Source organism: Lonchura striata, chromosome 4, assembly GCF_046129695.1.
Source record: "Lonchura striata isolate bLonStr1 chromosome 4, bLonStr1.mat, whole genome shotgun sequence".
NCBI classification, from domain to species: domain Eukaryota; kingdom Metazoa; phylum Chordata; class Aves; order Passeriformes; family Estrildidae; genus Lonchura; species Lonchura striata.
The window spans coordinates 49,913,365-50,019,367 of record NC_134606.1 but is presented as its reverse complement, the minus strand read 5'-3'; the positions used below and the strand labels follow the sequence as shown (position 1 = coordinate 50,019,367).

At 40.2% G+C, this 106,003-nt stretch overlaps 1 protein-coding gene across 1 annotated transcript; it reads right to left on the bottom strand.

The window, feature by feature from the left end:
- Nucleotides 1-4,205: 4,205 nt before the first annotated feature.
- Nucleotides 4,206-81,938, bottom strand: TSPAN5 (tetraspanin 5). Its single transcript, XM_021550333.3, has 8 exons — nucleotides 81,757-81,938; nucleotides 23,028-23,078; nucleotides 12,206-12,352; nucleotides 10,217-10,387; nucleotides 8,261-8,386; nucleotides 5,230-5,277; nucleotides 4,982-5,098; nucleotides 4,206-4,391 (listed from the first exon to the last, which is right to left on the bottom strand). The coding sequence occupies exons 1-8, from the start codon at nucleotides 81,835-81,837 to the stop codon at nucleotides 4,326-4,328; spliced, it is 807 nt and encodes a 268-aa protein (XP_021406008.2). The 5' UTR covers nucleotides 81,838-81,938; the 3' UTR covers nucleotides 4,206-4,325.
- Nucleotides 81,939-106,003: the final 24,065 nt, after the last annotated feature.

The window sequence follows — 106,003 nt, the reverse complement described above, 5'->3', positions numbered from 1 at the left end:
GTATTCATATACTGCATGTTAAGGGAGACAGATTTTTTATTTATTTTTCTCAAGGGGCAAAATTTGGTAGCGAATGGATCAGGGTAGTAATATTTCATTTGTTTTAGACAGTTTCATCATTTGTTATGGGTATCTGAAAAGGATTCAGAGAAAAAACAAAAATGGGAGGAACTGGAACATTCAGCAGTGCTTGACGCCTTTTGAGGTCTAATTACCTTCCCAGGTATTTGCAGAACTGCTATTTCAATGCACCCAAAAGACATACAGAGCAAGAAGGGAAACAGAATCAAAAATTCAGACAATAGTTTCTCTCATAACCAAGCATATTAACCAAAACCAATTTTAACAAGGGTATCTCTAAAGTGGTAAAAACACAGATTGACGTCCAGGACAGTTCTTATAGCACCATGTTTAGTCCTGCCACAAGTGATGGCAACCTCCCATAACTTGTAGGAGGTGCTGCCACCAACTCTCCACTTCACAGTCGAATGCTGTTCTAATGCCAAGCAGCAAAGATGAAAGCAAAGGGAGGCCCTGCCACTAACCAGGGCCTCAAAGGGCTGGCCAGGGCTTCACCTTCCTCAGGGGCAGCCACCCACCCACTGGGCAGACGCTGAGTGCAGGCAGCTGTGGCACTCTGCTGCTCCATCAGGGTGAAGGACAGCCCAGACAAATGTTTGGGACTCTCCTGGTGGACACCTTTCCTCTCCATTATAAACACTTTCAGGGTGAAAAGCAGTCATGTGCAAGAATCATTTAATCTGCATGCTACTATTTACATTTCAAACACTATTTACACACCAGAACTACAATAAGCATCTCTCTCAAAGGGGAGAGAAGAAGGCTTTCAGGACAGAGCACCCCCACCGCTTCAAACTAAGGGGCACAATCAAAATTACGGATTTTAAGCAAAGAGATCCTACTGCTACCAAAATAGAAACAAAGAGATGAATCAAACATTTGTCCATTAGGCTATTAATCAAAAAAAAAAAACTCCAAACAACAGAAAGGCTTATGAATACAAAGGGTATTTAAAAACAGAAGAGCAAGGACTGTGATGCCCTCTGGCAGGGCTCAATGGGATATATGGAAATAGCTTTAAAGCCAGTGCTGCTGCTGCTAGAGTCCTCATTAGCAATGCCACTACTCCACAGGAATCACCCAGCAAACAGAGCTGTTTCCCACTCCTGGCAACAAATCTCTAAAAAACTACTGCATATTAAAGATAATTAGACTGATCTCTGAACTCATATGTACCCCACCACCACACCAGGCAGGCTAGAAATTGTCATGGAGTCCTAGCACCTACCACATCTTATTGCTTTAGACACTGAGCCCACGTAGCCAGCAGTTGTGCTTTAGTTGCAGTTCACATGAACTTTTCAAAGTTTCCTGGAAAAAAGTTTGCATGTATTTGGCAGATTCTGACAATAATACATTGATTTTCAAGGCCTCCCACAAGCTTTCCAAACCAGACAACTAAGCTGCTGAGTAGCTGTTGATGGGATATTTGTAGGACATCTTACCTGATCTGTAGACAAAAAAATGTGGGATTTAAATGTGTAACAGACAGCTAATCTTAAACTTTCAGTGCATATCCATCAAACAATGCAAACGTGAGTAAATAAGTATCTCTTGGGAATGAGGGAGTGAGAAGGATCAACATCCACAGCAAAAGACGAGCTCTAGAAAAGTAAGTTATCTAGTGGTTTTTGTAAAAACAGTCAGTCATTCTGGGATTCAGCAGAAGTGTTGCACATTTGTGTGTAGACATGCAAGTTGTGAGAACAAGAATTGCTCAGCTTGGAGCATTTACCCTCCTATCAGTCTGACACTGCCAACTGCACAGCCAGCAGACTGGAACTCAGAGAACAGCGTGACAAGACAGAAGGCCCAATACAGTACAACTGCAGAGATTCAAGTAGAAAAATGAAGTTATCTTCAGAAACTCAGAGCAGCAACAGCAGTATTCAAGATCAGTGGCAACAAAGAATATTTCTGTAATTAGGCTTTTTGTTTTCCCTCCAAACCAAAGTCCAGGATCACAATCAAGGCTCTTTGGTGGAGGGGTTATTTCCTCAACCCCACTTCCCTGATTCCTCTCTCCATAATTTTGTCTCAGTGCAGCAATACTGGTGCTGCCGATCTGTCTGTCCTGCCACTATCAGGCAAAACGGTATGTCCCTCTAGGGGAAAACAACCAGTAACTCCTCAAATCGAGGAGTGGCTAAGAAAAACATAACGCTGTGCTGAGGTGGAACCAACTTTATTAAGGACAATGAATTATAATTGCTTTGAAAGGCTTTAAAAAATATTCTGAGTCATGGCTGGCCTTTAACAGTAGATACCAAGGGATATGGAGGCTGCCTGATTCAGAGCCAGTCAGTGGGAGTTACCAGAAGAAGATGAGGCAATGCTCAAAGATGGGAGGACAACAGGTCTGTCTGAGGCATCTGTGAAGCACCAGCATGCCCATTACCAGCCTTCAGAGGGGAGAAAAACCACAGCCAACTAAAGCTCAGAAAGGCAAGATGTGCAAGGGTATGTATATTCATTTAAGTGTCACAGGACCAAAAAGGGCCTTAACAAGTCACCAGATCAGCCTTCTATCTATCCCCCAGAACTGGGAAGCTTTGAAAGCACTATGTTCCTCTCTTCTACTCCATATATCTCCTGGTTTAGGAAACTCAACTCAGAAAGATGTTATGTTCTTACAAGGAGGTGCTACACACCCTTTGCCACTGTCTGACCAAAGCATGACCACAGCTTTCAGGACTGGTATGGAGATACTGAGAAGGGTCATAAAATATGCTAAATTTATACAAGGTGCAATAAACTATCCAAAGCCATGGTCAGGTCTTAAAGTTCACTATTATTAGCAAAGAAGAACAAATCAAAAGAACTAAGCTGGATGGAGCCTGATTTAAGTCTTCTCCACTATTTGTGCTTTTTCCCCACATTCTGCTTTCTTGCAGCCAATTCAAAAGGGTCTGTCTTAGCTGATCCTAATAAATGCTTCTATTTTAAGACTTTTATTCTGTTGCTTCAAGAAAGCTCTTTGTTGCCTTTAGAGTAAGAAAAGGAGACGCATCTCCATAGCATGAATTTTTTCACTGGACGTCAGCATTTACTCTGACAAAAACTGTTCTCTCCAACTTCCAAGAGAGTGGGAAATGATCTTTCCATAATCACATGCATTTATCAATAAATAAGTTTGAATTAGACTGTATTAAAACATATGCACATATTTAAAGCACTGGAGTGTCACAGATTCTTATTCCACAGCTCATGCAAGTAAAAAGAATTAAAGAAAATAAAAAGAAAAAAGAAAGATCAAAGCCCCCAACAGGAACAGACCAAAGAAACCAGCTTTGCATGAGTATGTCAAAGCATTAGTATCTGTGAGATCCCTAAATACATTAGGTTGCACTAAATTTCAGAGAAACAAAAGATTCTGCTGTACCAGATACATAAGTTTTGATTTTTTTTAAGTTACTATACAATTCATTCTTTGAATATTATTCTTCACTTGGACCCAACATCCACACTGCTTTCATACATTTATACAGTTATATCCCATCCTTGCCTTAAGAGACTGATATCCAAAGGTATGGCAGCAACCCTTGTTCATCAAACATAAAACTCCTTTCCCTTCATACAAGAGTGGAGAAGGAAGAAAGGTCTTGACAAAATTAAGCAATTCTCCCTTCTGCTAATTCCAACCTCAAAGTACTACAGGGAGATAGTTGGAAGCTTGCATAAAAATAATTTCCCTTGTTTTAAAAACAATTTATTTTACTGTACAATAGATGCATAGAAAGTTGCTTCCTGCTTCATGGGTTTAGGCCTGTAGCTATGTTTAGCTGTGAAAACAAGAAGATTGTTCCTTTACAGAGTGGTGAGGAGATAGACCATCTCAGGAATATTTGGCAGCTATCAAAGACCTCATGACATGAATAAACAGCATATCCACAGATTACAACAATGCAACTCTGTCTCACTGAATACACCAATTTAAAAAAGTGTCCACTTGTTACTCAAAATCAAGAATACAGTAGAGATTCATGGCTCAACAGCTTTCAAAGTGGTGGTTTAAAAGAAAAAAAAATTGTCAGTGAGCAGCAGATTTTCAATAGCCCACTCTTCTCTCCCCCACCCCAAAAAAACACAAGTTCACTGCAATATCAGGAACTTAAACTTGAGACTACTTGGGAGAGAAGGCTTCCCTGTCACCCATGTCCATACAGCTTGGTGTCGGAGTGACACACTGGAGGTTTCAGAGGGTTTCGGTTGTCCAGTGTCTTCTTGTGATTACTTCAGCAGTTTTACCAGCTGGCTCTGACAGCCTCAATGTCGCTAACCAAATTCTGGGCTAAGCATATCCCAAATATCTGGAAGAGACAACAGTTTATTCATTTGGAGTATTAGACAACTTTTCACACAGGCAAACTCCTTAGGTTATACAGAACTTAGATAAGAAAGAAACACTAGAGGTAGACATTAAATTAACAGTAAGTGTTAGAAGAAGAAAGAACATTGCAGAACTCCTGCAGCCCAGTAAGTGTTGGAAAAAGAAAGAATATTCAGAACTCATGTAACCCCAGTATTTTTATGGTGCCTCTGGTTTCTAGTAACAGTTTTAGTCTTGTTTCAAAGCAATCCTAAAGGCTCTCTACTACTCATTTAAGCATCACTGGAAACAGTAGGTCTGTACAGACTTGAAAGCCTCTACATAAGGTTTATCTAACAGTGTTAGTTTCAACCTGCTGAGAGTTGAAAAGAAAAAAAATGCATCCCTGTAGATAAAAATTAAATATTCCTTAACACAAAGAAAGCCTCATACATTTAGTTCCCACTGCTAAAACCCACAAACAGACAACTGGCACTGCATTTCCCATTCACATATACAGCTTCTCCTCTCATACATTCACTTTATCTATTATTCTCCTGTGCAACTCATTACAGGGAACATGATGTTTACCTGCAGTAATGCTATCCCAATGAATATACCAGCAACTATGGTAAGGTTGTCCTGCAACCATTTCTCAAACTGAGGGACACAGCCTTTAGTGTAGATAACAATCTGCTGATCAACTTCCTGCCAAGGAGAAGAGGGAAGAAAACAGAGATAATTACATTAAACTACACCACCAGCAGAATAATCTCCTCTTGCAAAAGGGATTCAGATCCTTAACATACCACATTAAGAAGGAAGAAAAAAAAGCTTACTGGTTTTTGCCTTGCGTCGTAGCCACACTGAGTATTAATAACATCTTCCTAGAGGAGAGAGAGAGGGAGAAAAGGAGAAAAGAGGCAATCAGTAAAATGTCTCCCAAACGCCTTCTCCCAAATCCCTGGTGTTGGTTCTGTACGTAATAAGACGAATTACCCAAACTTTGGCTAGCATATTGCTTTAATAAAAAAACTTCATCCTTCACTCTGCACTATTAATTATTTGTAGTAAACAAGTCTCTCAAGTCAGCAAGCTGGGAAAACCAGCCCTCTACCTGGGTGAACGCCATGTTCCAGATACAAGCATTTAGTAAAGTAAAAGGACTAGGGAACATCTATGGTAAATGAAAGAACCTTCTGCTGAAAAGGTTCTGTCTGTACTAAAAAATATGCCAAGAGTATTGTTGCCATTTTCAGGGTTTGGTCTGTGCAGAATGAAGAGGTGACATGGAGCAGTTCTGTTGCAGAAGCTGCAAGTTCTTTCTGAAAATGTCTCTAGACGTATGTACAATTCCATACCAAAAACCTGAAAGAAAAAATAACAACTGGAGTAATGTGTTCTTACTGCCTGTTCTTTCTTATAGGAGCTTGATACCAATGGGAAAGGAGGGGTTTTTCCCTACTCCATTTCCTTTAGTACACCCAAAGCTCAGGCAATAAAATAGGCTCTGGCAGACTTTCCCTAGTGAACAAGTGCTTCCCTTTGGCAGCTGAAGCTGTTTTTTTTATTTTGTATACAGTTATTTCATGGTAATAAAATGAAGCATGAAACTTTTGGTATCAGCCACAATGGCAACAAAATATTAAGTTACTGACTTATCATATAATGACAGTGAGTACAATAAGGAGTACTCAATAAAGTGAGAAAATCGGCCAATCTTAGCTAGGTGTACCAAACACCACAATTTAATCCAATTGTGGGAAGTGAGAAAGACAAGCAGTGTCTTTGGATGAATTTTAAAAAACAGCCATATGGAAAAAAGTATCTCCTATCAGCATGGAAAGCTCCTCTGTTTCCTCACTTTGCAGAATGTCCAACAGGTCGCATTCCACCAGCGGCCAAAACTAGATTCCTTTATGGACCTTCAAAATTCAATCAACTTGTATCTCCTAATGAGACGAATACTTCTGTTCTGGGACCTAGGTGCCACAGACTATAATGGTGTAAAAGCACCTAAGATTCTGACAGAGGGATTTTAAGTTTTCTTTCTTGTGCTAAATGCCTACTTGCTTCATGATTAATGTCTTCTGCCTTTAACCTTGGAATTTGTTAACCAAAAGAAGGTATGAAAAATGCAATGGAAATAGTAAGTTTTCTAGACTTGCCTGTACAAGCATTTGGAACACTTCAACCTCCTTAACTACATCAAAATGAACTATGGTAGTCAAAATTTGTTTCAAGAAATTTATTTTAGCCTGCCTTAAACTTACCACTTTCTGATTCAAGCTAGACTAAAAACAGTAAGTCATCCATGTAACTGTTTGCATCAGTCCAGCACTGAAACCTGATTCTAAAAAGGGACAAATTTGCTTTCCTAAAGAATAAACCTATGTTTATCACTGCAATTGAACCAATCACAGCTTGGTTACAGTTATTTTACTTGTATGCATAACTTCTAATATTTTCTGTTTTAAAAGGCCATTAAGGTTGTTTTCTTACAGTGAATGAGATTTATCTCTGAATTTCTGGTTGCTACATCACACCCTAACGAACTGCATAGCCATTTACACAACTGAGAGAAACAGAGAACTTTAGGATGGATTATGTATTTATAGGATTACCTTGTACTGCTGTCACTGGTTTGGTTTTATAACAACTATATTTTTAAAACTGGGTTGTGATGACCTCTGTGTGGGTGGGTGGGCAGACAGGCAAACAGCAGAGGGAATCCTAAGCATAAAGTAATGTTTGAGTCTAATGTACATTTTGTTTTAATATCCCATTAGAATATTTTCAGCTATGTGTGTGAGAAAAATTCAAACTACTGTGAAGTCATGTTCACTGCACAGGAGGGGGAGAGCAGCAGCAACTGGACGTCAGGAGCAGCAACTGCATTGCTTTATTAGCAAGGCAGGAAGCACCTGAGGTGCTTTTTGGCAACTTGCCTAACTTCAGTCTGTGCTACACTAATACATTCAAGGAACTATAAGTCATTCCAGGTGAAGACAAAGCCACAGCTGAATTGCTAGATAATACAAGCACTCAAAGCCAGATTCTTTCAACCTATATAAAGTCAAATATATACAGTGCTAGGCACGTAAAAGTTCCCATGCACACACCCATCCCTGCTCCAAGCCTTTCCCTGTTAGTGAACTAATTCCCTACACTTTACTCTTCTTTATCATGTCCATATTAGCAATGTATGACTTCAACATTTCCCCTTGATGATCCAGAAGAGTAAATATTAAAAGACAAGAAAATTTACCTAAAAGCTGCTCCCACAAACAATTTTTAACTTTTCAAGCCTGATTTTGAGTGACTGTAGGACAGGTAGTAATTTTAAAGGTTAAAAAAGAGTATCTAAAGACACCTCTACCCAACTAAAGATTCTAACACAAACAAGTCAGTTCCCCAGGGCACAGACTGTCATTCATTACCATACCTGGCACAAACTGGGTCTTCAGCCTCAGGACACTGCATTAAATAATGAATAATACCTCCCTTTAAAGTGTCTGATCATAAGGGTTCCTGTTCTGATAAATTTCAATTGAAAGCTCACATTCTTCAACTGATTAAGTGCTTCTCCTTTTTATACTTGCTAAAATTAATATGTATGCTCAGCCAAGCCCATGGTTCTCTCCTTCTAATAAAAGCCACAAGCAATGAAGATTTAAGTTATTTTATGAGTTTTGCTGACTGCAGAAAAGTTAGTGATTATGCTGAGCTGCAAAAGCAAAAAAGAAAAATATATAGGTGCGTAAGAAGTTAATAATTAGGCTAAATTTCCAGAAATAAAAAAGGAAAATCTTGAAGCATTGTTTACAACTGGAACAGAACACCCATCCTAGCCTCTAGACCATCACTTACAGCAGGGTCTTTAGTACAGCAAGAGAATGGCACTCCACAGCGCTCTCGGCTCGCATTGGAATCTGTACAATTGAAGTAAATATTAAGGTTCCAGTCATCAGCTCCAAAAGCCCCACAGCACTGCCACTAGAACAAAAAAAAAAAAAAGAAGCTTCTTAAATTTCAGAATGAAAATCTCAGCATTAGTAACATGCATCGCTGCTGCCAGTTTCCCTCTAGCTTTCAAAACAAAATCTGAAACTCCCACTGCTTTCATTGAAACGATCTTTTTTTGTTTGGTTGGGGATTTTTGTAAATTTTTTTAAAATACCATTCCAAATGGGTAAATTGTTCCAAAGTTATCATGTGATTAAAGTTACGTTCACACCCAGCTATGCTGCTCTCTGGAGAGACACCCGGGGGTGAGCTGGAAAGCCTACACAATACCACAGAGTTGCACAGGCCCACAAGCTCAGGCCTGAGGGACAGTAGAGCCAAGAGTACAATATTCTGTCCAGTCTAATGAGCCCTGGATTTTCAGAAGAACAAGCTCCAAGGGCTACACTGGTATAGCTACTCCTTTTGCCAGTTTGGGGGAACTTTGCCTGGCTGTACATCAGACAGCGTGGACACATTGTTCCCTGAGCATCCCACATTGCACAATGAACACCTTTAGTGAATCCTTCAAAGAGTAAATCTGCTAAAGGCTGGCATAGTCTGGAAAAACATGTTGAACACACAAGGAATTGATGTGTTTTGCTGAACATACAAAGAATGGATTGGAGACCAGTGAAACACTGATGGTTTACAGCATTTAAGGAGCTAGACCAATGAACTCATCTATGTCAACTTAAAAAAACAAACCAACATTTTTAAAAGCATTGGAAAAGCCATTCTCTCCTTCTAGATGTAGCAGTTCTCTTTGCAATACCTGACATGTCTTTATACACTAGCTCTCTACTGGTTAAAGAAGTAACTCGCTCTCACAACTCATGCTGCCTCTGGCTGAGTGCTAATCCAGTTAGAAGAGAAAGGCTTTATGAAGTCACTGCAAATTTGGACTGTAGCCTTTGACTGCATACAAGTGGACTACTACTTTCAGTTTGTAGTGACCTCTGACCTTCTTGCAAAAGATTCAAAACAGTGCAAGTATCCACGTCCTCTTATTTACCATTTTTCCCCCAGGCACAGAGAAGCAAATCAAGCATTGAAACAATTTTAATTGCAGAATGTACAAAAATTAGTAAACATGAATTCAACCAACACTTAGTCATGTTAGCCACACAGCACCAGATTCAAAGAGGACTTCATCAACACCAGCCAGAACTGAGTACTGGAGAGGGAAGGTACTGGCAGACCTTGTGTGCAAAAGTCAGTGCAAGACTTCTTTATCTACACTGAGAAATTACAGAGCTTAACCTGCACAAACAGGTGCACCACTGGTTTCACCCTTCCCTCACAAGTGCAGATGTGGCATCACTTAGAGGTGTCCTACAAGAACTCTACACTTTATTAGGCTTATTCCATTAAGCCTACTTCAGAAGGAATAAAATTGTAGCTTCATTTGGACCAAATAAATACCTCTGCCACTCTGCAGTGTGGTGTAGCACTTCTAATGCCACTAAAACTACACCAACATTTATCTTAGGACCAAAGAAATCTTAGAAAATGAGAAATTTCTTAAACAGATGTGATAGCTTCTACCATAAAGTATTTAAACTTTGACACATTATCTCTAAGTCTTCAAGAAAAATCACCCCAACTCTCCATCTTGTTTTATGCAGTCATACATCAATAAAGCCACTTTACATAGGTGCTGTATGTTTGCAGCTCTGTAAAAACAAATATAAATACATTCAATGGCATTATATGCTAGAATATTTCTGTTGCTCCTTGAAGGAACAGATGAAAAGTAAAAAATAAGAGCAGGTATTTCTTAAAAGTAAGCTTTACAAAAAGATAAACATTCCAACTTACATATTCCTGTGTGAAGTCTATGAGATTTTGTAAATCAATGTCATCTCGGTATGCTCTGATGTTGTTGTTTATAAAGAAATACAGCTGGTCCTTTATCCAGTCTTTGAAAACAAATGCTAGAACACCAGCAGTGAGCTCCAAGAAGAAGATAATTCCAAGAAATACAGAGAACTATGAAGAAAATAAAAAAGGCTAAAATTATTTTCCTTTATGACCAAACTTTTCCAAAGCTCAGTTATATCCAGGGATAAGGCTTTATCTGTTTCAGTGCAAGTTCAAGCCATTTTGGCATATAGGATATTTTTAATTAAAAACACACCATTTTTATTGCAGCTGAAGCACAGAAATCTTAATTCTATTCTAACAAATAAAAAAGATGCTAACAAATGGCCAAACCTTGGACATTTCAAAGAGATACAAGAGAATTTACTGTAAATTTCAAGACACAGCTAGTCATCACTACATGTAGGGCCCTTGAAAACCAGTCTTAAATTTCAACATAGGCACTTACATTTCAGAAGGCATAAAAAACTAATGTAAAATGTGCCAGTAAAATGCTTTCTACATGACTTTGCTTCAGATCCTCTCACTGGCAAAGCTTCCCCAAATCAGAAATTGGTAACAGCAGAAATTAATTAATGACTAAGTTGGAGCGGAATTTCTATGAAATTATTCACATCCACATTAAAACTAAATGAGACTGCTATGATTAATTCAAATGCAATGGATGCCAAAGGCATTACTAATGATCTACCACTTTCCCTAAGCATTTCCACTGAGTCTACACTGTTTTAAACCACACAGGGGTCCTGGTATACTGGAAGTCCATCCCCTTTGCAACTGTGCCTTTGAGTTTCATTTTAATATGCTTTCTGTGTGTATTCAGATACATTTTTAATTTCTCCTGCAGCTGCTGTATGGGAAGCTATTTCTGGTACAGCAGATGGGCTCATTTTAGGCAAGCTAAGAGAAGCAAGGAAGAAAAAACTGTTACAAGCTGCTTTATAAATGCCTCAAGAACTGTGACTCTCAATTGCCTCCTCCCCTTATACAACATGTCTGTGGGAGCCAAATGTGTTACTTGGAGGTAGTTATTTCACTGGAAGCTTTTTCATGTATGTATTAACACTTAATGTTTATGAGAATACAACTGTGTCCACAGACAGTGCCCACCTCTGGAAATGGGAGTGATGGAGCAAAGAATCTTCTTTACTATAAATCCTCAATTTATCTAAAAGTGAATATGATACTGTTATCCTCATTTTCAAAAGCCACAGGAGGAAGTCTTTCACAATACAGAACCCAGCTACTTAGCTGAAGAAGTTCTGCATACTGAGGTACATTTGTATACCAGCAGCTCCTTCCTTAACCAGCAATCCAGCCCAGAGTTCAAGAAAACTTCCATTTTCTTTCTGCATCCTGGACACATTCTCCTCCCCTTCACATTCTCAGGCCCCAGCACTGAAAGCAATGAAGCCTTTTCCAATTAGCTAAATGGCAAGGACTGAGAGTATCAGCTCAACTGAGGATATTGTTACAGTCCTATCTCCTCTGTACCATGGGGAGCCCTTGCACAGCACAAGTCACAAGGGTCACATTCACTGCTGCATCTACATCCCTCGTATTTCATAGGCAGCTTCTTATGGACTCCAAGTTCAACACACAGATTCTCACAAGAAATTTCTCTCTTTTTGTGATAGGGAAGCAAAATGTTAGGCTATATCCATATGAAAAGCAGTACTTCCATGTTATGATTCTTACCATCAATAGTTTTGAGCTTCAAAATAGTTTTGAGCTTTAAAAATACCAGTAAGCCCCAGAGACTGAAGAGCTGTAAGGTGTTAAAAGCTAAGTGCTTTCCTGATACTCTGACACTGGATAACACCTTCCTCTCCAAAATACATTTTAAAAGCTTAACACAGTTAAAGACAACAGACAACATGGCACGCTACATAAATGAGGAATGTTACAGTTGCAAAAGCTACTTACAAATTTGAGAAGAAAAGTGTTTTCTCGTAAAGCTCCAATGCATCCTGCAAATCCCAAAATGAACATAACTCCTCCTACCACTAGGAAGAGCCAAACAGGATCAAAGCCTCCCAGGTCAGTGATGGAGGAGATATTGGACAGCACTCCCTGAGAGAGAGAGAGACAATGCCAAGAGATAAAAAGTATATTCAGCTTTCTGTTGTACAAATTCTGCCTGCATTTTTTCTTCTTAAAAAGGAAGAAGGCTACAGCAAAATAAATGTTCTGCAGTACAGCAAGAAAACACAATTAAGAAAATCTTTGTATCCCAAGAGAGATAAAAAGTGCAATTATGTGCAATATTTCTGAATCAACATGTGAGTGAGTAACAAAATGTTCCTGAAGAATTCTCTGTGAGAAACCTACAGGGCATTTTCTGCTTAGGTAGCTATAAGAAGTAGCGTGCCAGAAACTCAACAGATATTTGAGCAAAACTTACCTTACTCTAATTACCCTGAGACACATTTTATGTATCATATACATAATCTATGTAAACACACAGTTACATGTTATATAGAAAAAATGTTAAAAGCAATAAAACCACCTTGAATTTAGCATTTATTCCCAGTATTTACAGGAATTGTCAGAAATTAGAAGTGAGCTCCTAGACTACAGTATCTTGCAACAAAAGTTTTTCAACAAATTTTGACAAACTATATAATCTGGCCAATTCAACTTTAGGCACCTACAGTGCCAATACCTCATTCTAGAAATAAAGTATGGCTACTGACTAATTAGTTAGCAGGAAGAATTTGAAAATATCAAAGTCTCTTAGTAGGATGAAAGACAATTTAAGAAATTGTCTCGGGACATGGTTTACACTAACTCAGAATAGACCTATCATATGTTATACCACATATGCTGTGTTTTACATATGACAGCACAGTCTGCTTGTAATGTCATTTCTGCCTTGGAAGCAAAGCTTGGGTTGCAACACCAGTAATCCTGAGGAACTATTTTGATTTTTTGAACACATTTTAGGCAGAGTTTGGCTGATGTTGAACAGATGGGTCATATCAAAAAGCAAGTACAAAGTTTACCCTATCCCAGTGTGTTTGCACAGAAACAATTACAGTTTCCTAAGGCTTCTCAGCAGAAAAAAATGCTGACAGTTCACTTCTCTTCATTCCCCTCTCCAGTTCTGTAGGTCAAGGCAAAGCACACTGCTGTGTCTCCTCACAGAAGCCTGAACTCAGGCTGAGTGCTGTGGACTACTGCTTCCTCTAATTCCTGCATGATGCTGTGGCTTGAGAAGCAGCAGAGATCTCTACATCTTCAGCTCCTTATTTGCAAAACTCTACTGCTCATCCTTTTTCTTATTCCTGTTCATACCCCTTTGTTTCTTTGAAATAGTCCCAAAATAGCAAGAGCGTGTTACCATAACCTCATTTCCAGAAGTTTAAAGTAACATTGTTTATGATGACTGTTCACAACTGTGGCTTTAGACCTGTGATTATATATATATACACACACACATACTCATTTTGGACCATGCAAAATGTATCAATTGTCATGTAACCAATATCTCTAACACATTACTTCATGTAGTCTGCAACCGCTTTCATAGTTTCCCAAGCAAAACTCAAGCAAGCAGTAAATATAGACAGTACTCAAAGCTTATAATTCTGAAGAAAAGGACAGAGTAAATAAAATGCACATGTGAATTTCACCAATGCACACATCAAAAAGCCTTAGAAAAGGCCAAAACCCAAAGAAAAATCTGACTATAACTCAATTCTAAAATACAAACAATCATCCAACAGCATGAATGACATTCGCTAAGTTTATTCTTTTCCCTCCTACTAGAGAAGGCTATTGCCTGAGAGGGATGAAAAAAAAAAAATCACATTCATCACTTTCCTCCTACATCACATATAGTACTAGCCTTACTGACATTCATTAAAAAACTAAAAAGAGATGTAAGGAACAAAGTAACACAACTCAGAGCCAGCACTGCTATTGAAGCGGAGCAGCTGGCCCGTCCCTTTTTCTGGCACCATCGCAGTAAAAAGATGATATACACCAAGATGAAATGAACACTTACCTATCATTAACACTTACATCAACTTGTGCAAAAGTTTTTCCACAACTTTTGTTTCATTACATTTGTTATAGAAAAGAAATCCAAGCCACTTTTTTGGCTATGAATAACAAGCAATATAAACAGGATAATCAAACAACACAAAACCTTTGAAAAAATCAAGGCCTTGGCCCTACACAAGTCAAGAATCATAAGCTCTGCCTCAAAGGGAAAACAAGTACTAAAATTATTTCTTTGCAAAGTTTTCAATTCCTTTTCTCTGTGCTTACACAGTTACCATAAGATGAGAATAATTTCTGCCCTAAAGGAAGCACTACTACTCTTTTCTTTTAACATCAGCTGATTTTTGAATTAATGGACTGTGGTGTAGTAGAATGAAAAAAACTAGTCAGTGGAGAAAGGATGTTGCCTTTGTTATTACTTGTATTTACTTCTTTAAAATTCCAAAAGAGATTAGTATTTAAGTATCTCTTCATAAGACACTGTGTCTTTCCTTAAAAACAAAGCAAACAAAATCAAATAAATCAACAAAAAAACTCAAAGCAAATTACTATACTAAATCAACTTATTTCCATATGAAAGTAGACAAATTCAAATGAAAATTACACTGTTTTTTCTACTTCTGCGCTTTTTCCCTTTACTCGATTTTCTAGAACTGCCAGGCTCTTAGCAGCCTGTAATGCCACATGTTGGCTGGCCATTCCTCAGGGTAGCTGTGTTCCAACAAAAACTGCATAAATCAACACAGACTTTATCTGCCATTGTTTGCTGTCCTTGGAAAGCACCTTTATGTGCATCTGTTGCTAGTCCACATATGGCATTAATAAGCCTAACTTGGATAAATCCCAAATAACACATCCTAACAATGCAAAGCACATACTGCTTAATTCTTGTTTTACCCCATATGCTCTCTGCATATGAACGTCAAGTTATCAGTATTCTGTAGAGACATCTTAGGATACACAATCTTCAGAGAGGTTTTGTCACTAAAACAATAGCTAGCAGTGGGAATGAGAAACACAGACAATGCGCTGTGATTACAGCTTGAGATATGCAGAAGTAGTCTAATAGAAGTTTACTGCTTCCTTCTCAGGATACAATTTTCCAGTCTTGTACTCTGGACATTTACAAGTAAGTTCTCTGAAGATGCGGCAGTGCAATACCCTGAAAAAAAGCATATTTTGCTTCAAGCAGCAGGGCAACAACTGGGGAATAATATCTCATTTTATATTGTTAAGAAGATCTAAATGTACAGTCCTCTAAGCACATACTCTTCCTATCCACTACAAGTTTCTATAATGCCTACTACCACAATATCAAATTTTTTTTTTTGGCTGCAACAGCTACCCCTGGGAAAAGTTTGACACAGATGTACAAATGCCTGGTAGTGACCAATTCTGTCTTCAACCCATCTTAAGCAAAAGCAGAAGGAAACATTTCCAGAGGTGCTTGAGCAGAAGATCAGTAATTTCATATTCTAAAACTACATCCTCCACAATGTGCTCTGAATCCTCAGGCTGAGCAGTCAGTCATGGAATATATGGTGACTGTCCACTTCTCTCATGCATCAGTGCAAGACCTAAACAAACCACCTGTAAATACTTTAAAGTAAAGCTTCCCACAAATGCAAGGTATTTTTCCTCAGCAACATTGCTGCAGTTGCCCACTACAACCATGGCTGTTAAATTGTTGCAAGTACTCTGATACCTTAACATCTAAAAGGAGGAGCAATTTTTTCCTCAAGACCTATTCTCATTTTTAAGTATGGTTATTTTTGAGGTATACACATCGCTTCCTTGGTAGTTTAGGCATGTGTGTAATCTGTATTGGCATAAAATGCTTTGTTTGTACAAAGCTACATACTCAAGTAATTTACTTCTCACTATGGTGTCAACCCAGGGCTCTGCTGTAGTCCCACAAGGAGAGCCAGCAGGACATGTTCCCTGGCTGATCTCCAGCTCATCTGTTGGCTCTGTTCCTCCACCCTCCATAGCCTGTTGTACATTACAGTCCACAAGTTGCTATTTAATATTTTAATCCAACACAAGCTAAAATTTGGTGTAGCGAAACAACAGAAGTATCATCCATAAGTGAACTAAAGCAACAGTAAAGTTGTGAAAAAAGTTCTTTTATTTATGAAATGTACTTCAATCATTAGGATACAATGATGCATGGATAGAACAGGAAAGAGACCCCATATTTCTACCCCATCCCAAATTCAGGAGAAGTCAAATGAAATTATTAGGACCTGGCTCTTTTCTTCAGCACAAGGGTGCATTTCATCCACCAAGAAATGTCAGACAATCAAGCCAGGCAGAACAAAAACTCCTGCAGAACTGGAGTATTCTCCTCCTGCTATGTGAGCACAAGAGCCTGAGAGATGCCTGATAGGTCCTCTGTTATCACGTCATGTTTTCCTCATGGCCAGAGCCCTCCACACTACAAGCAGGATCTCATTTATAGCTCAAGGGAGAACAAGGCAAAGGGAAAATGCTGGTATTGAACACGGGAGCTCATGAATGCCCCTCCTGATTTATAGCTGCACAATAGTTTGCCTTTATCCCATCAGTAAAGAATAAGGAAGGAACAGTTACATACAAAAGCAATAAGGGTGCACACCTCACCCCATCTCCATCTTGTACTCTTTAAGATCATGAGAACAGTTTGTACTACTTTCCAGAGACAGAGCCCTGACTCCAGCTCCTGCCTTTGGTGCACATCTGTATTAATATTTCAGGACAGATCCAGCAGTCTTTTTAAAGTGATCACACACAAGTTGTGCTTCATGCTCCATGAAGCACAGCTCATGCTCCAAACACTAGCAAGCATTAAGTCCACAAGATCACACTAGAACTAGGTAGAAAAGAACTCAAACCCTTCAAAACCTGCAGTGTGCAAGCTGGATCTTCAGCACCACTTCCTCTCCTGTTGGTCCCCACTGCCTGCATTTAGCAGTAGCAGCCCTCACAGGCTGAGCCCAAAGCCAGACACACATCTCACAGGCTGCAGCAGTGACCCCGTGTTGTCACACCTACATAATCTGATGCATTCCTGGGTTCTTAAGGGAGTCACAAGTGCACTAACAAACCAGTGACATTTCAGATCATCTGCTGCTGAACAGCTGCTGCTGTAACAGGCACAGTCACAAACTGCGGGACAAGGAAGAATGGCTCCAACTGAAAACACTCCAGACAGCACCAATTTTGAAAAGCTGACCCAGTAATGAAAATTCAAGGCAAAATGAGTCAGAGACAACTTAGAAGAATCATCAACCTAAGAAACAAAGAGGTGATATGATGAGTGTATAAGGAATTTGGCCCACAGGATGCATGTAAAAGAAGGGAACTCAACATTACAATGGGATGGGAGAAATCCACTAATTCCTATTTTCCATTTCCTCCAAGACAGAAAAAAAAAACCTTCTTTGCTGTAATCTCTCATTACTGGGAGGACAAAACAAAAACAAAACAAACAAAACCAAACAAGTAACAAACAAACAAAAAAGCATCCCACACCATACATCCAAGAAATGCAGAAGATCAGAAAAAGATATATCAATACCAGATTTTCTGAAATAACCATTTTTGCAAACACAGGTTTAGCCTTTTCACAGCCTTCTCTGCAGGACTTAGTATCACTGGCAAAAAGTAACATCTAGGGGTGATGATAAATAAAAGTATTTTCAAATGCATGATTTTAAAACAGAAAAATGTCTCTCTGCTTTGTTAGTCATAAACTCCATGCAGTGCCTCCATGCTGCGCATCTGAATGAACATAGGGAACAGAACAATACTCATTGAAACATGCCAAATTAATTCTACTCCAGAATTTTGTCTCTGCAAGCAAGAAACTAGTCAGGGATGTTTACAAATCTTATTTCTTTGATTTTTGTTGGTTTTGCATTTCCCACAGCAAACAGTAATAGCAGCAGAACTTTATTTTTCAAGTGTTTAATGGAGGAAAAGAACTAGTCTAGCTTTCTTGTGCTGACAGAGTTCAAAAGGTGAATAACTAGCACAAATACACACAAGATAGAGATTTTTAGACTTTTCAGGATTAATGACTATTAAGTGTTGGAACACTAGTAAATAATTTAAGAGCCTGCCTGTTTAGATTATGCATCTTTATGTACTGAAATTTAAATGAAGTGCAATAGTGGATCCCCTCCTCTCTTCTCCAGTCCTATAAAACCCACACAGAGGTCTTAGAGGCGAGATATAGGCTTTGGGTATCCTTCAGCCTGTAACGTACATAAAATATGTACAATTTCCTGGTTGGCAATAATTTTTGGAAGAACTGTGTAATAGAAATGTATGCACAACAATTATGGAGTGACTAGTACATCACTCCTTTCTGCTGTCAGCCACCCACTGGGACAAGAGAAGTGGGAATTTTTTCCTGAAAACAACTTTAGTTTTCACTTCAGGGCAAGGAGAGACAGGTCGGATCTAACAAATTGTGATTATTTCCATGTACAGAGTTTAGCTTGTGCAAGAACACCAAAGCAGACCTAAATCACCTTAGACAAGTGGAAGTCTATCTTAAAACTTCAGATCCAGATTTAGAGCTCCTTCTTAATAAGAATACTCTGCTGGCACCCAGAGATACCATAGTGGTACTCCAAACTGCACACGATTTCTGAGCTGAAGGAACTTATTGTTATGCTGATTTAACTGGAAAAGCTCAGAAGCCAAACTTGTGCACATTGTCAGCTTCTTCCATTTCTCCCTCTTCATTTCAGTCAACTTCATATACAAACTAAATTTAATCACCAAAATTGAAAGATTTCTTCCCTACTTTAGTATCTCCTACTTTTTCTCCCTCCTACTTAACAGTTTAGCCGAAAACCACAGTGCTATCCTAAAAAGTCCCTCTCCATGGACAATCTTATAAGGTCTCAGAAAACATAACAGCAATTCATCACTTAGGCTCACAACTCTTGAACATAAATCTTCTGCAGGTAGCCGGGAAGCTTATTTTCCCAAGCACCTAATGGTATCACAAACAGCCTTAAGACCACAATATCTAATACATACAACCAAGGAGGGAAATTGACATTTTGTACAAGTCTGGCTTATTTTTAAAGAGTCAACAGAAGACATGACTTGAAGTGGTTAAGAAAAACAATGAAATACAAACATTTTCCCCTGCTGCTGAGCAAAAGTGCTGTAAGTTGCTGAGGTTTCACACAGACGCTTTGTATGCTAACAATGTTCATGCCACTGCTGCAGGGAGGAGGGTGGAAATCGGCTGCCATGGATAAACTATTTAATGGTGCAAGCCCAAGCCTGGCATGCCTGAAAACACTGCGAGACTGTGACCTATACAGTGCCACCATGTATAGATAGCTTTATTCATCCCCAGAGTTTATTGCCCCCACCCCACCCCCAGCTCTCTTTCAGGTTCATGGCTCAGAATGCTAATTGCCCAGCTTTTGTCTAGGGCTGGCTCACTGGCTGTCAAGCCAATTCTATTGCCTACTTGACAAATGAGCTCTTTTGCCTCCCTGCAAAGGCCACAAGGAAGGCCACAAGACTGTATATCATGCTTTTCTTCTTCACAAGAAAGTTTAAAGGGAAGAATTCAAGCCAACTTAGCAAAAAAAGAGAAACTAGGCACCAAGTCCACAAATCTGTCCCGAATTTATTTTAACCAACAGCCAATAGGAATCCTGTGAGCTCTGGATTATTTTTTTACATCCTGCAGTTTTCACGTGACCTGGAATATTATCTTTTTACCTTGAAAATATTCTATGAAGCAGAAAAGGTATATATAAAGTATATACAAGTTGATGTCCAGGCTATAAAATCACACAGCTTGAACATAAAGCCACACAATTCAAAATAGAAGTTAATTAAAATCCTCCCCACTACCAAATGAAGTTTACAGTAGGAGTCCTGAATACCTACTAATGCAAAAACCCCTTATAAATTTACACATTACAAACATCAGTGTCAAGTTCAAGTTTGATAAAGTCAAGTTCATTGGGACAGCAGCAAATCTTCACAGAATGGTTGAAGTCATCTGGCCACCTAGCTCTGGCTGCATAGAACCATGTCCTGATTGCTTTGGAAAAATCTCCAAACACAGAAACTGCATTCAAATCCTCCCTGGGCAAACTGTGCCAGCACTCAGTCATCCTCAAATTATAAAAAAAGGGTGCTTCCCGCTGTTCAGGGGAAACCCCACCTGTGTTTCATTTTGTGCCCATTGCCTTTGTCACTGGACACCACTGAAAACAGCCTGGCTCCATCCCCGAGCCTACTCTTCCCTGGACTAAACAGTCTTTGTTCTCTCAGCCTTTCCCTGTAGGAGAGAAGCTCCAGTAGTTTAATCATCTACTCAGCCCTTTGCTGAATTCTATAGTATGTCAGCATCCCTCTTGGACTGGAGAACCCAGAACTGGCCTAGATGTGGCTTCGCCAGCACTGAACAGAGAATTCCCTCCCTCAACTTGTTGGCAATACTCCTAGTACAGCCCAGGCCACATTCGCCTTCTGTGTCACAAGGACACAGTGCTGGCTCATGGTTTGACTTTGTGTACCCCAAGTCCTTCTCTGACAAGCTGCTTTGTTGTTGTACAGTGTACCATTACAACAGCCCATAGTGCCTATGGGATGTACACCCCAGCCTTAGGCAAGCAGCAGCCTAGCCAGAGAAGTGTTGCTTTTCAGTTATGTTACAGATCTCTCAAGCCCTGGGCTTCACCTCCTTGGCTTGCATCTTCAACTCCTCATCAGCAGTAAGAAAATTCTGTCTGGGATCTAACTGATCTGCCCCCCACTAAATAATAGAGGGCCCATGAACACCTGGAATTTGATCTTGCTGACAGCAGCTTTTGGCCGCTGCCTGTCCTCTAAAGAGCTGAGTGAAACAAAAGACTCAAATTGGTTTGATACAAGTCAATTTTTTCATAGTTCTTCTACCAAACTCAAATTTATGTGTGCTCAAGAACTCTGCAGTTCAGCTACACCTATACAGCATTTTGATTGTTACAGCCATGAACTGAAACACTGCATACCAAGCATTTCAGAATAAAACAGTTAAAGAAGCTAGGGAAACATGATCATTTTTCAAGAAAAAACCCATGTTTCAAACCAACAAACAGTATTGTATTTTACTTTACTTGTTAATTTAGAAAAAAAAAACCATGTAAAAAACCTAATACATATGGAGCCTGAGTCAATGCATATTAAACTGTGGTGGCTTTATTTGCTTGTCTTAAAACAACATGGCATTTTCTCTCACTTTCAGAATCTGATTAAAAATGGTTTAAGATGACTTGATAACAGATATCCAAATCTCACATAAAAACAAGAGCTTTTACTTCTGGCTATTAGCAGTTATGAATTGAATGTATTTTCCCTAGGAAAATATGTAAACCCTAACAAACCAGACACCTTCTAGCTGTTAAGACTGGCACAGTTTAGACTTCAAACACTATAGTTGTTTTCCCTTTACCTGCTCACTCACCCTAAAAAGGAATCATTTGTGCTACCTACTGTAATGATACAAAAATGTTCAAATCTCTTATGTAAAGCCACCCTCTAGAACTTAGACATAGGTACAAGCTCTGAGAGTATGTTGAGTATTTTACATCTTTGCTGAATAAAATACATCTTTGCACTACCTGAGATATCCAGCATCAGCATATGGCATGTAAATATACATGCACATTTATATAGGTGTGCAGTAATTAATATCCCATTACTGTTTGTAATGATCTCCTTCCAAGGCACACACACAAAGCAATTAGAATACAAGTTAACAACTCAAAATCTGTCCTGAATTTTTTAGAGGCAGAACTCCAGAACTTCCAAATCTGATATTTGTTTTGTTGCAAGCACTAGTTATTATGCCTTAAATGAAGATTAATTATAACTTACTCAGTGTTTTCCATTAAAAGAAGAAAGACTTATTAGGTAACTGAATAACACAGCATTGTTAACAGTTTTATTATTTTTAATCTTTTAAACAAAGAATAAAAGGAAATCCAGGCTTTAATTTCAGCTGTTGTCTTTTAGCAAGCCAAACTCTTCATCCAGTAACCCAAGATATAGTGACTAGTTTTGTAAATTATGCCTTGACATTTTAACTTCTTCCCAACTTCTGCAGCAAGCAAACTGAAAATTAGGCTCTGGTTCAGAAAGGTTTTCTCTTTCCCTGTCCACTCACCCCCCACACACAAGTACTTCCCGTTTCAAAGCTGATTTTAGAGTCTTGCAACAAAGGGTGTTCTAGTGGCAAGTTTCATTTGCACATGAGAAAACAACAGTTATTCTGCCTCAGGTTTGCATTAGTTTTCAGGGCCAATCTTGATTTTCAGTTTTTTGAGTTTTTTTAAGAGAACAGCAATTAACATGCTGTGTTAAGGCAAAGGCTAGTTGGGTATTTTTCAGGAAGCTGCCTTCTAAGACATCTAGGCTCTCATTCCATTCCTGGGGACACACTGACCATAGTGATCCAACAGAGTGTTTGTTATCTGAGCTGCAGTCAATGTGCAAGGATTGAAATTATTAGTTTATGGACAAGTGTCAGCCACCATTTCTTGCCAAGGTATTCTTGGAAAGATTGCAACCATGTTCCTGTAAGTGATCCAAGCTAAGGTTTTTATCTGACAGAGAGGCTTGATTTTGTTCCCGTAGAAACTGTGTGTGAACAAAAAATATTACTGTTTCAATATTTCATCAGAAAAATAGAGATAAAGAGGAAAAACAAAGTTTGGTGCTATATTCAACTTACCTTTTCATTCCATGCCCACAATCCAATCCCAAGAAATGCTATGCCAAGGAACTAAAGGAAAATGAAAAAAAAAAAAAGAGCAGGAATTAGAAATTTGTGTGGGTTTTTGTCTCTTTTTTTTTTTTTTTTTTAAAGATATATATTGACTCATCCTCTATTGGATAATAATTTTATCAGGACTGAGGGGCGCTCAGTGAGAGTTTTACAATATGTATCCGGTTTATTTTACAATTCAACTACTTTCAGTTGAAGAATTTAAAACTTGCACAACTCAGGGATGTCCCACACAGGAACAGTAGGTGCAATAAGTGTCACTTTATCAGTGCTGAGCAAGCAAAGTTCTTTTCAAGTTTGTAGGACTCAAAGCAAACTCCACAGTCAAACAACACTTTTGTTTGCCATTTTACTATTGCATCACCACTGCCTGCACAAAGCAATTACCCTCTCAGAACTCTAACAGTGAGAAAGTGATTTTAAAAACTCTAAATACACATTTATTATCAGTTTTAGCAATGCTGTCCACATAAAATAACCCATAATTTCTGAGGGGGAAAAATAATAACACTGGTCTGAAAGACTAAGAATTTTTTAAAGCCCTGCAGCTAATATTTGATAACTTTTCTGATACTGACTGTTTCACAAGGGAAGTTCAATTTCCTTTCTCATCCAAGGGATTCAACAGCTCCAAACTCAAGAGATAGTGTTTCCTCCATGATGAGAAAGGGAACACCATCTTTGATTTTGTTACATCTGTGTTCTCCATTCCACTGAATAATTTAAAATGCATAATTTCCCTCCAAATCTACAGGGATTTCGTACAAAAACTACACTAATTATCAGTGAAAAAAGCTAAACAGGCAGAATAAGCACTCCGTCTCCCAACATCATTACTGTAAATTTGGCACAATTCAGTATCAATCAAGTAAAATGTTTAAAAAACTTTTAGTAGATGTCTGAGCACATCCTTACATGTCCATCTGTCCAACTTGCATATTGTATTTTAAAACTGCCAACTAAAACGAAAACTATTTTCACTGTAGTTTCAGGGCATGCAATAGGATGTTGCTCAAACATAAAACTGATTTTCTTTGTCATTCCTCCACGCTGCAGTGTACAGACTTATTTTGGCACATAAATACCCTTTCTCTTAAGATCTGTGTAAACAGTGAAGAATCTTAATGATTTCTCTTTTGCAAACAGAAGTGTTTTTCTGTTGAAAAGTGGGAGGAGGCAGGAATACCAATTTTAAAATCTTTCCCAGAAGCGATTTCAACAGTTTCAAACAAAGACTCCTTCCTTAAATGCACTTTTTTTGAAGGGGCAATTTTAGCTCTCTATGACAAGGATATCTGTAACTCTTTCTCAAGCGGAATACACTCACTACAATGCCCTGAAGTTCCCAAACACCCCTTGCATTTCTGTAACTTTCTCCTCCAAGTGTGCTGCTCCAGCTACCCAAAGGACTATGCATACCGGGAACGAAATTTTTCCTTTTTGACTTGAAGAGCCATTATTGTAAATTTGAACAATACTAGAAGTTAACATTCTTCAAAGGAAACTGTTGCAGGCTTGGCTGCATTTTAACAAAAGATAAATGTAATTTTTTCTTAGATGGAAAGCAGGACTGCTGGTCAAGAAAGTCTTATTTCAATAGCCTTAATTATTTATAAAGTACAAGATGTAAATTTGAGGAAGTCAGTACAGCCTCTTCTAATATGCCACAAAAAAGCTAAAAAAAGGTCATCTTACCTGTATCAAAACTCTTCTTTTAATGATTATAAAGCTTGCCAAAAGATTGTGTGTAATCTTCCTGACTGCAGTGATTATTTGAAACTTGAGATAAAGCTGTTCAAGTTTCCATATCTTTCTCAGACAAATGCAACTTTTTCCTTTGCAGTAACAGGCTCCTTTCCTTCTTTCTTACACAGCCAAAGGCACCACAGCTAAAAGAATGGGGCTGGGGAGGGTGGGGGGAAGTTATATATTATAAAAATCCATAAGCTACATTTGGAAGTGGCAAATTGTTATTTGTAAAGGGACACAAAACATTATGTTTTGTGAACAGATTAATATGGTTTTGAACAGAACAAGCATGGAAAACTAGAATGGAAGTATTTGATCAGTGCAACTTTACATTCATACATATCAGCTGCAGGTCTGACCCAGCTTCACTGACTTTATATAAATTTAATCCAGCCAGGTGTCCTGATCCTTCACCAGAACTTGAGACCTAAGGATAAGATTACCTCATGGGTTGCAAAAGGTGACTTACAGTAAACTACAAAGGTCTCAAGCCAGGCTGATCTCATCCCTGTTTACAGACTGGGCAATCAGACCACACTGTGTTAAACTGAAGCACCAAAAAGACAAGGTGGTCTAGCTTCTGTCAAGAAAATCAGAAAATTCATTCCTCAGAGCTTTTAAAGGGATAAGAGAATTACATGCTGCTCTGTTCTTTCCATATCCTAATCCAGAAATGCATTTTTGAGCAGATAAAGAACAATGAGCAAGATCCATTAGCAGAAAAAAGATTCAGAATGGAATCATGAACTCTATCATGGGATGCTGTGGAAATCAAAAGCTTAATGGCATTCAGAAAAAAAAAAAAGGTAATTAACAGATACCCCATAGCTATTGAAATGTGATACTGATGCAGCTTCTGGCTCAGAAAGTTTTTACACTGACACTCACTGGGAGACTGAAATCAGGAAAAGATTGCTGCCTGCATGTTTTGTTGGTTAAATGCCTCCTGCTGTGAAGAAAGTTTACTTGCTCTACTTAAGCCAAAATACAGAGGTAGGCAGATCACTCACCTAAGCCCCTGCATTCATGCCCTAGGAAAGGCTCACCTTGGCACAAACACAGCCTGCTCTGGGGATAAAGCACACAGGAATGCTCTCCATAACCCCCACTGGCAGAAAACAGATGTTCATGAGAAGCCTTACACCTCTCACCATGATTAACTTCAGATTTTCTTGACAATTATGAAAGAAACTTCTGCATAGCCTAAAATTATTTGGAAGTAATTCCAATGAGCAATAAAAAGGTGGAAGTTTACCTCATTATCAACAAATCATTTTACAGGGAAAAAGCCTCAATTCTCCACAGACATCTAATAAGACCATCTGGCCTAACTATAAATGGTCACTGCTGCAGAGCATTTCAAATCTTGATTTCCTTTTTTATACATTCATTTTCAGGGGAATATTAAAACATTTCTCTGGAGCATTAGCCTTACAAGAAACACTTGCATAGCAGTATTTTCCCAGCCCTAAGTTTTCTAATCACAAACAAAACTCAAATGTTTTCATATTTCTTTTCTATAAAGATTTAATGTATTTAAAAGTAGAAGGTGTAGCAGTACTTGCACTGTAAGTATGGTTGTGAAACTTACATGCCTTTTTCCAAAGTGAATTGACCAGCATTTCAAGCTGGTTTTTCAAGCATATTTTATTCTCAGTCTTGCCTGCCTGGAGGAATTTTATTCTTTTTTTTTTGTAAGGATGCAGTATCACACAACACAGCACTGTATTTAAAGGCTATTGGGGCACACAGTAACAAAAAGACCAGAACACCTTTGAGAGGCACTTAACCGTAGAGTGACCAGCCATTACTAAATATAGGGAATTTTTCATCTCAGCTGACGTCCTTAAATAGCTTGGCACCAGTTTTCAACTAAATGGACGACAGCAGAAGGCCAAGCAGTAAGAGGTAGGTTAATGTGCCACATGCATAAACCAGTGTACATTCAAGTGTGGTTGCATTAAACACTTGTGAGAGTTAGAAGTCTTGTGCAGGCACTTCATTTCACCTTCCTTGTGACAACACAAACATACCTGCCAAAGCTGCCAGGGTTCAGAAACAGAGCTTTCTGGCTAGAGTTTTTCTGGTTTTCTGGGGTGGGGTGGCCGGGGGGAGGTGTTTAAGTCCTGTATCTTGGCAGTGTGAAAGACTCCCATTTGCCCTTCCCTTTGAGGTGCCAGAAGAACTTTGTGCATGGTATTAGCACAGAGACTACCAGGATTCCTATGGGCACTTCGGTGCTCCTGTATGCTGTAGGTTATTCACTGAGCAAGACTTCCTGCTGTGATTCAAGCAGCACAGCACAGAGCACAAGGTACAGTATTTTACCAACAGCACAGCGGTGATCAGGACAACATGAAGTATAGCATTTCACATCCTGAAATACAGTCAGGAAAACACATGACTCCTGAGCTTTGCACATATATAAAACAGTGCTGACAAGTTCCTAATTGAACTCCAAAACCCCAAATGGACAATTTTTCCCAAAGAACTTCCTCTGAAGCAGTCTGTGCTCAGACTCACTCAAAATTATTTCAGCTGCAATACTCACTACTTCTTTAAAGTACTTTATGCTAAATAAGTTCTTTTGCTTTTTACGCCAGGGCAAAAAATGAGCTTAATGTATGTGTCAGTTTTTTTCTGTGTCAAAAAAGTATTTAGTTGTTGGTTTTGTCCACTTGTTTGCTTTTAAGTAGCTCTGACAGAGAAAGAGCACCAAAGTAGAAATCAAAGTTTCACATAGTTTTCATCTCTCCTTCATGCCACTGATGTGCACTCTGCTTAAAATATGTCACTTAGGGTTCTCGCAAGCAGAACAGATAGAACATCCTCTCAACTCTACAGCTTTCACCTGGACCAGTATCACATGGAAGGGAAGTACCAGAAGTCTGCTCTTATTTCTTTTTCAATATGCCCCCATTTCAATGACTTTTCCACTCTCAACATAAATTGTTAAAGCATTTCATTTTCACATGGCTAAAGAAGCGTGATGGTGAAAGAAGAGGCAAACTGCTCAAAGCACACCTATACATTCACACATCTATGCTCATGCTTACAAAGAATGCTGTCTTCTAAAGCCCATTTCTTGTTTGCCTTGAGATTAGAAACAAGAAAACTCCATGTACCACAGTCAGTGAATGAAGGTGCTGATGAAGGTGCTGCGTAGGTGACTAATTACCATTTTAGTTCATGGCGACATTCAGACATGGAATACAAGATGTCAAACCTATTTCCATTTTATGTGCAGTCTCTAAAGAACATTATACTATATTTCACAGATAACTGTCTTGGTAAAATCTTCTCCTTCCCGACACAAAACCCACACGTGTGGAATTTAAAAAAACAAAAGATTTCCCAGTTTCCACACATTTTTCTCAGCTAAATCAGAGACTTGACTGATTTTTATAGAACTATCCAAAGGAGAAAAACAAACCTGAGAACACAATGAGAAAAGCTGCCTGCTCCATCTTGCAAGGATCCTTTGCACAATGTTTTCTAATGAAAAATTTAGGTGCACATGACCACAATTTTCAGAGCAAGACACTATGGCTGTTAATGCATGTTTTGTTTTCACCAGTATGGGGTTTTCCATGTTGTCTGACAAGAAAGCAAAATATATATACTCCCCCGCCACTGCAGATCCAATTGCCATCAGTTTCTTACTGTCATTTCCAGCTCCTGAATTGTAAAAGCAAGACATCTGCTTTCTGTTACTGTTGCTCTACGTATTAATTTACTGCTTTCTGGTAGTGCAATTGAATGCACTGCCAATCAGATTGGAGCAAGAGTCCCTTAAGACTAAAGTCCCTCTCCTCTTGTCCATAGAACTTGATATTCTGTAAAACACATAAAGGAGGATGAATTATGCCCTATTTCCCCTGTTCCAACTTTCGAACAACTCCTCTCAAGCCTAGACAAAATAAATTTAAATCTTTTCAAATGCACACTGAGACTCTTCAAACTCAGGTCCTGATGCCTGAAGAAAATACTTTATTTGGAGCAGATCTATTTTAAAGAATAAATAAACTTTAACATACCCATCTCTTTGTAAAATTCTTCAATAAAAGCTTTTGGGAGTTTAACATTTTCATTTCTGTGAGATCTAGCTCATTTCCTAAAACTAGTATGTCCTGGTTTGTAAGATAAGCTTGTATTCTATTTGCCATCTGTTGGAGGTTGGGCAGGTTTGTTATCTCCTCCAAGAACAATGGTTTGCTCTGAAGAGGTAATGGTTTGTTAATGGGCCATTGACTGACTCACTGCAGGCCTGGTAAAATAACACCATCCCATTGTGAGATGCTCCACCCAGAGGGGGAAGCCAAGCACTCTTTTATTGTATAAAGGGGTACCTTTTGGGAGACAGAGCAGCTCTCTCTTTGCGGGATTTTCCCAGAGAAGCGGCTCCTTCGGCGGGATTCCCAGAGAAGCGGCCGGAGCGCGGTGAGGCGACGGCAGCGGAGCTCGGAGGCGGCCCCGGCGCAGAGTAAGACCGGCCCCACTGCCACCAGATCTTCAGAGGAAAACTATACCCTTCTAAAGATCACCACTGCAGCTGCAATTCATCAGCCACTGCAAGAGGAGCAGCTGTCATTTCAACCAGACTGGTACCAACACCCCGAATCCTCAGGTTGTGGACTTTATCACTAGTTTTGTTTGTACCGATTGCATTTCCCTTTTTTTAAATTGTTATCTAGTTTTCTCCTAGTAAAGAATTGTTACTCCCATTCCCATATCTTTGCCTGAGAGCCTTTTAATTTAAAAATCCTAGTAATTCGGAGGGAGGGGGCTTACCTTCTCCATTGCACAGGAGGCTTTTGCCCTCCTTCACAGACTCCTGTCTTGTCAAACCAAGACACCGTATCTTTTTCCCCCCATGTAAAAATCAAAGACCATTAAGGTAAATACCCCACCACTACCACACAGAAGCATTCAAAAAGCCTAGAGTTGAAGTAACAAGACATCTCCATTCACAGTCACTGTGGTACACGCATCTCCCATCCCTTCTCTCCTTTCTGCTCTCTACTGCAATTTGTTTCATCACACTCTCTTCTCTTTGGGCTCTCCTTGAGCCCAAAAGACTTTGGAAAGGTGTGTACAGCAGAACTTCTCAATCTTTCTACAAAGATCTCTTCCCTGCCTTCACTTATGAACTACACTAAGTGCTACATGTCCTTCTGTTTTTCCTATTCTTGTTCTCATCAACACCATCCCATCTCTAGCTCAGTCCTCACCACTGCAACATCCACGACTGAAGTAATTTTCTATTTGCAAAACCTTCCAAAAATTATGTAAGTGGTGCTTAAATAAACAGTATGGGCTTAAAATATAAACACACACAGTAGAAAAGTGCAAAATAAAATAAGAAAATTGGGAAAAAACCCTAAACCTGAATTTGACCTCCTCTATCATTACACTCATCATTTATCTTAGGCAGGTTGACAATGCAAAGTCTTCTTATTCTGACATACAAGTCAGGTATGAGAAGAGGTCTAAGGGCAAAGAAAGCATGTTTTGCTTCAAGCCAGGGGAAGGAAAAAGGTCTGGAAGGAGAACTGCAAATGGGTCATTTTCCAGGTTTGTTTTGCTGCCCGGGGTTAGCAGCTTCCAGCCCCTGAGGGCAGGTAGGCCTCTTCCGTCTGTCTTCTTCCTGCTGCTGCGCCAACTTCATTCATCCCAAACCCCTTGACCCGAGCTTCAGACTATGTAGGTGCATTCCTACCATGAGTCTTCATATTCTTTTTCTGAAGCCACCGTTCCAATAAAATTTTGAAAAATAACACCACACACAAAAAATCAGAGAATACATTCAGTCTCATTAGGAAACTGATACACAAGTTCTCACTTATTTCAGTCGTAAGCAGTAAAGTTGTAACATCTACTTCAGGCATTTGATACAGCAAACAGAAACAATCTGAGCTAGTCCTTTTCCCTAGTAACAAATGGGCAATTACATTGCCTGCCCAATTGAGTGAACAGCTGAGAACATCAAGAGTGCAGAGCCAGGAAACACAAACTGGTTGACTTGTCAACACAGCAGGATACTCTTGAATACTCAGCATTTCCTTTTGGGAAAGCAGTCTCAGCTCCTAGCTGCACTTGTAGGCTGCAGAGAGGGAGTCCCAAAATCTTCTATCCCAGCTACACAAGCTGCCACATCCCAGGTTGTTTCATAGGAGATTGTTTCTCAGACATTACATAGGAGATTTAAATGTCAGAGATTTGTTCTCTTCGCTTTACAGAAAAGCAAACACGTGTGGAGGATGAGGGAGGAATGAGAAGACTGAAGCAGTCTGGACAGAGAGGCAAGTGAACACCAGCAGCTTTACAGAAAAACCTATGGCAAACAATTTAACTTTCCTCTCTTTCTACTTAAAAAAAAAAAAAAAAAAAAAAAAAAAAAAAAAAAAAAAAAAAACCAACACAAAAAACCAACCAGCACAGAAAAGAGTGAGAAAAGAGTGAGCATCAAGCAAACAGTGCACACACCCCCAAAACACAAACACACAGAGAACTTTTCCTAGCAACTTTCTCAATAGCTTTACTGCCTCTTCCCTCCACCAAACACTCATTCCTGGCTCTCTTCTTAGAGTCCCTCACAATAAGATGTTCAAAATCATTTAGAAACTGGTTCCACATATATCAAGAAATCATAGCTTGAAAAGGTAGGAAGTGAGTCAATGCAATTTAATAACATGCCAAAAACTAAGTTCATGTGTCCAAAATCCCGGGCCTGCTTGTAGAGTTTACCACACTTCTCATCTGACTCAGAATTAGAAATTCTCTTTGAATTTGAATAATGGCAAATGCCCAAATGTATGGCATATGTTAATACAGGAAATAAATCAACTTACACCAAGTGTGGGGTGATGCAAGAGAGAAGGAGACACTAGAAGGGCTGTGGTAGGTTTATCAAGAGTTGATAGCCTACCAACACTTCACTTTACAAAGGTGCACTGAGATGTACAGAGGCCAGCAGTACTTTGTCAACATAAACAAAAGCAGAACCTAAAAAGCCACACCCATGCACAACTTCATTTTTCAGAGATGTAGTGGGAAAAAAGGAAATCCAAATGCTAAATAGGCAGGTATCTCAATTACTTTCTAATACCCATTATTGCTATCAGCAGTCTGGATGCACAAGACACATATTGCATAAATACTGACCAAAATTCTTCATAGCTTTGCACTTGGTAGCCATTGCAAGAGAGGGAAATGTCTCAAATGGAGGAGTATTTTTAGCCAATATCAAAATTTCCTGTGTGTTACACTAACTGCCCAGAACTAAAAAATTCAGGTTATGTATTAGAAATGGCTCTATGAACCTCTGAGTGCAGCTTACAGAAACACTAGATGTCTGCTGACCAGAGCTTTGAAAAATTCTTTTCCAGAACATAATTCAGGTCTGCCTTTTGTCTTGCAGTGTGTTACTTCTAACTAATTCTCAAGGTTATTGGATATAGATTAAATAAGACTATTCACCAAATTAAGCTATACTTTTAATTATGTTGACATTAATCCATGCTTTAGTATCTATATTTATACTATATCTTTCTGATTTTTCCAGCAAAAGTAGAATATTCAGGGATTGACATCAATTTGTCCTTTCTGCAATAGCACACTTCACAAGGGCAAAGTAAACAAAACTGTGATTTGAATTTCTTTTCAAACACAAGCAACATGGAACAAACAACTGACAGCAACAAATGGTCACAGTGCTGTTTACCTGAGGGGTTTGTTCCTAGGCAAAAGTTCCACAGTTTGGCAGTCGAAAAAAAGAAAAAAAAAAAAAAGGTAGCTATAAATCAGCTGTTTGTCTAAATGGAACAGACTGCCGACCCTTTGTCTGGTTTGCAGATAGCACCAAAAGCACCTCTATTATTTGTCATTCTCGAACAAGGTGTTGGGGGCTTGACTAAACATGCAGACAAAATCCTCTTCACTTCTTTTAAGATGCCCCTGTTTAACAGCCTGGGGTGGCTTTGCTGCTGACACTTTTGCTGGACTCCTGCTGAGGATACAAATACAACACTCTCATTGCTATTTAATTTGAGGGTTAAACATGCTTTAAGAATAAATGCATTGAAAAAACAGAACTACACTGGAAGATATCCAGTTCACTATGACAGAGCCTACTCTTCTCATATAATTTGAGCTTAGCCAACAGTATGAGCACTATCACCTACATCATATAAAATGCTCATTTGCTTGCAAGTGAAAACTTTTATTCCCAATTTTATTGTCACTTTGAACTACATTATTTTCATAACTACAGTTCCTGATGAATCCCCCAGCTTACTTACTGTTTGCACAAACCTCCTCTGCTTCACACAAACACTAATAGCTGATTCCTCCACTAATACCTAGCAGTAAAACAAGGACTAGAAAACATCTTTAAAGGATCTGGAAATGTAATTGTAGTACATGCAGATGGCTCCCTAAGAGACAAGCTATAAAAAGTAAGTGACTAAGACCCTTGTGCTGCAAAGCTGTGCTCTTGCAGTCAGTCTTTGCCTATCACTTTTTCAAAACAACACCCAACAAAAAAATCCCCAAAATCTGTGCACAAAGGACTGGATTTGGTTTGACTTCATGCACTCACCCATCACTTCAACTTAGTCCCGCAATTGCTACTCCTCATAGGAAAAGTTTCTTTCTCTCTTTCTGCTCAGCCCCAGAAGGGTTTCAAGGCACAAGTATATGAGCAACACAAACCAGCCATTTAATTATAGAAACATGAATACTAGGTAAGTTTCTGTGCCCAGCTGGATACTGTTTAAAAAGTGAATTTAAAAAGGCATTTTCTTTTTTACTATAGAGTGCCAGCAGTAAGACTCATTTAAAAACTTCAGCTGTTCCCTATGGAACAATCACCCTGCACAAGATCTCAAAAGGGACATCTTCAATGCACACTCTCAACTCCAGCCTTCCAGGCTAAACCCACTACACTCAGCTTGATCAGTTGGAAGATAACATTATTTTCCAGAGTACTGCCTTTAAGAATCCCACTGCATCTTATTGGAATAGTGATGCTTTGAGCACATTACACAATAGCACTGTTAGGGCAAACAGACCTCTGTCACCCTGAGGGGCTCAGAAAGCCTCCTGACCACCCCGGATACAAGACTCCTCAGCACCAATAAAACAGTCAAGGATAGAAAGAGATCAAGGAACATATGTTCTGATAAACCTGTGATAGAAATCAGGGCAAAAGCACCAGCCAGGACATTTTCTCAACTTTGCTTAAAAGCCTTCATAGTACATCTCGACACTACAGATAATTCTATATATTAGCTAACAGGTAATTCTAATGATGCCTTTATATAGCAAAGAAGGTGTCTCTCAGCTGCTAACTGGGGAAAGTTAATTCCTGCTAAAACCACCAATGTCAAGAGGGTACCCTGGTAGAGGAAGGGTAAAAACTTGAGTGTAAAGGAGAACATGCACAGCATTCAAACTGCTAACCCAATCCTGACAACTCTCTGCCTCACTGCAACTTCAATCCATGCTATAAGAGAAAAGAAACATTTTGCAACACAAAAGTGAAAGAACAACATTACATAGAAAAAAAACTAATTTGGTTTTTCCCTAATCTGAAAAATAATGCTTAAATTTTACCCAAAGTTAATAGTGTCAGAATTTCATTTTTCAGCCACTAACTGACAAACACAAGCAACAGGAAAGAATCCAACGTGAAAGCCATGTTTTTACAGAGAAGCATTTGGAAAGGAAACTGCTCTTAAGATAGCTTCTCCTGGTTTTCAGCCTTGCTTTTGTTTAAGAGCAAGTATATTTGGAAGCTGATTCTAAATTTAAGAAGTAAATGCAAACAGAACCAAATAAAGTTTAACTGAGCATGAAAAAGCAATATCAAACACATTTTTCCTGTTTTTCAATAATTCCATTTACTGATCCTCTTTGAAGCAACTGAAACTATTTGTATATTAACAAACATGCCTAAGAAAGTCCAGAATGCTCTGCCTGCCTTCTCTTCCATTTCAAAACACTCCAGCCTAGAAAATTTTCCCATTAACCTGTGCTGTTGTTCATCACTACAAGGACACTAGAAACCTTTCAAAGCATGAATTGTTTTCCTTTAACTGTATGTGCATGCTTTCCGATATTTCTTTATTTGAGCTGAAACATAGGAAACAGAAAGAGACCTTTAACTCTGGTCCTTCCCTGTTGCACAAACACTGCAATTAACCCTTGCACTGGGCTACCCAGAGACAGGGTAAGAGAAGAACTCTTGAATAACACACAGCTGTAGCATCTGTAACCACGACTGTGAAGCTATCAGCAAGAATCCTTTCCAGCTACTCATGTCCTTTCCATCACATAGTGAAGAAAGGTGACCACAAACAAATTGGAACAGCAGGAGGGCAGAACATATGGGACATACAGATGGAATGAAATCTAGCAATCTAAACACAGTGTCATATACTTACAGACTAAGAAAATAACTGCTATAAGGTGAAAATTTATTCACTGGAAACACAACAGAAGAGAGTCTTGAAATTACATGCATCAATCTGTGAGCTAGCAAGTTGATGGGATACAGAAAGAGAAAATACTTGACATTTAATAAAACATTCTCAGAAAGAATGTAACTGATTTCTAAAGGTTTCCCTCACTTCCACTATCTCTGTCAAAATGTAAAATGACTAGCACCACCAGTACAGCTGTAGCCTGCTAAATGTGGGCTCTTCTTTCGAGATCACACTGCCACTGGCAGTGCCCAGCTGCAGAAGTTAAAGCTTATGGGTTACAACTCCCATAGGTGACCCCACCAACACTCACCAATGAAACTGGGTTCGCAGGAATTTTGTAAATGGACCTGTAACACTTCGTAAGTGGCTGGGCGTGTCACCATAAAACCGCACCTTTATTAACTACATTTCAACCTAAACAATGCTAGGGAGACAAGGCAGCCCGGAGAGTGTAGGCTTAAATGCAAACACGCAAACAAAAGCATACCAGATTACAGCCCCGAACTCCTTAGAGTGACAGGTTTTTTTTATTAAGGAACATGTCTTCAACAGCTCCATCTGTGACTGCTGAACTCCTGGTCTCTCTAGTAAATCATCAGGCTTGTGTCACACAAACAGTAAGTAAGAGGGTTTCCTAGGATCAGGCCCGTAATTGCTTTACTCCAATGTCACTCTCATTCATTCAACCACCCATGATTAGCCCTTCCCACCTGCCCGGAAAGCACAATACACTGTTTCCAGAGTGGGGTGGAGCTCCTCAGTCCGTCCCGTTAAATGTGTCTGCATAAAATCACCACCTAATTCCATGACGTTTGGTAGAGCGCTGACCCTATTCACACAGAAGGCATGAAAGGAGCCCAGTGTAGTGGAACTGCGTTCCCGGCACGGTCGCGCTCTTCTGGCTGCCCTCGCATGACCTCTGCTTGGTTTCTGTCACTGCCAAACGGGCAGAGCACAAACAAGTGCAGGGTGGCGTGTCACATCCCCTCTCTCGACGCACCAAATCGAGCAATTAGACTCTACAGCAGACACCCTCAGGGCATTGAAAAGAGCGAGCAAGGGGAGCAGTGTGTGAAGACTGAGGCACCACGGATTGCTTTTTGTCTCTCCTTCACTTAGTCCGGTAATTAGCACTACCAGCTCTTGCCTCAGGCAGAGCAGAAGGAAAAACCCTGTATAAATTGAAATGATATGTCCCAAATTAAGCAGCGGGGTTGCCGCCCTGCCTGCCATTACAGTCAATATATATGATTTCTATGTAAAATGCAGGACAACAAATCAATCCATAGTTTGCTACGCTGTCAGTGTGGTCTACCACCGACTTGCTTGGAGCTCCTACTCCCGCCTCTCCTACACAATTCCTACAAGATACGGATGCTTGAGGCTGTGCTACAGGAATTTACTAGCCCCAATCTGTAACATGTACAAGCCCCTGCACTCTCAACCAACATAATCACATTTCTGCACAAGGAAAGAGCTTCTCATCAGCCATGAGACCGTGAGGAGGCTGGAGCTGCGAAAGAAGCAGCAGGAAAAAGCCCACACTCCACAGCGTTCCAGTGACTAAAAGAGATTAGATTTGGCTGCTGGCTGAGCTGTCTGTCCCCATAAGACACTGCATCTATTATCTATCTAAAGGCATGAAATACAGCTAATTTTTTTTTTTAAGGTTTGAAAAAATTACATTGTTTTAGTTCTCCAGGCAAAAGATGCACAACAATCAGGATATACAAACATACCAAATTGTGGCACAATTCCCTCTAGTTTCCCTTCTGACTTTAAACAGTAGCCAAGAACAACTAGAAGCTTTTGAAAATTCTCTCCATAATAATTGCTACAGCGCCTAACTTAAGAGAAACAATTTATTACAATTAACTTGCTAAAACTGAGAAGTGGACCAAAAAACCATAATGGGAAACTGGTAAACTCTCCTTAATTCTACTGACATTAATTCACATCACAGAATTAGAAGGCCAAAAATAACACCACTGTCTTTGAAGCCACTTGCTCCATCTCCTCTTAGTATGCATTTTTATTTTAGAAAGAAAAAATTTAATGAGTGTCTACCAGCTTTACCAGATTTTCTGTTCCTTAAAATTGCATGCAATCAGTTTTACAAATGAAATTGGTTTACCTCTTCATTTGAGAATAGCTACCTGTATTTTTGTACTGTCCCACAGTTAATTTTTCTAAATGTTTATCCCCCTTGCTAAATTAGGGCATCTTTTAGATCACAGACTCCCTGGAGAAGAAAAAAATAAAAAGAGGTTCCACAAATACAGATTCCATTCTTTTCATCAATTGAAGGATTCCCTCAGTTCTTGGCTCCCAGTAAATGTGAAATAACTTAATCCAGTTTGAGTCCTAAGATATTCATACATGCTTATAAAATACACCCATTTCTTTTTTCTTTCTCAACAAATCTCACTAATCAGTGTAACACAAACAGATCCTTCCTACTTCTGCCACATGAATCAGCAATAAATGGGAGCAAAACCAAAGACCCTAAGCTGTTTGATACTGTGTCCTATGCACAGGATTTTTTTGGCTACTTCCAGTATATTTCTATGCAGCCTTCCCATAAGCCCAGAGTGAAAAGACTGGAGGTTTGCACCAAAGTAAGGAGACAATCACTCTATGGGTCAATCTCCACTGACAGAAGCAGTGCAATTAAGAGCTCAGCTTAAGCTCTGACTTACACTTTCTACTTAATTCACTCTACCAAATCCTGTCACCGAGGGCTTTCTGAGGAATACAGCCACCCCAGGGACTCCAGGTGCACACAAGGAAGGCAGTAAGACAGCTGATAAAATCACCCCAAATACACCTACTTGTATATTGGCCCCAGGCAAGCATTTAGAGCTTTGGACAAAAGATCTCTGCCACAATGCATGGTCTTCTAGGGTAATGAGAGACACTACTAAATGCAAAATCAGAACTTTGATACATTTTTGTAATAACAAAATTTTTCATATTGACCAGAATATTCTTCTGGCTTTAAAAGACAAAATGAGATCAGACACTAATAAAAATACCACCTGGATCTCAGACTCTTCTACCCTTCCCATTTTTCTTGTCTTTAGAGTGTGTGGCTCTGAGTCCTTCCTAATAATTGCTGCACAGTTAATATTACAAATTGAGATTTTTATTCCTGTGTTCAATGATGCTGAAAACTGCCCATGTGAAGAAATCCTCTTGGAATTACACCAAAACTCCTGCTATTCTCAGTGTGTACAATGTATGGTATGGTAAGCTGCATCATAAGCATCCAGGTTAAGTCTTCACTTGCAAAAAACCTCACTTCATAAGGAAAATTAACATACCACCCTGCCATAGCTTGCAAAACAAAACTAAAAATTTAATAAATAAACCCTGAAAAATACAATATCAGTTTGTAAAAGTTGAGGAGGTGAACTGTGCTCAATTATCTGCCTGGAGTCCTGCATGACATCTACCAGTCTCAAAGCAGTATCTAAGCTGTGCTTCATTTTCAGAGATGGTGCACTTCAGTAGTCTAAGTATTCGATGCAGCACAGTCCACCTCATTATTTAGAAATATTTTTTAATGCATCCTTACATGAAAATTTTCACTTTAGATTTTTTAACCTGAATGTGCACCTTAGAAACTTCTTTGATCCACTGTAAAAAGCTAACAATCCAGTAACATTGACATCTGATCAAAGGTGATATAATCTAATGAGTAGTCCTTCATCTAACCCTGTTATGCCTTCACAAAAAGGCACTGAGGAACACCTTCTAAGTAAAATGTATCATTTTTATCAAATTGTAGACAGACACCTATTTTTAATACTCTTGCATAAGACCATTGCTACTGATTTTGTATAGGAGAAAAACTCCCTATGGAAGTAAAATTCCTTTCACCCCAAGAGTTGTCATCACCTGTATTCTTCTGCTGCAAAAGAGCTGCCAAAAAATGTTTATACAGAAACAACCTCATGTCCCCAGCACCTCTCCATTTATACAAGAGCAAGAGCTTTGCTAGAAGCATGAGTATGAACAGCAGTTTTTACACAGGACATTTGATCTATTTTTCAGTGAGTCTTCGTTGAACAAGCCACATGTCCTGCGGCACAGATAAATGCATTTCCATTGACTTTTCCTACCAACTGTTCAATTCCATTCCACAAAAGCAAAACTGCAAGTTTGACAATAAGAAGGATCAAGAAGTGTTTATTCAATTAGCAAGGGGAATTCTCCACTGAATTATTATTGAGTGAATATTATATATTCTTATATCAAATTACAAAAGTAGGGCACACTTCAGTGAAACCATATAGTATGTTTTTTAAAAATCAAAGAGTGATTGGGAGCAATAGATTGAGATTGATACCACTGCAACACAGATAAAGAAAAAAGAAACCAGTCCTGAGTTAGGGCAAAGACCTCTTTAACTTTTATTTTAGAAGTCATAGTCACCTAACAAGTGCAGTATTTCTCCTCAGAAATCTAACAACTAATATTTAATATATATTTCATTTTATCTCATTGGTTTTATTATATCACTGAAATTGGTATCACTGACACACCTTCTTACAAACGTTCAATTAAGAGCCTGGTAAAACTTGTATGAAAGACAAAACCACTAAGACAAAGTGTACAGCATCTAATTGATCTGTTTGGCTGAATGAAGAACTAAAAGCAAAACTTTTTTTGTAGTCCCATGTTCAATTTAACATTTAGAATGCTTTATGCAACATCCAAAACTTATATATTTCATTTGTAATGTTTTTCATTATTAAAATTTGATCTGTCTACCAAATTCAGCTAACTGGGAATTAGGCCAATTAACTGTAAATATATTTCCCTCCAAAATACGAGTAATACAGGCAGTAGAATTGCAGCAAGTCTAAACAATATGAGAAGAATGAACTTCAAGCTATTATCAATTTCTTGTGTACATCCTCAGTAAGAGAATTTATTTAGCACAAAGGAGCATGGTCAGTTCTGTTGGGCTTATTCACATTACATGGTCAGTTACAGACACCCAGGACTAAGGCTGCAGCTTGTTTTTGAGAACTGTTTTTCTGAAACACTAGCTTTAATTTGCACTGTGGTATGTAACAGAGAAAAGGGCAACTGTATAAGGACAAGAGATTGCAGTGGAAATTCCAGGAGAGCTAAAGTAACTGGCTATCTGTACTTGCACTGTGCACCAAAGCTACTGTGCTTCACAGAGAACTAGGAGCTCCTTCCAGATCTGGTGTGCTTATCACAAACTACTTTGGGCCTAGAGTACCGAGCCTGGGGCAGGGGCAACCACAGAGCTGTTTTTAGAGTAGGGCTCTGAAATGCCTCTGGTTTAGCTCCCACACCTTTAACTGGGAGAGAACTGACAAGCAAAATGCATTTTCTCTTGGTGTATAGAGGAAGCTTCTCTGTTTTCTGTTGAAGACCATCTAACACATTACAGAGAGAGAGCTAAGCAGTTTTACATGTGCAAAGACACATGGAGTTAAATGGCAACTTCTGTACAGTGCTTATACTGCACATGAAAAAAGCATGCAAGTTTACTACCACAAAACAAATAAATGCCTAAAGCTACACTCATGCTGCTTAAATCCTCAGTATGCCAAAGGAACTTGAAATAACTTCGGAAGACAAAATCACCAAAAAGAGGATTACAACACAACATCTGGAAACTGCTGCATGCTTAGCAAAATTGAACATTAGCAGCAGTGCAATGTTACAGCTGCTGATAAAAAGCCTTGGGCCTGAACTACAAAGCACTACGCTCTTTACTTTTCACTAACTTTACAATAAAAACTACTCTAAAAACATATATAGACCTTTCTTCTTTTTTAGCAGTAGTAACTGCAATGGGGACCTTTTATTAGCAGTTCCCAAGGTCATGAACTTTTATTTACATATCAGACTGTTTGCCATGTATTGTCGATAATCTGATGATTAAAGGTCTCCCAAGTCCCACAGACATGATAGACCGTGACAGCTTAATGACCTGCTTATTATAATCTGGTGTAAGATACTTCTAGAAATTAATGTTTTCCCATTCCAAACTAGTCTTGGAAGACGTTTAGAATGAAGAAGCTTAAAAACAAGAGTGAGAGACCTGAAGCTATAAATCAGACAATAAACTGAAAGAGGCGATGACAGCAGCACCTCCAGAGTTAACGAGCAGCTTGACCTGCGGTACACACACGTTACAAGTTGATTATCAGGAGTGCCTGGGAAGTGGCTGCCCACAGCGAGCAGGGGCTGACCCAGCAATGAGACAGCAGCTACAGCACCCAAGTTCTCACCACGGTTTTGCCACTGACCTGCAGCAAGACCCTACACAGGTCACGTCCCTTCCATGCCTCAGTTTTCCCTATCATCTTTTGTGTTGTCCAAATAGACTGAATTCTTCAGGACAAGGCCTGTCTCAAAGCTGGCAATTGAGTACAATGCTATCCCTGTTGTAGAAGCAAAAAACCTCAGTAGTTTCTCAGGCTCAGGAAGGGTAAAGTGTTGATGAAACATTGGTTTCTCATTGTTCAATTAAATGAGACTGAATCTGGGGGATTTTGACAGATTATTGCTGGTTCACTTCCACTTTAACATACTGAACACACAAAGAACAAAGCATGTGAAAAAGCATTTAGCAAAGATTTCATTTTAGCAATACTGCCAGTGCTCACTGGTTTTGACCATACACTATTACAGTGGGTTACAAATCCACTATTTGATAGATTTAAAGTCTAAAGAAAGAGAAGGGAGGGAAAAAGGAGATAAATGTAGATGTAAAGGAATGGCTCTATGGCCATTTGATAAAAATATCTAGGAAAATCCCAGAGGAGACACAACAGAAATGCAGAGACTCATCTTTTATAGAGGCCTGTCCTAAATGCCAGTAGAAAAGAAATGTAAGAGCAGCTTTATCAATCATTCAGAAAGTTCTGATAAACTTTCATCAGCACCAGGATATTAAAGGCTGTTTTGGTACCTTTTAGTCACAGCAGGCAACTATACTTTAAAAGATGCAATTACCTTGTGTGACAAAGCCAACAACTTCCTTTTCCATTAAAAGCCTTAAGAGTCAAAGAAGGAAGAAAAGAAAAATTAAGCAAAGAACATTAAAAGCAGGATAGAAGGGGTTCGTGTGACCTGTGCTGTCTAGTCCATTTTCTCCTTTCTTGTCCTAACTAAAGTGCATTTGGGATCAACATAATTAAGTCTAATAATGCCACAGAGAGCAAGGGCACTAAGCTTGTTTGCTACAAGCTGCATGTCCTTGCCCTTGCCAGAACAATGTGAAGTGCTGACCAGATTGAAATCTGTCCTTTGTGATATTTTTTACCACTCTAGGACATCAGAAATACAATTCAGGAAACTGGTAGTGGCCAAAATCACAGATGGACCCCAGGCAAGTCAATTAAAAAATACGATCAAAAACATGAAAACAAAAGAAAAGGAAACCAAAATTGTGATAACATTTCTCTTTGTGGCAGTACTAGCTACCTGCTATTTTGCCCGTTCCAAAATTCTTCATCTGTTCTGCATATCCACCCAGTTCTCAGAAGAGGAGAAATTCCCCTGTGAAACGAGGCAGATTTCTTCAATTTCTTTTGCACTGCAGACTGCATTCATTGCATTAGATTTTAAAAACAAACAGAAACCCTAAGAAACAAGAACAGAAACTTGTTCCAACATGCCTGTAGGCAACAATCAGCTTTAATCAGCTCCTCCAGAGAAACAAATAATCCAAACCCCACATAATAACCGTCCCATGTGCTGAAACATGACATAAGTTTACTGTTCAGTGACAAAATGTTCATTCTTTAATGTTCCCTGACCATGTTATTAGCAATAAAGACTGCAAAATAGATCTAGTTTTCCATATGAATTACCAACTTTAAGCGACTACTACTAATTAAATGTAACTTCAACTGAATACTAGCTGTGCAGTCCCAAAGATGTTTAAAGAATAATTTCAAATTAGAATGTTGAAGGCTGAGTTGCCTTTGCTTGCTTTTTTTTGTTGTTGTTGTTTTGTTTTTGTTGGGGTAAGGTTTTTTTGTTTTAGTAAGAAAAAAGTAAATTAAACTTACAAATATAAGTATTTCTAGGAGATTCATGTTTTTATCCAAAATGTTGATTCTGTTCATTCAAACACTTTTATTTCTTCCCACAGACTGTCAGCAATGACAAGACTAAATTCTCCATCAAAACTGGTAGAGTAGTCAAAGCGAGTGAGTGGCTGTGCGGCGCTCAATTGGTGGCTGAGGTTAAACCACAACAGCATATTGGAGACATGAAATAACACAGAATGCTTAAAAGCTTGGAAGCTTCACAAGATAGAATCAGTTCAAGTGATTGACCACACTCTTACAAAAGTTCTTCCTTACAAAAGTTCTTCTGTGCTCTTCCTTACATCTAATTCAAATCAACCCTCTTCAGTTTGAAAATATTACCCTTTTTTTTATCACAACAGGAGCTCCTAAAACATTTGTTCCTCTAAGCCCTCTTTAGGTACTGGATGGTGCTGGAAGGTCTCCCCATAGTCCACCCCTTCCCCAGGCTGAGCAGTTCTCAGACTGTCTGCACAGGAGCCCCATTCCTCTGATCCACATTCTGGACTCGCTCCAACAGCTCTATGTCCTTCCTGTGCTGAAGACCCCAGACCTGGATGCAGTACTCTAGGCAGAGTTTCATGACAGCATCCTTTAAAATATTTTTAGGAATCAGTGGGAAAAGGATTTTAAGCTGCTGTTGCTGCTTTGTAGTCTACAGAATGAAAACACAGGCTCCTGATGACCCACTTTGTTATGTTTGCATGTACCAAGACAAATTCTGCCAAGCCCAGCTCCACTTGGAAAAGCAACTGAGTAACCATTATCTCAGATACTTACTAATTTCCAAAATTAATAATGACTCTGAAGCAAATCAAGTAATGAATGGAAGTTTCTTTTCCTCCGTTCAGAAAAGGACAAACAACTACCAAAAAAAAAAAAAATAGGCTGGCAATTGTCTCTGTATTCTTTAGAAAATAAAACCTGATAAATGGTGTCCCTGCCCATGGCAGGGGGGGTGGAATTAGATGATCTTTAAGGTCCCTTCCAACACAAGCCACTCTGTGATTCTGTGTTGGGAAGACTATTATTATTTCATGACACGAGACTGCACTTCCCCCTGTGCATTTCAAGTGCTCTTAATGACACCCACTGCATTTAGATCAAAAAGGTTTCCCAGGGGACACTGACACTGCAGCTGTGCATTGTGCTGTTGAATTTATTTTCATTAATGTCAACGTACAAAGTAAAAACCTTATTTTAACAGCAATATCCACCTACAAGTTCTCTGGTGCCTGTTCTGGGCCCCATTACCTTCAATAAGACTAATTAGTCTAGAGCATTTTGAAGGAATTTGAATTAAAAGGTTCTTATTATCAAGTTTGGGTAAATAGTCCTAGTGAGTCTACAAGGACATGACAGTGAGAACAAGGAGAACAGGCTGAGTAAGCAGATAATTACCAATATTTCCCTACCAAAGTGGAAAGACGTGACAAGTAATTTCCAGATACCTGTCCTCCATCATGCAATATTTTTCTTACCAACAGGATAAAAGAAAACAGCACATTTAATAGGTCTTCCTGTAGCAGTCAGAATGAGACCTCATATTTATTTTAATCAAGTCCAGAGATCTAGATGGAATGAAACCATCCATTCAGCAGAGGCAACACACAAGGAGCTACTCGAAAGTAGACACAGCTAAGTGCAGTGCAGAGAGCAGTGTGTGGCAGCTCCTCACAGAAAAGGATCTAATACAGGATTATTCAAATGGCTGATGCTTGTTAAGACTCTCAGTGCAAGTAAATTCTGCCCAGAGTTCAAGATCCCAGCTATATATACATATACACATATAGCATGGAGCCTTGTCTGGATGATCCCCCACTTCACACCCTTTTCCTCCCTCCAACAGCAAGACTAAAGCACTGCTGTAATTTCAGCCACAATAACTATGTACTTCTCTGGCAAATCCAGTCACACACTACTTCCTTATTGAGTGGGCATCATTTAAAAAATTAAATATTAAAAACAGTAAGTGTTTTAAAGAGCTAAGGGAAATCCTAAATTGAGTCAACAAGAAAAAAACATTGCACAAAAACTCTACTCCATACGGGAGCTTAAAATGGAAGCCATATATCCTGCAAAATACAGACAGTAATCCTTATGTTCTATTTAGTCCCTGTAAAGCTTAGCTGGATGTTACATCTAGTTTTAGGAACTTAACTTTTACAAAGACATGGATTGTTTAGAGCACTTAAGAAAGCAAAGAAGTAACTGTTGGCCTAAAAAACACCAACAGGCTCAGAAAATTTAAAACACAAAGGACAGCAAACTGGTAATAGACTAACCACTGCATAAGGAAAAAGGAATAACCTGTACTCTCTGCTCACAACAGAAATAGCAATAGACTGATATTTAATCAAAGATGAGTCAGATGAGATATCAAATAAGCTCTAATAGGAGGACAGTACAAGACATCAGCATCTTTGGTAAGTCCCCATTCTACTCCATTCTTGAGCCAAAAACATTGAATACTTGAGCCTTCCCTGTATGATCCATTATTAAGCTGTCTTCCTATTCAACAACACACCTGTCTCTTCAAAGAACTTTTTTTGCTACTGGTATGTTTTTAGAGGCACTTGTTAGCAATTTTCAATGTCCCAAGACAGCCTAAACTGCAACCAGGCTTTGGCCTGCTGAGTGACACCCCTAGTGCCCAAGGATGTCTGCACACACCCTCTGCCTGTGTTAGCTCATGTTTCTTCTATGCTCTTTTTTTAACATTTGAATTCATTAAATCTCCTTGCTTAGCTCAACATCCCTTCTGACATTCTTGGCTCTACACACTGGGATGATTTGTTCTCAACCTCTTAATAAGCCTTTCTTAAAGACCTCAATCAAAACAAACTATTAGCAGTTTTCTGTTGTCAAGAGAAGCTGATTTGGCTCCTAATATTTTTTTTTAATCTGAGATTCAATAAACAGGTTAGAATGTGGTGTTAAAATTTCCAGAAAGTCAAATACTGCAAAACCAACAAAAACTTGTCAAAAGTAAGATGTAACTACAGCTAGTACAGACTAACTTACAAGCTCTCATTGTAATTATGTTGCCATGTCCCACGCCTTCAATGAATACATTCCTTGCTTTTGAGCTGAAAGCTTTTACTTCTAGGACAAGAACATGTTGAATGTATTGAAAGGTTTTGTGAGTGACAAAAATTGCAAACTGAAGAGACTAATGTAGGCTCCAGATCTGGCAGTATATAATAAAGATAATAAACCTCTATACCTCAACACTTGGTGTTGTTGTTTAAAGTCATATATTTCAGGTCACTATAAAAGATTTCATACATGCTGCAAATGATCATTTGGAGAAAGCTGACAATCCTACCTTTCTTTATCGCCAGGTTGGAAAGGGAGCTAATTCACTCCTCCAAACTAGCATCTTGCTGAGCATGTAAGCGCTTCTGTCCTCTGACTGTGACAGACAATATATCCACTTAATCATGGGCACAAAAGGCCTAAAACAGTTAAATGGAGTTTCATGGTGCATAAATCACATACCAAATAACTGCTGCTTATAAGCTTTTTCTCATGAACCTTGTACCTTCCACACAATACCATGGTCTAGAACAAATGAAATATTAGTGCAGTTTGCTGGGATGGAGTTAATTGTTGTCAAGGTAGTTAGTATGGACTTTATTTTGGATTTGTGCTGGAAACAGTGTTGATAACACAGCAATATTTTCATTCCACCTGAGCAGCACTTGCACAGTCAAGGCCTTTTCTACTCCTCATCCCCCCAGCAAGGAGACTGGGAGTGCACAGAGAGTTGGGAGAGGAAATAGCTGGGACACCTGACCCCAGCTCACCCAAGGGGTATGCCGCACCAAATGATATGTTCAGTATAATGCAAATACTAAATGTGAAAGAAAATTTTAAAAGTTTTAAAATAAAAACTATGTTAGAGCTGGAAAATAAGACATTTAACTGTCTTGCAAGGGTCCTAACAACATCCAGACCAAGAAATCACTGGATTTCTCGGATGGATGATCATGAAAGTTATCATCAATGAGTAATCGAGAGTTTAGGTGCTTGGAAATTTAAGACAAATACAAGACCACATCTGCTAAAGACATTGTCCTGTTTAATTTCTCAATTTGTCTGAGCATGGGCTAAATCTGATCTGAATATCTTCTGAAGACAGAGTGATGAATTAACCACGCTACCAGCCACACAATTCCATACTGAACAAGAACTTTAGAATGAATCCCCCTAAAAATTAATAAAAGATTAAGATGTTCTCTTGGTTATATTTTAACAAACTCATATTTCGTTATTTATAGATTCTCAGGAAGTTGGTTGACCTTAGGAAGGGAGATTTTTCTTTTATTTATTATTATTGGAAATGGTTTAATTTGATAACATACAAAGGTTAGCAAAGAGCCTCTTCCCCCACACCACAAAACTTCCAAAACTATCTGTGCTTTCACAGGTGAATGCCCAGTTTCCAGGACCCTTGCCTGAACAGATACAGCCCCAGCAACCAAAAGCCTTAGCTCAGCTCACAGGTCACTTGCTTGAGGATATTTGTTTAGGTCTGACACTACTGTAAAACAGCATGACATTAAGTAATGCTGTGCACAGGGGCACATAAGACACACATTTTCACAGAAATGACCCAGCTAACACAAGCAGCCTCTACTGCTTTGCAGTCCTGCATTGCTCTTGCTATGAGGAACTTCTTACAACTTGCTCAAGTAGAATTGTCAATGGCCAGACTTGCATCTACCACTGAGAATAAAGTGTATGTCCCAAAGGCAATCACTGTTAGTACTTCTCCATTAGAGAAACTATAGTGGCATTTACTGAAGTATTTTTGCTGCTGTTTTTCCTAAAATTTCTTCTTCAAACCCTCCTCTGTTTTGATTGCTAAAGGTCTGTGGCTAGCGAGGAAGCTAGAAAGGCTTCCTTTGGGAAAAACAAAGAGGCCTTTAAATAAGACGCACACTTTGCAGACAAACTGGCCAGGGCTCAACATAGGCTTCTACTTTTGATTGGTATTATTTAAAATGTTGTGTTAGCAGAATTCTGTCCCTCTTAAGTTTAACATCCCCCTAGCCTTGGTGAGCCTACTTAGCGTGACCTGTATCTGAATCCCTGCCCTACATACTACCTTTGCCAGAAAAAGTAGATATCAGTACAAACATGATACAGGCAAAGAACTACAAAAGAGCTTTTCTCTATCCCTTCCCCCAAGATGATGCCAGTCGAGGAGTGACCTGTGGCTTACAAGGAGTTGGCAAGTTGCCCTTTGGATACAGAAAGCAGATGGGTTATGAGCTACTAGATATTGAAAGGCTTAGACTTAGAGAGGTAAGAAAGGACATTGTTTGTTAAATCCATTCCTTAAAATCCTCATCAAAAGGCATCTGCCCTTTGCTAGCAGGCAGTTCATCTTGATGTCAGATCAATCAGGGCCACTGGCGCTCCAAAGGCTGTTAATGCTGATGCCTCAGGAGTAGTTGCCCAGCTCATACCCATTTCTAACAACTCTTTTCCAGCAATCTACACAACTTGCCAGTCGACTCAAGGGTCATGCAAGAAACATCCAAGATAACAGCTGAAGAAATGGGTATAAAATCTTGGATGAAAGCCAGCAGTTCCCAGAAAACAGATCTTAATTCAATACTCCATTCCTCCAAGGCTGACTATAGGGGAACACACAATAAACAATTTCTTATGGGAATTTTAATCTCTTTGGACAGAGACTAGGAGGAGTAAAACACAAGGAGTCCATGAAGGCAAAGAAAAAAGCTTAAAAAAGACAGATGTAAGGGAGAGGTGACATTTCCAGATTTATTTCACTTGACCGGACAGAAGTGTGCATCACTTGGGCCTCTTGTCAAAAACAAGGGAACACTAAAAATGACAAGTGAAAAAAAAAATAACCTGGACTAAAGAACAAATGCACCCAAGAGTTTAAGAGGGGCTACACTAGATCCCTGTACTATTTATGTAACAGAAAAATACTGAAATGACTGGCTATTTATGAATAATTATCACAGCTATTATAAAAAGATTTGTTAAGGGAATTTTGGCTGTTATATAATTATTCTATGGGACACCATCTGTCTTTAAGTCTTCATAAAATTAAACATATGTTGTTTTCACCAACTGCTGTAGTAGACTCACATTCTGATCCTGCTTACGCGCTGCAACATAAGCAATCTATTCATATCACTGGGAATATGTCAGAGACAAATACCAAGTAGTGCTCTGCAGTTCCTTTGGAAAGCCACACCTTCTCCTCCCATGCTCAACTAGTAACTTGAGGGTAACTCAAGGGTTGCACTAATTCATCATACATAGCTTCTTAGCCTCTTGCTTTGCTGCAGCTTTCCTTTGGCAACAGAGCTAGGATATGAATATTAAGGGATATTTCAGTTATTCTTAGCTTTTTGTTTTTCCCTCCTCTTCCAAGTTCAGGAAGAGGACAACTCAGAACTTTAACTGCTCAGAGTTCCTGTCAATAAAACAGGGTCCTCTGCAGCAGGTTCCTACCCTGTCTCTTTGGATAAGGTTTTTGGATAGGATCAAAGGTATAGATTCATTTTCCTTCCAATAAATATTGCAGATGTGGGCCAAAGGGCTTCAGAATTACTACAAAGGAAGGAGAGGGGGATAACACATTTAACACCTTACTTCCCCTGTGTTCTTGACAAGAGGTCAGCAAAAGTTTGAAGAGTGGTGGTACAAGAATTGTCAGATAGCAATGCCATCTTTCAGTCCACTGGTAGGCCATGGTACAGGAACAAGATTTTGCAAAAGTCAATACATTCCTCCTCCCCCTCAAAAATTAGGCACAAATTATGACTGGCTAGTCACAAATTATGCTGGCTAGTCACAAATAAGCCTTGCTATTTTGAGATATCAGTGTAACAAAAAACAAACAAAAAAAACCCTAATAAATAAAACCCAACAAACTCAAAATAAGACAAATCAAAATTCCTGAATTGAGGACCTGCATGGAAGACCCAGCTGAGCTCTCCAGAAGCAAGATTACATACAATATAAAACATGAAACAGAATCCTTTACCCATAACTGTAAAGGCTCTTAACTCAAAAGCCCTCAGAAGCAACTATGCATCAAAACCTCAAGCTAAGAGTGCTGCTGAAAACCAGCAAAAGTTTAAACTAAAACACATTTTACCAAATAAAGCCAGCCCTTTGCATCAAGTCTGTGTTTCCATTTCATTTTTTCCCTTAAGTACAGAAGAGTTAATACAATTTGTCACAGCCACTAGGACAGTTACAACACAATTAGCTGAAGTGGGCTGCCTCTCTTTCCAACTGCTCACAATAACATCACAAATTGGACAAAGTAATTTGATTTCATTTTTTTTTAAACTGTAGAATGACTGGCAATTACAAAAAACTGTCAGATATAAAAGAATGCTAATTAGAAATTGTACAAACTGTTGATGTGACACTATTCTTGAACCATTAACATGTTAGAACTGATAACAAGTCCTGCAAATTTAAGCCTCTACCAGAAAATTGGGTACAAGGCTTTAAACAAAAGATGTGCAATGCACCAAAATTATCTAAATGAGAAGAAACAACAGTCAAAGACTGAAGCCTTTAGGTAAGATTTACAAAACGTATTCTGTACAGATCCACACATGCTAGCCACTACTGGGGAGAACTACTGTCACAAGTCACCAGCTTCAGGTCTGAGAGCTACACAGCACTCAGTGTAGCCACAGAGGTGGTGCTGATAAGCTTGTGGGTTCCATCCTCCCACAGGCCATCCACTTAAGAGCAGGACTCCATGGTTCTTGTTGGTCCCTTCCAACTCCCTCATTCTGTGATAAATATTTTTAAAAATAGCACTCCACCCAGCTGAGAAGGAGGGATAGTGTGTAGCAACAGCACTTAGGCCATTTTTGTCCATCAGGAACAAAAGGAAATTAGCAGGGTATAGCCCAAGGCTAGAGCAGGAGCTGCCTGGGTCCCGAGCCTGTCACAGGTGGGTGGGCAAGGCTCCCCCCAAGCCACCTGTGGCACTTCCCATCCAAGCCTGATAGACCCAACACGCTACAGATTCTGTGACTGGGGACCATGTGGCACCGGCCTACACAGTGCTCACCCCACACTTACTGCTCAGTCCAGCAAGTCCTGCAGCGCCAAATACAGAGCTGGGCAGCAAAGAGACCCACAGAGAGGCTTTTTTACCCTTCCCTGACTCCAGGCTGTGCAGATGTGCTCCCTCATGGCAATCTCCCAGTATCAGCCCAATTTAATCAGCCTGGCTACAGCACTGGGACACTTGGCCCAAGAAACCATTTACTTGCTAGCATTGGGCAGCATGGACTAGGCTGACAGACCAGACTGACCTATCAGAAAATCTACTCTGTTAAAAGATGCTTCTGGCAAATCTCTATCAAGCCTTTTTGTCCTTCTAGATCCAAATAAACTTGTAAGTGGCTTCACCACACAAATAGCAAGAAAAGTGAAAGGCAAAAGTTGTAAAAGAAGTTTTTAAAATTCTCCTCAACCTTCAGCATTCTCTGGTTAGAGCACTTTAAAATACCTAATGGCAAATGAACCAGGCAGGGTTTCATCATCCGAACTGATTATATATAAGTGTTTATGATTCCATCAATAATATTGTAGCTGAGGAGTGGACAGTGGGAATAACTGCACATCCAGCACTGCTCCATAGTGTTACAACTTAAGAACTGTACTAAGCATATATTTCAAACATTTTACTGTTCTAATCTAAGGGCTAAAATAATTCCACCTGCCACGATCTGCTCAGTTGCAAGGCAAAAAACCTCCAATACACACAAAAACCCAGAGACAAGAGCATCTGCAAACTGGCACATCTTTTTTCAAACACCTTTGCTAAGTTTTCTCATGTCAATCCCTTTCTGGAAACACATAATTTCTGAAGTATTTTAAATTAACCTCCCCTTGGGAAAGCCTATTTCCCTGCCTGCTGCCTCTCCCCAGCCAATGCTGGCACAATACAGCAAAGCAGCTGCAACCTGAGGACTGCCAGCTTGGGGCAGATCCACTCAAGACAATCAGGAAATGGATGCTGCATGACTTCTGTATTAAAAGCTCCATCTCAGGGCTGATACAGACAGTCCAACTTGACCAATAAGCACAGGACTGGAGCACAGCAATATTTCTAGTATATTAACAAAATTAGCTCAAGTAATTGAATACCAGGGAGCAATTCTTACCTTCAGCAACAAACTCAGTGTTAAAAAGATTATTTATCACTAGTTACTATAGATGTAGAAGCTGTTGATGAGCTTCTGCTTGTTAATCTTTAAATTGCTTTGTTTCCCTATAGATTATATAAAGAAGGTAGAAAATAATTACTTTGAAACACAACCCAAGAAAAAAAATACAGTGTTAAATCTCAGCTCTTGTGAAAGGTTTCAAAAGCATTCACCTAAATTTACTATTATACTGTCATGTAAAATAGGCTTTCAATAGCATCAGTGCCAATACATCTCACACAATAAACCAACTCCCAGCAAACTCAGAAGTACAGCTTCTCGGAGAAAATGTTAAGATAAAGTCTCACTCCAGCTGATGAGAAAAACCTATTCACTGTAAAACCCTTCTCATATGCAGGTAACTTCTGCTACTCTTGAATATTAAAAACAAGTTCTATCACATCACTCTTCCCAACACTGCTGCTTCTTTCCTTGAGCTCTGCTGAAATCATGATCAGCTAGGAGTGGCTAGTGAGGGCAACAGGAGTACACCTAACCATATCTGAAGAAAAACTGAAATTCATGCATCAGTTTATAGCAAAAATACCTCTGCAACGAACTTTTCCATCTGTTGCTTCAGGAGCATAGGGTTGCATTTCATTGAACTTCCTTGTAGGAAAAGCATATCCCTAGAAAAACACTGCAGGTATGCAGTGTTCTCAGCTAATTAAGGAAGCACTAGAAGAGAATGAGTGAACACAGATGAACACCAACCACTCCAGGTTCAAAGTGCAGGCAGAACACAAGGATCACCTGTCACCAGCAGTAGGTTGGGGTGCCACCAAGAGCTAATAAAAGTGAAAGGACAGCACAGCAGCCACACAACCTCTCTTGGCAATGTTCATGCATTTAATTCATGATCATGGCTACATGTCAGTAAAATTATCCACACTGCAGCAAATTTAAAGCACCAATTCCCTCTTCCCTGCAATTCCGCTGAGGAGAATCTGATCTAAAAGTATGAGAACCTTCCTGTCCTATCCCATGCAGTATGCATGCACTAGCCACAGTGCAAGCAAAAGAAAAAGAAAAATCACCCACTAGTGACATCCTAAAAAAGATATCTCAAAAATTTCAGGTCTAAATAACCCAAATCACTTGCTATTCTGCAGGTTAATCACTCAACTCTAAGATACAAAGGAAAAAAGCCAGTTGTGTTTAAAAAAAGGTCAAAGCAGATTGCAAAACAACACTGAAATGCAGGGGTTTACATGGCATAAGAACTGATGATACACTGGAATGAAGCAAGGAATAAAATAAATCTCACTATATAACCACTAATACCTAGCAATTTACTTGAGAGTAAAAAGTTATTATTTAGTCCTGCACTGAGCACATTGCATTAAATGGAAAGGAAAAAAAAAAAGTGAGGACAAGCCTGAAATACAGGTAGCTAAAAAGCAACCAAAGCATAACAGATTTAATACTCCAATTAAAAACAATCTTCAATACACTTGTGATAACTGCATGATGTTTGACATCTGCACGCAAAAACAATCTTTTTTAGTTCCTCCCATTTTAAATTCACTGCATCACTGCATTTAGCCTGCAATCAGAAAACTGACAACACCACAGAGAACTTCCACTACATTCTCTTATAGTTGATCCTGATTTCCTTTCCAGGAATATGTGGGCACATCCTGATGTGCTTTCTGGCAGGGTTTAGTCTGTGCCTATGCAAGTAGCCTTTTATCAGCAACAGTTCTTAAGCCTCAGATCTTCCCAGCAATGCTCTTTCCTCCTCCACCCTGGCACAGAGATTGCTTCCTCCTCTAGACACTACTTTCTTTAGCTCTTCTCTAAACTGGAACCATGAATTATGTCATTTTCAAAGGAAACAAATAAGATGTAACAATACATTTACAACTGATATTATTTTACCATCTCAGCTAAGAGAGCTGTCAAACCAACAGTGACACCAGTACAATTATCAGTGTCACCTGCCAGCAGACAGAGAATCCGCCACCAAGACAGTCACTTCATATAACACAGAGCTAAAACTCACCGAATTTTTTCTGAAAGGATGCTCCTCTAAACAAACTAAGCATGATTAACACAGACAGGATTTTCTATTTTCTGCAAGAAGTCACTGAATGTAACTAGAAGCATCATGAAAAAGCAGTATTATTACTATACAAAGATTTGAAACTTAGGAGTCCTAATGATCAAGTACTTTGAATTAAAACAGCAGATGTGTCATTTGCACCTCACTACTCTCTTGCTGATCTGTTCTGCAGCCACTAAAACATATGACAGTGATCTAGATGTAAAATTAAGCATTGATTTTGCACACACAGCACTTAGGAGAACTAAAGCTTTGATCAACATATGAGTCACCAGTGCTGAAGAAAACACTGCTTTAATCCCACAGCACACTAGAGCAGAGTCCTTATCTTCTGCTTCTCCTATCATCACTGTGTCCTCCAACACCAGAGGAGGAACCCCAGTAAGGAAAGTGATCTTTCCCAGCAGGCACTGCCACATGCAATTCACTCCACACCAAGGGATCCCAGCAACACTACAGCTGTTGTGAGAATACATTCCCACATCACCAGTGCCAGCTGACATCAACCTGGGACAGCTGTAGGCACTGCTTGACACTGCTATTTTAGCTGGTCACCAGTTTCATTTCCTCAGAGCACCCAGTTTCCAAAACCTTAGGCAAAAGTTAACTTTAGCAGTGGTGAGTAATCTTAGCAGATTTAAGAAATTCTGTGGGATTATGTTCCAATATCCTTTCCTATATTTCTAAGTGTCAGCTGGTCTCTTCATGGTCCTTGCAGTTGCAGGGTAAAAACAGAGCTCAAGGAAGGAGCCCACAGAAGTCCATTTTGGTTCTCCTTATCAAGCTACAGTAGGTAACAAACAGAAGGGAAAGCCCAGGAAAATCATCCTGCAATATAACCAACAAGTCAAAATGACATTTGGAGTGACTGCTTCCTTATGTACACATCTACCCCACATTTTCAAATCTGAATTTCTTTACTAAAAGGAAAAAAAAAAAGGAAAATTTCCTATGCTCATATCATTAAATAAAATTAAAAGCATAGTGAAGCTAAATTAAATAATAACTTTCCACTAAGAGTGAAGCACCCTAATGCTGCATCAGTGTTGCTTTGAATTTACACTGCACTGTGGAACAGTGGGATGATGCTAATATACAAGGACAACTCCTCTACAAGCTTTTGGCTTTTATTGTGAGAAGAGATTTGAATAACAATAATCAGATGTCCTAGTTATGTAATGAACTCTTAAAACATTTCCACATGTATTTTCTACAACACTTGAGATCTTGCCTAAGTGGCACATTTAATTGTTCCACAGCAGAGCGTGCCTTTACTTTGCATTTGTGTACACTCAAATACTATTTAACACAATTACCTCCAATACACCACAGTTCAGAGTTTTTATACGTGCATGTAAGTGCTCTAAGAGCAGCAATAAATGTGCATGACATGTATTATCCAGAAAAACCTATACTAAGTGAAACAAGAGAAGTATTAACAATCCAACAGATGGGAGCACTTAATGAAGATACAGAAGTTACAGTCCTATTTGCAATTGCCACTTTGTTCACCAGAATCTCCTTCCATCTTCTCTCAAAAAGTGACCATGAGAAAGGCAACAGAGATAAGCACTGGGTTTGGGGAGGGGAGGGCATCCAGCATTTTCAAAGAAAACAGCTGGTAACAGTGTTCACTAGTGTACTCATAGAACAGGAACTCTTATGGTTAAATTAACATGGCATGTTGCAAAATTTGCCATGGTCACTGCTCACAGGCTTTTAATCCCAGCTGAAATTACAAGATGCCTTCCTAGATGCCCCTCCATTTTGTGCAGTTTTAGTTGCTGCATCCATGAGTGTTAAAAACTGAATAGTCAGGCACAGATTTCTCCCGAGGACTCTCCCACAATAACTGGGGGAAGATAGCAAGCTAACCAGCAACTTCTCATGAAAGCATTTATTCATTCACATGATGAGTATTTATCACACAAAGGGACAGTTCAGTTCAGTTGTTCTGTAGACCTTCAAGAGGTCTACAATACCTAGATCTGGGATTTTTCCTCTCCCTCTCTCTAGACCTTAGAGATGAGAATCTATTTTAGATGCCTTAACAGCGTGAGAACTAGGTTTCTCTTACGTTTTGTGTTGAAATCTGAAATTGTTTGCCTATTACTGAGTCCATCTGTTGAAAAAGTCTTATTTTGCACACAGAATCAGATAAGAAAATCAGCAGTTCCACTGGCACACAGCTCTTGCAGGAGGTCCAGATCACATAACATACAGCTGCTTTCACAAGAACTTGAATCAGACACTTGGAGAGACTAATAAACAATACTTGTGTCTTCAGATTTGGGTCTACTTTGATCAGATTTATTGGTAATTAGTGAAGAGGTGCAGTGCCATAATGTAATCTCAAGTCAGAAAAACTGGCACGTGTGCAGTTTGAAAACTTGAACTTTCTTTAAAAAGTAACAAAAAAAATCTGAAAAAACTCAGTAAAACCTTATTTTACTAGCAGTTAGTTATCTTTTTGACCAGCATGAGTAGGAGCAAGTACTCATGAAGCAGTTGATGTTGGTATTGAACATCCAGAGCAATGTCAGCCACCTACCTTCTTTCCACTAGGCAAAAAACACTGGATAAGCTACATGATTACCTGTGGAGATGACCATCTGATCCATTTGCAGAACTTACCACACAATCTGAACCTCCCCCTAACCCCAAAAAGAGCTTTCTCATAGAAAAATAATTTCTTTCCCTCTTCACAAAACATGCTCCACTGTAGCAATCAACCACAAAATATAGGGTAGATGTGGCACTTACGGTCATGGTTTCACTCTGCTTCACTTTCCTTTCACCCCCAGCTCTTGCATCAAAGTCTTACTTTGAAAACTTCAATTTTTTAATTACAAAACAAAACAAAAAAATCACATTTAAGCAGGAACCTTCACTGCAGTTTATTATTGGAGGATATTTCACTTTTTGAAAGTTCTAACAGAGAATGCAAGAAGTATGCATTATAGCCCTACTACTGGCAAATATGAACAAAATTACCTGTTCAATGTCAAATCCTCAAGCACTTGCAAGCAAACAAGCTCCACTCCCCAGCACATCCTTATTTTGTTATTTTGCTCCCCTTTCTGGGCAGCTCATAGTCATACGCTGCTACTGTTGGCTACATGTGCCTCCCTCAGCAAGGGGCTGAATAAAGGCATCCCAAAATAAAGCCTTGACAAGGAATTGCAGAGCTACACGGATTTCTCTCATCCTGCCACTATTCCCTTCTTAACACACTGTGGACTAAGAAAAGAGAAAATTATCTGAATAACAACCACCAAGCCCTTGCAGCACACAACTCAGGTACCAGTGCTGTGTGTATTGAGACTGGCACTTCATGCTACACACTCAGCTCAAGCAGTCTGGAAGCAGCAGAATAAGTTACAGATTCCCAGAGATGCAGCTGTAAGTTACCAGCACCACTGAGCATTGGTCCTTACTTGAGTTTTTGAAGTCAGCATAGAAAGACCAAAGGGGAATTGTGCAGCACTTTCAAACCTAAGTACTTAGCTTTTTTTGTCACACACTACCAAAAACTCACAGATGCTCCCTTTATTCTTTCTCTTCTGATATGCTCAGCATTCTCCAAACAACACTCTCCTAACCGCTAATTAGTTCACCTAACAATTCAAGCAGTGAGCCAGTTTTTGTTCACCACTTAGCAACATTCATTATTACCAATGCTAACACCGTTCCACTGTCACAGCTCCAAATTTAACATTGCAACAAACACACCTATTTTTTTTAATGCTGCAACAATACACACTGGGCTAAAAAATAAGAAAGTCAGCAGCAGAACAAACTTGAGACAATTTTTACATTTAAAAGGTTTCCCACTCCTCTCTTTACCTACTCCAGTAACAAAATACTACTTCCTGAAGTCTACTCTATGCCGAATTCTGCATTATTATTTCCATTCCAGTTAATTCAAAATAAAACACTTTTAGAAATAAGCATCTACAGGAAGGATGACAAGAGCAACCATTTATTAGTTACTCATTCAGTTTCTTTTGGTATGCCTTCAATGGGAACATATACAGCACTTTTACTAGACAGGCCATTACAACGCATACTCCTACTGAGAAAAACACAAATACATTGACAAGTTTCACAGCAGTCTGAAACACATCCTTGTGCTATTTCGGTTAATAAAGGTGTTTTTAAAAACTCCAGCTCTTTCCTCTTTAAAGGCTTCCACCTACAAGAGAACAATGCTCAGACAGGCAGCAGTCTCCATACAATAGCTGTTCTTTAGTATACCAGGGCATTTGTTTCCTAGGAAACAGGCAAAAAAACCCCAACCCCATTAACAAAAAGTATCCAGTATGTTAAATATGCAAATAAAGTAGGTCACCAGTCATATTTCATTCAATGGAGCAAAGAATCCACAACTCATATTCTGGAGTATAGGATTAGTTTTTCAGTAACTGCTCAAAACTAAATGATCTCTGCTTTTCTACAGGCATCTCTGAAGTACAGACCCTTTTAGGAACAAATGCAAGATTAACAAGGAAGGACTTTATTTATAGCATGAACTACATGTTTTTTTAATGCCAAAATAAATATTCTTAATGCAAGCATATCGTAACTAGCCAGCCATCTGCACAGCCTACCCAATTCTGACCAAAGCACTGACAACAGCAAGCTACACCAAACCAAAGCCTATTATTTCAGTCCAAAACCTTACCAAATCCTGGGCAAGTTTGCACTGTGTTTGTCTGTAGCCTACAAGAGAGACCCAGTCAGAGTAATTGGCTTCTTAACACAGAAACCAGACCAAGCCTCACTGCTATAGGAAGTGAGCAGAACAGAACAAACTACCCTTTTGAACTATACTTTTCAATGTCCTCAAGGTAAACAATCTATCAGCAGTTGTTTACCAAGTTGCCATGAAAAAATGGAAGGTCCTGGGAAGATTAAGTAGGTACTGTCAAAAAAGAAAACAACCCAACAGCTGCATGCCTTATTCTTCCTTACTAACGCCTTCTTCACTGTTACACTTAAAGTGACACTTCAATAATCTACTTGGTCAGAATGAGAAGCACAGTTATTTACATTATTACAGTACCCACAGAAGTACATAGGCCAGGACAGTCAACCCCAACCAAGTGTCAAAAAAATCAAAATCTCATGATCAGCCTGTTTGAAAGCATTGCAAACAACCAGCACAATACTAACAAATGAACAAAGTATCTTATGTTGTGAAAGGGCCATGCCAGCAAGCATAAAAGCTGTCAGCTGAATCACACCAGGGCCAGGCCAATGAATTCCACACTGTAGCTCCACCCTCCCTCTCTAACACTGACCTTCTTCAACTCATATTAGACAGGGAGCTGTAGTTAAAGGGCACTGGTTATAACTGAGGGTGGAAAGAACAATGCCTGAAAAAGAGAAATCACCACCGATGCTATTTATATTGCCTCTACAATATTTGTAAATCACAGTGCAATAGTAGACAATTACAGTCTACCAAGTACTTCAGCTACTGCTCCCATTTGCTTATTTTCTCGCTTGCAGGATAGAGCAGCACTAACATCAAAAGTGCCCTCATGAACTCTTCATGTCCGCTTTTTAGTTAGGGGATTGAATAAGAAGAGGATGTAGATATGTTTCTCGGTTCTCTTCCTCCCCTTTAAAGGGTAACACAAACACAAAGATATACCAAAACTTCAGGAAAATGTTATTTGTTTAATCAGCCAGGAAAGGGCAGGGGGAGCTTTACACAAAGATCGATCTTCTGAACCCACAAGCAAGTCAAGTGACAGTGATTCACAAAAAGGATGTATTCAAGGATGACACCATTTCAGAACCAAAAAAAAAAGTGTGCACCATCAGCTAACAGCAACAGTAGTATTCCTGCAATTCACTTCACATGTCCTTAGCAAACTTCTTGGGTAATCTCACCACACCCTGGACTCTTTGTACCAAAATATTCTTGAACTGATCAGAATTAAGCAGACAAGCAACAAATCAATGCACAGAATACTTCTCATTCTCCTCCTCTCTCACTAAGATAAAAAGGAGGGGAAAAAAAGAAAGGAAGAGTCAACCTGCAGTTACAACAGCTCTCCAGAAGAGCAGCTAACAGAGCCCAATTTACTCAATGCAAGCCCTGGCTTGCAAGTTCACAACCCAGACCCACCTATTGTTTGTACCAGCTGGGGTGGAGTTACAGGGCAGAGCTAGCAACAGCTACAGAAATGCTCTGCCACTGCGTGGATGCTGCACAGCCACTTGCTGTCCCACTCATCCTGCTCTGAGTGACATGGAAATACAGGATGTCAGTTCTTCATCTGCACCTGCTACCAGCATGGAACTTACTGAAGAAAAAGGACACACATTTTTCATCACCTGTGCATTTTGCTTTAATTTAACAGTTCACTTGCACACTTGCTGTCCTCCTGCCCCACCACCACGGTAGCCTTCACTTGCCTAATCAGCATGATAAAAGGAACAGCATGAGAAAGTCCTGATACTTCCCTCCCTCCAAATCCATAAAGTCAACTACAGAAATAAAGAGATTTCTGTGAGAAATTTTATTTTATATGTAAGACAACTATGGATAAAAAGGTTCTAAACTTAGGCATGTTTTGTTTTTAGGCTTTCACAGTCTGGAATATTATTAAGTATGACAAAATGGTATTCATGCTGTTCATTCACTGTTGCAGAGCCTTGCATTTAAAGCCAAAACATATCTACATTAAAAACAAACAATTTAGTCATTGAGTCGTTGCACAAATCATGGAGAACCTGCACATCCATAATCCAGAGAGCAGTGGATAAAATGAGCAGAGGACCCAAACAAACTTGCATTGAGGACTAGCTGACAATTAGACAAACGGAAATAAAAAAGAACAGGTTCTCCTTTCTTACATGATTTTCTGGGACTGAAAATTAACCACTTACTGAAATGCTTTTCCTTAGGGCTGCCTCCCAATCCTGACAATGCCCTGGAGACAAATCCAATATGACAGAAGCTACAACACAAGAGGATGCAAGTTTAACATGGCACTCCATGGTGGGGAAGAAATGGGAAAAAAAAGGAAAAAAAAATTATTTCAAGGGTTAAAAAAATAAAAAACAAACACTCAAAATATTAGTCACTTTAATTTTTTCCCATAAAGGTGTTGGAATTCTGACTCTGACTCAAACAGATATGAGGACTAGCAAAAACGTGAGCACTTTATAAAAACAGTATTCAATGTCATTGGCATAAGCCAGATTCCCAATAAGTCAAACCAGCCTGCAGGATCTAAGGCAAGAAAAAGCAGGGGAAGCAAACAAAGTTACTTTAATAAGACAATTAAAAATAATCATCATCCTTACCACTTACCACCTACAAGGAACAGTCCTCATATTTAAGCACACTGAGCCAGAAAACATCTGCTATGTCAGACAAGCATAGGGCAAAAACAAAACAACCCAGAACAACTCCCTCCCAAAAAAAAAACCACAAACAAAACAAAACAAAAAAACCCACAGTTGTGTCAGGAATTCCAAACATCCAGTTTTGTGGCATGGTTTTCCATCCCATCACTAAGTAGCCCCCTCTCCACCCTCTGGAGCTGAGACCCCCAACATGAGCATTGTAAGACACCAGTGCTGCACCCTCAGTCACACACACACAATGGCAGCACAACGGTTCTGCTGCTCCTAACATTCCCACTGACTTCGTGGGGAGATGAGAACAGGAATTAGCCGTAGATCTTCAGCAGCCATGAAAAGCAAACAAAGACTTCATCTCCTCCAAGCAGTGTGAAAAGCAGAAAGACTCGAGCTTTTGGTGAAACCCACATCACCGATTCTTTTCTCTACAAACTGCTCCAGTGACACAAGTACATAAAACATTTAGAGTTACTGAACTGCTGCTTCTATTCAGCTCAGTGGCAAAAGACTGTGACTGAGACAAATGCAGAGGAAATTCTTGAGAAAAAGAAGAAAGTCAAGTGAAGATGATGTAGGAAGGTCTGATCTGCCATCGCACTGCCAGCCAAGAGTGGCCACAGGAGACCTTTGTATTTTAATTTATGCTCTCTCAGTCAGGCTGAGGAGCGGCAGCTGCTGCAGCCGGAGCAGAGAAGGCGCGGCTGTCAGCAGAGCAGACGGGAGGGCAGTCCTTGTGCCTGCTACCCTGCGGAGAGAAGAAAGAGCAGGAAAAGAAAGGCTTCCCCAGCAGGGACCCCTCACTGTAAAAACAGATTCTGGCTGGCAAGAGCAAAAGCTGTCCTCTTACACGAGCTTCAGCAGTATTGGTATGGAGCAGAAGTGAAAAAACAGAACAAGGAAAAAGTTAAAATATATACATATATACACACAAGCATATTTGTATATATATGTATATAAGTAAGTGTGTTAACACACATTGCCCACACTCAATTTTATTAATGCTAGAAAAATCCACAGTTTTCTAGCAATGTCACTTTTGGAAGTAGAGCTAGACAATAGCATTAAATTCAATTTGCAAAATGGGTTTATTTCTCATTCAGTAGAATCTACCATATGCAAGATCAAGGCACACTGAGCAACAAGGATGGGGCAGAGAGGGAACAACTCTTTGTCGCTGCTAAGAAAGCAGGAATTAATCCAAGAATTTCACATATATATAACCAAACAAACCCCCAAAACCACTCAACCCCCAAAAAAAAAACCACACAAAACCACACACCTAAAAACTTAAGAAAACAAAAACAACCAACCAAAGTAATACACATTTAAATGCTAAGCCTTAAAGTGATTTGTTCCATTGTCCAGCTTGTCATTGAAGCACTTCCAAAATAGATCCTCATGCAGCAAATAAAACAGATTTCATTATAAACAGCTACCAAACTGTTTTCTCATGGCTTTTTTTTTTTTCTTTTTTAGCTTTCATACAGCAACAAGACTAAGTTCTTTACTTGGGAACCCAGTTCCTAAGGGAATCAGATCATGGACCTGAGCCCTGGGAATAAGAATTTACAAAGGCATTCAGAAGCACTCATTTATTATTTTTAAGTAGAACAAAAAGTCCTAGAACTCTGTAAGCTATTTTTTTTTCTTTTTCTCAAGCCTAGTAAAGTAGCTGAAATCTGAAGTCAGTCTCTGTATGGTCACCTAGCTTTAAAGGATCTGATCATGCCATCGGGTTTATATTGCTCTCTTGCCTCTCTATTCATCAGCCAGTGAATACTAGTTGTCATCCACAACACATTCCTTCTTCCTTCCCAGGACTACTATGCAAATAAACAAGAAAAGACATTTCATTTCTCAGATGTCCAATGCTGTGGTATAAGGTAAGATGACTTATAAACTTGCCTTGATTAACAAATTTTCTTGGGCTACAACACAGCCTTCCAGATGTCACATTTCTGACTTCACTCTCCTGCCTGACTGCTGATTTACCTTTTGCAACCCCTCAGGGTTCTACTCTCAGCACAACTACTCACAGCTCTGCTTCACAGAGAGCCTGGGCAGCACAGCCCATAACCCACACATTTGCTTAGGAGTTTTATCGGGGCCCAGACAAGAAAGGAACTTTACACCTTTGCTTCCAAAATAACAGGTAAGTGTTACATTTGACCTTTTATATTACAGACAATTACTGGAATCTTCCAAAACATTAATCACAGGAGACCATAGTCTGGTGTCTGCCTGAGAACACCCTTCAGATTCACCTGCCCATGACAGAATTCTCATTTTTTGTACACTATTTTGTTACTTAATAAGAATGCACTGTAATCAATGGCAGAATTAAATAAGGATTCTGGGAGTTTCGACTTGCATGTTTCTTCCTTTTGTGAAGCACAGGAAAGAGAGGATGAAAAAGGACAGAACTGCAAGAATTGCAGTTGTAAAAACCTGCCAACTGTATATCTTACTGTTACACATGGTCTGGGCTGAAAATGGTTATTTCATTGTAACTGGAGGAGCTGTGTGGAGAGCCAACTAGGTCACCATCTGGAAACTTAAAGCTCCTCTTCCCAGCAGCAATCTTTTTCATCTATGACATCCAGCTGTAGTTGCCTTGGACTGGTACACTCACTTGACTTGACATGCCTCCTACATTCATAATTCAACCATCTGAACCACTGAAAAGAAAGGCATCCAAAATTTGTTTCTTAATGGTATTATGTGGAAAAGCCAGAAGCATGGTACAGCAGGGAGCAGATAGAAGGTGTTTTAAGCTACATTCTTTAGATGCAGGATTTTCATTGTGGTTTCACAGAAGCTAAAGCAGATGAACATGAAAGTTAATTGACTCCAAGCTGCAGAATGCCTGTTGGAACTCCTCCTCTCCCAAAGTAAGCCAATACTAATGGAAAAAAGGTACAGATAACAACTGGATGTCACTTACTTCAGAAAATTAGAGATTCAATGATCAATCAGATAAATTCACAAAGAAACAAATCATATAGTGATACCAAGTACAAAGCTACTGCTTCTGGACCTGAAAGGCTGGGGATTCAGAGCATATTCCTGAAGATTTATCACTATGTGCCTGCCTTGTTTCTTACACTTCTCACCAACTCTCTACCACTGGCCACTTTCTGATTATATTTACCTGCAACAGATCTATTGCCTGGTCCAGCATGGTCACAGGTATGGCCTCTTAGTTGCATATCTAGAAGGTTGAGGTTCTCCTTGGCAGTGACACCTTATTTTATTCATTTTCTATATGAAGAAATGCTTCAACTAAGCATATTAGACATCACAGAAAAAAGACTATAACACCTGAGAGCATATCACCCATAAAAGCTTCAAAACAACTTTCTGTCTAGCCCTGTGCAAGTTTTCATTCTCGAGTCCTATCCAAATCCAAGAACATTCCCTTTTATATTAAATGCAAAACACCCATATTAACGGAACTGATTAATAGTGAATGTGTCTGGATTTAAAACAATATTTTAATGCTATATATTTTCATGAAGGTTACAATTTCTTGAAAATTTTAGAGCTACCTTTAATAAGCTCACAAAATTACTTCCAATAACAACCTTTGAAACTTAGGAGGATTTACTCCTTTTGCTTCCAGTTACTTTACTGATGATTATAATTTGTTAGGAACATTGCCAAACAACAAACACATAAACCTCACCCTACTCTTCACTGCAATCACTGAGATTTCATTTTGAAATTGTGTAACTTTTTACAGACCACGAAGTACAACTGCTGGGAGTATCTGAGGTTAAGCCAGAAAGAAAAATTTTCACTAGACAGATTAATTCCAAAAGTTCAAGGGTGAAAGAAAAAAACCTCACCTTTATCACCCTTCAGTGAAGTACAGCAGAAATACCATTCCAGACAAACTCCCACTGAGTCATACCAGACCAGTTTTAATGGTTTTGTTTCCATAACTTCTGTAGTAACTGTAGCTCTGCAGATTTCAATGTTCCTTTCACACCTTAGGCTTTCCTAAGTCAGCCTGAGGTTGATCAAAGGTATCAGACTTTGAAAACCATATGGAAATGACAATGTGTCCACAGATGTGAGCTAATCAAGATGAAATATTCCCAAGGGCCATTGCTCAATGTACAGTAGATGTTTTTTTTCAGATTGGGTCTGTCCATAGAAATTACTAATTATGCCAAATACTAATTGCAGGATTGGTGTTTGACATCACTCACAAAAAACACCCCCTACATGGCTTTAAGTCAAGGCAGATAAACCAGTCTGGTATTTCATTAGCAAAATGGTTCTCCCAGTCACATCCTCCCCGAGGGAAGGTGTTCACTTCTCATATCACTCTTCACCAGCCTCCTGATCGGTCCATGAAGCTGTATCTTACATAGGCTTTAAGTTGGGTCAGCTGGCAAGGACTCTGTCTTCAAATGCCCTCTGGGACAAAGCAATCAAAAGTCCAAACTACCTTTGGCACAGAAATTAAAGATTATTCAAAAATGTCCTTTTATCACATCTTTCACACCATACAAAACACAGCCAAATACAAAGAAAGAAACTTGTTCTAAGTAAATTGTTAATCCACACAAAGGTAACAGAAATCCACATTATAGGATCTTTAAAGAAACTATTTTTTCACTTCTCTGTCATTAACACTTCAACTTGTTTAATAAAAACTGTAGATGCATTGATATATTGTTTCTCCACACACCACAGGGGAAAATAACAGCAAGATTCTTTCCCCTAGGGACCTCTCTTGCACTGAATCTGGTCAAAAGGCAAGGCTCAGCACTCTCCTCCAAAACCTTGGAGTAATTTTTGGCTCTAGAGGTTACTGCTTCAAATAAAGATATGTGACAATGTAGCAGACTAAGGATTCAGTGCAATGGCTCAAAGTTCTTCATCTCACTTGGTGGTATGAAAAATCTAAAGGTAGGGATTGTTAACCTTGACCATTTTTTTCCCCTAAACCATCATTAAGAATCTGTTTCACATTTCTTTAAAGTCTTCCTCAAAGGCAAAAACAAAGGTGGCTCTTGTTTACATTTAACAGTACTGAAACCATTGGTACTAGCACGAACTGTAACTACCTACTCATACTGCTCTACCAAAAAGCGCTGAAACAATACAATAGTAGGAAATAAAGGCAATATTCATCAAGTTCTGCACTTAAACTTTTTTTACTTTTTCTCTATCAATCACCGAAGCATAAACAAAACTAGATCTAGATGTTCAATCCCCATTCAGCTGTAAACTGTTTTTCCGGCATGATTTATATATACACCTTTTATGCTCTGTTTACAGAAATTCTTCTATCTGACACACTAGCTTACTTGATAAGACAACATTAACAGTAATAGAACATATTGCATACAGAAGCCATTGTCTTTAGCCTAAGCTGTTGTTAAAGTTCAGATGCCACTAATAAAATGTGGAGATTTCTTCTGTGGCCACTGGTAGAGCATATCAGTAGTGGTGCTTTAGAGATGGGCATTAGCAGCTCCCTCTAACACAGATGTATCATTAAGTTGCTGTTAAGCAAAAGCAGAACTCAGTACTCATTGAAGTGCTGGGAATCACTGCTTATAAAAAATGACAGTAGTGACCAACTTGCTGCCCAGACTCGTAGCAAGGCCTGCAGAAACAGCCTGTAGAATCCACTGTTTTCTGCATATTTTTCAGCACATGTAAAGCTATTTCATACAAGCACACCACTACTCTGCAATTAGAGAGAACACAGTCACAACTGCTTGCTGAGGATGAACTCTCTGTCCTTTATCAGCTAAATTCTCTCACTGCTCCAAGGATTAGAGCCTCATAGAGCTCCTGCTGCTGCAGGGAAGCCATCAGGTAATGGATGGCCAGGCAAGATACTTTCAACACTGAAACACAAATGAGCAGGAACACTCCCTGGTACTTTCGACTGTTCTCTGCCAGAGTTTCTGGTTACATCACTCTATCACCCTTTTTGCCAGGTCTTTACTACTTAGGCAACTGAAGTAATTGCTCCAGCTCCTTTGAATGACTTTTCAGTGTTTTGTTTGGGGACCCTCTTTGGGCCTTCTCACACGTCCTCCCTTTTTTTGTTTCCTTTTTTTTTTTTTTTAAACCTACATTGCTTGAAAAACAATTATGCAGCTGCCAACAAGTGATTCCCACTGAAGTCAACAGGATCTGCTCTTATGCAGAGGGTCGTAGTAAGTGCCCAGTCATTTACAGTGCTGAAAGCCTTTATGCTCTATACTCTAAGTGCATGAAGAGCTAAGCAGGGGGCTCATGCAAAATTAATAACACATAAGGAAGTGGATGAGGGAGAGGGAAGGCACTGAATAATTGATCCACAGTTTGCTTTCTGTGAATTCTGAAACAACTTTATGGATGTTTGTTTTGGTTTGCCTTTGTGTTTGCTTTTTTTCCAAGGTAGAAAGTTTTTGAACTGAAGTTCTACTAACAAAACCAAGTGAAACAAAGGCAAGAGTGGCCCTTTGATAACAATAACTGCAGAAAAGTATCTTCCAAGAAATAAAGATGGAAAAAAACAGTGCAGGTCTGTTTTCAGACAAAAAATGACTACCCTCTCACTTTTATAAGCTTAGATTCTTAAACACCTTCTGCTTTATAACAGATGTGTGTATTCCAATCCTCCTTGTTCTGGAAAAAATTACAGGTTTCTCTTCTCACCATCATTTATACAGAAGTCCAATCACATCCCACAATGCAAAGTCCATCTTCCATCTTATAAAGTCCTTCAAACTCCTCAAACTAGGAGTCTAATACTGCTCTCTTGAATAATTTTGACAACACAGCTACACCAAAGGTGTTTTACCCTGCTCCATAAATATCATCTGCACTCATTTTAAGGACATGTTACAGTGGCAGAGAGGAACAAGGTAGCCTTTTAGCATAAATGAAAAGCTGACCCTAGTGCCGCACTCCCGCCCCGGTTCCCTTTTCCTCCGCCCCGGCTAGCTCTCCTTCTGGGGCGAGGGCGGGCGATGGAGGCACCCTCCGCCGCTCCCAGCTGGGGTTTGGAGAGTGCCTTTGTGGGTTCCGGGCAGCGCTAGCAAGCCTCGCGGTGGTAAATGAAGAGCGGATCCTGCTGGGGGCTAAGTCCGAGTTTATTGTAGCCCAACGGAGCCAAATATCCTAGAACGATGCCAGCCAACAGGAACAAGCACAAGGTGCTTGCACTGGCTTATAAACTGTAAGGGAGGGGTATCCAACGACCAATGGGGATAGGGATAGGGGGTGGCCCCGGGATGGGGGGATATGGTGGGGTCCAATGGGGGAAGGATATGGGGGGAGCCCCAGGTCCTCGCCCAATCACCCGGTGCCCTGAGTAGAAGCTTCTGGATGGATGGGAAGGGGCACCGAGTGATAGACAAGGCACCCGGGGGGGGTAAAATGCCTCTTTCAGGGTGATGGATAGATACTGGAAAGGCGGGAAGGGAGGACAAGGCAGGAAAACTGGGGAAAAACCAAGTTGCACACGGGGGTACAAAGGAATAAACCAATACATAATATAGGGATAATAAAACATACAAATAACGCAACTCCACACCCTAGTACACTATAAAGACTTAAATAGCAATACTCACTGGAGTTCTGATACATCACCAAAGATACAAAAAAAAGAGTCCCACAAACTCCCAGCATAAAGTACTTAGGACTTGACAGTACGTTTCTAACTCATACAGCAGCAACAATCACCAGCCTATTTAAATTTCAGTCCTGTACTCCAGCATCAAAACACCATTGAGATCCTGTGCTTCAACAGCAACAGGCCTTCCATGTGGTGCCAACAGGAGACACAGCACATCCCTCAAATCTCTATGATCATGCCAGTCCCTAAAATAGCCTCACCCATTCCACCTCACTTGATTCTACATGACTCAGTCCTGCAGCAATTTTTTATTAATTGCTACTAAATGTGAAATTCTTCATGCCAGAGCTGTGTGCACAGCTTTGATATTCACCAGACTTACAGTTTGATACAATAACTAAAGGATTATCTCCCATCGGCATTATTTGGGTGGTCTTGCATCAACATGAGGCTTGCTGTTTCACAAGAAGATGATTGAACATTACCCTGAAAAGGGCACATGTGTTTATGGAACAAAGGTGCTTGTCAAATAGGAACAAGTACCTTAAAAAATGATACAAAAACCAGACAGTGTTGGGGTTTTACTTCTCCCTTTCCCGCAGTCATGTGCATTCCAGTAACAGAGTCCACAAACTGCCTCTCACAGCATGACAGTGACTATGCAAAGGCTCCTGTGAGCTTTCTACTCCAGGTGTAAGAGCAGACACAGATACATGGAGAGCCACAGAAAGGGCTTCGTCGGAGAAGGAACAAAAAGAGCAGCCTCTGCAAGCTGGAGCACAAACCGAAAGGAGGGCAAAACCAACAACAGGATATTTACAAGAGGCATGGTAATTTCTCTAGGCAATAGTGAGCTGCTATTGACATGAAAACCACAAGTAAGTGGAGTACTTCATCACTGTCATTTAAAAGGTATGACATCTAAAACAATGTATGAAATACTGAATTACAGAGTTCACTAGAAATCGTACACACACCCCTATTTCTGGGATGGGGAAGCTGAAGACAGAAGCTGCTGCAGCCCACAGCTGTCCTTTTCCCTGTCAGATGTCAGCCCCACTGCAGGACGGCTAATAGGATCATGAATCTAAGGGGCAGAGTATTCAAAGCAACTAAAATGGCCAAATGGGAGTCACAATTTGTTCTGCTACAGTGGCACAAGCCCTTGAGTGTCATTATCATCAGGATTTGGACTGGTTTTCTTTAAGGTTTTCATATAATTGCCTCGTATTCCTGAGTCAAACACACACTTATCTGCATGAAAAAGTTTCTGCAGAATAAAACATTGATTCAAATATCACCACAAACCTTTAGACTATCTAGGCAGTGGTTTTGCCTATCTTCAAAACAAAGAATACAAAAAGAAAGCAATGTTTTGAAAACACACCCGGCCCCACACAGATGAAGTGGGAACACTGCTTGTTGACCATGCCAGAGCCCCCAGCAGGAGCAGAGCAGTGGAATGCAGTCAGAGGAAGCAAAAGTTCTTCTCTGCATGCAAAACCAGTTAGATGATGGATTTCCAGTCCCTTCAAATCCTGCTTTTAGGTACATAAATTAATAAGCTCCTGCTCTAGCAAATCAGAATTAATTTTTTAAGTACTGTGCTGTTTTGTGTACATATTATGTATTTATATGAGTGTATATATATATATATGCATGCATAGTGTTATTTATATATATATATAAAATAAATGTACTAAATGCATACAAACTTTTTGTATGTAACAAGCCACCAGAAAGGACACTACTTGGGAATGGATGATCATAACAAACTATCTCAGAGAGGTAATTTGCCACTCCATCTAGCAGGCCACTCCAACGAAGGTTTACCACTATTAGAGGGAGTGGCACAGTGTTTGGAATGGGAAGATTTATGGGAAGGAAAGTGTTTGGAATTGAACATTTATGGGAAGGAAAAGAAACCAGAGATGTAAATGATGCAGCTGTCCACTTAAGTTCAAATTAAGTTCACATTACAATAACCTTGGAAGACAATCACTGCTTTTTGTTTTTCTAACATCACTGAGCAAGCAGGAGTAAACAGATAAGCGCCATAACTCTTCCAAAAACAGTGAAGGGGTAGCACTTACATAGCAGCGCTCACTGGAGTGAGCTAAATATTGCGCCAGCACCGTGTCTTACACCTCAGTGTACTCCATACTCCAAAACCACTTTACCTAGAGCTGAAACAGGCCATGCTTGTACAATCACTTTAAGTTGATCTATGCAGGGAAAGGAGGAGCTGGTCCTACCAGCTTCCTGCACTTCATTCTTGGAGGCAAATAGCCAATCAATAGAAATGACCTAGATGAGAAAGTTCTCAGCCAGATCTGGTAACTGCCTGCTGTTGGTCCACTGAAACTGCATTAACACATTTGGCTCTGCAGCCTTGTGCCAGCCTCAGCTGCCTGCTGCCTCCTGCTCTCATTTTGATACCAAAATTTGCAAGGCCCCACATGAAAACCAATCCTGAAAGGTTCCTACAACCAAAGTGGGAAGTGGCCTTGCAATAGAAACAGGTTCTCCTAGGCATTCAGAGATGAAAAATAATTGAGTTAGGCAGCAGTTCACATCCCCTCTTAACGGCCACATAATGAAAAAGAAACAAGAGTCAAGCAATATTCATTAAAAACTGGACCTTAGTTATTTTTAACTGCAATCCTGCATATTTTATATTTATATATTTTTTTATAGTCTTCACAAGCCAGATGGATGAATTTTCATCTAGAAATTAATTGGATAACTTCTTCAAAAATAGGAATTTTCATTTTAAAAGTCTTACCTCTAATTTTTTTATTATTTTAATTATAGATTTAATTATTGTTGGACTGACTAATTCACACATATTCCTTTAGACATACACCCACATGAACTGGCAGTCAGGAAGACAACTTCTACAAAGTGCTATCTTTTACCCACATGGAACAGAAAATGTTTGTTTTTATATTGAACTGGCAAAAATTAAAATTAAGTCTGAAAACTCTTGCTCTGTGCAGAGTACAACACCCCAGTATACTCCAAGCTGAGAGGTGCCCAGGGTTACTTGGCAACCCTTCTCATTATCCGGGAGGACCCACTGCTTTGAAAAGTCACCATTTCCAAATTCCATGCTCCAGTGTGAAACACTCCAATCACATGGCATTGCAGAGACATCTTCCACAAGGTGACACAGTTAATTGAAGCCCGGCACAAAGCAACAAAACCCTTGCCATACATTATCTGGGAACTTTCTTCTCTACATAAAACATAAAAACTATTTACAGCACATAGAGGGAACTCTCTTTCAAGACTTTTAAATCACAGCACACTGGAAAACAGAATGTAGCAGAAGAGATGCAGTTCAGTGAGAGGGAAGCACACAGAATCCAGCCTCAAAGGTATATGCCCTACATGGGTAAGCAAAGCAAAGGTATCCAACAGGGAGAACCTGTGGTGCAGGCTTGGACAAAACTACAAGCACCAGGTGGATCTGCTAGGTGTGACATCCCACACACAGTGCTGCTGCACCCTTGCTTGGGGCACCAGAGTCCAACTGAGAGAACCTGCCCTCTTGACACAGAGATCCTGACACAAAATAATGTTCCATGTCATGTAAGATTAGCCCCTAAATCAACAAAAATTAAGCTGGACTCTCATCAAATGTAATTCACTAACATTAGGAAACACCCCACAGGCTGAGTTACTGCAAGCATACTTGCAGTACCACTTATTTCATACTCAGTGCCCTCTCAGAGTAGCCTACTAGAGCAATGACAGCAGACATACTCAGGTTATAACTCAGCAATATCACATTGATGAAGTGAGCAAAACAGAAGCCTCTATGAATCTAAAATATTGTATATATCTCAAGATATCTAGTCTTCTTTTAATGTTTTAATTCAATACCAAAAGAAGAACACTTCTAGAAATCAGGATATTTGCTTATTGAAGAGAAAGAGAACCTATTTAAACAAAAGTTCCTATAATTCTTTGGTTGTTTTTCCCTATAAGAAGTTCTGCTGTTGGGAAAACCGGGAGGCAACAGGTACAGAATAGGTACATAATGTGTTTTCATAATATTTCCTTGCTTTGCTGGAAAAGGAAAAAAGCTCTTCTGTCACCACACATCAGGAACATTGCTTGAAATGGTTTTCAATATGATTTGATGTAACAAAGTCTTCACTAGGAGCAGAGGGATTTTCAAGGCCTTGAAGAGGCATATTGATCTTTCCCAGTTCTGTGGAAAATTGACAGTTCATAAGACCCTGTGTGTGTGTGATGAAATACTTATTCTAAATGCTGTCCAGACGAAAGTGACTGGAAAGCTGAAACATTAGCTGAAGAATCTGATGTAGAGACTGATGTGTAATAAAATAAGCACTGCTACAGCCTCATTTAGTTTATAAAGCTAAAGAAGTAGGATCTGACTGTTTTTAGCATCTCTGCAAGTCAGGCCATCTGGAGGTTATATGAGATCACACTGAGTCAGAGTTTGATACCAAATCAAGCACCCCTGACTGCAAGCCTCAGTGTGCTAGTGACATTTTTAAATGCCATAGCATGGAGAAGGCTGCACTGCTCTAGATCTCTGTGTATGTTACAGAAGCAGCTACACTGAGCACTGAGCAAACGGTGACATCCACCCACACCAGCCCTTACACCTGCACAAAATACTGCTGAAATCAGGGAAAATCTGTATTCACAGAGAACCACATGTGAGAGTCTGGAAGGACTGCTGGCTCAAAGTATTTTGGGTACATGTGTAGGAGAATAGGTAGGTCAGGCTTTGCTCTGGAGAGGAAATGCCCTGCTCTGCACACACACATTTCCCTCTGGGGAGCCACACAGTGGTCACCAGTCCCTGCCACATCACAGGCAATGCTCACACCCCAGCCCTGAGCCCAGCCTAGCCCCAGAGGGGACAGATGACCTGAAGTTCAGCCTGGGAGAAGGGCCCAGGAAAGCCAAAGCAAACTGAAGCATGAGGCAAGCACAGATCTTGACCCTATCTCCTCTTGGAATTTCTCCCAGCTGAACACTGCTGGAAGGAGGAGAGGTAGCCATACTTGTTGTTTTCTATATCTTTTCTGTCTTTCTCGCTTTCTTCTTCTAACTCTCTCTTCTCAGAGTTTTGAGTAACCTAAAATCAAACAGGCTTGTAGTTGCTAAGTTGAATGGGCTAAGTCAGTGCTTTGTGAAGTGTTTTTATGTTGAGCAAATGCTGCTCTAAACTTTTTCCAAAGTTCCCTGATTTCTCTGAAGACACCAGTGAAGATTTTTGCTGTTTTGACCTCTTGACAACATCTTGTCAGTATTTCTCCAGTCTAACTCAAAGTATGCAAAAAACTGTAAACCCTTAGAGGAGTCTCACCCAGCAAGTGTTCTTTGGGGCCCTACATCACAAGATAGGGTATTCTGTGGCAGGAATAGCAGCATAATCAAAAAAAATAGGATGTTTTCCTAATTCATGTAACAGTTCAATGAAACAGAAACAGATTATTCTTTACTGATTTAAGGCTTAATGTATTGCTGGATTTTGCACCGTAAAACTGTCATGAAATACAATTCAATACATTCATTAAAAATTGGATAAGCTTCTCTTAATTCTTTACTGCATTGTAACAACATTTTCTAATTTTTAATGAGAAACAGACACTGTACATGACTACAAAGTCACTATAAAATTCAAGCTAATGGAAAAGTCAGATATTAAAAAGTTTAAAATATTACCATACTGGAGGATACTTTTATGGCTAATGCTGACAGTGACTTCAGGGTCGTCTCTAACAGAGCTGGGTTACTTCATGAACTGTTCAGCTCCTTGCTGTCCTGTCTACATCAATAAAACAATTACAGTCCTGTTGACAGGCTACCAGCCACACGCATTTGAGAAGCATGCTGCATATTTTAGGCAAAACAAGACTCCCCTACAGAGCTATAGTTTAAGACTAGAATTTTCTAGCTGGTAGAATTAGGCCAAGTGATTTTTTGGGGTCAAAAATATTTTCTCTCACCTCTGAATTTAATTGAAAGCAAAATATTATATTCTAAATGCCCATAGCAAATCCTCACAGGTTACTGCTTTTGGTTAATGGAGTATCAACTGTTGAAGTATTAAGCCTGAGCACTTAACGACACATCAGCTTCTTGCTCCAAATGTATAACTTGCAGCAGCCCTAGTGCCAAAATCAGTTTATTTTCTTTTTCAACATAGCATTCAAAATGTCTATTTGTAGGAATGTGACTCAAAAGAAAAGGAAATTATATTTCACTAACTGTAAGCTCAAATTTCTTATCCTCTACTAATCATTAACTTGCATCTTAGAGAGTTTGAGGAATAAAGAACAAATTAAAGATCACTAAGTACATCAGGATTATAGTAATCTATAGAATTAGGTTTTACAAAGCATTCTTAAATAACAGATTACATACATACATGCAAACCTCTGTCCACTGCAGAGGATAGAGAAGTTCCTTACAATTTTCTTCTTACTACTGTCCACACAAAAACAACAGCCAAAAAAAACCAACCAAACAAACAAAAAACCTGAACTCCACCAACCCCCTCCAAAAAAAACATGATTTCCCCCATTTTCAACCTGAAAATTATCCTATATCAACTGCACCTTGTATGTAATGTTTTTGTTTGTTTACAGGAACATGTCTTCTGGGTTCCCACCTGGAAAAAGAAAGCCTTTCTTCCCTGGGACAGCTCATGCCTTCCCTACACACCTATTACATCTTACACTGCAGTTGAATACGCACATACCTAATACATACACCAAAATGTTCACAGGGCAAAGGCTGTCTTATTAGAATTAAGGTAGCACATCCACCTTCAAATTCAGTGTTGCAGAACATGAATTTGTTGCCTTTATTATGGAAATAATATCCACATGCAACAAGGGCAATGGGATTAGGACCAGTACTAACTTCTTTTCACACACACAAATATCCATAAGATGTTCCACTGGCACAAGTATTCTGTTGGGGCTGCCTGCGCTTTGGGTGCCATTCACATGGATTAGCTCTTCTCTGACTGAGACACTGAAAATTCAAAATTGACTCTTCATAGTTTGAGATAGATGTGCCACCAGAAAAAATGTACTGTGACAATTCGATCAAGGTGGAAGACTGGTAAATACAGTTAGCAAATTCATCTTTAACACTGAAGGAAAGTATATAAGCTGTACATGATAGTTCCAATAATATTCGCTTGAAGCACATTGATATCAAACAAGAGAAGTCACACAATTAATCACAATGGGTTTTCTCTAGTCCTAGTTCTCTTACATTTCTTCAATCTTTTAGAAACCAAAAACATCAAATAACTTAAAACAGTAACACATTTATAAACACCCAATTTTAGCAAAACAAATATTTAAAAGAAAGGAATAGTTTCTCCCAAATTCCTCAGCTATTTTTTTTTTATATTACCAATGATACAGCCTACCACAAAGTTGTGAGGGAACACAAGGCAAGGAAAATTTTTATTCAAAGAATGACCCCTATAGATCTGAAGCAAATCCCCCCCAAAGCCAGCAGTTACTAAATTTTTATATGCATTTGAAAGACTGAGGCTACATCTGCTGAAAGAAAGACTGAGGAATTCAAGAATGCCAACCTCACAATAATGCATCTATTTCATCAATCCATACACCCCCGCCTTTCACTGTTACAAATCAGTGGAGTACTTGCCCAAAACAAGAATTGCTCTGTTTCTGGCAAGACCACTGGTGGAATGTTTAGCTATGCTTCATCTGTGCTATGAAGAAATAAGTCATTTGATCATAAAAGGGGGAGGGAGGGAAATGAACAGAATGCTTCCACTTCCACTGCAAAGACATCCTCCCAATGCAAATTTTTGAAGATCAAATGCTACAGAATGCATTTCAAAATTGCATGGAACAAGCTTCACATTGATTTGTTTGGGGTTTTTTTTAAACACTGTGGCAAGGGGAAAATTATAAAATCAAAACTTCCTTGTGCATATCTGAAAATCAGCTGACATCGGAGAATTATCCTCTCCCCTTTGAAAAACAAACTATCAACAATGTACAAAATTTAATAAGCGATCTATTGGTTGTCCTTTAAAGGTCAGTGCACTTATCCAACATTTTCCCTGTAACACACTTATATAACCTTATTTTCTTTCTGCTACCTTTCTGTAATTCAGAAGACTATCTAGATTCCCATCTGGTTGCCATCAAATACAGCAGATGCCAAGCAAATTAAAACACAAGTTATGATTCGTAATATACTGATGTATCATAATTGCAGCATAGCTCATAACTTAAGAGTGAATCACCAGCTAAAGCAAAAGTTTCTGAGGTGTCAGTGCTTTTTATACATCTTTCCAATTAGACCAGGGTTAGTGGAATCAAGTCTGGATTGAAAGTTTAGACCTTAACAATACTATACATCCATGGTATCCGTTAAGTATAAAAAAGAGCAGAGAACAATTAAAAATATCTCTTGGAACTAAAAGTCAGCCTGAAATTGTCTTCCCAAAGTAAGGGGGAAAGAGAGGGAACTATTTCTTGCCTTTTGTGAAGCAGGGTGGCCAACTCTGACCTTTTGCACCATACCTTTGCTATCATTCTATGTGGAAGCCAAAGGGGGAAGGAGGCATCGTTTGTCTGCGTGCTTTGAGTACAGAAAAGTGTTCTCTGTTACCTCATATTACAGCTTTATGCTTTACCGAGACAGGAGCAGAAAGGCTCATGAGAAAGCAGCGTCCGTGGCAGCAGCTGCCAGCCGGGAAAGGTGGCACACAGAGCACGTGGTGCTTTAGCACCGGCAGAAGGGCAGTGGAGCCAAAGCACAGGTGAGTGCCCCAATGCACAACCGGCAGCACGGCAAAGGGAAACACTACACTGACTCCCAGCTTCAGATTTAGATGCATTTGTGCCTATTAGTTCTTTGTCCCCAAGTATTACTTCAGTGACTGCCCAATGAGCTCTCCTTTTCCTCAGCAGCATAGTAGTCCCATAAAGTAAGGTCTTCTGAACAAACATTTCCAGATTATTTACCAACTTTAACACTGAACTACTGTAAGAAATTAAGCCTGCAAATATATCTAGAAGATTAATTATGCATAGACTCAGCAGATAATATTGTCTTCTGCAAGCGTATGAAATGCATATTTAGGCAAGAATACATTACCTAGGCTGGTGCAAGCCTGAGAATTACCTCCTAAAAAGCATACTGTCACCTTTAGTCACAACTGCACACACAGCATTGGAGTGCAATTTTTCCATATTCATTATCCTCGGAATTCTGATGTGGTTTTAAAGGCATGAAATACCTGACCAACACAAAACAAAAAAGACAAAAATGGTCTGGCCATTTATTTTGTCCCTATTCTGTGGTATTTAAAGATTCATATTTTTTGTAATAACTTCAGTTTAAGTAGCAAGTACAATCTTTCCCTGCATAATTTCAGCAGATCTATAATATTCCTCTATTCAAAGCACTGACAATTTTCTTGTCAAAATCATTACTCTTCCAACTCAGTCCTCTTTATTTTTAGTCCATTGTTTTTATGATGCAGAATAGAGGTATTTTCTTTGTTTACATTAACATTTTAAAAGGTCATGTTAAAACCATTATATAATAACACTCAGATAGAAGGCCTAACAAGGTATGCCGCCTGTTTGCAAGGTCCTGGGAAGTGTCATAGGGTTAAGATGATGACCTCTTCATCATTTCAGTCTATTTACAATGACTACATTAGTGGCTGTTTTTGATTATCACTTCCTGTAAACAACCAACTGAATTTGCAATTTTCATTTACAGCTCTTCTGGTCTAGTCATTTAGGAGTTTGCTATCACTTCAGTAAAAATAGTATTAACATATATTCAACAAGAATATCCGCCTATGTTTTGACTCCAAATCACAAGAGACATGGTAATAAACGCAGGCTTTCTCATAAAGAGATTACAATATTCTAAAGAAATTACTAAACTCTCAAAGTTCTTGGTCTGCATGAATTTCAAGAAGTTTAGCCAGGAACACAAATTAGACAATTAGCATTTTGCAAAAGAGGAAATCTGCAAGCAAGGGCCTCACATCAAGCAACTGGCAGAGTGGATGTTTCAAAATTGTATTATTTCAGGCTTTCAGATCAGCATTCCAGCAGTATCAAGCCTTTGGCCCATTCAGTATACAACACTTGCCCACTTGCCATCACACAGAAGCTACGCTGCAACCGTCTCAGGAACGTAGGAGTAAGAAAAAGACTAGTTACAGAAAATCTAAAACATAACCACTTGCACCATCCACACATTCACCTTCAGAGAACAACATGAAGGAAATTACAGGATATAGAGCTTCTGAGACACTGACAGTGTCTAGAAGAGCAAGTTAACATGGTTCTATTTATTCCACCATAATCTCCCTCTCTCAATCCAAGGACACAGCACACAAGTGTTCCTCACACTACTTGCTCTCTGCTGAAAAATATCTGTGTTCACAGGAACATATGCCCAGCAGAATCAAAACAAAGAAACAGACAAGGGCAAAGAACCATGGCAAACTCAACCACCAAAACCTGAGCCAACAGTACAATCACATCAGCTCTGTAGGGTAAAAATATTACAAAGCTCCCTACTGTTCATCTGCAGGAGTCGGTCTGGGGCCAAATAAACACTGCCATAAAGCCACAGTCAGCTTCACTCCACCACCATACCTTCTTGTTCAAGAAAAGTAATACAGTATGAAAGGGGACTTAATCAAAACTCCCATCCTTGCAAAACGTCTTCTTCAGATGTGTTTATTTTCCAAGAACACAGACCTGAGGTTAGCTATGGATACCTGCTTTCCATGTAACCACTGACCTCTGCTCACTTCAAGGGGACAAGTTGAAGCCCAGCACTGCCCAGAAGGTTTCTCTCCTCTGTTCTTTCCTACCTTCATCCATAACCTTCAAGGTGGTGTTGAGGCATTTTCCCCCAATTCTCCTTTCTAGTTCAAACAAGCCACTATAGTGGATATGTATTCAGCTTGCTTCCAAAGGACCTCAAAAACACATCCACACTATCTGGGTTTGATCCAGAGCTGGACTCACTGATCCTGGTGGTCCTTCCAACTCAGAATATTCTGTGAATCTGTCAAGCTGGGTTTGTGCATGTGGAATACCTCATGTTAAACAGGAACTGTACATGTAAAAGCCTTCACCTGACTTTAACATTCTGTGCAGTGAGAAGACCTCATGACTCACACATGTGTGAGAATGCTCACCCCATCCCAGCCCCCCCCCACCCCACCCCGTAGTTATTAAATTTGGCACAAACATCCAAAATCAGCTGCATCTCTTCCAAATCCAACACACTGAGAAGATGCCAGAAGTAATGTTACAGGCAGGTTACATTTCATTGTGCAGTTCTGCCTACTCCACAGCCAGTGGGCAATGGTGCAGCAAGATACTGTGCAGGCAGATCAAGCACCACAGCCAGGAATCCCAACAAATGCCCAAACAGGCCGCCTACAGGCTTGCACTTTAGGTATGGGTGGAAATATTCTTTCCCCCCCTCCTCCATGCTATTATTGCTACTACTACTATGTGTTAACAGCTAATCACAATAAACCTGTGCCATACACAATTTCATCACTGTGAAATCATTAACAGCACTGCGCAGAGTACCTGAGCTGTGATTCTTTCTATTATTTGCATCGAACAGGGATGACAGGGTGAAAACATGCAGATCAATTCTTTCTCCAGGCCTGGGTGCCTGGTTGCTCCCGTCCTCTCCCACCACAAAGCAAAGGTGGGGGAAGGAAGGAGGGAACACGAAAAAAGGAAAAGACGGGGAGGTGGGAAGAAGCACGAAATCCCCTTCGTACTAACAACAAAAGCAATTAGGAGGGCCGGAAGGGAAGAGAACCGGCACCCTCGGGAGGTGGAGGAATGCAGCCCCACAAGTCGCCCGGGGAAGGGCCGACCCGGGCGGCCGGGTCGGAGCCGGCGGCAGCCCCGGGCTCGCTCCCGCGGCCTCACGCCGGGCCGGCGGTCACACGGCCCTGCCCTGCCCGGGGCGCCGGCGGCCGGCGAGGAGGAGGAGGAAGCAGAGGAAGACACGAAACCGGCTCCACTTACCCAGAAAATGACATTGAAGCCGAAGATGAAATATTTGATGCAACAACTGACTTCAGGCCCCTTGTAGTGCTTTCCGGACATCCTCTGCGCTCATGAAGACGCTTTGCTCGCAGCCAGGGTGAGAACCAGAGGGGGAGGGGGGAAAACGAGAGAATTTAAAAAAAAAAAAAAACCAAAAAAAACCCCACAACAAATAAAAAGGAGGAAGAGTAGGAGGAGGGGTCTGGGAAGACTAGAAGGAGGTGGGGGGCAAGACTATGAGGAGGGGTCCGGGGCCGGGCGGCGGGCAGAGCTCAAGGCCGGCTCCGCGCCGCGGGGAGATGCGGCAGGAGCGGCGCGGCGGCGGGTCGGCTCCGACTTGCCGGGCGCCGGGGATGGCCGGCGAGCAGCTCCCACCTCCTCCTCCTCCTCCTCTTCTCCCGCATGGAGGAGGCCCCGGCTGCTCGCGGCGGGAGGCGGGAGACGGGGACCGGGAACGGCGCCGCCGGGGCAGGATCGGCCCGGGCAGAGGCCGGAGCCGCGCGCCCCCTCAGCGCCGAGGGGCCGCCGCGCGCGCCCGCCCCGCGGCGTGATTGGCACCGCTCCCCGCCAATCCGGGCGCGCGAGGGCCGCCGCGCTGGGGGCGGCGCGGGAGCGGCCCCGAGGCTCCGCCCGGGCCGGGCGTGCCCGGCTGAGGGCTCCGCCCGCCGTGCCGCCGTGCCTCCAGCCCGCCGTGCCTCCAGCCCTGCCGAGACTGCGAGGGCCGGTCCCGCCCGGCACAGGGCACAGAGCACTCCGTTCCGCAGCGGGAGAGCTGCCAGGAGGGCAGCGCCGGTTCTAGGCTGGCTGCGGTAATGAGGGGCGAGACTGTAATAGCACCGTGCAGGTTGTTCTCGATGGGCGCCGTCAGATCGCCTCCCGCATGATCTCGTGTGCGCCACACGCGCAGAAACGCGTGAAGAACCATTTTACAATGATTGGTGGGGTTTGTATTTTAACATCCCCTGAGTTTATATTGAACCTGACCGCCATAAAGTTATGGGGCTCCGTTGTATTCATATGCTTTTCGGGATTCAGAGTGCACGTGGTCTGGAATTAACAGCATAATTAACAGTTTTCTTTACTGAAGGATCTTCATTTCAATGGATCAAGCCTTCAAAGTTTCCTGGTCCAGCTCTTAAGAGAGGCTGGAGAAAAGGAGCCTCAGGGGTGACCTGATCATGCTCTACAGCTCCCTGAAAGCACGTTGTGCCAGCTGTGACAGAATGAGAGGAAATGGCCTGAAGCTGTGCTGCGAGGTTCAGGTTGGACATTAGGAGGAATTCCTAAACAAAAAAGGTTGTTAAACTTAGGAATGGGCTGCCCAGGGAGGTGGCAGAGTCACCACCCCCGGAGGTGTTAAGATTGGATGTGGCACTTAGTGCCACGATCTGGTTGACAAGGTGGAGATTGGTGAAAGTTGGACTCAGTCTTGGAAGTCTTTTCCAACCTAATCGGTTCTGTGTTTATGTGATTCTGCAAGTATAACTTTTGATTCAATAGATGGAGGATTTCTTTATAATAAAATGCATTTCCCATCTCTACAGGATTGCAAGGTAACACACTTCAGAAACACGATACTGATAGAACTACGGATGGCAGTCTTGATTCAAGATCACATCATATCAGTTATGGGACCTTGTTATGAGTCTTTTTGAGAGCAAAGAGAAATATTTGTCTATCACATCTGGTAGCTGATGAGAAGAAAAAGCATTTGCTGAAATGCATCCATGAAAATAAGCAATGTTTTTGGTAAATGAGAAATTAATGCAACACAACTATACACTTCGACCACGACTGTATAGTTTATCACATGAGTGTTATCCCTGTGTCTATTTTTAGCACTGTCTTTGCAAGACCATCCATGGGAACAGGGTAGAAAAGGATGAGTAATTAGTAATGTGTATATTCTGTACCAGTGGATAAAGGCATATCACCACTTACAGTACAGTATGGTAATAATGTATTATATTAAGGTGCTGTTTTTACAAGTGGCTTCAAATACTGGTGACAACCTGTACAAACATTTATAATATTACTGTCATAACATGCTCCTAGCATCACATGTTGGCACCCTTTAGCATTTTAATTCTTCACAGACAGGAGCAAAATATTGCAGGGTAATATTTTTTATGCTAAATTCAGTAATAATATCAGATATTTTATCTATCAATCCATTTATTCCCAACAACTCAAAAATACATGCAACCTACATCATTTATATCATCATATTTACATGAGTTCACTTACTTTCTCAATTGAGCATAGTATTATGATTGCCAAGTGTCCTTTGGAGCCAAATAATTTCACATTGTCCCATCATCTGATCAGCTTAAGGATGTCTGGTTTTTAGGGTTAGATTGTTCACTTGAAGAAGGTATTGAACACAGAACCCTGCTCGTTTTAATTCACTTTGTGTGTAATAAACAAGCAGATAGCAAGGGCAGCAGAACAGCTTTAATGTAGGTAATTGTTCTTTCAGAATGCCAGCTGTAGCAGAGCCTTCTGCACCTGCAGCAACCTCTGCAAACACATTTTGCCTCCTGTCCTAAACAAATGGGGATAAAAAAAAAATCCCCGTCCTTCGACTTTGTGCCATCTCTTGTGGATTGCTTACCTGCTTTGGCCACTTAGGCAGGATGACTGTGACAGCACTTTAAATTCACTGTTAGTTACCACTCAACACTGAATTCTACTGTGATGTTTTGGCACAAAAGCCTGAGGCAATACTAAGCAGGAGCAATATTACCTTTTCTTGCAGAAGGGCAAGACAGTTATTCAAATTCCATCAGTTCATAATTCATCTGACAAGGCACAGGAGTACTAATGGGCGGTATTTCAATGACAAAGCTGCTTCTAGCAGCAGAGTTCTTCATAACACCAGGAATGCTTTGATTTACTACCAACATTGAGAAAAAGTCCCATCTGAATGACTAAACCTATTTTCTATCTCTAAGATGCAGATATAAATGGACTTCTTCTGACTAAAGACCAGCCAACTCTAAAATTAAAAAGTGTGTCAAGTTTGAGAAGCTCATATCTTAAAAGAGGTATAGTTGTGGACTCTGAAATTCTTACTTCCCACCAAGCAAAGAGTCCTCAACCCAATTCTTGGAATCAATCATTCCTTAGATCCAGTACCTCTGTCTTTGTGTCAGCTCCTGTTTTTTGATCTATGAATTCTTTGACATTTTCCAGGGAAAAAGAAATGCAAGCAGGAGTGACTCGAGAAGAAAAATAGCAGCGCAGCACAGCGAAGGCTGTAGATCCGTGAGTTATCCCCTTGCCAATCTCACCTTGTGCCACATGCACTGAGATAAAGAGCTGTGGTCTAAGAAAAGTTCAGTGTCTGTGTCCATAAGTCTAGTTACTTCCTAGACACTCCATTTTAGTGGGAATTAATAAGATAGCAGTCTTTTTCCATGGGAAAACCATAGAGCTTTCTGACAGATAAGATTTATTGAGTCAGAGGTGTTATCTACCTCTGAATATTTTTAAATATAAATAACATACTAGCTCATAATGCCATTTGTGTTTATTTTCTAGTTTTGCAACCATAAAAACACTTTGTTTTCTACTTAGCAAAAGTGCAAGCACTGATGAGTGGACATTGTTTAAGTTTAGAAGGAATTCTGAGGTAAGAATTTCATAGAACTAAACTCAAGTAGTGATACAAGTTGTATTGGCCTTGGTGGAAGTACATGCTCTGCCCCAGATGTGAATGTGATTTCAGCTTCCCTCAAGAATAACAAGTGCAAGTACTGACTAATTACTGTTATGGGTAACACTGGTGAGTATTGAGCTGCTTTTTCATCTGAAACTTAGCTCTCAATACTGGATAATAATATCATCTCACAGGACCAACCCAACATCATTATAATGTGATAACAACAATTTTGTTAGGATGACTCACAAAGCATGAAGCGTGTCTATACATCTACAGGGGCTAGAGGCCAGAAACTGAAGCTAAGGCATACCAAATAACAACCAATAACCAGTTGCATTGTGTCTGATTTTATTTTCTGAAGTGTGTATCCAAGCCTTTATTTCTTTTTGTGTCAGGCACCTTGAGCTGCTTGCTGCATCTGCTCCTTGTGAGAGGAAGGGGTGGGAGTGGTGGCACTTCCTGCCCACGGCTGTGCGGGCAGGGGCAAAGAGCGCCCGGGGCTGCAGCTGCACCGTGGTGCTGCCTGGGGCAAGCATCCTGGCACACAGCTCTGTTTCTGTGCCTCAGCACGACCCTGTTCTGGAGTTTTTTACACAGCTCTTTCTTATCAGGGATTAAGCCCTGACAAGTCTATACAACAGTGAAGCTGGAATAGTATAACATACCTGGTCCATAGTTCACTGTCATGCAATGGCTGCATGTGTGGTTCCAAGCATTCAAACAATCAAACTGGCTCAAAGGGCATTAATAATATGGTCATTCTTACAACCACTTTATGGACATGACAGCAACAGGGTTTAATGAGATAAAACATATGCATTATTCTACAAAAAGAGACACAGTTTTGCAGTCCTGAATTAAGGATAACTGCAATCAGTGTGGGTAGTAACCTCCTCTCCCATTACTGGTTCTACTGGACCATGGTCATTAAAATTAATATAAACTTAGACTCCAGTAACTGCCAAATTTCTCTTTTTCACTTAGTATTGCTAAAAGCACTGGACAAACTCTGCAAATTCAGAAGCTTCTCACTTCCCAAGCATGGACTATGGCCTGTATATACCTGAAGGTTCAGGTATAATTCTTGACGATGCTCTGTCCAAAAGGACAAACAGTGTTTATTCAGTAACAGAACACCATATGATCTTCTTAAGGTCCATTAGGCTTTTCAAGGCCCTCTCACTTGCTTTCAGTCATTCTTCATCATATAATACAAGGCACACTCAACTCAGAGGTTTAACTTACAGTGTTAGCTCTGTAATACCACTCAGGAGAGTGACTATTTCCTCTGAGTGTTTTTAATGCTGATAGGATTTTCTGAAAATCCACCATTTCTTCTCAATCATTCTCAATCTTTGAGAATGTTTCCCATCAAGGGTTTCCTTTGCTCAGGCCTAAACCACCTGAGCTTCTCCCATTCTCCCTTGTGAAGAGTTTTGTTTCTCCTGGGAACCTGGATCAGAGTTTATTGCAGGAACAATCCCTCAGGAATCATTCTGGCACCTCTTTCCAGGAACACCTGTAAACCTGTCAGAAGGTCAGGGAGTGCAACCAGGTGGTGGGAGAAGACAGTACACAACTGCAAATCTGGCAGTTGTAGGCTTCAAGTTGCTGCCAGAGTGGTAGGAAGGGAGGCTAGAAGAGCAATTAATCTCAAAGCCCAGCTTCTAAAAGTTTTCCACCGTGGCCTAGCCAATAATTGAACTAAAAGGCATGGAATACCTGTTTGGCCAGCTTGGTCAGGAGCTCAGCACCCAGACCCCTGTGCAGGCAGGAGCTTAAATTGTCTTGCTGAGAATAGAGTGGAAAAAGCTGACTGTACAAAAAAATTCTAATTTCAAATCCAAGTAACATTTTTTTCATTGCTTTTTGATTCAAATGGCTATAGAGATGCTGTGATCTGAAGGGACTCTATGTCCTTGCCTTCACAGCAGAGCTGATTCAAAACCCTCTGGGGAGAGCAATGAGATGCACAAGGGTGTCAGCACCTGCCGGAGGAGGGCACAGATATGCAGTGCAGCCTGGCTGCAGGGAGCCACCCCCCACCCTCTGTCGGGAACAGACTTGTTCATCTGAGCTAAGGAAAGAGCAGTGACAAAAATGCTGTCATCTCTGCTGTGACATTTGTGTCTCCTGTCTGTCAGACTGTACAACAGGGCCTCTAACAGTTTATTAGGACTGTGCAAGTGACCTGATAATCCCAAAGGAAGGTTGGTGATACATTTAAGCTGATTTCCTCACAATTTTGTGTCTGGTTCTTCAAACCTACCATCTCTATTCACATCCGGTGACATCTACCACATAGCTGGATCAAAGATACCAGTTTCCTTTACCTTTGGTATTGACACTTCTGATTTCTCAGGTGTTATGCAGAGCTGCCACAGCAAACGTAGCACTTGTAACAGCACTGGTGAAACAGGTATTTTCCAGCAGTATTCTGTATAGCATATATCAGTGCACCTGCTTAGGAACAAGTTAAATAAAATAAGCTTATTTAAACATTCCCAAAAGGCATAAAATAGCACTACTAGAGTGATTACAAACTATGGCTTTTTGCTTCCCACAGTGTCATAGGAGGAATACACAATGCCTGTGACTATGCTACATCTGACATTCTGGGCTCAGTAACAACATTCTGCTTGTGATAGGATCAAGTAGGACTTTGTTTCTGGACTACTTCCAAATGTGAGGTTGCTCTTCATAAATAATCTGCACATGTTACACTTCAGGCCCCTGTAAAAAGGAAGCACTTCAAAAAATTTACAATTTATTTGTCTGCAAGTCCACTAAATGGGAATTTCCAAGCCTTTCTTATGATCTTCTGTTTCATTAACAGAACCAGAAACCCTTCTGCAAATGAGAACAGAATAGCCACTAATATTCTTTTTGGGTTGAACAATTACTTTTGAGGTCTATTTATTCAGGGGCTCATCTTTTGCTGTATGCTTCACTACCTGTGTTTCTCTGTGAGTCTTGATGGGTGGAGTTCATCTGAATTTCCTGCTCTTCTACCACACTAGTTAAACCATCAGCTTCTTTTTTTTTTTTTTTTTTTTTTTTTTCTGTTGTAGCATTTTAAGAAATTGAACTGTGAAAGACTGCTACTTAGAAAAGAAAACCCAGCCCAGAACTATTTCTAGATTCATCTTCACCTTACTATTTCATGTCTCATCATCTTTAGACACATCTTCCAGCTCCCACAAAGGTGTTAAAGTGCCCTAAGACTTCCAGGTTTGATATTTTAGATTATATTACCTTGGAAGCAGGGACAATGACTCCTCCTTGTTCCTGCAAGTGGCAAGCATAAAATGCTGGTGCTGTGACAGCAAAACAGCTAAAATAATTTTAATTTGAAAACATACCTTTCTCTTGTTTTGAACTCAGGATACAAATACATCTATAGACACACAGTGTGAACCCACTAAATACAAGTAACAGAGCTGAAAATGTAAAGAGACTGATAAGGGGGGAAAAAAGTGCTATCTTCAAAAAACAGATTCTTTGCCTATTCCTCTTGTCTGCTTCCAGGCAGGAGAAATCTTCCTTTTGAAGTGGGTTTCTTTTTCTGTATAATGTATTAATCTGCAGTCATCAAAATGTTGACATTTTTCATCCAGAGGTATTAATTTTTTGAAGATGTTGACTGTAGGCAAAATAATTTTTCTTAAAGAAAAGACATTGCTGCCCCAAATCACAGTGACACGTGTGTCAGTGTCTCAAAGTTTTACAGATTTTATACCACCAAATTCACCAGATCAAAGCACGTGGCTGTGACTATTCAGGACATTATGATGCTGTATTTCAGTCTGAGTGATGAACTGTTAAATGTGTCCCACTTATGCATACACCTACGAAATAAGAGTCATTGAAAATTGTATTATACATAGAATGGAAAAAAACCCAAGAACAGGATTAGGGAGTGTTTCCTTTTTGTCTTGCAAAAAACTTCTGATTTTCTTAGATATTACCACAGCTCTTTCAGTACATTTCAAAAGTTTGAACTATTCATAATGAAGATAAATCTGCTAAAAGCATCATCTGTTTAAAAATGTTAAGCTATAAAGTGGGTGGGCAGAGAGCTGACAACGAGTCCACTGTTGTGGGCTAAGCACAGTCACTGAGCTGAGAACAAAACTGAGAGCTGGACAAAAAGGAGGTCCAGCCATCTAGTGGTAAATTACCCCGCTGTGCAGCCTGCTGGTGTCTGTCTTCCAGAGGGATGCTGCATCTCAGGGCCTCACTCTGCTCTGGGAGAAAGGGACATTGCCCAGATTTTGATGGGTTCAGGACTTGGCAGCAGTGAGACATTTAGGGAGCAAGCCAAGGTGCAAAGGACCCTGGAGCAAAACCAGGAGAAAGGGTGGCAGGAGCAGTGACCATATCAAACACAGGGGCAGCTTTGGCTGGGTGGACAAGGAAGAGCCTGCACTCAGCCACTTCTGCACTATAAAGAACATCTGTTTACAGGAGCCTGCTTACAGTGCGTGTTCTCTTTCAGAACACATCTTTGTCCTAACGAGCTTATACTTGCTACCCTGCCTGCATCTGTACAGCAGCAGTCAGAGAAAAATGTGGGCAGTTTTCCATATCCCATAGCAGAGAACACATGTCCAGTGGATATACACAACCAAATGATGCAATGCACTTGTGTCCCACTTCACACATGGAAAAGAAAGGTTTAAGCCAAATTGTCACATTTGAAATAAAAATGATGCAATCAAACAACTACACAAAGAAAGCCATATGCTGAGTCCAAGCTGGAATGAAATACCCATTAATTTATTGAGAGTGAACTGCTTTATATCTTCTGTGTGATTACAAGGTAATAGAAAAAAACATTACCTTGGCAAAGCCAGAAGAGACATCAAAAGAGTAAACCATTAAATATTTCAAGAAAAGTTTAAAAACCAAACAATTTGTATGCCTGAATACCTCTCAGAATTCAGCCCAATATGCCAAAGCTCCCATTGCAAAAGTGATCTCGATGTTTAGAAGATCAAGTCTCCTTGAAAGCAGTCAGATGCAAGTCCTACAGGGCCTAGTTTGCAACTTGCTTGGGCACTGAAAAGAGTGGGATGGTGTAAGCAGCCTGGATATGAAATGACCATTAGTGAACTCATTTGATTAGCTAATTTGACTGCTACTCAACACTTCTGAGATATCAGATTTTGTCCAAAGCAACCCTTTCTTGCTTTACAGACACATGATGCTGCACTGCAGCTTATAGTCGGCTTCCAAACAGTGGCCAAAGTGTTTGGTTCTTGTTATACCAGTCATAGCTAGGTGAATGTGGAATAATTCTGTGAAACTCCAAATAGTTAATTTTGTGCTGTAAGAATTTTTATAACTGAAACCAAAGTTTTGTTCCAAGTAGTTACTGCAACATGAACTGATTGTAGCAGAAACATTTGTTCTTTATCAGAAAACACAGTACTGGAGGGAGCACAGAGGATAATGCTTCCCTTGAGGTAGGGGATAGCAAGTCAGCTGACAGCCACTAGTGTAGAAAAGAAATACAGCTGTGTCCTCCCACAGTGTTATCAGCTACTACATCTCAAACCCTCACTTCTCTTTGTGAAAGATTTCTGTTACTCACAGTGATAGCTAAAAAAAGCAGGGAGGAAAACATCTGGTTGCTACTTTGAAGTGGTTCTTGTCATTGGAACATTGTAACATTCTTTTTAATGTAACACTAGAAAACAGAGATGCAAATTCATCAGGCATGTTTTGACAAAGTTTTGTTCTAAGGAGTATTTGGCCATGGAAAGGGTGAATCTCCCAATGAGCAATTATGCGCAGTTTTCATTTGGCCTTTCCCAAACATGCTCTCTTACCTGGTTAACAGGAGAAATTAACTGCATGGTGCCTGAAATGTGGTGTTCCCCAGTGGGATGTCTCACACCATCTGGCTTTACCACTTTCTTTTCACTAATGGATCACACCTGATATTTGCATTGAATCCTACACCATAACACTTTCAGAGCTGTCTGAAACCACAGACTTCAGAAAGAAAACAACGATAAAAGTTGTACTTCTCACTTCTCTCTTTTACCCACCAGGAAACTGAAGCAACAGATAAGGTATAATGGACTTTCTTGAAGCATCTCAATAAATCAGTGGCCAAGTTTGCTGTCTGTTCCTGTAATCAGCAGTAAATAGGCTAGGGCAGAATGCTGGACATGAGCATCCTGCTCCAAAATCTGACAGTCTGTTTTTTCTTTCTTTTTCTGGTGAATAAGACCTCATCTTTGGGATGAAGTAGTACCCAAATCTGCATTCCTTTGCCATATGTTTTGGAGATTCATTGAAACAGGGTTATTTTTTAAAGACTTGAAAGTGGAATTTAAAAGCTGCTGACTTAAGAAAAAGGGGTCAAGAAGGAGAGCAACAGAAAAGGGATCGATGTTTTTGGGCAGAAAACATGGAAACAGCACCTACCTTAAATTTGTAAAACACCCACTGGGGTCAGGTTGGGGTGTTTTGGCAATGAGTACACAATCCTGCAGACATTTGGGGCTGTCTGCACTTGGGGCACCACTGCTCTCTCACTTTCCACTACTCTGCAGGTCACCTGCTGGGCTCTGCAAACACACTCCTCTCCTGTGTTTATTTTTGAAGCAGTTCCTTAAAACAGATGTCCTTAAATGTGTCTCTTCCCTGTTACACAAATAACACTTTGCCTCATGCTCCTGACATCCTTTTGAACTTAATTTTTAAAAAAAGAAAAAAAAAAGGGGGGGTAAAGAAGAATATCTTTTCCCATTGGTGATTTCTGTTGTAACTTTAATGGCACTGTGACTCTGGGGCACGTGAGTTGCTTTTGTGCCCTTCAAAGAGCAACCTACAAAGTTGGTTTTTTTGTTTTTTTGTTTGTTTGGTTTGGTTTTTTTCCTGGCCTTCTTCCTTGCCCTTCCAAGGATTCTTCCCTTTTTATGCCTTTTTCAGGTCTCTCTCTCTTCTTCTCTGATTTCTGGATGCATTGCAAACACCACGGGTCTCATAAAAACTTCCTCTTGGGTAATACTACTGAGAAAGAAGCCACATGTATCAGTTACACTTTGTCCTCCTTGCATAGTCTTCCTGCAGCTACCAATACTATTGTCTGGCACCCAGACACACCTGCTTTGGGCATCCCAAACTTTTCCCTTGGAAGGAATCACTCTCCTTAAATACTTGAATCCTTGATTCTCTTAGTATTACTAACACTGGTATTTTTCCTAAAGAAGCAAATGAAATGCGTGCAGAATGAACTATCTTGAGATGCCATGATTAAAGGAGGTGCTAAATTGTGGAAAAGCATATGAAATAAAATACCCTTGATAGAACATTTGGCCTAAATGTCATTATCTGATACCTTTTGTGCACCCAGGCACTGATTCTGCCAGTCTTGCTCACTGAGTAGGCAGGAAATATCCTTAGGGGTTTAAAGGGAACTGACCAATAAGATGGTTTCCATGAGTGGAGGAAGCAAGTGCAAGCCAGCAGAGCTGGAAGCAGAGGAATTATGTAAGCCTATGAACTTTGAGCCCACACGTGAAATCCCAGCTCTGAGAAAATCAGTAAGAGTTTGGGGATTTTGGCTGAGGGTGGAGAGGTTTTACCACAGTTTATTGCACAATGTTTCTACCAAAGTGCAAAACTAAACTAATTTGCAGAGCCAGGGGCTTCAAACAAAAGAAGAATATTCTCCCCTGTATCGAAGGTCCTGTGTACAATCAGCAGTGACACCCCTGGAAAGCCAAACCAAGGAATTATAGTTTAGAAAATGCAACTTTTCAGAGAGACAGCCCTGGTGGTATAATAGCATTCCTGAATAGCTGTTATAACACTGTTGTTACAAGGCCTCTGGAATGCCAAACAAGGTTTCAACAATTGTTAATCCCACTCAGTTTGCTTCTTCCTAGGGGACTGCAAAATTATCAGGCTGTCCATTTCTACTCCTCCTCTTTGCCTGATGTCTGAGGGCAAGGTCCTTCAATCTTCAGTGCCTGCAGAAGCTTTGTTAGTGGTGTCACAGGGATTAAAAACAGGCCATTGTGTAGGGACAGGATTTAAACTGGACTCATAAGGTTCAGAACTTGTTTTTTCAGTTTGTGAGTTTTTCTTTTTTTTTCCAACCATGTAGCCTCTCTCTCAACAGCCATGCTCTCCCTAATGCTAGAGAAGGAAAACAGACTTCCCCAGTTCAGTTCTGTCTAAGAGGAGATGGAAAGATGCTTAACACACACACACAGGCCTTGCACACTCTGTGGAGGTTTTTTAGCCTTTAGTCCCAGCATGACTGGGCCAGCAGAAGAAACTGAAAATGATAAGTGTTGCCTGCTATGCCTGTGTTTGTGCTATGCTGTGAGCTATTACACCTTTGTTACTTCAGCACAGAAAATGGGTCACAGTTGTGATTTCAGGAGGAGGTCATTGGCCCAATTGCTCAATAGTGAGAAAGGGAAAACTTTAGCTGCTGTTCTGCCAAAATAAAAAAATCATGACCCAGCATGATGTGAGCCTGAAGATAGATACTGAAGTTACATATGCTGTGTGGTTCCAGATGAGTGGGCATGTTAACCACACCCAAACACAAAATCAAAATAAAGCAACTTAATTAGAGAAGATAAAGTAAAATCAAACATCCCCAGCCCCACAAAGCAGCCATGCAGGGGAACATGGATGCTCCAGCCTCCTTATGCTGGTACATGAAGCCCATTGGCAGGGATACAAACATGGCTATACAGAGCTAGGAGGACACACTGACTAAGGGTCAGGTCACATAACAAGAATACGGACACATAATGATAAGAAATGGAGAATAGTTTTAAACTAAAGGAAGAGAGATTTAAATTAGATAGTAGGAAGAAGTTCTTTACTAAGGGGGTGCTGAGGCACTGGAACAGGCTGCCCAGAGCAGCTGTGGATGCCCTGTTGCTGGTTCATGGCCAGGCTGGATGGGACCACCCTGATGTGGTGGGTGACATCCCTGCCCACGGACCAAGGAACATTCAGTGCAACTGCAGTACAGCATCTCCATCATCAACACTGAAACTCTCAGCATGACAGTGAAAGAGCAAAGAAAGAGAAGGCAGCAAAGGCCTCTGTGTGTCCTGCAAAGGACAGGGGTTCAAAATCCCCCACATACCTGTTTCAGTTACAACTCTAACATTTCACTGTCAGCACAAAACAGGAGAGGGGAGGACATTCTCTTTATGAGAACATGTTGAGGGATAGGACACCTGCTGTTGCTGGCTCTCAGCTCTAGGACATGCATTCTCATCACCACCAAGATAACACATATCCCTCCCTCCCTACACAGTGCAGAGTTCACTTCTCTTTCCATACAGCCATCCTAGCAGGTGGGAAGATAGGCCAGGAAAACCCATCCAGGGTGGACGTGGCACCATGCCTCTGGCAATAGAAAGAGCTTGCTGCAGGTCACATCTCTCTTCACAGTGCCACAAAAGCCTGAGCCACCTCCTCCAGACACCTTCTGTTCCCTACTGTTACCAGCTGAGAGAAAAAAGACTAGTTTTGTTTTAGTTAATTTTAAACCAGTGATAGCTGATTATTGCTTAGTAAACTTAATCCATGCCTGCTCTCTAAACACAAAGGGAAAATATGTATGTTTTCCTTTATATAGCAAAGAACAGACTACGAATCTCTTCAGAAACTACAAATCAGAGGACTTGCTGAGAGCTGTCCAATTTTATCCTCTTCCTTTCTAGCTACCATTGCAAGCAGGAGCTGAAAGTCTGCTGGACTAAGGTGTTTTACTAAAGCTTTCAGCAGAGTGCAGTCAGCTCTGTGCTATCAACATCCTCAACCTGCAGGCTCACTCACACTTTGAGAAAAGTATTCCTCCATGTCAGAAGCAGCAAATTTCAAAAGCAGCAGCTCATGAAAAATCATGGAAACTTAGGTGCCTGTGACAGCTGGAACAAAGGTTTAGCAGTTCATGTCATGCTGTCTGCATCAAACCACAGGCAACAGATGTACTTTGACACCAAATCCTCTTTCTTCACATCTAGGTGTATTAACTGAGTAAGAGCTTCCTCCCACATACCTATTTTCCATCGCCCTTAATGCATGGCATTCTGCCATCCAGAGTGTAAAATGCAGTCACCTTTTTCTTCAGGTCAAAGAGCAACTCCAGCCATGCTTGCAGCTAAGCAGTCTCCCAGCTGTCACCACTTGAATCTCATAGCAGCTGAAGCTGATTTAAAGGCAGCAGACAGCAAAGTCACATCAAGCAAAACTGATCCATTTCTGCTGCAAAATTGACACGTGAAAGGGCAAGTAATAACAGTCCATGGATCTCTAAAAGAATTTGGTGCAAGGTGCAGAACTGCACCAAAATGAAAGGAATGCAAGAAGACTGCTGGGTTGCCCACATGTCCTAGGGACAGAGGAAGGTAGCAGCTTCATCTGCAACCATTACCTGTCTTGAACCCCTGGCAACACAGCCAGAGGAAAAAAGAGCAAGATCTGCACTCTCATTCCCCTTCTCTCTTTCTGCAGATGCAAATACTCAGATTTTCAGGCTGCTTTTATGCCTTCCCATGCTTCATCACAGCAAATATTTGCAGGTGAAATAGTGCTTCCTTTTTGAGCCATTTCCTCCTTAAACTTGGATTCTCCCTTCACCCTCTTCTGCTCTGTAGTCTTTGCTTTTCTATTTGTATGGTTTACAGAAAGGATAAAGGTGTTTTTCTCCCTACCCTCCCCACAGGGGTGAAACCTGACAGGTTTGACCTAAAGCCATCACTTTTTTATTGCTGTCATTGTAACAAACCCACTCTTCTTTCTCAGGGTTTTCATCACAGATGCATACCAGATAAATTCACCTGGTGCAGGGGTGAATGGCACTCTTAGAATACCTGAATCCCTTAGCATTTAATCTACAGTACAATTTATAACTAGCAAAATGGCACCTGTAGATCCTTGTAGGTCTAGCTGAAAAAGCTTATATTAATCCTGAAAGGCTTAAAATCACTTTCAGGTACAGACTGAACAGAGTTAACCAACAGTTCCGTGGATCCAGCTGTCTCATTCTAGGGGTAGACATCTTGCCTAATACAGGCAAGATCTATATGAGTTGATAAGTTGGAAGGAGTTTGTAATTAGTTTTTTTTTGCAAAGAGCCATGGTGAGTTTCTTGTGGGCCTGTGAACCAAAGCAAGGAGTTTGATGAGACCAAAACAGTGAGCATCTGGGGCTTGATGACACACACTGACAGCAGAAAAACTGCAGATGGGTGCCATCACCAGTATCAAGAAGTTATAAATGTTCATATGCTTGTAAGTGCTTTTCTTCACAAGTATGCTGGAGCAGTACTGGTCTGCTGCCCTACAGATACCAGCATCTTCCAATCATCTCCAGTGCAGTTGCTTTATCATTATCAGCAGAGCCCACAAAAATTGTTTACAGAGCAGAGCAGCAGGCTGGTCAGGTTATCTGGCAGCCTTAAAGCTGTCTCTTTCTGACAACTAGCACATGTTCTGCTCTAGGAAGGGGCTGGCCCTTACTTGGAACAGCAAAACAAGCCGAGTGATAAATAAATCTCAAGTCAGATCCAATGAATATATCCAAAGGGAAACCTCCCAGTGTCAGGCAGATAGGTGAGTTTGAAATCTGAACTTTGACAAAATAATAACTGACAGCAGCTGCAAAGCAGAGCTAGCAGAGCTGGAGGACTACTTTTTAAAGTGACTACTTTAAAAGTAGGCTTTTGTGCACTTTAAAAGTGGGCTTTGTCTTTGGTTGTGAGAAAAGGAGTGATCTTCATTTATATCATCTAAGGCAAGCTAACTAGTGGAAGGTAGGTGAGAAAGCAAGCCAGCATTATTTTTAACAGCTAACAAAGTGAAACAACTGATTGGCGTCATGCAGTGCTTAGACCAGCGTGACTCATACTGAAGGGACAAATTCGCCATGACAGGATCTGAACTATCACATACAAATAACATCATCTTTTTCCCCGACCAAATGCACGTCCATAAAGCCAGAGAACAGGAAGTACATCCTTGTCCCTGGCATAAACCCACCTGATGACAAAGAATATCTGTCATTATGCAACTTTTCCACAAAACCATTTTCTATGGCACATATATGTTTGCCAAAGGACATCCTGTGGCAGATACCACAAATGATTGACTGGGGGAGAAACACTTTTGTCTTATGATTCCATAAGATAAAAGTCCCTTTTCCATTGGCTTTCCATGTGCATGCTTGAGTTTTAACTCGACTGGTTACAAGAAGAAAGTAAGTTCATCCATTCACAGTTAACTCACATGTAAATAGGATTTCATAAATATTCCCACAGTCCCTTGGCAGTAGTGGCAGCCTCCACTGCAAGAGTGCCTAATCACATCTAAGGAAAATTATAAAGTCACACTTTGAGCACCATCCTTGAAGTCAATGAAAATTTCTTTACACCCCTAGTGACATCTGACAGCAAAGGAAGTGTTCTGATTGCTTTAAGATGTTCTGCACTGAGTCAAAAAGCCAAAGCCCTAATTACAGTACCAGAAACCTGAGGATCAGCAGCCACATTGTTTCCCTTACTGTCAGCTCAGAGGCTGGCACAGCAGGTTCAGCAAGAAGCAAACTGAGCACCAGCAGTGCCTGCAGGATTTCCTTGGTCTTACCTCAATGCTCAGAGATGCCCTGTTCCCCTCTGAACCTTGATTAAAGCTGCCCAGGCTGAGCTGTCAGCATGACTCAGCAGCAGCACCATACCCAGTTCACACTGAGCTTCTCACTCTTGTGCAGAGCTCACAGCTGCATTACACATCTCCTCAGAAAATTTATTTGAGATAAAGGCTCCAAACACAGCTTATGCATTACATCAAGGTCCATAACAAATACAGTTACCTCAATTACATCTGAGGACTGAAAAAATGCAAACTTCTTGTAGCTATAAATCTTACAATCTCCTCCCCCTCCATATTTTTTCAAAGGAAAGTAAGTTATAGCTGGAATTCTCTATTATTTGAGCTTATCTTCAATCAGTTCTTGAAAGATTTGTATACACTTACTCTTGGACTGTAGGAAATGTATATTCAAGAAATTATGTGGACTGGCTGATATTTTTGAAAGCTTAATATATAAGTTTTTTTTTTATTAACAAATTACAGTAGAGATTCATGAAAGTTAATTTTATGGAGGTAACATGAGGGATGTTCATTAAATTTCCTTTATTGCTAAAATTTGTGTACAAATAATGCACTATTAATTTAAAAAATATTTTTATCTTCAACCAAATTTGTCTAGAAAGGAGTTAAGTTTTTCAGGAGGCAACATGATGCATAAAATCTGATAAGACATTTCTTTGGCAGAGAAAAATCAACACTTCTACACAGAACAGTTGTAGCAATTACATCAAGGTCAGGCTTTTACTCCATTGCAGACTCTCTCAGCATGGAAACTCTGAAATTCAGAAATTTAGAAACCTGAAATTCAGACTGCAGTAATAGGTCAAATTCCCTAAAAAGTAAAGGTCATACCTATGACAATGAGAGTTTTATACATATTAGTATTTACCAGTAACAGTAGTTCCTTCCTTTTTGCAAGCTTCATAATGAATTAATTATTCTAGGAATAATTAATAATAAGGAAAAAAAAAAAAAAAAACACAAAAACCTTCCTCTCAAGCAGACCCAAGTTTTGCCCTTGTTAATTCATACTTCTAAATTTCCGGGTCAGCCATTCTGTCACCAGGATAGACAGAATCTTAAAATTGGGACATAAAGAACAAGCAGAATAGAAAATAAAGAAAAAATAATCCATATCTTCTCAAAACATCTCTCTCACTTCAGCCTTTCTTCGAACAGCACAAAGTAGGATCTGGCTGACAGCATTTATTCCCTTGAAGGTCAGCTTTGAAAGAAAGAGCTACTGTAGCTACCTCAAAAGTCTGTGAAGCTTTTTTTTTTTTTTCTTCTTCAGTGGAAGAGGACAGCAGGAAGAGACAGGGCTGTGCTCCTTCAGGGAGATGTTCCCGTGGAAATACAGCTCTATCCCAATGCTGGGGTCCTGATCGGCAGAGCCCAGAGTGAGGGGAGCGCAGGAAGTTCCCTCACCTCGACAAAGATGAGTCTCCATGATGAGCCACCTCCCTCCTCAGTGCCTCTCATATTTGACAGTGTTGAGCCAGCGAACACTGACTTTCCATGGCAAAATGCCTGAATGAGGAGATCAGGCTGCCTTTGTTTATGGCTGTTTCATTTATTAGGTCACAAGGTTCCTGAAGTTTGAAAACAGCAACACGCGAGGCCAGAGCGCAGGCAGAGAAGGTTCCTTTGTGAAGGTGGGTGGCACCATTTGCATTTGGTTACTTCTAACTGCAAGAGGATTTACAGCATCAGCAAAGTGAAAATCACACACTACCTACAGACAGCTCTGCCAAGCGACATCTGGACTTAGTGATTTAACTGTTATCAGGGTGTTTGCATTTGAAGCAACCCTGGTGCTTTTGATCAGGTGAGGCAGACTTGGAGAGGGCCACATAGTACTACTTTGGAAAAGTTGCGCTAATTATCAGAGTTGTTCTTTTTTTTAATTTGCAATCAGATTTTCTGCTTCTGTAATTTCATTATTTTATTTTTGTGGCATTATTTTTATGGCATTTATGAGTCAATTGCAAGACTTTTATTTAGATACTGTAACAGTATGGTTTGCACTGCCCTAGGTAGAAGATTAACAAGGCTTCCAGTACTCAACAATGGAAACCCACAAAAAATATGCAACCTAAACTGCAAACAGGACTGGGAAAGAGTACAGTTTGAAAAAAAAGAAAAAAGGCAAGCAAAGGTATCTGCACCCTCTTTTGTTGAGTGGCAGTTCTGACATGCTGCCACCAGACTGAATTGAAAGGGGAGGCTCAATTTCAATTGCTTTGTGGAAAGCTACAATGACACCAATGGAAGTGCCTTCTGGCAATGCATCGCTGTGCTGGAAATTCAACTGCTGTGTCAACTTCAAAAATCAGTATTATAAATTAATTCAGAAAGGGACTCACCAAATTAATGGAGACAGATCTATCAGGAGATATTAAACACAGCAACCTTAGGTACACAGTTTTTTTGCCAGAAGTGGACAAGGGATCCCAAAGGAAAAACTATGGATCTTTCATTGCTCAAGCTGTTTCCTAATCATCTGTCACTGGCCACTGTAGGAAACAGGATGCAAAGTTCAGTCAATATTTTAACCAAGTTGGTAGGACACCTTTGCTGTCAGCCTCAAGTTTAAAATAAGCATGGTTGAGAATACAATATATGCCAAAAGAAGGCAAACAGCAGAGTTCCTGGCTCCCAAGTGAGCCAGAAAGTAATTTTCTGCATGGAATGCTCCAAGTAACACATTATCTTTAAAGTTTTACTAGCAGTAATGAAATTCCTGCATTTGGGGGAAATTTTGTGTTTTTAAGCTGCCTCCAGAGAATAAACAGGTCCTGGATTTTACCACATTGAGACAGGTAAAGCATATCCCGTTTTACTGACATTTGAGTCTACAGAAGAGAAGTTCCTATCAGCTCAGTTCAGTGTTATAGTTACATAGAATTAATTTTTCCTACCTGTACCACAACTCATAGTAATAGATAGGAATTAACAAATATATTACATTTTTATCCTCCTACACTGAAGAGAAAAAAGCACTCACATCAAACTGCATAGTGAAAACAACTATCAGCATTTTCAAAAACATCTGCCATGGTTTACGAGTTACGTCTCTAATCCAGGCAGCTACAGAGAACTGCTCTATGGCATTTCCAGCTTTGGACTATGGCAAGGCACAAGAACAATTTCTGCAGCAGATATTTTCCTCTTGAACATCTCATACCACTAGATGAAAGAAATAAGCTCTCTCAAGGGCTCCCTGCAAAAGCCAGCCCATGCCACAACCTCCTGCAGCAGAAGCCCATTGATTTCTCCAAATGTGTTAAGTCCTTCTTGCTGGGGCAGACAGGAGCAGCTTTAAAGGAAAACACAGTGAAGGTGTTTTTAGGTGGTCCTAAATATGGCAAACACAATACCAGCTGTTGGGAATGGCAAGGCACTGCTGGTTTGTGTGTATCTTTTTACTGGAGTTCTTTTGGGATTTGGGATACACTGCCTACTGCTGTATTGCCAAATGTCTCCTTCCACGTGTGTTCACCACTTGAAGTTTTTTATAGAACCATCTTATGGCTGCTTGAGGGCAGATGGCAGCTGGAGCCTGCACCTGGAAAACGTGTACTTGCAAGTATTTGGGTCAGCATCCAATCATTTCAGCCAGGCAGGATATAGGAACAGGCCCAGCTGTCAAACCTTTCCAGAGCTGATCTGGAAACAAAACACACACCTGGTGAAGCTCCCAAACACTCTGTGTGTGTGATCTGCAGCCTGCTGCAGGGAAATATGTGGCCACGTGCCCTCAGCAGAACAGCCTTGCACAAAACAGAGAAAAGAGGATGCCTAAAAGGCAGGAATGGCACTGGAGTCAGGGAGTTTGCAGCCTGGGTAGACTGGAGCTGTTCTTACCTGTGCCTCTGACAAACCATCTCCCTAAGTGAGCATATCATCTTGCTGGATCTTTCTAATATCTGCCCACTCTGTGTCATTGAGGCATTCCTTTTTCCAGGGCAAAATTCCTAAACCACACATTCCTTTCCCTGACTCTTTCTAAAACCTCTGCAGCAAAATCTAGACCATGATAGATTGTCCCTGTGTTGCTTAATGACAAAGCAAAAAAGAAACTTTGCTGAAAGGGAAAAAAGCCCCAAACCAACAAACTAAGTTTTTAACGTTGTCAATGACTGTTTTTCTCCATGGGTAAAAATGCAGAAAGAACAGATCACACCAAATGCCACACAGCTGAAGTTACTGGAAAACAAGAATGCAGTCCTCAGTGTTCACTGAAATTCATAAAAAAAAACCACCAAACTACTAGGTCTCACTAGATGACCAAAACAAAATATTTAAGTAGCAGCTTATCTTACTTGTTTCCCTTTCTACTAGGCCTCAAACTCAATTGAATTACTGTTCTGCAAAATGTCACAAAGATAGAAGAAACTTAGGGAAACCCTATGATTGCATTTTCTACCCCAGCACTCCCCACACAGACATGAAGACCAGGATTGGACTTTGGCAGACTATCAGGAAGTGACAAATTTTTCTCTGCCTTTCTTCCTTTCATGTCACCCCAGAGTCTTCTGCTAACACCTGAGCTGAACATTGGACCAATGCTACAGCAAACTCCATCTGGAGAGCAGAAGTCTTTCTTTTCTTGTCTGGTTGACGTTTACACAGGGACTTTGATGCACAGAGCTGCAAGCTTATTTTCTTCCCTTTCTTGTCTTCTGCAGTTAAAAGGCCTTTACAGTCAATTGTCCCAAGGGAGACCTCAGACTACAAACTGGAAAATATGAACTGCCCTGTCCAACAAAACTGTTTCAGAAACTGATTTCTGCCCACTGTAGTAAGGGATGAGCATGGGGTGAACTGGGAAGACCAAAAATGCTGCATTAAGAAAAGCAACCAATAGAACTGATACATGCACAGCAGTGACCTCACAGAGCAGCTGCAAAGGAGGAATTAAAACGTTTAGGACAAAACCTACAGATTTTAACAGCATTTTGGGTTGACCCTTCAGATCCAGGAGAAACTGTTTCAGTGCCCCAGGAGTTCAGTTGCTTTTGAGTAATTGTTTCACAGCCCTCTGGCACATTCCTATGAGGATGCTCCTCTATCTGCTGCTGGCCACCCCCTCTCCAGATGGGTGAACTGAAAGAATGCCTTTACTATCTGCAGTCTCCATTTTAAGGTTAGGGCTCAGCTTTGGGAAAAAACTCCTCAAACCAACCCTCAATAAATGCATGAGGCAGCTAGGAATCTCTTCTCTCTTCTACTCCAAACAAACCAACCCAGCTGCAGCCAGCATGCAGGTTCAATAACCAGCATGGTGCTCCAGAACTGCTAGGAAACGTTAGCACTCCAATAACAGTTATATATATACAAAATAGTTAATAGTATCAATAATAGTTACCATTGAGCACAGCTCAGCAATGCTACAGAAATCCTCAGAAACTGTTAAAAATGGCAAAAATAAAACCTCTGAAAATTGACAAAACACATGGGAGAAACCACGATATTAAGACAGTTGTATTCTCAAACGTAGTTAAAACCCGTACAAACCTTCTTATAAAGTCTGGACCCAGCACTGCAAGACACAGCACTTGGCAACAAGACAGCCAGCAAATGATCTCACTGCAAACACGTTACACTGCCAAGGCATTTTATTCCCTTGCTGACACATGCCAGTTCTGCTGCAAGTTCCTTGAGGGGACAGGAAGGCAGACCTAAGCCACAGTTCAAGCTTATCTGTGTTTAAACAAAGACACTCCAGCATTCCAAAGAAGCTGATTCTCTGCTGTTCAAACCTAGAAAAGTCTAAAATTAAAGGCAAGTAGGACTGAGTTGCCTCAAGTTAATTTAACTAGCGATGACCCCAGACCATAGTAGTTCTAGTGCAATTAAATTGTAGCCTTAAGAGCATAGAAAGGTTAATTGAGTTGTAGTCAATCCAGAATTAAGCCTGTTCTGGCAGAACACCTTGAATTTCTCATGAAGCCACACAAGGGGCAGGGTTAGTGCAGCTACAGTAAGTGCACAGAACCAGGACCAGGTTCACATACCGCAGGAGTGCAGCTGGAGGAGATCGTGTCGCAGAGTAGAAGTGAAAACCTCGTCTCTCAGTCCCGGAGCTTACTGGAGATAACCAAGAGCATCAACAGCACAAACTCAGAGAATAGAAGCAGCTCCCAGCTGCCAAGAGCTCCCTCAGTGTCCCCTCAGAAATGCCATCACTCCTGCAGCCATCAGACAGCTGTGCACAACTGTGCAGGGACAGCTGGACACCACAGCTTCTACCAAGAAACAGTGGCCAAGGAAAAGCATCAAATCCATTACAAAACCTAATTCTTCCCTTTGTATCATTTTCACATTTCACATAAATGTGAAGGGATCATCTATTACTTAAGCCATCCATATCCAAACGATGTTTCTTTTGCAGCAGTTACTGCTGTTACAGCTTATGAATACTTTGCACCACTGTTATGACTCCCACAAAACACTGGCAAAGCACCAGTTTAATGAAGACAAAAAAAGACATTCATGTGGCCTTGTCACCCTTACAAACTTTAAATAACACTGAGGATTAGGGGCTACTGTAGCCATAACCAGAACCTTGAAGGGGAAATTTACCTTAAAATTCCATGAAAGTGTCTGTGCTTGAATCTAGTTGCCAATTTTTATTTCTCCCCAAAGCACCTTTGAAAATCCCTCACGGCCTGAGGCAGAGAAAAATAAAAAAATAATCAAACCTCAGTTCTGCCCTTGATGCCCCCCCACCCCCACCCCCTCCCCCACCATTTCCAATAAAGCAATAAATACTTAAGGGAACTTTTTAAGCTTTTTTCTTTTTTTACCCAAACAATCTGGAATGCATCTGTCCCCACATGTCAGCCTGCAAATTTCTCCCTCGCTTTTAGGAAATATACTGAAGGATGACATTTCCTGGTCCAGAGAAACTTTGAAGCAGCATCTCCACTTCAAATATATCATATGAACATGTAGTGGGGTCAATTTACAGCCAAGTCAAACATCTACTCCTGTATCAGAAGACCTCTCTGGCACTCTAAGTGCACAGATGTGCAGTGGCAACACCTACAGAGTTTTTTTCTGGTGCTGCAGCGGACAGCACAGGCAGACCAAAGCCCTCCTGCTACTACCGGCACTGGCTCCAGCTGTTTGACGTCACTGCAGTGGCACAACAGGAGCTCCCATGAAGGTTTCAGCTGCACTTTCCTGCTGGTTGATCCACTACACCGTGTTTAGACTACTTCTTCCTACTGGAGAACTCTGGTAAACAATGAAAGAGCAATGATTTTGCAATTACCAGCATTACAATGTTGCAATCACTGCTGTTAACACCAACTCTGCCTAGAAGAATGCTGATGTGTGGGTGAGCTGCAGGAGCCCCAGCCACACACAAGCTGCAAACTGAAGAGAGAACACAGGTTTCAAAGTAGTTCCACACTCATGAATGTTTGAGCTGCATTTCTCTACATCCCATACAGAGTCAAGAAGCTGAGACATTAGATCCTCAGAAACTTTATTTTCATTCAAACTACAGAAATAAAGTAGTACCTTAGTACCTTCCAATTTCCCATTATATTTTCTGCGTATTTGTATGGCTCAGGGCAAGATGAACTAGGATAAACTACCCTGTACATATGGAGGAAGATAAGCCTCAAAAACTAGCTTTACTTCAAAGAATGCCAAACCTGACCTATGAGGCTGGCTCCAACTCTTTGATAACAATAACAGGCACAACATAGGAAAAAAGATCGATCTAAACTACCTATTGTAAGCAAAATCCAGTAAGTCATTACAGAAAGTCAAAGAAACCTTTTAGAAATAACAAAACAGTTTTCTACTTTGAAAAAATAGATGAGTAATTTTTGCTTTATATACGATATATCCACACACTTTCAAGTATCATTTTCACTATTATCATACTTACATGTCTAGAGAT

Bases quoted from the DNA above. Each gene is read 5' to 3' on its own strand.
- TSPAN5 (XM_021550333.3), bottom strand. From the start codon at position 81,837: ATGTCCGGAAAGCACTACAAGGGGCCTGAAGTCAGTTGTTGCATCAAA. The intron at 5,278-8,260 runs GTAAGTGATGGT...TCTCTCCTCTAG, and splicing joins GCTGTACTAAAGACCCTGCT to GAAGATGTTATTAATACTCA. The intron at 5,099-5,229 runs GTAAGCTTTTTT...TCTCCTTGGCAG, and splicing joins ACGACGCAAGGCAAAAACCA to GAAGTTGATCAGCAGATTGT.